General features: G+C 46.6%; 5 protein-coding genes and 2 long non-coding RNA genes across 12 annotated transcripts; 1 reads left to right on the top strand and 6 right to left on the bottom strand.

Moving 5' to 3' along the window:
- Positions 1-18,120: 18,120 nt before the first annotated feature.
- Positions 18,121-19,498, bottom strand: LOC120710652. The gene is made up of 3 exons (XR_005689972.1): positions 19,141-19,498; positions 18,979-19,070; positions 18,121-18,701 (listed from the first exon to the last, which is right to left on the bottom strand). It is a non-coding gene; the product is annotated as an uncharacterized LOC120710652 (long non-coding RNA).
- A 3,288-nt stretch (positions 19,499-22,786) lies between these two features.
- LOC120707263 (leucine-rich repeat extensin-like protein 3) lies at positions 22,787-25,117 on the bottom strand. The gene has a single exon (XM_039992124.1). It carries the CDS (start codon positions 25,037-25,039, stop codon positions 23,114-23,116), a length of 1,926 nt encoding a protein of 641 aa, XP_039848058.1. The 5' UTR covers positions 25,040-25,117; the 3' UTR covers positions 22,787-23,113.
- A 3,769-nt stretch (positions 25,118-28,886) lies between these two features.
- On the bottom strand, positions 28,887-35,146 carry LOC120707262 (protein SYS1 homolog). The gene is made up of 3 exons (XM_039992123.1): positions 34,578-35,146; positions 33,532-33,758; positions 28,887-29,466 (listed from the first exon to the last, which is right to left on the bottom strand). Exons 1-3 carry the CDS (start codon positions 34,799-34,801, stop codon positions 29,459-29,461), a joined length of 459 nt encoding a protein of 152 aa, XP_039848057.1. The 5' UTR covers positions 34,802-35,146; the 3' UTR covers positions 28,887-29,458.
- A 1,473-nt stretch (positions 35,147-36,619) lies between these two features.
- LOC120707261 (50S ribosomal protein L25-like) lies at positions 36,620-38,896 on the top strand. Its single transcript, XM_039992122.1, has 3 exons — positions 36,620-37,149; positions 37,705-37,834; positions 38,333-38,896. Exons 1-3 carry the CDS (start codon positions 36,703-36,705, stop codon positions 38,548-38,550), a joined length of 795 nt encoding a protein of 264 aa, XP_039848056.1. The 5' UTR covers positions 36,620-36,702; the 3' UTR covers positions 38,551-38,896.
- Positions 38,897-39,679: 783 nt separating this feature from the next.
- On the bottom strand, positions 39,680-42,060 carry LOC120707259 (FCS-Like Zinc finger 11-like). 4 transcript variants are annotated; one of them, XM_039992119.1, is made up of 4 exons: positions 41,903-42,059; positions 41,516-41,589; positions 40,349-41,040; positions 39,680-40,230 (listed from the first exon to the last, which is right to left on the bottom strand). In XM_039992119.1, exons 3-4 carry the CDS (start codon positions 41,014-41,016, stop codon positions 40,086-40,088), a joined length of 813 nt encoding a protein of 270 aa, XP_039848053.1. In that variant the 5' UTR covers positions 41,017-41,040; positions 41,516-41,589; positions 41,903-42,059; the 3' UTR covers positions 39,680-40,085. The 4 variants fall into 4 exon arrangements, with proteins under 4 accessions (XP_039848053.1, XP_039848055.1, XP_039848054.1 ...); XM_039992121.1 differs by lacking the exon at positions 41,903-42,059 and adding an exon at positions 41,796-41,814; XM_039992120.1 differs by lacking the exon at positions 41,903-42,059 and adding an exon at positions 41,688-41,799.
- A 9,921-nt stretch (positions 42,061-51,981) lies between these two features.
- Positions 51,982-85,150, bottom strand: LOC120707258. 3 transcript variants are annotated; one of them, XM_039992116.1, is made up of 35 exons: positions 84,266-85,150; positions 83,664-83,808; positions 82,888-83,160; positions 82,604-82,771; positions 82,301-82,516; positions 82,017-82,111; positions 81,545-81,719; positions 75,494-75,897; positions 74,435-74,558; positions 73,557-73,652; positions 73,394-73,465; positions 71,316-71,453; positions 70,851-71,001; positions 70,408-70,769; positions 68,785-69,251; positions 68,411-68,713; positions 67,528-67,840; positions 67,160-67,237; positions 66,758-67,048; positions 66,478-66,675; positions 65,826-66,308; positions 58,925-59,086; positions 58,515-58,844; positions 58,353-58,435; positions 57,481-57,585; positions 56,520-56,751; positions 55,831-56,175; positions 55,596-55,697; positions 55,020-55,163; positions 54,809-54,921; positions 54,341-54,423; positions 54,099-54,214; positions 53,764-53,849; positions 53,466-53,565; positions 51,982-52,559 (listed from the first exon to the last, which is right to left on the bottom strand). In XM_039992116.1, the coding sequence occupies exons 1-35, from the start codon at positions 84,979-84,981 to the stop codon at positions 52,494-52,496; spliced, it is 7,335 nt and encodes a 2,444-aa protein (XP_039848050.1). In that variant the 5' UTR covers positions 84,982-85,150; the 3' UTR covers positions 51,982-52,493. The 3 variants fall into 3 exon arrangements, 2 of the variants coding, with proteins under 2 accessions (XP_039848050.1, XP_039848051.1); XM_039992117.1 differs by having other exon boundaries at positions 52,130-52,559; positions 54,833-54,921; XR_005688891.1 differs by lacking the exon at positions 56,520-56,751 and having other exon boundaries at positions 52,074-52,559; positions 54,833-54,921.
- A 9,557-nt stretch (positions 85,151-94,707) lies between these two features.
- On the bottom strand, positions 94,708-94,937 carry LOC120710651. Its single transcript, XR_005689971.1, has 2 exons — positions 94,879-94,937; positions 94,708-94,774 (listed from the first exon to the last, which is right to left on the bottom strand). It is a non-coding gene; the product is annotated as an uncharacterized LOC120710651 (long non-coding RNA).
- Between the last annotated feature and the right edge of the window lie 19,846 nt (positions 94,938-114,783).

The raw sequence follows: 114,783 nt of genomic DNA, 5'->3' as shown, positions 1-114,783 counted from the left end.
ACTTGCAGGCTACCTCTACAAACCGTGGGCTATACGACAATCAAAGGCAGAGTCTAGTCTAGATACCACACCTACACCATCCTCTACTAACTCTAGAGTTGTACAAGATCATCTATCTTTATCAGGAGTCTTACTCTAAAGGCATTCACTAAACTAGTGAACAATGGTCCCGTAAACAACTAGTGAACTAAGCTAAAGCACAAAAAAGATCACGGAGATTTACTATGATTAATAAGCATCTGTCGAGGTACAAGCAGATTGAGAGCACTAAGCACCGGATAACCCAACGGCTCCCTGACTTCCCCTCACTCTCTCCCTAATTTCTAAGCACTACATAAGCAGCACTAAGCCTCCATGGTGAGCTCCTAAACTCTAAAAGTGGTAGAGAAGTTGATGTGAGTTACGTTGTAGTGTGGGATGTCTCATTTCTTACCTCCTCCTCTCATACTTATAGGAGGGGGCCATGGCCTTCTTGGACCCGAATTGGAGCCCGGGTCTCCTAGAACTACCTTTGCCATCCAATGAGAGAGCTCCACATGTAAAGGGTAAGGCGGTGGTGCCAAAACCCGGTCGGGCGACTGGTTTTGGTGGCCAACCGACCTCAATTTGTCCAGGAGGCTGCCACGTGGGTCCTCAGGTCAGTTATGGGTGGCTAGGCCTATCTTAAGTCGGTTTAGCTGCTCTGGTAGGCCCATACATCCTCGTGCTCCCGCCTAATTCCTTGAGAAGGTGTTGTCTTGGATTGATGATGTGTCACCTTGCTTATGGGCTCTGCTTTCTTCTCATTCCTAAGCATAAGTAACCTGCATACAAATATATATTCACCAACACTTTGTAGAATTCGTTAGTAATAACACCTACCACTAATGTTGACGCTCGTCTTTTATGCGCTCATGCAAGAGTTGATGGCCTGTTCTGATTCATGAGAGGCTAACCGGCATGCTCCAACTAGTCTAGTTTTGTAGCTTAGAGCTTACAATGTGTTTTACCTACATTTCTGCCCGAATTCCGATATAGCGATATTTTCGAGGAGAAACGCGAAATTGGCCCTTTTTGGGTAAAACATGCAGGTCTAAAATTTTAATTCTCGTTATTTTTAGCCCAAATTGATGCATAAAATGGGTAATTATCGAGCATCAACACACAGCAAAAGTACTTACTTGAGGCCAATTTTTGATGACGGGAATCCTTCGATAGTCTCAATCTAGGCAGCGCCAGTGAACAAGTGCTGACCAACGTGCGGCTCAAAAATGCTCCAGCTCCTAGGTTACAAAGAACATTCATTTCATGGGTGTGCGGTGGCGGCAGTGGCGAGTAGATCGACGATGACGCGAGGGCTTAGGGAGGAGGAGAGGGATCCATGGGCATTAGGCTGGTCAGGAGGAGGGGGGCATGAGCCCTTCATGTGGATCCACCACTGTGCCCAACCCTAGTACATGATTTTTCCTCAATACTATGGGTGCATTACTTAATTACTGAGGCCAATTTTCAATAATGGGAATCCTTTGATAGTATCAATCAAGCCTAGGACAGCACCGGCGAGCAACACTACTACAAAACATAGATATTGTAACACACTCTTGCAACACATTCATCGGTGTGTTACAAAGAAGAATTCTAGGAACACAAAACATTATGTTACAGCAAACACCATAACACATAGCTCTTGTTCTATAAAATTGTGTTACAAACAACTAAAATAGTAACACAAAATTAATGTTACACCTAAAATGTTACAAAGTGATAATATTTTGTAACGCATACAAATAATATTTTTTACAAAAGTGTTAAAGAGTAACATATTATTTTTGTTGTGATTGAATTATGACAGTTTATTCATAAAGTTTCATATCTTTGTGTCCTATTTTTTCTTTCAAAATTAATAATTGTCCACCAGAAATAATATTAGTATTGACAAAAAAAAAATCTACAGAGAAGAGCTGAACCTAAGATATGTTATAGGCAATTGCTCCAGCTAATCATATTTTTTATTAGTAGAGATTAACTTCCATATATTCTTTATACTTGATACTTTTTTATTTAAAGTTAATAAAAAAGATATTGGTCAAGTTTTTAAAATAAAGAAAGTAACCATAAAAAATATTTATTTATTCAATGGCATTAATGTTGTGACACATCTGTTATATTTATCGAAACTTTAATGCTATGAGCAGTACAAACTTTACCGAAGGCACAATAGACATCACATTATGGAAAAGGGTAACCATTTCTAAATTACTTCTAAATGATAAACAATACAATATCGTGGCTAAGTAACTATATTTAATGCATAATTACAAAAGAAAAACTAGCACATGTTGTTTATACAAAACAAACCATCATGCTCTTCTATTATGTTTATGTGAAAGGCACTATTTCTATATAAGATGATATATTTATGATGCAAGTATAAGCTAGAGAGAAGTGCTGAACTTCATGGATAAAAATATCATGATCACTAAGCTAACATATGAAACATGTAAGTTGGCTTGTTGTGTCAGTTTGCAAGTTTATAGTGGGATACAAAGAAATTAAAAAAAATTATGCAACTTGTTGGATGAGAAAAAATGTTTATATAAAAATTTTAGGTCTCGGCAAGATCATCTACAATGTTGTAGTTTAAAATTATTTCATTTGAAGTCACTTAGGTTGTCCAAATATTCATCATCAGTTTTGCAAAGAATAGTTAAAAGAAAAACCTATATTGATTTTGACAAGAAACACATTGTAGTGGGGTGGTAAGAGAGGCAATGTGCAAAAAGGAGGTTGCAAGTTCCGATCCTAGGTATGGCAAATGGGTAAAAAAGTGTATCTTTTTATAGTTGTGTACTATATAGAGTAGTAACACTTTTTTGGATATAACTGAACACATGTATTGTGTTACAATAGATCAAGTAGTAATATTTTTTTGGATGTAAAGGAACACATGTCTCTTGTGTTATAATAGATTAAACAGTAACACTTTTTTTGGGATGTAAAGGAACACATATCTTGTGTTACAATAGATCAGACAGTAGTAACATCAACAATAGGAACACTAACGAACATGTGTTACTAGAAAACCTAGTAACACATTTATTAAGCTATAGTCACACAAGTTGGTGTTACTAAAGCTAAGTTCTCTAGTAAGCATTGGGCTATCCGCAAGACGAAATTACTTTAGCTCCCTAGTTTGCAAAGAATGTTCATTTCGCCAGTGCGTGGTGGCGGTGGTGGCAAGTAGATCAATGAGGACGCGGGGGGCTCAAGGAGGAGGAGAGGGATCCATGGGCATTAGGCCGGTCTGTGGGGCTTGAGCCCCCCCCCTCCTGTGGATCAACCCTAGTACATAGTTGTTCCTCAGTACTATGGATGCATTGCTTAATTACTTACTTGAGGCCAAATTTCAATGATGGAAATCCTTCGATAATCTCAATCCAGCCTAGGTCGGCACCGGCGAGCAAGTATTAGGCAACCCGGAGCATGAAACTGCTCCAGCTCCCTGGGCTACAAAGAATGTTCATTTCACGGGTGCGTGGAGGCAGCGATGGCGAGTAGATCACTGAGGACGCAATGGCCTAGGAAGGAGGAGAGGGATCCATGGGCATTAGGCCGGTCGGGGGAGGGAGGCTAGTACCCCTTCATGTGGATCCACCACTACACCCGACCCCAGTATATGGTTTTTTCTCAATACTATGGATGGGTTGCTTCCGCATACTGCTGCAAAAGGATGGTGGAATGTATTAGGAAGAGCGCAAATCATCTTATTGATTCATTATATATATATATATATATATTGCACCTGGGTGCATCCTACAAGAGAATGCACCCAGGCCAACCGTGCTGTCTGGCTCGAGCCGGACAAACCGCCCGCTGCACACCCCACTCCGCGGAACCACCCCCCGCGCGCCTCGCGCGCCCTGGCACAACCGCACCAGAACCACCCCCCCTCACTCTCTAACCGCACCCAATTAAACAATCCCCACGTTTTCACTTTTTCCTATTTCGATTCGAATCAGCAGTTGCTTCGCCTTTTGCTTCCACTGCTTGACCGCGCCGCCGCATCCCCCCCCCCCATCGAGGGATTTCCGCTGCGCGTGCAGCATGGCCGACTCCATCCCCGCCTCCCTACGCCAGACCATCGCCGGGGAGGGGGCCGCTACGCAGAGGGGTCATGGCTCCCTCGAGTGCTGGTGATTCGGTAGCGACGAGGCGGAGCAAGCGGGAGCAGAGAAAGCAAGGGGGGCCGCCACGTGGAGGGGGTGCGGCTCACCCTCGAGCGCTGATGATTCAGTAGCGAGGAGGCGGAGCAAGCGAGAGCAGTTCAAGTAGGGGTTGATCAAGCATCGACGCACAGGATTCCGCACACCTCCATCGCCGGCGTGGTAAGTGATTTGAACACCATCCTACCCCTCTATATCTCCCCCTCCTCCTCCATATTTGCTGCGCCCCCACATTTTCGTTGCATATTCCACACCCAAAAATCACACAAATCTCGCGTAATTTCATCTTCGCGCAACATCCTAGGGTTTCACTGGTGCATATAGGGGGGAGGGAGGGGAGGGGGGATGGGCCCTATTGATGCCGCGCGCATGGGGAGTTTTTTGTTTTGCGGTTTATTGATGGATTATGCGATGGGGGTCGGACATTTTTGCAATTGCTCTTCGCCCACTTTTGCAATTTGTTAGCTAACGATGCAATTTAGCCAACGGGGCCTGGGGGGGTTGCAACTCTGCAACTAGGCAGATGGGTTTGCCCCCTTGATGCACTTTTTTTTAGATTTTTTTTACAATGCAGTATGATACATTGAGGGTGGGAATGCCATCCATGCAGTAATAATTATCAGCTAGTATTTTTAAACCTTTTTGCAATTTTAGTCCATGATGTGTTGCATTTTGCAGTTAGCAATGGTTGCAATTCGTTTCTCTGAAGGCTTTTGTGTTATCAGCTAGTTTTGCATTCCTTTTTTTTAGCCAACTATGTGTTGCAATTAAAGCTAAGCACTGGTTGCAATTTTGTCTGGCCTATGAATGTTTGTGCTTTTCTTTTCGCCTTGGTTAATTTGTGTTGTCCTATGTCTGGTTATATGTCTATAGGAGATTAAATAGTTGCAACACTGTCAGCAGAGTATTAAAAAGTGTAGAGTATTTCCAGTTTGACTTACATTTTTGGCCTATTTAACCAGTCTAGAGAACAGCAAACAGGTCTGTGTTTGTTTATTTTTGGGATATCTTTTTTTTGTGCAAGAATAATATCTTTGATTGGTTTTTGTGTCATCAGAATTCAGAAATCAGCATGTGCTGCATTTTTAGCTAATGATGTGCTGCATTTTATACCTAAGCACTGGTTGCAATTTTGTCTATCCAAAGGTTTCTCATGGCTTTTTTTTGTGTTTTTCTGTTGCAGTATTTACAAATGGACACAGATTCAGACCATCAGCGCAGCGGCAATCATAGTGAAGATCGTGGTACAGATAAGAGCAACGATAGAATGAAGTTCAAGAACAGGAGGAAAGTATTAAGGCTGAACAGTCCTGCTCCACCCAACGGAGGCAATGATGACAGTGATGGACATGACTCGGATTATGTGCCATCCTCTCCTGTCCAGGCTGGCATTGCAGCAGAGGGCAGCAATAGGAAGAGGCGTCACAAACAGGCTCGCCATCACGCCCCCACTGACGCTGCAGCCCCTCGCGGTGTTGTCGATGGGCAAGACGTGACGAAGAGGAGGCATGTTTCCATTCGATGCTCCCCCATGAAATTCAAAGAAATTGTTGCAGCTCTCGGCGATACTCTGAAAGGTCAAGTTGTGGCAAAGAATTTCGGGGGCCTGCTGCAGTTCAAGCCTCATGAACTTGATAGGAATTTGCTTAGCTGGCTTATGCGGAAGCTGAACCCAGAAACAATGAAATTAGAGATTGGTGGTGGCAAAGAGATAGCAATCACCGAGCATAGTGTATGGTGTGTGTTCCAGATCCCCGATGCTAGAAGTGACCCACCCCATATGACGGACGATGAAGCTCGTATTATTCGGAGGGAGTTGGGATTGTAAATTTGTGGTAATGTGTATAACTCAAGGCGGGGGTTTAGTGCTGGAAATATTTTGGAGGGTTTGAACAAAAAGACGTTCAGAGGAAGTTTGGGGATTAGAGCGTTCTTCATGTGCGCATTCCAGTCACTGCTATTCTCCAACACTGACGCCTACATCAGGCTGGAGGATGTAAAGTATACCGAAGATTTGGAGAACATTTGCAATAGGAACTGGTGCAAAGCAGTAGTTGATCATCTTCGGAAAGCTGCTCATTTGTATAGAAAGGATTTCCCGGAGAAAGATATTATGGCACCGATAAGTGGCTGTGGAATCTTCCTAATGGTTAATGTTTCTCCTATACTTTTTTCTCTCTCTTTTTTTCTGTTTTTTGTGTAACTGTATCCATTTACTTATCACGTTGTAATCAGAGTATCTATCATGTTGCAACCACAGTAGATATGATGTTGCAACTAGAGTAGCTATAATGTTTTGTGCCCATTTAGCCTTCTACAATGTCTGTGTTTGCAATTAGAGTAGCTATCATGTTGCAAATAGAGTAGCTATCATGTTGTAACCAGAGTAGCTATCATGTCGTGCCCACTTTAATCTTTTTTCTATAATGTCTGTGCTTGCAATCAGAGTATCTATCATGTTTGCAACCACAGTAGATATGATATTGCAACTAGAGTAGCTATAATGTTTTGCGCCCATTTAGCCTTCCATAATGCCTGTGTTTGCAATTAGAGTAGCTATCATGTTGCAAACAGAGTAGCTATCATGTTACAACCAGAGATTGCGATCATGTTTTGTGCTTCATTTTAACCTCCTATAATGCATGTATTTGCAACCAGAGCAGCTATCACGTTGCAACTGTTGTCACCTTTTTAGTTTGCAACTGGCACACTTTTTTTCTCATGCTTTTGTTCAATGATAGCCAGTACTTTTTTCTAACTTTTTTGTTTCTTTTTTTTTTGCAGATGATATATGTTGACAACCTGCAGCATGGATTAAATACAAATCCATTCTCGCTGCCACGATGTGCCTTCCTCGAAACGAGTACCATTGATTCTATAGCAAACATGGATCGCGGGCGAGATGTTTCCAATGAGACTGTTGAGTTTGGTAAACTTATGGTAAGGACTCACACCCTCTTGGCACACATCCCTCTTCTTTTTTTTTGTTCTTTTTTACAGCTTTCTTTTGCAACTGCATTGAAGGCAAAGTTATTATTTGTGTACATACATCATTGCAATTTGTTACCCATCCATTCACCAATTGGTTAATTTTTATATTATTTTTTACAAAAAAAAATTTGGCAGCTGAGGAGCTTGCCTGACACATGCTACGGTGTCCCTCCTGTTGCGCCATTGGCAGCTTCTTCCCGGCCAGCACCAGTTGCTCCCAGCAGGGGGGCTGGCACCTCTGATGCCCCTGGCGGTCATGCCGCTGCCAACGCGGAGCCTCCACCCACATACCGGTACCCTAGTTTCAGCAGTTCTTTGAGCCAAAGCATTGTTGATGTAGTTGGAAGAAGCAGGAAGTCAGATGCTCTTAGCATCTTGAAGGCATTTGATGATAGCACCAGGCAGGTCCAGGATTTCATGCAGAAGGTTGTCGAGTATACATCAAGGGCAAATGAGCTCATGGCAAAAGCCCACCACGAGTGCTTCACCTCCATGCAGAAGCTACTTGTTGATGCCTATGCCGATAAGGCTTCTTTCAATAAGGCTAGGAGGCAGGCTAGACCAAGGGGCGAAGAGCCAGAAGCAGCGGGGGCACAATCTGATGATGACCCAGGAACCAGCGATGGACGTGATTGCCCCCTAGACGACATCCCGCCGGAATGTGTAGATCCAGAAGATGAAGTTCCGGAATCACCGTCAGAGGATTCTTATCACAGCTCTCCAGCGCCCAACCACGGAAATGATGATGCCGAAGACAGAGACATTATGCATGTTGTGGATAATACATGTGACATGTTTTACAACTCACTGCTTATCGCCCCGGATGCCCTGGTACGCATTAATGCAACAGTTATTTTTTTCCCACGCACCATTTTTTGTGACTTTTTTCTTCAACGCACCCCCCCAGAACCCCCACAATTGATGACTCACTTCCTTGATGATAGTCCAAAATCAAATGTAACACTCTGACAGCTTTCTTTTGCAATCTGTCTACCACACATTTGCAATTCCTATACATAATGAGTTGCAATTTGTGTTTTCAAAATCAAAATCAGAAATCCAGTGACGGAACCCAAGTGCTAGATGGAGATGGTCTCAGCGATACACGCATCCACAAAGATGGCAACGACGAGGAGAGGGACCATGCTGTAAGTATTATGCTTTTTATTTTTTTCACATTGGACATTTTTTCTTCAAAATAGGATGAAATGTGCATGTTTCCATGTTTTTTACAGCGTAGCATTGTGTTTTTTCACACACCCTTTTCCAGCAATTCACACATGATGGATTTTTTTTTGCAATTCATGACTTATAGTGTTTGCAATTTATCTATACGTGTACAGGAGAAAAGAGATGACACTGAAGAGGAGGCACTCCAGAACAAGGGTGCAGACTCAAGTGCACCCCAGCATGCACCCAACTCCCAGAGTTCTATACTTGGGGCCACATCTGAAGTAACACAACTTGGGCCCCTTTTTCACATTTGTAGCAATTCGCAGCGGACGTGTTTGCAATTTGTGACTTACAGTGTTGCAATCTGTGTGTTTACAGGAGAAAACAAATGAGAATGAGGAGGAGTCATCCCATAACAAGACGGCAGATGAACGCGCCCCCCAGGATGCATCCGAAGCCCAGAGATCTGCAAGTGGTGGCACTTCAGACGTAAGTTACTTTCGCCCCCCCCCCCATCACACACTATTCTTTTTTTGTTGTTGTCTACAACTCACAAGTTTCATTTTTGTAATTTTTGATGCAGCTAATCCTTCCTTTTTTTCCTTCAATATATGGCATTCAGTCTGCAGAAAACATTCACACTGGTCCAATAGCATACAGCAGAAGAAGCGTGCGCTCCACTAGCGAAGCTCAAAACAAGGAAGGTGATGATGCAGCAAAAAAGATCGCTGAGGCTGAGGCCGAAAAGAATAAGATGGAGGAAACCAGGAAGCTGAAACAGCAAAGAGCAAAAGAAGCTATAAAGAACAAGAGGGCGAAGGCCCAGCTAGCAAAAGATAACCAAGCTTTGCGCGATGAACACGAGAAAAAGTTGATCTTGTTGCGCCAGCATGCTGATGAAGAAATTCAAAGGTTGAAGAGCAGTGTAGCTGATGCAGAGGCAGGCCCCAGTGCCGCAGGTGCTCTAGGGTTCCCAGAGGATCCAATTGACGAAATTAACTCCTAGACCCCACCTGTTCGGCTGTCTCAAGAAGAAATGGAACAAAGTTCACTGGATTTCAACCAGTTCCAGAGGATGATCTATAAGCACATTGGCCAGAGGTTGAAAAAGAGACCAAAGAAGTACATATCACCCTTCAAACTACCAGGGTGTCGCTCGAATGTTCCATTGACAAAGGCACTTGCATTGCGGAACAAGATTGTTGCTGATCCAGCGTTGAAAGAGTAAGCATAAACATAAATCAACTGGCATTTTTTTCTCTTTTTTTTGCCTGCAAGCAGCAGTACAATCCTGCACATACAGTTGCTAATACATTTTTTTGCTTTGTGTTTTTCAAGAAAGTTTTATTGACTTCAGCATTTTTTGCTCTTTTGGTGGGAATGATCTACTGACCAGTTTTGCTGATAACAAAGATGGAGACTCTTCCGTACTTGATTTTACTATGCATTGCCTTCGCTACGATGACATTGTCCACAAGGAAGACTCGGTGGGATACATGTTATTTTTGACAACCGGGTTCTTTGTGAGTCCCCCACCCAGCCCCCTGATTATACAACATTTTTTCACCTGCTGTTGAACCTCTTTTTTTATCTCACTGGTCTTTTTTCTCTCTCTCTGCCCATTGTGATTCAAATTATATATCCTAGGGTCAGGAAATGTCCGTTCAGATCATCTACATGGACGATGGAGTGACCGAGACCGATGATTTCAAGACGTTGTGGCAGTGCCTGGAATCAGAAATTGAGCATTATGAGGACATATTGAAGGCAAAGCTGGTTAGTTTACTTTTGCATTTTATTTAACTATCCACTTGTAACTGCTGTCAATTTACTTTGCAATTTGTTAACTATTACTTGCAATTGCCGTTAGTTTATTTTGCAATTGGTCAATTATTCACTTGCAACTGCTGCCAGTTTACTTTGCAATTGGTCAACTATTTTTCACATTCACATCAGCCTCCCACATTGCAAGTGATTTGTAAGCCACCACTTTTTTTGTTGTTGCTTTTTCACTATGCTTTTGCAACTATTCTGTAAGTTATTTGCAATTGGGGGCTTAGTCTCTTTTTTCCATACAGATATTCATTCCTGCATGCTCAGAGAAACACTACTTTGTGTACTGCATCAATATCATACACAATCGTATTGATATTCTGGACTCAATTGACTACGTTTGGGGCAACACCTCTCCTGAAACTCGCCACCGTCCGGTCTACAACAAGATGCCAATCATAAGTGCTGCATTCCAGAGGTCACCAATAACAAATTCCCTTGTTTTGAGCGCTGGAGCAGGCCGATGATCGATCTGCCCAAGCAAGCTGGCCCATGCGATTGCATGTTCTTCCTTTGAAAATATATGGAATATTGGGACGACGAGCGCCTCAACATTGACATCAATCCGGTGAGCCCTTTTTTTCTGTCTTTTTTTCGGCCCCTAGCCATGTGTGTGTTTCTCATTTGCTTTTTTGTATTTTTTTTGTGTTTGCAGTTCAAGGAGATGATATATAGGGTTGAGCTGATGCACTACAGTATTTTCCACCCCCTGAACCAAGCCGACCTGCCCGATGAACTGGATGTCTACAGGCTTGGCGGGAGAAAGATTGACTGGAGCGGATCCCATTGATGACTCCTCTCTTTCTTTGTTTTTCTCCGAAATTGTGTTGCGTGCCATGACGTAGTATCAGCTTTACAAAAAACCTCTCGTTGTAGATACTCTCTATCTTTTTTTTTCTTTTTTCACGCAATTGGACCTGAGTATCTGTTTATTATGTAGTAGCAACTGTGCGCACCCCCCCACTGTGCAACTGTTACACAGCAGTGTCGCAAATCGTGATATGTAAATATATCTAACAAGATATTCATCCACTTTCCAGTTTATGCACATATTATTCATCTTTTCGTCGCAATATCTGTGATCTGGTCGTCATCACAGATTTTTTTGCAACCGGCATCCATACATATTTTGCAATCACCCCGAACAGATGTTGCAATCACCCCGAACTGATGTTGCAATCTGCATTTTATACACATTTTTTGCAATCAGTGTACACACATGCTTCGCAATTCTATGAGTAGCTATAAGTGCACTTTATATGTAATCAAAGTAACTATAATGTTTGCGCCCATTTTTATATTAGTTTGTCATCAATGTTGCAACCGGTATACATACATTGTTGCAATCCGGTGTACACATTGTTTGCAATTTGGTTAAAATACGTTTTTTAAGGCACCATTTTTTATTTGATCACAATTTCTCATCTCATACTACACATAACAATACTGCACACCATAAACTATCTAGCAGTGCGTGACAGTTGTAATTAAGAAACATAACAATATTTTTATTGATCATAGTTGCAACATGTTTTTTTACAGACCAAGATAATACGCACAGGGACTGAATAAATTACTACTTTTGTGTTTTTTGCCCAACACAATCGCGTTACTCCTGGTATTTTACACGCTTACCTCTCCGCCGACAGCCACTGTTTTCTGCGCCTACTTGTCCCACACGCCCATCAGTTGCAGCGCTGTGAGCCCGCGCCACGGGCAGCTCATCTTCACTCAGTTCATCCTGACTCAGATCATTTTCGTCATGCAGATCCTTTATGATCTTTGGCCGGCTTCTTTTCCTTGGGGGCCCATAATTCTTTTTGTATTTTTCCTAGCTGCACGCATCTCTACTGATTTGCTTCGATCAGGGTTCATCAGGCATGTTGTGCTGTAATGTGTACCTCGTACTCCACATATGCCGCATTGTCTGTCACCATAGTTCACCCTTGTGTATGTGCTCAGCGAGGTGCCATTAAGCGGAGCCTGAACATCATTTTTCTTTTGTTTCCCAGGCCCCTGGCCCTTTGTGCGTGACATTTCCGGCTCAATTAGCAACATCCCAGCATGCATCGGAGTTGAAGATGGTGGTGAATTAGTGCCAGTACTACCAGATTGCTCAACCGATCCACTAGCTAGTGGGGTAGGACCTGATGATTCCTCGTCTGCACTTCTCGGGAACAATTCAATGCCTGGAGTAATCTTGTCCAGCTGCCTGTTTGCTTCCTCAAAGGCATGGTCTGACTTACTTCCAGCTCTTCCAAGCCTCATCAACTTAGGCAGCAGCTTCGACATCCTACACTGTTCTTTGCTTGCTTGCGCACCGATTCGCACACCGTTGTGTCTATCCCATGTAAATTCTTCTTTTGCATCACGAGTATATCTCTTCAATATGTATCTCTCCGGGATCATCCTCACTTGAAGGTGTGTGAAAGCTCTGATGATGTGCATGCAGAACAAACCTGCAATTGACAGTGAAGTCAATCAGTTTTTTTGCAATTGTAGTCTACCAGAGTTTGTAATTGTGGACTACTAGGGTTGCAACTGTGGACTACCATAGTTTGCAATTGTGGACTACTAAGGGTTACAATTGTAGACTACTAAGGGTTGCAATTGTAGACTACCCATAGTTTGCAATTGTGGACTACTGGAGGTTGCAATGGTGGACTACTAGGGTTGCAATTTTTTGTGGAGTACCAGAGTTTTTGCATTTTTTTATTTGATCTACCAGAGTTTATGCATTCTTTATCCATCAATCAGAGTTGTATTATTGAGCAATATCAATAGCAGCAGCAGCAGGAGCAGCAGCACCACCATACCTGCATGTTCCCATTGTTTGCACTCGCAGCTATATTCACCAGCATCTTTATCCGCAACCACCATGAATGCATGTTGGGCCCAGCAGAAGCTACCCTCACCATTTTGATGCTTCACCAACCATCCATTTTTCACCCTTGGATCTGGATCGGGTTCAATCACAAACGCTGTGCTGTTATTGTACTGCTTCTTGTACTCTTGGTATACGGCCCTCGTGTACACCCTGCTCAGTTGTTCATCAAATTTTGCTTTGCATGCTCGCACCACTTCAGCCTGCACCACCCATGTTTTTGTTTTGAAGTCAGTATATGGACAGAGCACCAACTGTGAAGTAGTAATATTTGCAATTATCATATTTTTAAGCTAATCTTAGTTTTTTTTTGCACTCACCTGGATGTAGTGTGTCTCCCCGGCGTCCATGTGGTTTGCGTGCTGAAGTGAGTCTAGCATCCTTTTAGCAAACATGTGCAGGCTTGTACTCTCATTAACATAGCCATCTTTGAGCACCCTGTTATGGCTTTCCGATCTCTGTGTTGATGTCATTCTGCCACAGTACATCCCCTTGAAGTAAGCTGAAATCCACCTCTCCCTTTTTTTCCCACAGAGCTTTTATTGCAGGGTGTTAGCAATGACACATTCATCAACTAGGCTATTCCATTCGACTTCGAATTGCGTTGGCCCAAGTGGATAATTTATCAAAGATTCTAATTTTTCTTTCAGTTTCATATCCTTGTGTTGGGTGTAGAGCTGGTCCAGATTAAACTCCCACAGCCTTAGGATGTGCCAGCGACAGTTTCTGTGATGTGTCTTGTCAAACACCACTTTTATCGCTTGCCTCATAGCTAGATCTTCATCTGGCAGTACATAGTAAACCAGGGGGAGACAGTGTCAGACACATACAGTTTGCAATCCTGAAGGAACTAATATTGCAACCAGATAGAATGAAGTTTGCAATCATTGTATTGGATAAGAAATATGGCACACCTGTTAGGATTACATGGGGCTGCCGACCACCCATGCAGCTCTTGAAGGTCTCAAACAACCACTTGAATGATCTAGTTGACTCATCACCAATCAGCGCTTGCCCGAATGTCACATTCTTCAAGTTATTGTTGGCCCCAACAAACATGGCTAGTGGCATGTGCCTGCTGTTTGTTTTGTGCGTTGTGTCAAATGTAATGACATCTCTAAAGTCTCTGTACTCAGCCCATTGGCTTGCATGACTCCAGAATATGTTCCTCACCACCCCAATTTTTGGATCTGCATCCACATCCCAGTAGAAGTGCTCATTGTTCTCCTTACACTCCCTAAAAAATTGGAGAAGCTTGTTAAGATCATCGTCTCTTTCTTCTCTAACCTTCTCCGCCTTCCTGCAAGCATTTTTTCCCGAAAAAAAGCCTCAGTAATGTAAAAAAATCCAGCACGGGAATGTTTGCAATTCAGATATGGTGGGGAAAAAACCAGCAGCACCTACATGTTTTTTATGTCCTTCTCTGTAAAACCCCACATATGCCTACCATCATACAGATCTGCCATCACATTTAATGCTGCTTGATGCGGAACACCATTTCTTGTCATTATATTGAATATGTCACACATGGCTTCCTCCATGTTCTTGTGCGCATGCATGTATCTGGTCATCCAAGGGGACGGTTCCAGTTTGTGGTTGTGGGCTTGCTGTACATGATCAAAGTACCACAGCCCCCGCTTCTTGTCATGCTTCACTTTGACATATGCAGGGCATCCGCATCTTTTCGATCCCCTTTCAGTTTTGTTGGGCTCCTCTCCCTTCTTGCCTTTATGCCACCCCTCCCTGGAACACACCCAATTCTTGCCTTTATGCCACCCCTCCCTGGAACACACCCAATGATTGGTTTCTTTGCTAGTCCTCGCTGTCCTTAGACTGAACCCAGCTAGCCTCACATAGTCTTTATAAAACATGTAAGCATCGTCTTTTGTAGGGAACACCTGCCTCATTATTGGCACAAACATAGGGGTTATATTTGGATCCTGCGGGGGGCACAAAATTGAGTTTGCAATCCATGTCAATCTAAGATGTAATTACCTAGTATCACATTACCAGACAAAACTAAATCACATTATGCAACTCGAATCACATTTTTTTACAGACAAAAATTGAGTTTGCAATCCATATGAACCTAAGTTGCAATTACCCAGTATCTAAACTTGCAACTAGAATCACACCTTTTTTTGTCTCAACTTTGCACGGGCCAGCATAGCTTTTTTTTATTTACAGAGTGCTTACCGGGTAGACAACCTGCGCAGTGTCCGGAGTCTGCAGCGATCCTGGAGGCAGGGCGGCGGGTGGCGTCAGCATCGTCACATGATGAAGCGGATCAGCAGTTTCAACTTCAGAGTTTTGCGCAGGAGCTTGTGCAGCAGCAGGGGTTGTCATTGGGGTGGCAACAGTGGACAACGGCGCATTTGCTTCTCCATCCGAGGAGCATCGAGTTCTAAACGCCGCCGTATAATCCCCAAGCGCAACAAGCGCCTAGGAATCGCGGTGGGGCGCTGGGGCCAGCGATGGAGGCTGGAACAGCGACGGCGGCACCATGCCCCCAGGTGGATCCTCACCCTCTCCCGCACAACCAGATCGGGGGGCGCCCTCGTTGGAGGTGGCGGTGGCGGCAGCGGAAGCTGCGGCGGCGGCGGCAGTCCCCCCACCTGGGCGATTCGGATGTTCCTCGATCTATTCAAAAAACTCGCCCCCCCCCCCCTCATTTATTTTGTCTGGAGGCCCCTTTTCCGAAGTCATCACTCAAGGTTGCAATTGGATAGCTATAATCGGTGCAACTAGTAACACAAAATATTGCAATTTGTCAATCAATCGCGGTGGGCCACGCCAGGCGGACCCAGATGCTGGGGAGCGGGGTGGGGGCTTGGGTTTGGCCCACGTGCGGGGGGGGGGGTGGGCCGTGTCGGGCCGGGGCGCACGCGGGTGGGCGCGCGCAGGCTGGGGAGGAGATCTGTGCATTTGCTGTAGCAAATACAACAAGGTGCATTTTAACCTCGCCATATATATTGTCGGTGTCCTGACCCGGCGGTCCGGACACAACCAGTAATGATGCTGCGTGTTCCTCGTCCCAGATGTTGATGCAAGAGGCAACACAGTAACGCACGGGTTTATCCTGATTACGGCCGTGGGGTCGTACGTCCAGCAAAGGGGTGTACGAGAGCGTTGTACTATCTTACACCGGGGGTGCCTGTAGTAGGGGGTACAAGCGAGGCGAGAGAGGGAGGGAAGCTCCCAAGTCTCTGCGAGAGGGGGAGTTGATTGAGTCGAGTGCTAATATCGGGGCTCAGAAGAGCGTATGTGCTATGTGAGCAGTACTGAACGTTGTGTTCTACCGATTGGGCCGACTCCCTTAAGGGAAAGCCTGCCTCCTCCTTTTATAGACACAAGGAGGGACGGTGTACATGCACAGGGGATCGTGGAAGTCGTCGTCTTCTCCCTGAATCACGAGGGTACAGTGGTCGAGCACTGTGGGAAATACACTGTGGGGTATGGCGCCGGACGTGGCAGTCGTCCTGGGCATCGTCCTTGGTCTTGCGGAGATCGCGCCGGCGTTCTGGCGGCTCCAGCGGGCGGCGTGGTCATTGCTGTGGGGGGTACCGTCCTCCAGGCTTGGCGTGGCGGCGTTCTGAGGGTCCTACAGGCCAGGGTCTTGTCCTGGTCAAGGCCGGAGCTGCTTTCGAGGGTCGTGCCCATGCCGTTCGAGGGTTCCGCGGAAGGGAAAGTATGAAGGAGGTTTGGGGAGTTGGCGGTATAGTGGCTGAAGCAGTGCCGAGCACGTCTTGCACTGCGTCGCATGTTCCTACAGTGTCGTCACAGCGTCCGGAATGGCGGAGCAGTGATCGGAGTTGGCGGACGGGACTCCGGTCACTGCCACTATGAGGAATGGCGGCCTGGCGCCGTCTGGCCCGGGCACTGTGGAGGAGTGGTTGGCATTTAATGCCCCCGTACGGCGGGCGAGTGAGCAGAAGGGCCGTTTGTCATTTCCATCGATGGGTGGCCTCGAGCGAGGCGGAGATGATTCGCCCCTCCGAGGGTAGGCTCGCTACCCTCGAGCGAGGCGAAGATGATCCGCTCCCCCGAGGGCAGGCTCGCTACCCTCGAGCGAGGCGGAGGCGCGGGGTGTGGTCGAGGGCTTCGGCGGGGAGCCCTCGAGCGAGGCGGAGATCACTCCGCGGGTCTGAGGGGGGTGCGGATGGGCCGCACTGTGTACATGGGTGCGTGTTGGGCTTCTTTGAGTCCTTTCCTTTCTTCTAAATTGGAAGGAGCCTGTAGGTCTTCGTAGGCCCGGTTGCCCGGTATGTGTTTTGCGTTTTTAGGATGGTTTTAGTCCTCTGATTAGGGTGCCCGGTACCCGACATATATATATATATATAACGTGGTGCGCTATTTAACACCCAGCGCGTTGAATTAGTATTTAACGCGCTAGCAGCTAGCCCCGTCCGACGCGTGCACCAACAGAGACTGAAACCGGAGAAGGTACTGGCTGGATTCCCGCAACCGGAAAAAGGTACTCTGTGTGCACGAACCCAACTAGAAAACTCGTATGGACTTTCCCGTCACCGGAAACTGGTAATCCTTTTGGCTTGTGACCGGAAATCACGTGGCAGGAAACACTTGATGCTCACCTCTCGTGACCAGAAAATATTATGTTTTGGTAGGTGGTTGTCAGCGTGTTGTTGCGGAAACCAGAAAAAAACACATTTATGACCGCGAAATAATTTATTCTTGGCCGCCAGGCTCATTCGTTTGGGTTCCAGATGAAAAAATAATAGTTCTCTTTTGATTACGCGGGCACAATAATTGTATTCGTAACTAATAAATTGATAAATTTCATTGGTACAAAATCACGTGTGATGAAGCTATTCACAAGGATGTACTAGTCCAAAGAATCAAAGTTCGATCTTGGCATTCTTCCTCTTCCATATATGATTTTCTGAGGTTCCACATCAACAGTTTCACATTTGCGCAGGGGCAGGGAGACCTAGAACACCAGAGCGCAGCAGCAGCTGTAGTGACCAATGCTGGGAGAAGCACCTTTTGGTGATGCTTGTACCTACAAGAACACATAAATTTCAGCACTCGTACTTGAAACTATCAAAGGGATCGATTTTATACATACATATCACTAGTTTTTGCAGTAATTCAATGTACATATTTGCAAAGATAACCGCCACTTGTTTTTTCAATCCAAATTTTCAAGATTCACACTAAAAAACAACAGTAAGTTAATAGTATAATTAACTTGCATAAATGTGAATAAAGGACATGAATTTACTGCAAGCCGTGTCACTGCAGGTTTAAGATCATTGCGGTGGAATGTACCCACCATCACGCAGCTACAGAGACAATGACGAATCTTAAATTCAGAAATATGCAAATTACTGCAGATGAATCTTTTATTTACCTAATACTATCAGATTCACTGCAAAATCTGCAAGCGCAGTCCAATCACATTATTCCTTCTTGAATCTCACATTTTTATAATCAGCAGGCTATGCGAACTGATCCAAACTGATGGCATGGAATTGTATTTCAGTCAAAAGAAACAATAACCACACGCCAGAGGAACATTAATTGAAGAGAGCCACATAGACTTATTTCTCCACCTTAAACGATAGTATCATCTGATTGCTCGATTAAGCACAAAAACTCTGAACAACAAGATAAAATCAGATCAGTAAATATGGTGAATTTAACACAAAAAAGAACCAATCACTAGCAGGTTCAAACGAAGTAAAATTAGTATCCAAAAATACAGAACTGTAGATCAATCAACTATACTATGGTAAAACGTGATCCTATCAGCGTAAATTTGATTATGCATCTTATTTTTGGTTCATAGAGTTACAGATCTTCCTTTTAATAAAAAACGGTGGGGTCCGTTCACCCCTCCGGCAGCGTTTTTTTATAGAGTTACAGATAACTGACCAGATTTGAGTTGCCGAAAATGAATCCTGCCGGCGGCAGCCACCGCCATAAGCACATCCGTCGTGCTGCTGTCGCCCCAAGCACCAGAATTGCTAGCCACGGATACTAATTAAATCTTAAATTTTACACATCACCGCAATATATACCTATCATACCGCACACCTAGAGGACGGAGCCCACGACATCTGGTACTTGACCGCCGGGCGCCGGCAGGCTGCTGCTCCACACCCCTGGGTGCAGGCGTTTGGAGGCAGCCTCGGGCAGCAGATGGCGGTATCGGCTCCCCCGTCAAGGTGCCTGCGTGGGCGGCTGCTTCACCATGTCAGATTCGAAGCAGGCGCTGCATGGGGATGGAGGCCGCAGCCCCAAGCAGCGATGGATGGCGGAGAGGAGCAGGAGCGCAGCATGATGGAGGATGAGATCACGACGAATCGCCTCGCCGCCACGGCCTGCTTATCCGGATCTAGAGCAGTTTCTGGTGTGGGAGAGGAAAGGAGGAAATGATCGTAGGCTCAATTGGGAGTTGGGACCCACGGTGTATGAGAAAAATGATCATTTCCATTTTCCGGTTTGAACCTTCTAAATTTCTGATTGCAGGATGGATGCTAGTTGGTTTGGATCATTTTTCGGTTTAAAGAAGAATTTTCCGGTTTCAAATTAAAGTTTTTCGGTTTTGATTTGGATAGAGGATGTTTTCTGGTTTAAAGAAGAATTTTCCGATTTCGGGCTAAAGTTTTCCGGTTTCGATTTGGATAGAGGAATGGTCCGTGTGCAGTGTGCTAAATAACTTATTCAGCACCATGTGTGCTAAAAAGAGAATATATATATGTGTGTGTGCGCGCGCGCGGCCGAGGCTACTGTTAATGTTATGAAGAGAGGAGGGAGCCGAGCAAGGTCATCTATAGCGAGGATCAACGTGCAACTGCAGCAGAGAGGTTACTGCAATTTGCCCTTGGGTTGCAATCAGCCCCACGTGTTGTAAGATTTTACAGCGCCAATGCGCCACAACATCTCTATTGTCCAAAACTCTCATATTCTCTTTCTCTTTTTTTTTCTTTTTAAAAGACAGAAGTACGAGTATACTTCAGACATGTACTATCCTGCATTGCTACGTAACCTTCTCATACTTTGAAAGGAGACTATTTTCTTCAAAAATAGTGAAAAGAAAATAAATAAGATTCATTCAAACATAGAAAATGAGAAATTGATTCCTTTGTGGTACTTCCCCATCACTAACGCATGGAGTCGGGCTTGCACGACAGGGACCCAACTGTAGGGAGAAGTACTGCAAAGGATCCGTGTCTGAAAATCGAGAGGCTCCCCCACTATTGTAGGAGTAGGGGATAAAGAATTGTTAGCATAACTTCAAGGAAATTCCTTTTATGCCACTCGAATTTACACTATTCTTTGAACACCTTTAAATAGTTTGTATTCTATGCCATATATTTTATCCCTTCCATGCCACTACTGTTACCTTTTGTATAGGCTAGTGGAGAGGCACGTGCCAAAAACCTTTATATTTATAAAAATCTAGTCAATAAAGTCAAGCAAAATAAAAAAATCATTCAATGATATGATACACATATATGAGAAAATCACAAATAATACTGAGGAGAAGAATTATTTTTCCTCTCACAATAGTTACTGTGGTTTGATATGATATCATGTAAACAGACATCACATGATTATTACTTTGTTATTGTTCTTTGTATATCATGGTCAATCACGAGGTTGTGCACATCTTCCAGTTCTTTCAAAGTAATATAGGACAATAACGAATATAATTGTTACTATCTGTGTTATATTGTTAAGAAAAAATTAGCCTAGAATATCCCAATTCTACAGTACTCCTCCGATCCAAAGACGTAGCAACAATATTCAAAGGTCATTGGTGATCTGCATTGAAGAAGCAACGCAGAAGTAGCTGTCACACGGATGACTGCTGCCGATTTTTACTCCCATTTACGACTAATCAACAAAAATATTGGTTCTTGTTCATAGACGACCGCGTTACATCTTTCTATTGGAATGACAAAATTGCCGCTCCTTTGGAATCCCTTTGGGCTTTGGCAATCCGACCAAACACCAACCTTGATCGATCCCAAAGTAGAGAGAAAATGGGAGGATACCGGAAAGGGTAAATGATAGCTGCTTGTTTACTATATCATTTATCATATACTACTTGTTTACTCGATTTCTTGAATACTGGATGCAAATAATTATATTTTAAGAAACGATTATGGTGTTATTTAATGCAAGAATGGCAAATGTGATGGATCCATAATAAAATCTTAAAAGTTTTTAGAAATACATGCGTGCCCCACGCGTACACAGATAAGAGTATTTGGGCCAAATCTTAGAGTGGGCCGGAGCCCACCCCTAGATCCGCCCCCACGTCAAGCGCAGCAGATAAAACCCGTAGTGGTGCAGTGTGGTACCGGTTGGTTACTGCTAGCACTCGAAGAGGTCACGGCCGCACGTGTAAAACACCAGAGGTCACCAACTCACCCTCCCCGACGAGCAGGCCGACGACCACCGCCGAGCCGTAGCCGTCGGCGCGTGAACCCCGGCGATCGCGGCGCCGCGTGTGCGTAGAGTCAGAGGGGGTATCGCTCGCGCTACACGAACCGGGCGGGCCGGAGCCCTGCACATGCGAAGGCGGCACTTGTCAGTCGGTTCTACCACCTGCAGACCTGCTCCATCACCGAATCAACAACCCAATCATCGCAATTCGGCATTTGTGTAAATAGACTAGTAGTGTTGTTTCCAATCATCAGCTGCCCTTGTAGACATGGGTCGTCTTCCTTTTCATTTTTTTTTTTGAATTCTTCTTCTTAATTCATTCAATAGCATCATGTACATACACAGCCGGACGGTGGCCAGAAATTAGCTGGATGTGCCACTGGTTACTACCATCCTTTTTCTTTTCTTTTCTTTTCTTTTTTTTGGCGAAAAGAAGACTACAACCCTTTTGCAATATTTTGGCCAAGAGATTACAGCTTGCAGACCAGGATCGAGCCGAGGGGAGCTAGCCAACAAGTGGGTGTGGGTGGCGACTTGCCTGCAGGCTGCGAGCTGGAGTCTGAAGAAGGTTCCGCGCACGTCGGTGGTCGTGCAGCCATGTACTCCGGCGCAAGACGTGGGTTAAGTCAAGGGCTACGGTTAATGTTTGATTATCCTAATAATAAAATCTTTTATAATAACAAGTATGAAGGTTTGAATCCCGGCCGGGCATCCCTGTATGTACATCACGCCACGCGCTGAACAGGTGAAAATTAAAAGGGGGGAAAAAGAAGAAGAAGCCCTTTGTTTGATCTTGAGCTGGCCGTGGAAAGAAGAACTCGAACTCCAATTCCATCCAGCTAGCAGGCGAGATGCCCGGCCGGCGCGCATTTCCAGGCAATCCTGCTCTGGTGTCTGCTCTGCCTCCGGCTGTGCTTGCTTCGGATGTCAACCTTCCCCACACGTCCCAACACAGCTCTGCAACTTGTGCGCTGCCGCAGATGAATGTTGCAAACTCGCCGCCATGAATTTGACCTCTTCAACAGCAGGCAGCCTGAACCATGGTCCCCGTCTGAATTCTACTGTATTTTTCCCCCCGAGCTGCTGCTACTACTACTACCAGAACTTTTTCTGAGATTGCCTGCCTCAAGATTCTGCCGTGTTCAAACCAATTTTTGCAGGCCTTTGTCTGGAACTGATTAGCTGTTCCAGGCTTCCAGTACCCACATCACATTTCTGTAGATTCATTTGCATTGCAGGATCAAAATTCGAAGGCAGACAATTTGAAAGATGGGACGACAATGTGTGAAGCCTATACATGTATATATATAACTTAATCCAACTGTGTAGTGTGTACATATTACAACCTCTCTCGCCAGTCGCCATTCTGTTTTGAGTATTCGATCTTCTCTATATTCATTCACAAACGGAGAATTTGCAGCGGAACCAAATCGAATCAGTAGAGAAAAGAAGACGACGAAAGTAAAAGGTACAAAATGAGAGAGAAAATTAAGGAAACAGAAGACAAGATTAATCATTGAGCAACACTTTCTTTTTACCGCAACGAATAATTAACAATGTATATGGTCGATCATCACAAGGCATGGAAAAAAAATTCGGGAAGAGTCAATTTTTATGGTGTCCACCAGGCCGCCGGCGGAGGCGGGGATGAGTAGTCCCACACCGGCAGCTTGGGCAATGCCCGTGGCGGTGGAGGTGACGAGTACCGCTCCTCGGGGGACACCTCCGAGTACGGCGGGGAGGAAGGCGGCGGCGGCGACGAGTAGTCGTACTTGGGGATGCTAGCCGGGGGTGGTGGCGGCGAGAGGTACCGGTCCTCCGGCGACACCTCGTAGTAGGGCGGAGGTGGCGGCTCGTAGTGGACTGGAGGCGGCGGCGGCGGTGACTCGTGGTGAGCTGGAGGAGGCGGCGAGAGGTACCGATCCTTTGGTGAGACCTCGTAGTAGGGCGGCGGTGGGACCTCAGTGTAGACTGGCGGTGGCGGTGGCGGTGAGAGGTACCGGTCCTCCGGTGACACCTCGTAGTAGGGTGGCGGCGGTGATGAGTAGTATACTGGAGATGGTGGTGGAGGGGAAGGAGGTGGCGGTGATGGCGATGGTGGTGGTGGAGATGGTGGCGGGAGAGATGGAGGAGGCGGTGACGGAGATGGAGGGGGAGGAGACGGCGGTGGGGGAGAAGGAGGAGGAGGTGATGGGGATGGAGGTGGAGGAGGCGGCGGAGACGGTGGAGGTGGCGGTGGAGATGGAGATGGCGGAGGAGGTGAAGGTGGCGGTGGTGAGGGTGACGGAGGAGGAGGAGATGGCGGCGGAGGTGACGGTGGAGGTGGAGACGGCAGCACAAACTTCTTGCACTTGAACGCGTCGCAGTTGACTTGGTGGTTCTTGAAGAATTTGCATTGGTCCAGCGACCTCTGGTCGGGGCGGTCGGGGATGCAGTTCCGTCGGTCGTCGACGTTCTTGACGTGCAGGCACACGGGCGGCTCGCCGGTGATGAAGTTGTACGAGTAGGTGAAGTTCTGGAGGTGCGGCAGGTGGCAGATGCCCTCCGGCACGTCGCCGGCGAGGCGGTTGTGGCTGAGGTCGAGCTGCTCGATGCTCTCGAGCCTGGCGAGCTCGTCGGGGATGGCGCCCATGAGCTTGTTGAAGCTGAGGTCGAGCACGGTGAGCCCGCTGAGCATGCCGAGCTCGGCCGGCACGCAGGACTTGAGCGCCGTGTTCATGAGGATGATCTCATTGAGCGTGCCGGACATGTTGGCGACGGACGCCGGCAGGCACCCGCCGAAGTCGTTGTTGGCGAGCACGAGCACGGACGCCGGCGAGTTGCCGACGTTGTCGGGGATCCGGAAGTGGAAGCGGTTGGAGTTGAGGAAGATGGCGTCGAGCGGGCGGTCGAAGAGCTCGCTCGGCACGGGGCCCTCGAAGTCGTTGAAGCGGAGGTCGAGGTACCGGAGGGCGGGCAGGCGGAGCACGACGTCGGGGAAGGGCCCGACGAGGCGGTTGTTGCTGAGGTCGAGCTCGTGGAGCGCGCGGAGCCTGTCGAGGGACCGGGGCACGAGGCCACAGAAGCGGTTGGAGTTGAGGTGGAGCACGGCGAGGTCGGCGAGCAGGCCGAGCTCCTCGGGGAGGTGGCCGGCGAGGTCGGCGTGGTTGAGGTCGACGGAGGCGACGACGTCGAGGTGCGGGTCGGCCGGGGACGGCGCGCAGAAGACGCCGGCGTAGGCGCAGACGTCGGGCCCGCGCCAGGAGCCCGTCACGTTGTGGGGGTCGGAGAGGATGGCGCGCCGCCACGCCTGCAGCGCCACGTACGCGTCGCGGAGGCGCGGGTTCGGGAAGGAGTAGGACGGGTCGACGGGCGCGCCTGCATCGTCGCCGGCGGCGTGGTACTGGAGGAGCTGGCGGCGCCGGATGCGGGCGGCGTCGGACGCGCTGAGGCCGCGGCTGACGAACGCCGCCGAGGCCGAGGCGAGGAGGTGCGGCGCGAGCAGGAGGAGGAGGAGAGCGAGGGGGAGCGTCCTGGGAGGCGGTGGTGGCGTCGTCATTGCGGCGCGCGCATCGGCGGCCGCGGGGGCTTGTCCGGAGTGGGGTGGTGCCTGGGCGGGGTGGGTTGGGATTGGGAAGGCAGCGGCGGGGGGGATTGATATCGCGGCGCCGGGGCAGGCGCGCGGGAATAGAATATTGCGGGGGAAGGGAAGCCAGGGGACGGACGGCTGGGATGGAGGGGTGGGTGGTTGCGTGTCCGCGTGATCGGCTGCCAGCGTTCGAAAGGGTGGCCAAGGGAGGAGAGGAGTTGGCCTCCATGACTGACCGACTGGCTGGAGCAATGATGAGTTGGATGGTCTGAAGGAACGATGATTGGGCGAATGCGTTGCGCCGTTTCAGTTTGGGCTCTGAACCAAGGTCTGCAGGGAGGGCAAATCTTTGGCTGTCAGCCGGTGACAATGCTTACTCTGAAACTAAAACAAACGCGCCGCACAGACGATGATTGCCTAAACTTGCAATGCCATTTTTTCGTCAACTATTCTTGCAGGGTTGCAGGTTTTTCATCGGCGCGTGCATGATGCAGACCACCTTTTGAAGTTGTTTGTCAACGATTTCGACTGCACTCAACAGAAGGCAAAAGGCAAAGCCAGTTTGATCGAATCCAAGACGTTGGGGGAGGTGCCGCGCCGATTGGGAAGCTGCTGGAGGTTCCTTGGAACGGAAAGAATTGGTTCGTGGCTTGGCTCGTCATCCTCTCCGCAGCAAGCCGCCACCGAGCGCGAAGCTGGCCGGCGAGTAGTGAGGGCCCCGTCGCGGCAACGTGCAGGCATCTATCAGGTGAGTCGCCTGTCCGGTTGGTCTCCAGCCCTTCGTCGTATGGTATCGTAGTGGGAATCCACCTCTCCCGTCTCCTCCCCGATTTTCATTTCGATCTCTCCTCCCGGTTTCCAAATCCGATTCCCGATCATGGTGTGATGGATCAGTTCCGCGCCGACCGGCAAATAATATAGTTCTCTCCTTGGTTTCGCCTTCTCTCTGTCTATTTTTTGGGTTCATTTTTGTTTGTTTGAGGTCTGTTTTTTTTCTTAGCATGCGAGTTCTGCTTGATTTGAATTCGAATCATGCATGCTGTTCGTCATCGATTTGCCCCAAGTCTTTTGGGCCGCTAATTAATGGATTTACTACTAGGCCTTTTTTTCATTAATTATGGATTATTTTTTTATTAATAATGGATTATGGCCCAAGCCAACCAATGCAATCCGACGCGTTGCTGAGCCTGTCCTCGCCGTGAAACACGGGAGAGTCGGAGGCGCGCTTGCATACACACAGCTAGCTAGCTAGCTAGCCTGTCTTGCGCTCTTGAGCTAGTACTGACACTAGCAAAAGCAGAATAATGCAGCTGTGATCACCGAGTTGACAAAACCAAGCGTAGCTTTTAACTAACGGCTCCGATGCATAGTAGTATATGTCTCGTGGCTTCCGGGTGGGTGTCTTCGCGCCACGCACGGATCCACGCGCTCGGCTCCCTAATCGCCGGCGGCTCCCAACAAATAATCCTCACAAAAAAAAAGTCTGTCGATTGATGAGGATCGGGGGTAGCAGGCGGCGGCGGCTGATACCGTAGTACCCCGGTGCATGCATCCAGATGATTGATGATCAGGCCATCAGGGAAGAATATCGACAAGGATTACGATGAGCTGGGGTTCGCCGGGCTGCATGTGAGTGGGACCCCCACGCCGCCGCCTCCGCCTCTCAACTCTGAATGTCTGATCATCAGGCGAACGAACCCCCTACCCTACTCAACCCAACACAAACCCAAACGCGCCGTCTCCGGCCACAGCCACCGACCGACCCCGGCTGGAGCGAGCAAACATTCCCCCGCCGCGCGTCGTCCTCGCTGGCGCTGCCGATTCGCTCCCTTCCGTTCGCCTCGAGACCCCGACGCCGCTTCAGGCAGGCAGCGCGCATGTGTGCCTGTCGCTGACAGCGCCAGGCTCCTGTTTGGAACGGCTGTTCGATCGGAATGGTCTCCCCAACGGCACGTAATTGCAGATCAGCCGAGCCATCGCAGCCTCCACAGGTAACGGGGGGCCGCGAGATCCTCTGCAGTAGTTGTAGAGGTGATTTCAGTCACTGATACGCGTATCTAGTTTCATGTAACAGCGATCTAGTTTAGTCCCTGCGCAATTACTGCAGAGGAACTAGCTCCGACAGCGAGCCGTATGTGGAACGCAACAATCCCGCTGCCTACGTTTTCCCACACGATTCCAACGCTGCAAATGAGCCACCGGGGCTCGGGCTCCACTGCATGCAGAGCAAACCGCCCTAGCTGCTACTCGATCGGTTCTGAATCAGCAGTGCAGAGCCGAGCTGTGGGTGTTCAATTTGAAGCTAATCACCTGCTCCTGACGTCAGATTTGGAGCAAGGCCGGACGAGGAGGCAACAAAAAAAAAAACCCCCCAAAGCAGGTAGTACTATACTACTGACGAGTGAGTGGGAGACAAATGTGCAGAAGATCACCTGCTCCTCAGACAGGCTGCTGGAGTACTCTTTCCGCCCCCTTGTGCTCTGAAACTTTAATTTCGTCTTGCTCTGGAATTTTTTTCCCTTCGCGGTTGCGTGGTGTGGCCTTTTGTTCCTCTCTCTCCTCCGGCCAGCTCACTTGTGCACCCGATCTGCTGCGAGGAAAGACAAAAATAAAGAAAGAAAATACAGGCTCCAATGTGTTGACCAGCCTGCTAAATGAGAGCCATCCAGCAGCAGTGGCTCCCATGTGATGGTGCGGCACCGGTAGATGTTGCTTTTCTCTGGTTCTGCTGCTAATGCAACGTTTCCTTCTCTTTTTTTTTCTTTGTTTGCTTGTGCGAAGCTGGGCATCAGTATATCACTTTTCCAGTGGACATGCAAAAACTCCAAGAGTAGTAGTCAATGCACCCCAACCAATTTTGCTGCAGGGTAAAGTAGCAGGCTCACGAGGATCCAACCCAGCTGTGTCTTGAAGATTTTTCTTTTTAAAAAAATCCGGCAGGAGCACTATCAAATCATATAAGAAGAAGAGCTGTGTCTTGAAGATAAGTCAGCCTTCAGCCCTCAGGCGACCTCCCATAAACTTGGGTTCCAGACAGAACGTTTTGGGGGTGTAAACGGTAGAGGAGGCAGGAGGACGCTTGCAACCGATGCTACCGAACTGCACAAATACATGTGATGTGCTGCAGTTGCGTACACTAGAGAACGGAGGCCAGTCCGGTCCAACACCAAGAGCCTATTAAATAGCTGCAGCTTTTAAGCTTTTCTGAAAAATTGCTGCTGATTGTTTTCATAAAAAGTCAATAATAACTTTAGAGGACGTTTTTAGCTTTCTAGGCTAATAAAAAAAAGCTATAAAAACTGAGCTTTTGAGCTTTCCATATGACCTTGGTTTTTCTACATTTGTAACTTTTCTGAAGCTGCGCGAGATGTTAGCTGTTTATTTAATCTTTTAGTTTTTCACGCTGAAAAACTATCTAGAAATTGAAACAAACATCCCTAATGTCCCCGAGCAACCATCGGCGAAACAAACGGTACGTACTACTGGATACGAGCAGCTGCTGGCTCCAACTGATCCAAATCATTCACAAATCATACTACGTCGTCTAACCATCGACCGTTATCTGGCTTTCGAAAGCAGTCGTCGGGAAGCTCATCTTTCACCTGCCCGAGTTTATTCTTTTCTGAAAGTCAATTGTTCCTCAACATTCATGCCCACCTCAAAATTACCTTCTTTTTTTTTTTGAGTGGGGAGTGGATCCTCCACTACAAAATTACTGAAGAACAAAGTTCAAGCAAACGGGCCTACATTTTATGCTCAGCGGGTTCATGTTAGACACTGTAATTGGCCTTGGAAGTTTGGACGCAAATGGGCTGTGTGGTCGCGGGCCGAGTAGCGTAAACCCGATTTAGTTTTTACATCATTTTTCTTTTCTTCTCACAAGAGCACAACTGTACAGATCCATCTTTCCAAAAAAAAAGTACAAATAAAGAAAGGAGCATAACTCTTCTGTTATATGAATTAACAGAAGACACTAGGTATATTATTTGCAAGATACATCTAAACAGAAAGAAAGAAAAAGGTTGGCCTGCATGTGTTATGAATCTCACTAACCAATACCAGACTTTCATATCCAGTCAAACAAATTATCAAGCATCCACCTGTTCCTTCACTTGAGCAACGCTGTCCGGACATACCAGAGTATCTGAATGTACCATTTAGAAACTGAGCTGCCACTTCCATGGGTGGGAACTCAAAAGCCTCTACCAGTTTCTATATGATGGCCTGCTGGGAGATCGGATGTCAGAAGGGCAAACTCTTTTCAAGTTTTCAAGAGTATCAGTTGCTAACCGCAGAACATTGCAAGTTTTTGTATTCCTAAAGAAACATATTGACAACCACCTCTTGGGTAACACCATTTCAAACCACCTATACTCTTAGCGTGTGAGGTTAAACACCTGAACAGAATAACCAAACCAGTCAGCAGATGAACGAGTCACAATTCACAGAAATATTTCTACCAAATGCCAACGAATAGTATCACAGGAGAGGGAAAGCAATATGTTGTATTAGAGCCAATTTCTCAACTCCTAGAAAATTGTTCCAGATCAATCCTAGTTCCATTTCAAAATAGCAGACCATGAATCCAAGTTAAAGATGGATCATCTTTTACTCTAACAAATAAGATCCTTCAATATTAGCAGCAGGGAAACATAACTACAGAAATAACAGTGCTATTGAATCCTTCAATGGACAACTATGTTTAAACAGAGATAATATGACATTTCGGTAGTATCTCGTTGCAGTAACTAAGTAGTGAACATCTTCATAAATTGGCCTGACAAATATTGTATTGCATGTTTTTTCCTATGATAACTTTGAAATGATAAAAAAAGGTAGGTTAACGTTGGAAACATGACCAGATCAAATATCAAATTCATTTATGAGCTTTTGCAGATCCAGAAAATGCTGAACCAGGAATGATGCACAGAAACAATTTCCTATAATTCACTTAAACCTATTAGCTATGTAAATCTAAACATGAAAGTTGATCTCAAGTAGCATGTGTGCTAGTGCCGCAGTGAACCAATATAAAATCTTAATTCTGAGACCTGGCGCTTATCAGAATATAAAACAAGGAATGCATGGCTGCGGTTGGTAACAATGTTCTTTTTGGATGAGTCTTGAATAGCACAAATGTCATAAATGTCACTGTGATACTCAGTTTTTTTTTAAAAAAAAAGGTAAACTAAGTGGTAAGCGCAAAACCTGGGATAGCAGCAATGTTTTGGTCTATCTGGCTATTTAGTAATAAAATTAGTTTTAACAAAACAAACCGATAATGCCTTTTATGTAGACAATATTCAGGGGAACGTCTGGCTCAAATCCTGGAAACAATCAAAAGGAGACGGAAAGGGACGATATGATTGCTTGTCACTGTGGAAGTGGTGGCTATGGAGGTCTACACAAAGAATGGCTGGCGATATCATTTTAGATTATGTGATTGATATGAGTTATCAAGTAGTCTGAAACCTTTTAGCACTACAAGTCACCTGTTCAGATCATATCATCAGAACTTTCAGGAGGACCTCTCAGGGGAAGAAGTACTTGGCAAAACGCTAGAAGCTACTTCCCCTCCCCCAATGTGAAGGCTAGAAGCTACTCATGGAAAGATTAACTACTGTAATTTAGCAAAATTCAATGAAACGGAGCTTTTGCGCATCTACGCTTTGACGAAGATTACTAGTTTCATCATAAACAGCATAAAAACAGAGAGAAGCAAAATGAACATTTTGCACCAGAAAACTTGATTGTATATCATATATGCCACAGTAGGAATATGAAGATGCTGTAACAAGTGATTAAACAAGTTGATTCAAATGAGAAAACAGGTCCATATAGCTTGTTGCTGCTTCCAACTAAACTATCCTCCGCACAGATGACAAGTGGATTAGGAGACAAGAAGTTGTCACAACTCAGAACTGGAATTGATGTGGGACATAATTGGCAATTTGGCACGCAGTTGACAATGGCCAATCAAATTTAATCAACATGAAATATATACATCTGTAGGAAATCCATAACTTGCCTAAATAATTAGCCAAATAAACAAGCAACCTCCAATGAGCCTGTCTGAGCATACACTATTATGTCTCTCTACTTGAACTTTTTCGATTCCCTTCCCCATAAGCCTCATCAGTAGACAGCACAGCACAGCATAACAATACCAGAGACCTATTAAATGTGCACATTACACTATCGACACAATATCTCACTGGTGCTAACACCACTACATTAGTAATACTGTTAGGACTCGTGGTAACTATTTAAAATACAGATGAGTGGTGGTTCATGTTAGAGTATATATATGTGTCAAGGGTAGTTTAGTCACTTCACATATTCTAGGGTTTGGGGTCTCCTCTTGTATATATAGCCCTTTGGGCATATCTCAATACATCCAACATTTCAGCCTCTATTCCATTCGTAACATGGAATCAGAGCTCTAGGTTGCTTGATCCGGCCGCCACCCTCGTCGTCGCCGCTGCGCTGCCCCTGGGAGCTTCGTCTTGCTCCTGGGGGCGGCATTCCTCAGCCCCAAACCCATTTTTTTTCTTACCCTAGTCATGTCGCAGCATCAAGTTTCGCCGCCCCGTCGGTCCTGTGTCTTAGTAGCAGCAGCAGCAGCAAGATCTCCGCCGCCAGCAGCAGCAGCAGCAAGATATCTGGCCGCCGCAGTTGTGGCTCTCCGTTCGCCGCCCGCCGTCGTCAATCTCCTCGCGGGAGGGGAGCAGCAACCCCTGCCCGTCATGGATCCGCCGCCGCCCCCCTCTCGCCGCCTATTGCAGCTCGCCCCGGCTTCGATTCGTCGCCGTCGTCATCCACCCGTCGTCATCCGCATCCGTCGCGTGGAGCTCGTCCTCCGCACCCATCGCACGGCCGCCATCCGCTCCGTCCGTGCGCCTCCGCCGGTCGCGGAGCTGGCCGTCCTCCCGTCGCAGCAGCCTCCGCCGTGCGGATCCGCCCGTTGCAGAGCCGCCGGCTGCTTGTCCGCTGCTCGCCGCGGCCATCCACCGCCGTCGTCGCGCCTGTCTCCTTCTGCAGCGCCTTCCGCAGGTCTCCATGTCTACCCCCGGTCGCCGGCCTTCCTCTCCTATCCAGGTCGCCCGCATGCTTGTCTTCAGGCTGCTGCTGGCTTCTCTGGTCTTCAGGCTGCTACTGGCCGACCGTCTGCTGCTTGTGTGCTGCATGTTGTGGTGATCTCTACTGCCTATCTGCATCGGTCCATTGCTGCTCTGTTTTGCCTTATCTGCTGGTTGGTCTTGTTTCCTGCTGGTTGGGCTGCCTCTCGTGGCTTGCTGGTTCAATTGACATATACATCAGTCCTTTGCTGCTCCTAGTGCAAGGCTCCACTGTCTCCTTTTGCCTGTTGATTGCTGCTGCTTAAGTGCTTATAGTGTTGAGGCTAATTTCCTAAATTTCATTGCATCACTGTCAATCCATCCATCTTTTGCTTGTGCTTGCTGCTTGCTGCTGCCTATCCATAGTATATTGTCATATTTCCATCTGTTTCCATCCAAGAGTGCTGCTAGCATTGGTGTCATTTGCATCAACATTAATCCAAGTCCAATTGCTCACATTTAGTTCATCAAAGCTGTGTGTGCCTACATCCTAGTTGCCAAATCAGCCACTTTCATTTTCTCTTCGGGTTTGCCATGATGTGTGGCTGCCCCATCAGTTGTTGATGCGACCTTTGCCCTCTTGGTCCCTTTCGGAGCCGTTTTGCTCCACATCATGATCAATGGCCGTCTATTCGTCGTCATCAACACATGTCCTCCTGCTTGCCGTCTTCAAGCAGTGATCTCTCATTCCTTCCTTTTGGCTGGTTTGACACATCTCTATGTTACTGTCGGGTTCAATTCTCCAAAGCAAGGCTCATGTTTGAGGAGTTGAAGTTCTGGTTTGTGAAGACTTGAGGTATTTGCTGAAGTACGGTTGTGAAGGCGGTACCCTCTTGTGGAGGAGATTATCTACGTCGACAAGTTCAAGAGTTGCACGCTTTGATGACAACTTTCATTTCGGACTTTGGATGTATCATTTTTCATGTTTTTGTTGAGTCTAGTGCTTAGTATCAACTCTCCAAATGCAACGACATTGCATTCACGTTGCATTTGAGAGGGGGTGTTAGAGTATATATATGTGTCAAGGGTAGTTTAGTCACTTCACATATTCTAGGGTTTGGGGTCTCCTCTTGTATATATAGCCCTTTGGGCATATCTCAATACATCCAACATTTCAGCCTCTATTCCATTCGTAACAGTTCAAATATTTGAACACAATTAAGTGGAGAATTTTGGCAATGTAAACTTAGTCCCTGTAAAATTCTTGCTGACACCAGATTCTTATTCACACAAAAATCAGTAAGAGGCTAAATAGACAAGCCAATGAATTTGAGTAGAGTCCACATGTAGAAAGGAAGTATACAAAGGAAATAAAAAGACAATTGGTGGGATTGAATTGCTTACTTGCACGAAGCCGTGATATTGGAATTTCTTTCAACTCCCGCCGAATACATAGGTATTCACCAAGGAGAGCCATGATTGCCAAACCAGTGATATTGACAACCCACCATGTAACTGAAGCTGGCCAACCACCATAAACAATGCAAATGAAGAGATGGATTATGTAGAGGGTTGCTGCAAAGTCCAGGCACTTCTTGGCTCTCTCAACCACATAAAGCATGAATCCAGCACTGCCCAAGCAAATCATAGAAGCACGATTAACAATAAACCATTTCGTGCCAAAAAAAAAAAAGTAGAAGGGTCGCACAACTTAAAAGGGATAAATAACATCTGTCTGCCAAAGCTAAAAAAGGATCGAATTGATTACTTAGTCTTCATATTGTTGCTTTGGATTACACTTTTTAAGAGAAATGCAGTCTTGAAAAATTAGTCTAAGCTAGAATCCAAAGATATTAGTAATTGGAATTCTGTTATTTTGATACTTGCCCGAGATGGAAGCATGGAAGCAAAGGTTAGAACCATCCTGCACATTGTGCATAGGGCTTGTTCGCTCCCTTAATAAAAATACTTAGAACAAAAATGCAATGTCCGGATGAAATTCATCTCTTTTATAAACAATTATGGCTCAAGAATATGTAATTACTGACAAGACTAAGGTGTCACTGTCAAGCATAACCAGAACACCTATTTCATATGGTGCAACCACTACACGATGGAAGATGAATGATACAATGCTCCTACCCTACAGGAAAGATTTGTGCCTGCAAGTCAGACACTTCAGAGCCCTTGCACTTAACTAGTGCCCCAGGAAATGTCTAGCAATTCAAGCATACTAACACTTCTGAGTTGCTATGCCTGCCCTAAACGCGCAGATCTGGAAACACACGCGCCACATAGCTTCCAAAGAGCAGCCGTAGCTCTCGCAACCAGAAGCAATTATCCCCCCAAAGCGCACACGCGCCCGACGGGTATACATGGCGTTCTGAGTCTTCCCAGAAGAACCCATTCCAATCTCAGATCGAGCAAGAGGATGGGGAGCGGCGGCGTACCCTGCGACCGCGGCGAGGAGGAACGAGGCGATGGCGCACCACCCGGTGGGGGTGCGCGGCGTGAGCGTGGCGAAGTCGAAGAAGTAGAGGAGGGTGAGCCGCGGGACGCGGGTGCCGACGAGGAGCGCCATGAAGAGGCCGAGCGCCAGGTAGTAGAGGCACTGCAGGCACACGATCTGCGACACGATCAGCCACGGGTCCCACACCATCGCCCCGTAGAACATCTTCGCTCCCCGTCCCCGGACCCGCTCAGCCGGAGGGAAGGAGGAAGGGAGGTGGCTTCTTCGCCCCCCGTCCCCCGGCTTCTTCTCGCCGGAGGGAAGGATGAAGGGATGCGGCTTCTTCGCTCCCCGTCCCCGGATTCTTCTCGCCGGAGGGAAGGAGGAAGGGATGCAGCTTCTTCTCTCCCCGTCTCCGGCCCCGCTCACCGGAGGGAAGGAGGGAGGTAGGCGGCGGCGGGCGGTGGTTGGGCGCGGATCTCTCTTGGCGGCCTCGGGTTGTCTGTCTGGGCCTCGGTCCTCGGATCTCTCTTTGATTGCCCTCTCGGCACTGCTGTCTCAGCTGGATCAAGAATATGCTTCGTCATTTTTCATTTTTCCCCTTTTCTTTTGGCATTTGCTGGGTTTTTCAATGGAAGTTTTGGGGCTGTTTTCTTTCGCTGGAGGGTGGGTCCAAGTGAGCCCCAGGCTGATTTGCTGGGTGCAGTCAGCTCGGTTTGTTCCTTTGTACTTGCTCCTTGATCCAATCAGTAGTTGCCAATAGTTTAGTGCCTACTAACTATTAGCTATACTAGCCAACTAATAGCTATTGTCCTTAATAATATTTTCTCCATTTCAAATTATTAGTTGTCATGATTTTTCTAGATACACAGATTTTATTATGATGCATAAAAAACAGTATATTTATAGAAAAACTAAAACGACTAATAATTTGGTACGGAAGGAGCGGTGGGTTATTACAAAGAAAAAAGTTTTATTTATCTCTTTGAACTATAGGTCGAGTTTACGTTTCCACCTTAAACTCAGAAACCGGATATTTTGCCTTCTCAAACTCGCGAAACCGGACTTATGACCCTCGTGGTTTTTCTTAGCGGTTTTTTGATTTTTCTTTTATGTTTATTTTGGATAAATCTTCGAAAAACTATAGTAAATTACAAAAAATAATAAAATGAAAATTCAATTTTTTTTGACTCCACACAAGTAGGTCTATGAAGTAAACATATGATATTATATAATTTAGTAAAAATTATATTTTTAAATTTAGATATATATTTTCTATATTTAATTCATATCTATATTTTTGTGGTCCAATTATGGTGAAATTTTTATGTTAGTCTAATAATTCAATGGTGGAGCTACAGTAAAAAATTTATGCTCACTGGATCATGCATGCCTGAGTTATAGATTCAAGAGTTTAATTCCAAGCTATACCAGACTTTTCAATTTGTCAAGAATAAATGATCCAATGATCATGAATTTTTTACTACAACTTAAGAATATAATTATTAGCTCAGCATAAAAAATTCATCATAATTGGACAAAGAAAGATGTAGATATGAATTAATTACATAAAATTATATATTTAAAATTGAAAATATATTTTTTACTAATTATATCGTACAATATGTTCAATGCATATATACATACACTCTTGTGGAGTCTAACAAAATTTAATTTTCTATTTTATAAATTTTTTATTTACTATGATTTTTTAAATATTCATCTAAAATTAACATAAAAGAAAAAACCACCTAAAAAAGTCATATATTGGTTTTGTGAGTTCAAAGAGTCAAAATAACCGATTTTCGAGTTCAAAATGGAGACGTAAACTCGGCCCATAGCCCAAGAAAGTAAATAGCACTTTTTCTTATTACAAAACCACTGCAAAGACGCCCTTAATCACATGGCCCATATGTTTTCCAGTTTTCGTATCACAATTATGGGCCTTGCGGAGCCCAACACAAAAGGCCCAAACCACTGTTATCAAGAAAAGAAAAGGCCCACAGCCAACTTAACACTCGAGAGTCGAGATAGGCCGACCAAGCCCCCAGTCGGCAGCCGCACTCGCTTCCCTCTCGCCTCGCCAGTCGCCACCACCTCCCCCCATAACCCTACGCCGCTCAACCATGCTCCTCCGGCGACCGCTCCAAACCCTCACCCTCCCCCTCCTCCGCCGCCACCTCGCCGCCGCCGCCGCGGAGGCGGTCGTCTCCCCGGCGGACCACCACGGCGCCGACCCGCTCTCCCCGCCTTACGGCTACCTCCCGGGCCACCCGCGGCCGGACCCCAAGCACGACGAGGTGATCCTCGCCGTGCCGCGCGCCTCCTCGGGCCGCCACGTCGCCGCCAAGGAGCGCAAGGCCGGGCGCGTCCCCGCCGTCGTCTTCGAGCAGGAGAACGGCCAGGAGGGCGGCAACAAGCGCCTCGTCTCCGTGCAGTCCAAGCAGATCCGCAAGCTCGTCGACCACCTCGGCCGCTCCTTCTTCCTCTCCAGGCTGTTCAGGCTCCAGGTCTGGTCCGAGCACGCGGGGCAGGGAGAACTCGTCGAGAGCGTCCGCGTCCTTCCGCGGAAGGTGGGTGCCTCTTTCCGTTGGATTGGTAGTAATCGCTAATGTCGATTTTGGCCTGTCCTGGTAGAGCTTGCACAATTGAGATGGCTCGATTGAACTGTGCCTTATGTGATCCACCGGCATTTTGTGGAAGATTATTTCGTTATTAGTAAACAGGGATGGGTGTGTTGGATTGAAATAATTATGTTCTTGTTCTGGAATTGCTCCATTTCCTGGTGAATGTTCAGTTTATCAACGTCGTTGTGCAGTAGGACCCATTTTTATTTGCAGTTGCAGATTCAATTGCTCCTTTTCTTTTCTTTTTTTAGTGTGTATTCCTGACTTCTTCAGTATTGATTCTGAATGATTTAGTTACCTATTTGTCCTTATACTATGGCTAGTAGCATGCATTTCTCAGTACAGAACTTTTTACGATGGATGCTCAAGAGCAGATGACATTGTACAATAAATATGTTGATTATTAAACAATGATATAAATATTTTTGTTCCTTACCTTCTATTTACATTTAACATGATTACCATGATGACTAATGTGGGATCTTGTTTGAATATATTCAGGTACACCTGCATGCGGGCACTGATGAACCTCTGAATGTCACGTTCATGAGAGCCCCTCCTTCTGCACTTCTCAAAATAGATGTTCCTCTGATGTTCATTGGAGAGGACGCCTCACCTGGTCTCAGGAAAGGTATATAGTACGTTTTGATGTTCCATCACTTAAGACTAAACTAAATGTCAAATAGAAAAGTGTCTTTTTTCCCATATCAATATTGGGTCTAAACCTTATATGCTAGACACTCACATGGTATAAGCTTGTTATCTTAGGAACAGAATTAATTATTAGAATATCTGGGTTACTTGGATCAAGAGCTTATTTCTATTGAGCAATGCTAAAGTAAAGAACTCATTTCTGTTGAGCACTGCATAATGATTCTGTATTCTTTTGGTTCATTGCTATGTGCTATATCCATTCATTTTCATATGATTCAGTAATTCTGTATACACTGAGTTTCCCTTTTCATAAACTCTGTCCACAATGTTTAAACATCACCCGCATCAGGTTACATACCACTTTAATTTCTTATTTTTGGCATAAAACTGCGCCCTACTCATATCTGTCTTGTTTATCAGGTTAACATCTATTTAGTAGCAATCCAGACTAATTTGTTTAAATTGAAAATTCCAGGAGCTTACTTCAACACCATAAAGCGAACAGTCAAGTATCTCTGCCCTGCTGACATTGTACCACCATACATTGAAGTGGATCTGAGCGAGTTGGATGTAGGACAGAAACTTCTGATGCGTGACCTGAAAGTTCACCCTGCATTGAAGCTGATTCAGTCACCAGATCAGCCCATTTGTAGCATTATAGGATCGAGGGCTCCTGAACAGAAGGGAAAATAACTTGATCCATATACGTACTATTTTGAGCTCAATGATGTTCTTTTTTTTTGTTTTTCTTGCTTGAGCTATTCAAGTCTAATTCTCCTACTCTTAGGATGAATTGTAGCCACATACCACCATTTTACCTCAAGGAATGTTTCAAGCAGCCACATGCTACAAGCTAGAAGCGCTTGCAGAGTTGCCCTAATTTTTTTTAATGTTCCACATAAACTTCAAGCGCTGCAAGCTTTGTTGAAAGTGGAACTCTTAATGAAGTGTTGATTGTTTAAAATCTGATTCAGCATTACATGATTTACTTAGCATAATTGTGTAAGAATGATAGCGAAAATATGATAATCTTTTGCCATTGTGTCAGTGTGAAGTAATGTTTTTGTATCTGTGTGGTCACCCTGTTGAACTATGAGGCATATTCAGTTCTTGCAGTTCGATGAGCAATGGGGCCAGGGCTACAACTCATTTTCTGCGCTGCTGGTAGTCATGGCAGCTGGCCGCGAAGATGGGTTACCTAGCAAAACGGCCTCATATACCTCGCCGGAGAAGGTAGGAGACCAATGAAGAAGGCGATGGTGGGTAGGGGAGAAACTGTACATTCCACAACCATAATTTGGCCAAGTCCTAAATGATTGGAGTGATTTTTTTCGTAAGAGCAGTAATAACTGTATTCCGGAAGTATCACTCTCCTAACTTCTTGTGTTAAAAAAACAGTCATGGACTGTGAAACATCACCTGACAATACCAGACATCAAGGTAAGGTGCAGAGAAAAATGCATCCCAACTCTCGAGCCCGCGCACGCCAAAGACATCAAACCTGAGAGGAAACCTTAGCTCTCCTGTCACCTGCAATGACATCTGACCACTACTCCTAAGGCAATGGAATTCAGCAATGTTGAATGCAACCCCAATGAAGACGCAACAAGTTACATGCTAATTACTCCAATACAGGTTCTCGAAGTTTATCTACATAGCCAGTCACCTGGAAACTACAGCAAAGTGTTTCTGAATGATGCTGATGTACTCACTCTGATGTTAACGATTGCATGCTTCCATATGAATACACATCTGCTGCCAACAATCAGATATTGCTTGGCGTGTGATGAGTCCACATCATGGAATCAATTGAGAAAACAAGTTAAGAAATATAACATTTATTGATATCATAGTTTACCATTTCCTTTCCGAAATACATACTGAAAACATAGGTTCAGATACACGATAGTAACAGAAGCGTCGAACATCCGACAACCACTGAAAATGAGGTCCAAACAACCAAACTCATGTTCAGACACGCACACGCCCATCTCCGATCAAGATAATAATATGACCGGAGGTACAGTCATTCTTCGGAGTCCTCCAAAAAATTCGAGGATCCAACTACGCAAAACAAAGAAATCAATAGGTGAGGTAAATTCATCAGCGCCGCACAAACAAAATCTTCAGGCAACAACTCCGCAAACATGATCACATCCATGGCTGCAACTTATTAACCTCAGACAGCACTTCAGATACGACCATATCAAGTTGTTGCTGATTTTCACTCAACGGATCAGTTGGAAAATTGGACCATTGTCCAAAGGTGAGATGCTTGGAGGTGCAGGATGATATATCATGGGTTCACCTTCTTCCATCTCATCTTCCATGAAATTCTCCCTGCACTCTGTGCTGCAAAAGGCTTTGTCACCCCTGCAATTGAAACACAGGATACCAGACATCAATCAACAATCAGAAGAATCACAGGCCTATTAAGCAAACAGAAAAAACACCCATAAAAGTGGTTCCTTTACTACACTTGATCACTTACTGATACATGTAGATATCTCTCCCTTCTTTCAGCTTCTCACTGCAAAAACTACAGAAGCTCATGGCACCCTCTTTCACAAGAGGAGACATGTTCTCCTCATCCTTACTTTCACCAGGCATCTGGTGCTCAACTTGAAGCAAAAAAACATGATCTCCAAAAATGTGGGTAGTTTTAGGGTTTGGGCCACGGGAAACAACACATGTGTAATCCTCTGAATTGACAATGTCATCAAGGGACATGATACTACCCTTGAGTCCGTCAGACATATTATCATCCTTCTGTTCAACCTCCCCAGTTTGAACAGGAGCAGTGGAGCTGTTCTTGCGGGATAGGTTATCAGTAATCCTCATCTCAGATCCAAGAAGGACCTTCCTACCGCCCAGAGGGGTGGGATTCTCATCAGCAAGGGAATCCACAAGTCCAAGACCAACCCTGTCACCAAGCAAGATCTTCTGGTTCTGGCAGGCCTCAAGGGAAGATGATCTGGGTGACTTGTTACCAAGGCCTGCGAAGAACTTGAGGTCTAGGGGCGATGTTGGACTGCGGACCACATCCAATTCGCTCAAACTGGTGCTCAGTTTGATAAGAATGTCAGGGACTCTGAAGAACCCCATCTTTTGCACAATCGAGTCAGAGGAAGCTTGTGGAGCCGAGGAGTCAGTTGCCATTTGGTCGCCTCTAGCTTCTTGGCACTGCAGTTTTTGGGTGTTAATAACTTGGTTATCTGGCATCACCTTTTTATAACATTAACAACTTAACTAAGTTTGATTCGTACCACTACCAGTTTCAACCACAGCAATTTTACAGGTGCGCAATCAGTTTCAGAACAGACAGCAGGAAAATTAGAATCAGCTGAATCATTGCTTCTTCTTATGGAAAAATCAATCCATATCAATAGTAGCCAGTACTTGTGCAATCAGAAAACTAAAAAAAAGTTTTATTGAATTCGAGTGCAGTACAGCATCTTTTTTCTTTAATAGATTCCTTCGCTTGGAAGCAATACATATTGGTCAGTGAGTAAAGCGTCAGGAGAGGAGTAACAGACAATCCAGACGGGCATGATCACTCAAGAGAATCCAAGCAAAACAAAAGAAGATACAATCCATATCAGTAGCAGCAAGCCAGGCTTTAGTGATTAATCAATCATCAGCATCATCTCACTCTCACCTTCGTCTCACCAGCTCACCAGCTGTTCTCGCGTCGCGGAGTTGTTTCCTTCACAGCAGCCTCCTCATCAAGTACTGAAAAAGCACGAACGAAATCAAATCAAATCAGTACGATTTCTATACCCTCAGGAAAAAAAAGCGGAGATTAAACCCCTCCAGAAAAACCCACAGACCGAAAAAATCCACACAAAAAAAGCACGCCCGCGCCGAGTGATCGAACGGAAACCGACGAGGGGATAAACAAAATCGAAGAACTCGAAGCGGATTGAAAACCCGTCGACCTCGCGAACGCGTCCGGACCAGTTCTCCCCGGAGGGGGAATGCAGGTCCGGGAACCCCGAGCCGAGGGCAGGCAGAACCGCGAGGAATCAGACGAGAGGCGACTCACCGCCCGTCTCTCCCTGGTCTCCTCCGCCTGCACAGCGCCGCACCGGGTCCGGGTGGGTGGGGAGGAGGGAGACTTGGAAGCCCCGGAAAGATGAGGAAGAAATAGAGGTGAGCCTTGACAGGGGAGTGGAGAGAGAGAAAAAGGTTTATGTGATGTGAGAACTCTACTAGCAGTCGTTGGACCCTACACCACTCCACAACACTTGTTGGTGGCCCCGTTTTTCCACTTTCTGTCTCTACTTTCTCTTTCTAGGGGGCCTGCTCCCCTGTACTTCGCTCTGAGCAGCCCATTGTTTTTCTGGAGAGGGAGAAATATTCTCTTCTCTCTCCTTGGAGATTGAAAAGAGAGGAGAATAAAATAATGTCATATGCAGCAGAAGCAGGACAAGTGGCCGTTGATTGAGATGATGGCTTGTTGGGATTCATTGACCCTTTTTCTAGAATGTAGTATTTTTTTTGCGGGAAAAGGGGTAGATAAAGTGGAATTAAGACGTGTAAAATACTGTAGCGCTTTTATTTGTATTTAATAATTATTATCCCGTCATGAATTAATTAGGCTTAAAAGATTCGTCTCGTAAATTATAGATAAACTGTGTAATTAGTTTTTTTTAACTACATTTAATATTTCATGCATGCGTTGAAACATTCAATGTGATGAGAAATCTTATAAAGTTTTGGAATTTTGTTGGTAACTAAAAAGACCTAAAGATGTTTGGAGCTTGAGATTATGATCACTCTGTTCGGCAGCTCCAGCAGCCTCCAGCCCAACAGTGTTTTCCTCTTACACCGCTCCAGCACCAGCTTCCAGCCACCAGCCAGACAACAGTATTTTTCTCTCACACCACTCCAGCTACCAGCTCCAGTTCCAGCCGAGCGAACAGATTGGATGTCATGTGTGTCTTGATGTGGAGATTTGATTTGTCATGTTGCTGCTTAGCCAGAAGAGAGAGAAAGAGTCATCATTAAGAAAGGGAAGAGAGAGAAAGCATGCTACTACTGCTAAGGATTGTTATTTTTTTTGTGTGCTTGCGAGAGTGAGTGAGAGGGCTGCTTTTTCAATCTGTGGGGTGAAATTTCGATAGTATGTTTAATCCGAGGGTGTGTTTAGATCCCAAAACCCCCCACAAAATCCAAATTTTTCATCACATCAAAATCACATCGAAACATTAAATATAGCAAATGACCCATATATGGAATACTAAATATAGGTAAATAAAAAAACTAATTGCATAGTTTTGATGTACGTTGCGAGACGAATTTTTTGAGCCTAGTTAGATTATGGTATGACAATATTTACTACAAACAAACGAAAAGTTCTACAGTGTCCGATGTGACTTTTTCTCCCACCTTTTCAAGGATCTAAACACACCTTGAGTAGTATTGTTTTTGGTTGCTGTCAATCGTTGGGGGTTTGCAGGCGCTGGTGGTGGAGTTGCCAAAGGAGTATGCTGTCAAAATCTGCTTTTTTGACTTGGTTTATGTTGGGGTCTCTGTCAGGAATTGTGCCTTAGTGCTTCCCAGTCCACTTGCCAGACAAATCTCGTCCGCTTCCCGTTTGAAAGTTGAAACAGCTTGTCTAGGATATTTTTTTTACAAGACATACAGATTTTGTCTCAAAAGAAAGAGCAGGAGATTGTGTTAGTGGAGGCTGGAGACGTCTTAGCATTCGGTCACTAGCGCTGACAAATCTATAAAGATTTATCTTTTAAATTATAAAACAAATATCTCATGGATTCATCCTTTTTTGAGAAAATGTATTTATTTCACCAAAAAAATAGCTCATGGATTTTTTTCTAAAAAAATGATAGAACAAATAAAAGAAATCCAGCCTCCACTTGCGAGCCTAATTCGATAAAAAAAATTTTGTATTTCTTCACCCTCCAACTTGCTACTAAATATACAACGTGTTTACCGAATTCCAATTAAATTCTGTTGTCTTCTCGAATTAGTACATTTTAACCGAACTCCCTTCTCCATAGCCTCTTGCAAAGATGTCCTAAAGTTCTTTCAGTGGCACCTTTAATTGGCGCCTTAAAACGGTTTAATCATGTATCCCCCTAAGGTTTTCCTCGTGGATTTCTGGTCTGCAGTCTGTACTACCAGTAGGCATTCTTTTCAAAAAGCCCTTTTGAATCACCGGTTGCTCGAGGCCCAAGCAAGCTAACACTAACAGCCAAACGCTGGGAGGCCGGCCGCCCCAAAGAGAAGCCTCTCGTTCCAAGGATGAGACCGGTACGGTACACACCGGTGGTGGATTCACGCTCCACAAAAATCTATGAAGATTTGGTCAAACGGCCACGCATTTACGACCGGTTTCTGGTCGGTCGGGCGCTTGATGCCTCCCTGCTCCGTGGCCCGGGTACGTACGAATTCGAGGTCACGCCGGCGGGTTATGGCGCCTGAGGGCAGCTCGGCATTCACTCTGGAGTCACGAGGTCTGGTTAAATTCCCACCTATACTGCTCCAAAACGTACGCATGTAGTATACACGGTTCTAGCAGTAACTTCCGATGCAAATAGTCACTCAGTCTATCCTAAAATACTAGTCATCCTATGATTCAAAATTTATCCCAAAAAATAAGTCATCCTACCATATTTAGAAAGTGCATGTGCACGCAAAAATTAATTAGTACCAAATATGAATAATATATAGGGGCAAACATGGTCATTTTATCTTTTTGTTAATTTTTCTTAGAATTCCTAGGATGACTTATTTTATGGACGGAGGGAGTAATTAGTAATACTAACAAGTACTCCCTTCGTTCCAAAATATAGATCGTTTTGACATTTTAAAATTCATATATTTTGCTATATATCTAGACATATGTTATATCTAGGTGCTTAGCAAACACTATGAATCTAAAAAAGTCAAACGACCTATATTTTGGAACGGAGGAAGTAACTGATTAGTAGTAAAAATGTGAACTTATAAAGTTAACTAGTACTCCCTCCATCCCGCAAAAATTGTTTATTTAATCTTTAAATTTTGTTCTAAAAACTGTTCGTTTAGATTACAGTAAAATTTATATAATTAAAAACAATATCAAATACTAAAAATAATTATATTGAGAAGGGCATGGAGCTAATCAAATATTTAAGTACATGCTACTTTTTTGGTTCCAATGCATTTACATTTATTGAAGATCTAGGGAACTAAATAATCAGCTCGGTCTTCAATCATTACTGCTATAATTTAAGGGTAACATGATCATTTTCTACTACTAGTAATATGTCTGAAATTTTTTAAACGAACAGTCCTTGTGGGATGGAGGACATAATTAATACTATCTCTGTTCCACAATATAGCTATTCTCAGGTTTTTCTCCAAATCAAACATTTTAAACTTTGACCACTTTGACTGTAGAATCTAAAGGAAACATAAAGATTGCTAACATAAAAGTGATATCAATTTATTCGTAATAATGAAACCAACTATCATAACATGTAATATTTTCTATTTAAAAGTAATTATTTTTAGAGATATTATTGGTCAAGATGAATATGTTTGACTCTAACCAAACTAAATGTTGTTATATTTTAATACAGAGGTAGTAGTAAAAACTAAAATTGTGGACTTGCAAAGTTAATTAGTAAATGTCTAGGGCTTTTATTGACTTAGGTTTCATCTATTTTGCGTAAATTAGGGTATTGTACTATGAAGCCGTTTGATAAGTCGAGGTAAAAATGAACTAGAAGCCGGGAAAATCATCTTTTTTTTTCTTCAGCAGTAAAACAATTTTGGATAAACCTTTTCAAATGGACTCTAAGTGTCGCCCGCATTTTTTTTAAAAAAATAGTCGCACATAGTCATTTGGTTCTGTTTGGTTTTTCTAGAAGTGGAACTGTTCACAACTTTGATTACTAATTAGGGGTATTAAATAAAGTCAGTTTACAAAATGAACTCCAGAACCTTGCGGTAGGAACTCTGACGAATCTAATGAGGCATTTGCTGTATGATTAGAGGATGGTTACTGTAGCATCAATACAGTCAATCATCGATTAATTACCATCATTAGATTTGTCGTGAAAAATTACATCCATTCGTGAAGAAGTTTTGCAAATAGATTTTATTTAGTATTCTATACATGCGGGATTTCTTTTTTAGAATTGGAATCCTAGAAGGAACCGGAGTTGGAGTACCAGTGCAGTATGTACAAAGCGCCACTAGCTGGTGCCATACTGGGGTATAGGTAAGACGGCTGAGGGTTGGACCTGGCCTCCTGTTTGCATCTGTGTACCGTGTATATTGGTATGGGTATCGTCTCAGGCTCACAGCAAAGCGGTGTCGTGGGCCCAGCGTACCGACCTCGCTTCCCCTACCCTAAAAGCAGCCTCTGATTCGGGTTAAGCTTTGGCTCGCTTCCAAGGCTATTTGGCGCTCTCTCAAGGCATCCGCGTCATTAGCGCCGCTCGCTAGCTTTGATTAAGAGAAAAGATTTTGGTTGAGGGAAAGGATTAAGGGAGCAGGGGTGATTCCCCTCACGAACGAGACAGCAGGGGGTGCTTGATTGATCGATGCGGTTCCAACCGACGAATCATCCATCATCGTTTGGACGCGAAGCAGAGCAAAGCAAACGTATCAATCAGGATCGTTTTGCTTATTTCCTCTGTGATGATGGAGTACGTGCGTTCCGGGGATTGGACTCGGAATCTTGTGCGTACAGCTGCGGACAAGCAAATCAATCTCGTGTTAGCAAACAATAAAGTAGAGCCGGAGTGACTTGGTGGTGTAGACGGGCCCTCTGGCAGCATCCCTTAAGGCAAACAAATCAAAAAGAAAAAAAAATAGGGCAGCTGTGCTCCTCTTGCGACGGAGAAAGAAAGACAGGAAGAAAAAGGTGGATTTGGTGGGGGCCGGCCAGCCATGGCCCACGCGGCCAGACCAGGCGGTCTCGGTGACGTGACGCCACGCGACGGCGACCGGCCGCCGGTTTGCGCGTCCGCTAGCGCTGCCGGGAGGCGGGAGCGGACTGGGGGGCTGGGGCCGAGCCGCTGCCCGCTCCACCGCACACCAACCACCCACCCGAAAGCAAGGCAACGCCACCGCCCCGGCGCCCGTGCCGGTGCTGTTGCGTGCGGCGCGCCTGCACCGCCGCTCGCGTCCACGTCGAGACCCATGGCTTCCTCTGCCGCTGTCGGTGGTGGTCTGCGCGCGACGTCTTTTCCCGTTTGCTTCCGTTCCGTTCTGCCTTGCATTTCCTTTTCTTTTCCTTTGATTAAACTGGACTGGTGGTTGGTTCGGGTTCCGATCGCGTGCCGGTGGTTCGCGTGCTCGCGTCTGTCGGCGCGCGCGCGCGCACGCACCGCTCAACAAGATTTGTAATTGTTACGGTAATACATACAGTACATGCATGCATGTCTCAGGGAGCACTCCACGGGGCCGACGGTAGGTGTGCAATACCGTCATACAGATCGCACGTCACGCCAGTCGCCAGGGATGGAAACGTCTGCAGGTGCAGTAGAAGAGAGATGAGTGTGACAGAACCGTCAAATTAAAACTTAAAATTAAGCTAAATGGCCATCATTTGAACACATCAGTCACATTTGGCTTAACGGTTTAATTTGACAGTCCTTTCGAAACTGACCTTCCGATCGAAACAAACACCAGTAGTCCCACGCGAAGGTGAGCGCAGGCAGTACAAACATGACGAGTACATATAAATACGATTACAATACCGAGTAGAGTACATTAAGTTCTACAAACCTAGTTTAATTACATAAACAATATACAAGAGCAACTTTATTTTAAAACAAAGTCCGATATAAGAAACCTGACGTCTATAATACATGAAGCGCAGTATCGAATCACACACTCAGCCACGGGTGTGTGATTTTGTAACTAGCAAGGACTAAGCATCTGGTCCGGCCACCTCCCAACCATCCGCGCCAAGCCGGATGAACTTGGCACAACAAGGGCAGAAGTCTACCTCATTCTGACCTGAAATAGTTTGAGCCACAAACCTGAGTATAGTAATACTCCGCAAGACTTACCCGACTATGAATATACATAGCCCATTATCTAGACATGCACGGTTTTTTTGTTGTGGGTTGTTTTGCGGACATGCATTTAAGAGTGAGTCCTTACTTTCAATATTTTAGCTCACATTCTATATAAATTAATATCCTCTAGACATTTGCAGAACCCCTTTTTAGAACAATCATAATAGAAGATCAATTAGTAACCTTAACATTTCCTTCAACATATACGTTAATATTCCATCACATTACTACGATGCGATGTTGCGATCAAGGTGCTCATATCTGAGAGCGACTGACGGCGAATCGATCCGATTTAACCTTGCAAGGTGGACCTAACCAACACGGCATGTATTTGCCCCGTCGGACAATACGAACCAACCATTCCCCTCCCTACCTCGAACTACAGAACCGCCCCACCTGTATATAGTCAACCAAGCCCTACGAGAGACCACCAAAAGTAAACATATGCGTCCCAATTCTCCGCGGCCACTCGACTGCCCTAAGGGGTGGGTAGAAGCTCTGTACTTTCGAAACAAGGCAGTACAATGCTTACCGGTTTCGACTACCTCCTACTCCCGGCATGCAGTTAGTACAATTCAAACTCGATCACAGGGCCAGACAACGAACGGTCCTTAATCGACACAGACGGGCTAGCCTTTCCCCGCCCGGTCTCCATTTTCTTTTCCTTCTCCAACCTATTACAATATTCCACATACTCAAAATAACAAGACATCCTATATCTCGTGAGTGACCAGAAATCACTCGACTTCTACCGAGATCTTATTAAGCATAGCATTTCTATCGTCCTATACATACTAGTATAACTCCACGGAACCTAGGGATCATGCAATTAGAGTTCTAAATAATTCCTAAACCTAATGCACAAGTAATAGAAATATATATAGATGTCATAAATTGAAATAATAGGATGTGCACCGGGGCTTGCCTGCGGGCTGTTGCTCAGAGCTAGTGTCCACTGGGCCTTGGGCCGGGTCGTCACGAAACTCCTGCGGGGCTGGCTCTGTCTGCTCCTGCGGCTCCGCGATCACCTCGTACACGACTTCCTCGGTCGCGGATTCTATATGTATGCATATGAGACAATGAGTAAATGTCATGCATATGAGACAATGAATAAATGCCAACATGACTTTGCCATTAGATGATAAACATTAAACAAATTAACAATTTACATAAAAGGATGCAAGTATGGTGATAATTAACTTTAACCCTAGTGCTAGAAACAATTAGAGGCCAAATTATCAATTAGAGCATGATTTACTATAAAATAAAATATGACTAGCAAAGACATTATTATTTGCCTCTTATAATTTGTATAAAAATTTACATGTAAAAATATTATTATTCCTATACAAACATTTAAGTTTGGTTACATTTTATATTCATATACTAAACTAGGTCCTATGAGTATGAAAATTTTATGGTGGATCACTCATGCTTAAAGTAAGCTACTGCAAAAATTTCACAATTTTTAGATTAACAGATCTATAGAAACTAATTAAGCAAGGCTAAACATAATTTAAATTTTTGCAGGGGTAAAAAGGTCATTTTTCCACTGTGGATATTTTTCCTCCATAGGTATTACTCTAACAAATCCAACAAAATTTATTTCATATTTTTCCCATTTTTCTTTGATTTTATATGGATTTTACAATCTACAGCTGAAATTAAACACAAATAAAAGAAAAAAAATCCCCCCTTAACCCCCCTGACCAGCGGGCCCCACTGGTCAGTGGGAGGGGCGGCGGCTCTGCTCGCCACGCACGGCGCGGCGGCGGCGCGCTAGGCGCAGGCCAAGGGGCCCTCGGCGGCGGCAGTGGCCGGAGGCAGCACGCGCGGCGGCGCAGTAGCAGCGGCCCAGTGGGGCCACGCGCGCGCGCCCCCAGACGGCGGGGTGGCCGGCGGCGGCGGTACCCTAGCAGCGGCGCAAGGCAGGGGAGGCGGCGGCGCGGCTGTCCCGGCGGCGGTGGGGCCCAGCGGCGGCGGGGCGGCGCGGCTCGAGTGCGCGCGCAAACGCGGCATGGGGCGGCGCTAGCGCGGCTCGCGGCGTACGGCGGCGGCGACGCAGGGAAACGGCGGCGGCATGGTGGAGAACGAGCGCGAAAACAATGCGAACGCGAAGGAACGTGGAGAGCATGAGCATCAGTGGCTCACCTAGGGACGATTTGAGCCGTCAAGTGAAGAAAATGATGACCGGACGAGGGAGTTCGACGTCGAGGTGAAGCTCGGGCGGCTTTAATGGCTGGCGGCCGGAAAAGCTTCGGTTCCCGGCGACTTGGTCGATGGGGCTCGCGAAGGAGAGGTCGGGGAGGAAGCTAGGAAGGTAGACGAGCTTCGGGTGGAGTGGATTTGGGATCCATGGAGAGAAGCTCGCGAATCGGGCCGACGAGCGCGAGTAGCTTCATGCGTCGTCCATGGCGAAACTGAGGAAGGAGAAGGAGATGCGAGCGAGGCGTAAACGGGAGTGAGGCAGGTGGCGAGCTCGGGAAGGCGGGCGTGGTCGACTTGGCGACGTTCGACGGCCGGGAAAACGGGATCACCCTCCACGACGGCACGCACAGCGGTGGGGAGGCTTCGGGAGACCTCGACCTCCATTACTCCCAATGTACGGCACAGGGAGAAGAGAGGGAGAGAGAATGACATGTGGGGGCCACATGTAAGAAATTTGTTTATTTGAGTTCTATTTTTTTTTGGATTGTTACAATGAGCAGATGGATGGCAATTGGCAACCCTGAAGCGCGCACGGTGTGCTAATAATTCCTCTCGAAGAATACAAAGTGGATGACAGTTGGGGTTAGTATTGTACGCGGTGCCCACAGACAGTAGAGCGAGCCGCATGCCGGCACCCATGACAACCGTCACTCAGTTCTGATAGCAATCATTAATAATATTTTTTTCTCACATCAAATCAGCACCAGCCACCAAATACCTAATACTCGTAGTACTTTTTTCTTATAGCAAATGAACACCGTCCACTCGCGACGATGGTGATGCGCTCCTGGCCTACACTGGCGGTGCGGCGCGCGCGATGAGGTCCGTCCGGGCAGCGCCGCGCGTCAGCCGACAGCTGCCGCCGGGTCTGGTGCGCACGCTTCCCAGTCCCACCGACCTCACGTGTGCGACGCAGCTGCTCGGTGCGGTGCGCCGCCGATCGTCAAAGTTGCCACAGCGGTAGGCTAGCGCCGAATCCGGTTCCGGCTGCCGGTTGAGGGTTCTCGGCCATACGCCCGTGGCTCGCTCCGGAAGCTTCGCCTTTCGCACGCGCACAAGAAAACGGCCGTCGGGCGGGGGCGGCGGCTCCGTGCCTGGTCTCTTGAGAGACACGGCGGAGCGGGGAGAGGGTGAGCCGGCAAAAGTGACTTTGCGATTCACCGCCATGATTCGGCCCACCACCACCGCGCGGCGCTTCGCGAGTGCCGCACTACCCAACCACTGAACCACACGGCAAATCCAAATCCCGCACCTGCACGGCAAATCTCGCGTTGTTGCCGTGCGTGTGGAATCCTGGGTTTTGACGCCTGCTCTGCTACTAAGCATTATTATCGTTTCATCGTCGTCCGTGCATGGTTCCGAAGAAAAACTCACCGGAACGTTTACATCTGCTCAACTTCTGTGAAGGACAGACAGGACCGGACTTGTGAAGTCTTCCGCTGGATCAGCATGATAGCCTGTGGCCGAGGAGCACCAGGCCACCAGCACAAGATAGGACAGGATCGAGCGACAGAGCAATACCGCGTACGAGTCCGCAGGCTTTGACATCGCTTGAGACCCAACTTCAGTCTTGCGCTAATTCTCATGGAATCGAACTGGTGATCTCAGAGTTGGAGACCCTAGCGATTTCTCGAAAACGATACGGTGTACAAGGTGAGCCATGTGCGCGATGAGAAGGTTGAGTCACCAGTCCATAAACTCGAGGCCCCACACTAGTTTCACGATCACCAAACAATAATGTACTACACGCCTAGTGGTTGATGGCTCGAGCAACCCAACAGGTTGATGGAAAAACTTCCCAAACCAAACAAACCGAACCAGCATACCTGGAGTACCTATATCAACTATAATTTTATAATTATTCACAATTGTATTCACGATACAAAAATGGATCTCTTTTTATATAATTAAAAAAATGGGTCTCTCAAGACGAGAGGACAGAAGACCATGACACCACTCATTCATGCATACAACATGCTATAGATTGTGCAAGAGAATCAGACAAAATTTTCACAAGGATCGGTGGAGAAGATTGAAACCTTTTCATTTTAGGAATGGGAAGAGGAAAAATTGGCACTGGCCTCTTTATGGGCCAAGTGCTCAGTTAAAATGCTCATCTCGCTGGATGGGGGAGGCAATGTAACTACAACTTCACACCACAGACCAAAGATGCAGCCCTCTCCCTATGCGGAATAGCCAACTCACGAGAGCATTGTATATACATGGAGACATGGCGCCGCACAAAGTGGTGGAAACATGAACACCTTGGCGCTCCGGAGTGGTCTTACCCCCAGAGAATAATTTGGTTCCTTGCTTCCATGGGTTTGTTTTCTCTGTCTTGATTTGAAAACTCCCTAAGCATCTAATGGGTGAAAGCAATTGGGATCACATGTACTGGGCCAGCCATTGCTTACACATATCAAGAACCGGCAATGCATTTGCATGTAACGCCTATCAAATAGAGTAAATTAAGTCAGGAAACAGAACCAAATAAAATACTGAGGGGAAGGGTTGTAAGTAATGAGCTTACTGTCACTCAACAATATATATGGCTTCGTTTACTCGTATTCCGTACCTATGTGGGAAGTCTTACATTTGGACTTAGTTTTTTTTTTCAGTTTTGGTCTTTCAAAAAAAAAAAAAGAAGCTAGGCTCCCAGCTTTGAGGGTAGATCTGTTTCAGAACCTAAACTTTTCAAATGTATTATTTTGAGACTTTTAAGTCATCCGTAAATCAAAACTTCTAGATAACGACCAAGCAATAAAAATAGGTGGCCTCACTTGAGTCAACTACTCGAGAAACCTTCATAGGCTTTAGCATTTTCTATTGGAAAACTAATGACATTTCTAATGGAAGTAACTAATGGCACAATCTTTAAAGTTTACAGACCAAATTAATACTCCCTCCGGTTCCAAACATGGGTCATTTTAGGATTCTAGTTGGCCAAACTTTTTTTTTTTAAAAAAAATTGGCCCATCAATATAAGAAAAGTTACATAAATTGACCACACATAGTTGATGCTACTAGATTTATCATGGAAAATATTTTCATAATACATAATATTCTCTGTTCCAAATAGTATACATATATTGCAAGTTAAATTGTCACATTGGACACCTTATCACAGTCCTAAACAACTTATATTTGGAATCAGAGGGAGTAACCTAGAAAATGTTCAGACATGATCTTATCATTATGGGACCAAACCAGATACCCCCACCATTACTTCTAGCAACTGATAAACGCAAGATGTTTTAACTTTTTAACTCATCGCTGGTTGTAGAGAGATGCAACATGACACACATAAATACATACGACAATCGTAGGAAAAATATGTAATCTGTGAAGGAAACCAACCTGATGAGCAACATATTGAACATCAGCAACACTTCCACTTCGCGAGGCTATTTGGAATGCACTTTTTAGGCGCCCACAGACAACACAAGCAAGTACTTTCCTGCAAAGTTTAGAATTTTTTTTTAGAAAAGCACAGGTTCAGAAAATTAATGCATGAACATCAATGCTTTCTAAGCATTGTACAGGCATGAAACAGTGAGATCGTACTCAGACAATAAAATGCTAGTCTTACAGTCTAGGTAATAAATTCATTCAAGATACATATTAGAAATTTTGTATCATTGTTAACGATGGCTACCTGTGATTGCTGATTAGCATGTCAATAAGTCGATCCGGTCTTTCTTTATGCTTGTTGGCATAAACATTTATAGCAGCACCAAGAACCTAGTAAACACAAGTGAACAATAATACCAGCAGAGAAATCAGCAAAACCATCCCATACTTCATATAACACAAAATAAGGTTATTATGCTAAATATTTGAAATACTGGGCTAATAGTAACATATTTCACACATCTCGATAAAGATCATATATTAACAAGCATAATTTATAATTCCAAACATTGCCATGAATATGAATATAATAACTATAATCTAATACAAAAAATTTAAATATATATACATATTTGTCACCTGATCCCATTCATCATCATCTATAGTACCCCTTATGTTCTTCAGGAACTCTGTTAGTTGGCCACCTTTTTTCCTTTCAGCGAGGGATGCAGCTACACCAGCATAAATATCAACAGCTGGAACAAAACAAGCTTAAATTAATTTAAGTATTGATATTTATACTTCCAAACGTGTATCAGAAAAGCATCAATGCAGAGTATGAAATCAACATAATGAGGAAAGGCTGGATCCAATATTTATACCTGGGAGATCAAACTCATGAAGCATTCTGAAAGCTAAATCAAAATGCTTTTCAGCCAGAGTTTCAACAACCATGCATCTTCGCCTGCAATTAATGATTGCACCTTTTTTTTAAAAAAAAACTATAGGTTCATCGAGCAGCAAAGAAAAGGACAAAGTCAACTAAATGCGTCAAAACAATAACCATATACACAATATTAGGATAAAAATTAAAACAGTGAGTCCTCATACAACAAAATTATGTTTTTGTTCCAATAAATAAAGCTCATAAATAAAGGAGCAGATAAAACCAGAAGAATATGAAGTACTAGGCCTAGTCTGAATGGGATCATCGAAGAGGCTGAACTAAATTTCAGGGGTGGAGCTTATGGCCAGAGGTGGTCAGCAAAGGTACGTTAAAGCTAAATTACTGACAAATGCAAATCCATCCTTGCCACTAGTCACCCCTAGAGCAATTCAAAGGATTCAACCTTAAAAGGTAGAAGATACAAAACCTCATAGTTTCAGGGTCAGTAGGATTCCCGAAAAGGGAAGTTTTCCACTGAGGACCATCTATATTGTTGAGGGCCTTCACTACATCCATCTAAAATGCCGATATGTGCAATCAGGTTAGCTTTTGAACCAGAAGTACATTGATAATTACTTCAATGCATAAGAAAAGGGAGTCTGCAGTAACCTCACCTGATAGGAAACACGAGTGGAATATTTCATTATAGTTTCCCTGGTCATTTTTCCTGGTGTGCTCTTATTCCGAGCAGACCGCAATACCAACTTTGTAGCATCCATTGTTCTATCTCGTACGGATAAGGCTTCTTCAAAATGTGTCTGCAATCATAAGAAGCCAAGGCATAAACACAATCAAATAGTTATTTTTGTACTGCACCACAATCCGGTCTTTTTCCTTTACTATTTTACTTTCCATTTCCTTTTGATTCATCATTTGTCAGATTTCTTCATTATTTGGATACTCTAAACATAGGTGGCATTGGAACCTGAGTTATATCTAGGTAGATTGAACTAAGAGAGCAATCAGGAAAGTTTTCAGGACTTATTGATATTGATTTAGCGTACATACTGTTTTGATTACAGATTTGCAATTGATATATGCACAGGAATCATGTTCAGATCAGCTGGCTAGACAAAAGTCGTTCTCCAGAATACAAGTCAACAACACACATGGTTAGCTGTGCCGTCATGCATGAATTCCAAATAATGCATTACGATAGTAAAAATCATGAACATAAGATGCAAGTATACCTTGGCATGTCCCAAATGCCTCAAAGCCTCCTCTTGAGACATCGAATTCATAAATAATTGGATACAACAAAGGCCAGAAGCAACATGGTCATCTTTTAGAACCTGACACAGCATGTTCCATTGTAAGTTTGTAACTATTAACTGCCATGAAGTGAAGTATTAAAAAAAAACTGCCATGAAGTGATGAAATTAGTATAGAATCCAAAGGAGTGATTCAAATCGATATTGACAGTACCAAAAAGTTGTAGAGATAATTAAAATGCCGATGTGTTTCACAATAGTTGCAAATGCGGGTGAGAACAGTGTTCATGTACTGGATCACAGGTGTCTCATGATATGCGGGTGATTGTGTTACTGCCCGTATTGTGTTCTCCAAAATAGCCATGGCACCATATCCAAGACATAGATCGCACAAGTCATCAATTGTCCCATAGTCAGTTGTTAACGGGTCACTCCATGGAACTGAAGACAAAGAAGTTTCCCCTTCAGTGGTTGGTTGATTAAAAGGGAAGAACAGAGAGCATGCTTCAGCATAACGGCCATGCCTGAACATGAAAGCCAGCATTTGTGGCCGAGCATACTGCAAGTACCCAGAAGAAATAATTAGTCCATAATTCAATTTAAAACTGATGGATTATCGAATCAGAACCAATTTCTCAAAATGGATTCAAAAGGAGTAAACAAGGCCAAAAGCTAAATAGGATTCAAGATTGGCTCTTATTGCCGAGATTCTGTAGGAAATTGAGATGAGCAGGGTGAGAAGAATGCATGATTCAGGTGTCTACAGAGAAAGATATGGAGCTGTTCCCCGGTGGAAACAGGGAATCTAGAAAGTGAAAACTCTAGGTCTAGGGTGACACTGTATAACAGAGTTTGATCAAGTAAACAAAAAGAGAAGTACATATTAATTGGGTATAATCTTACTTCATGCAAGTAATGAATACACTCGGCATATCTGACACTGTCAAGATTGCTGCGAGGACCATCTTCAAGGTACGAGCTAGCAGACGTGAATTGGTTGTCTATAGGATCTCTGGACTGTCGGGAACTCTCAGATCGTGGGAATGTGGATGGCATGTACAGAACATTAAGATAAGCATCAGCAGAAAGGGAATCATCAAAGATGGTTGCTGCACTCTTTGCCAAATGCTCATACCTGCGTTTGCACATTCAATAGCAGAATCAGAGAGAGAGAGAGAGAGAGAGAGAGAGAGAGAGAGAGAGAGAACAAAATGTTACAATCATGTGTGCATTTAGATTGCAAAAATGTAAAAACCGAATGTTGATTTACTTCAAAAGGTACTTCTATAATATTACAATCTTATTGGATTCAGTAAATAAATTACAGAGAGAATTAGCTGTCAAAGTTGCATTTTGAAGGCATTGTTGACACTCAACAACATTTACTGCATTATCAGGCAGTAAGCAGAAAATCCAAAGTGAACTAAGAGTGTGCATTTCATATCCACAAGTTAAAGTGTGACAGTTCGCAATTCACCATGTAGTAGCGTCTCAAATATTTGTAAAAAAATTCATGTATGTAGCACATATAAAGGTCAGGTAAACCTGCAAAAAGCAGTAATTCATCCTAGATGTCAAGAATCAAAATAAACAAGCTGTCAGTTCAGCATTGTTCATCATGTGCTTACAGTAGAACTAGTTCTTTTCAAATTTTAAAATCAAAGATGATTTTTGAAATTAAACTCTTGTAGGATTAGTTAACTTTAGGTGTACTGCTTACATGATTTTTTATGGAAGTTTTATAGCATTGCAAGAAACATAATTAATCATATTATCATTAATGAGGATCCCAGTTCTCCAGCGCACCAACAAATTGTAAAGCTTAGGAATAGTAAACATGGAAACATTGATGCCGGTGCCTTACATGGAACGGACAGAAGAAACATCAACTGGAGGTCCTCCTTCAATTGTGTTGATGATTTCAGTAACAACAGTAGCTGCATCGCCTTTGTATTGTTGAAGTGCTTGCCTGGAAGGAAGATAAACAGATGCAAAGGTTATACATAAAAAACAATGAAAAGCACAATCTTGGTTGACAATTTAAGCGAAAGCTCAAATAAATAAAGAGGTGAAAGTCAGCATGCTTGAGAGCAGTTTTGAAACCCCCATCTCTTTCACAGTATGAATGCAAGTTATTCAAACAAAATTTCCCTCATTCTATCCGGATTGCAACATTTGCCATCTTAGCCCAGTGACGAATTAAATTAAAGATATAAGCATTTCACCATCTTTCCGAAAGAAAAAAAAGGAAAAACAATGACAACTGAAAATCTATGTACACTTATGGGAAGGAAAACTAAGCAGGCACCATTCTAGCAAGGACAACAGCAGGAGGGAAACCAGTATATTTTCTAGTAGATGTAAATGTATTATACTTGCAAGTCAGGAAAATGGTTTGAAAATGAATAGATAAGGTGGGGCGCAATATATATGTAAATACTGATGTATAAGTAATTTTCTGTTAGAAATATTTGTTACAGTTGTGCTTTGTGTATATTCTATACCCAAAACTAAGAAAATGTTATGGGACAAAAACACTTCCACTGATTAAACCAACCAAGAAAAATGATAATTGGTTTTTGGCAACTCAGTCTCGCATACAATTGTTAAGTTAATTGTTTAACTTATGTCTCATCTCTTCTAATAAATGGGAACATATTTTGTGTTTCCCCCCAATATCTTTCCTTTTCTTTCAGTAATATACAAGTGAAAAGGCACAGTAAAAGTTTCCCTTACTTGAACTTCACACGGGCTTGAGCATAGTGCTCCATTCGAACTAAAGCATGGCCCCATGCAACCCATACCAGAAAAGCGTCAATCTGCATTCGATCAAAATAATACATAGCCTTTATCACCAGTATACAGGAAGAACGAGAAAGAAGTTGTAAAAATCAATACCTTGCACTTTCTACAAGTATATACAGCCATGCTGTACCGTTCATCGCTGACCAATCTGTCACGTAGACGAGTTGAAGATTCTTTGTCAGCGATATCATCAAGCGAGGCAATAATACCTGATCCCAGCAGGCTTTGAAGAAGCTCTGCACGCCCTAACCACATGTCTGCTTGAGCCAGTAAATCAGACAGCTCATCTATATACTGGCTCCCAGCACTTGAACTGCCGGTGTCCACAGAAATATCATCGACATCCTTACTTCTTTCAGAACCACTTGACAAATCAGTACTCCTAACGAGCTTCTTAAATAGATTTTTTGCGTAAGAGAGGGCCTGAAAAATATAAATTACTGAGTTACAGTAAATATAAAGTACGTTACGCAAAGTGTCATTTTGCTAGTCATTTTTCAAACCTGTACATAAGTTTCCGTCGCATGATAAGCTCGAGCTATGTTATCCATAGAGGCATCAAGGGGCAATTGTTGGGAGCTAAGTACAACCTTCATCTGAGTCATACACAGTTCAAGTGCACCTTTTGCAGCTACTGACTCATCGGTGCACAAGGATATTAATGCCTACAAATAGATTCACAAATGCTTACAGAAAATATATCATAAAAGTTTAACTGTAAATTTTGGAGACTATGCCTACAAATAGATTCGCAGACACTACCACTTATGTCCAAATAAAATTAGACCATCTATAAATTTATGGATTTTAATAGAAGATCCTTTTTCTAACTTTATCAATCTATTAGAGAAATAACTTATAGGAGCAGTTAGTGCTCAATTATCTTGTCTGGAGAACACAAATCACAATGTAAAGCCAGATACAAAAACTTTGGAGAGGCATAAGTGTTGGTGTATATTGAGCCCATGTATAGAGGCCCATGTATAGGAACTATATATCCCACCCTTCTAGAATTTGAAGGAATACAAGTCATTATTCTCTCCATCATGGTATCATTAGCCTAGGGTTAGGGATCCCTCTTCTCTCCTCCCTCCCCACCTCCCAGCCGCCGCCGGCAGCCATGGCCGGCCGCCGGCACCCCCTCATCTCTCCCCTTCCTCTTTCCCTCCCCTTCCTTCCTCCCCTACTCCGGTAGCCTGGCGCGCCGCCGCCGCCTCCTCCCTGGCGGATCCAGTCGCCGCAGGTGCATCCCCTGCTCCGGCAGCCTGGCGCGCCGCCGCCGCCTCCTCCCTGGCGGATCCAGTCGCCGCGAGGGCAGGGGGCCGCGCCACCGCCTTCTCCCTGCAGCCGCCGCGCTGGTCATTCTTGGGCCGGCGCCGGATGCGGGGGCCGTGGGATCCGCCGCCGGCCCCCTGCTGCTCGAGCAGGGGCCTCCCGTGCCGCCCCAGCAGGGTTCCCTGCTGCCCGCCGCCGCCGCCGCCACCGCTGCTGGCGTGGGGGCCCAGCAGCACGCCGCCACCGTCGATCCGGCCATCCTGCGGGCCGCGGCACAGCTGCTGCAGGCCGCGGGCGCCGATCCGGCCGCTGCTGCAGGATCCCGCCGCCGCCGCTGCGGCCCACCGCGCCGCTGTCGCCGCGGGCAAGCAGCCCGCCGCCAACGCCGCGCCTGATGCCGCGTGGACTGGGCTCGGGATGTCGCCTGCGGATGCGCCGCTCTCCGCCGCCGCCCTCTGCGGGCAGCAGGCCGACGCCGCTCTCGCCGCGGCCCTCCTCGCCGCCAAGTCGGAGGCTTCGGCGGCCCAGGAGCGGCTCCGCGTGGCTGCTCTCCGGGTCGCCGAAGCGGAGCACTTCCTCCGCGTCTCCTCTGGCCAACCCGTCGTCCCCGAGCCCGGCGCCGCCTCCTCCCGCCAGGCCCCGCCCGCTGGATCTGGAGCCCGGTACGACCCGACCGACCCCATGGTCGCCCAGCTCCACCTCCAGGCCGCCGGCGTCCAGAACATCAGGGCCCTGGTCACCGTCCTCCTCCTACGGACGCTGGCGGGACCAGGTCCTGCTCGCCCTCCGCCGCTACGCCCTCGACGACCACATCCTCCTCGACACACCGATCGAGGCACAGGACGTGGCGTGGCTGCGCCTCTACAGCGTCGCCATGTCCTGGATCTTTGGGACCATCTCCCTAGATCTTCAGGACCTCGTCAGGACCCACGGCGGAACCGCGCGGCAGGCCTGGGTGGCGCTCGAGGGGCAGTTCCTCGACAACGCCGAGTTCCGCGCCCTCCAGCTCGACGCCACCTTCCGCACCTTCGAGCAGGGGGACCTCTCCATTGGTGAGTACTGCCGGCGGATGAAGGGCATGGCCGATGCTCTTCACGACCTCGGGGATCCAGTGTCCGATCGGGTTTTGGTGCTCAATGTCCTACGGGGCCTGAGCAGCACCTACGACCACCTGAAAACCTGGATCACTCGCCAAAGGCCCTTCCCCTCCTTCCTGCAGGTCCGGGACGACCTCGCCCTCGAGGAGATCACCAGGGGTCTCGCGCCCGGATCGTCCTCGTCCACCCCCACTGCGCTCGTCGCTGCTCCACCGGCTTCCTCCGCCGCTCCTGCCACCTCTCTTCTTGGTGCTGCTCCCGCCGGGCAGACCGGAGGTGGGGGGGGGGGGAGGGGCGTGGACGTTGTCGGCAGGGGGGACGTGGTGGTGGTGGCCCTGCTTCTGGGGGTACCGGTACCGATGGGGGCCGTCGGGGCGCGCCGACTCTAGGTCCGGCTCCCGCTTCTGCCCCTGCCCCTGGAGGTACGCCCTGGGCATCCTTCAGCAACCCATGGTCAGGGCGCATCTCGATGTAGCCTTTCCAGGGTCGGGGGGGGGGGCTCGTCCTCCACTTCAGCCGACGGCCATGTTCACCGGCGCTGCTCTCCTCTTCGCGTTGTCCTGGACTCCGCCCGCTTAGCCCAGTCAGCAGCCGACCTGGCCTGGGGGGTGGGACTAGGCCACTCTGGCGCAGTCCTTTAGCACCATGGGACTGACACCGCCGATCAGCACCGAGTGGATCGCCGACTCGGGTGCCTCCTTCCACACCACCCCAGACGCTGGTATCCTCTCTTCCGTCCGACCCCCACACCCCTCTTGTCCTTCTTCCATCATGGTTGGTGATGGGTCTTGCCTTCCTGTCACCGCCGTGGGTTCTGCTCCTCGTCTTCCTAATGTTCTTGTTGCTCCTCAGATGGTTCACAACCTTCTTTCCATTCGCCAATTTACTACTGAAACTCCTGTTCTATCGAATTTGACTCTTCTGGTCTTACTGTGAAGGATTCGGCTTCCCGGCGTCCGCTCCTCCGATGTGACAGCCCGGGGGCCCTTTACACACTTCGGCTTCCTGCTTCCGCTGCTCCGCCTTCAGCTTCTTCCACCACCTGGCACGCGACGTTTTGGCTCAGCTCAGTCGTAGTACCGATGTTCCATGTACTAGGGCTCCTGCTGAGCACCTCTGTCATGCGTGCCAGTTAGGTCGTCATGTTAGACTTCCTTTTACTTCTTCTTCTTCGCATGCTGCACATGCTTTTGATCTCATTCACTGTGACCTATGGACATCTCCTGTACTCAGTATGTCTCAGTATGTCTAGCTATACATATTATCTGGTCGTGGTGAATTATTTCTCATTACTCTTGGACTTCCCTTTGCGCGCCAAGTCTGAGACCTTCTCCACCCTCCACTTCTTTGCCTGGGTGTCCACTCAGTTCGGCCTCACCGTTAAGGCCGTCCAGTGACACAACGGGCGTGAGTTCGATAACTCCACACCCCGAGAGAGGAAGAAAGAACGGGAGGTGGAGTTGTCGAACTCCCGCCTGTTGTCACACTGGACGGCCTTAACGGTGAGGCCGAACTGAGTGGACACCCAGGCAAAGAAGTGGAGGAGGGTGGGGAAGGTCTCAGACTTAGCGCGCAAAGGAAACGTCCAAGAGTAGTGCGAGAAGTCGTCGACCACCACCAGATAGTACTTATAACCAGAAAGGCTAAGTACAGGAGAGGTCCACAGGTCACAGTGAACAAGGTCAAATGCATGTGTCGCATGCGAAGAAGAAGAAAAAGGGAGCCGAACATGACGACCGAGCTGGCACGCATGGCAGAGGGGCTCAGCAGGAGCCCTAGTACCAGGGACATCGGTACTACGACTGAGCTGAGTGAGAACGTCGCGGCCAGGGTGACCAAGACGGCGGTGCTAGGTGGTGGAAGACGGCGTCGCGGCAAAAGCGGCAGACCAAGACGACCAGGGCGAAGAAGAAGACGAGAGTGGTGCAGCGGAAGAAGGAAGGCGAAGGGTGTAAAGGGGCCCCGTGCTGTCACACCGGAGTAGCGCACGCCGGGAGGCTGAATCCTTTATAGTGAGGTCGGAAGAATCAAACTCGATGGAACAAGAATTGTCAGCTGTAAACTGACGAATGGAAAGAAGGTTATGAATCATCTGAGGAGCAACTAGGACATTGGGAAGACGAAATGAGCCAGGAGCAGAACCCACGGCGGTGACAGGAAGGCAAGAACCGTCACCAACCATGATGGAAGAAGGACAAGAGGGGTGTGGGGGTCGGACAGAAGAAAAGATACCGGCATGTGGGGTGGTGTGGAAGGAGGCACCCGAGTCGGCGATCCACTCGGTGCTGATAGGCTGCGTCCGCCCCGTGGCGCTGAAGGACGGCGCCAGTGCGGCCTGGTCCCACCCCCAGGCCAGGTCGGCTGCTGGCTGGGTGGAGCGGGCGGGGTCCAGAACGGCGCGAACAGGGGAGCAGCAGCGGCGAGCATGGCCGCCGGCTGGGGCTGAAGACGAGCCCCCCCCCTTCACGGCATGCGCGACGGCCTTGGCTTGCGCGGCGCGCGCGACGGGCGCGACGGCCGGTGCGGCGTGCGCTGCAGTGAGGGAGGCGGCGGCCCGCGCGGCCTGCGTGGCGTGCGCAGCGGGCGCGACGGCGGCTACAAAGGCGGCAGCGGCGGCCAGGTCTGCGGTCGCGACGGCGTGAGCCTGCGCGGCGTGCGCGGAGCGGCCCGCGCCCTGCAGCGGAGGCGGCGCCTGGGCGGCGGCCTGGAATAGTGCCGTGCCCTGGAGCAGAGGAGGTGCGGCCACCGCGCCCTGGAACAGAGGAGCGGCGGCAGAGGCCGTGGATCCAGCGCCAGGGGGCAGTGCGTGGCCAGCGGAGGCACACGCGCCCTGGGGCCACGCCACGCCGTGAGCAGGGGCGGCAGCCCAGGGTGCGGCAGGGGGAGCCCAGGGGAAGGAGGCCCTGTGTTGGCGGCAGATCGGGCCGGGCAAGGCCACACGCCCGCGGCCGGAGCAGACGGGGCCATGGCGCCCGCAGGGGCAGCAGCGACGGGATGGTGCCACGCGCGCGGCGCGTCTCGCACGGGATGGGCATCAGGGGCTTCGGCATCAGCGCCCGCGCCCTGCCCGCCCTGGACAGCTGCTGCGCCAGCCCCTGCACCGCCATGGACAGCGGCAAGGGCGGCGGCAGCGGTAGTTCCCGACCAGGGGCCAGGTCGGGCGGCGGCCAGGGCCCTCCCGGCGGCGGATCCCGTGCCTAGGGTGGTGTCCACGGCCCCTGCTGCGGCGGCGGCGTCCGCGGCGGCCAGGGCGGCGGTGGATCGGGCCGCGGCCCCTGCTGTAGCGGCGCTCGGCGCAGGGGAGGAGGGGGCAGGCCTGGGAGAGGAGGCGGCGACGCCCAGGACAGGGGAGACGGCGCCCACCCCGCACGTGCCAGCAGGGGCTGCGGCGGCAGGGGGCTGGACGGGCGGAAGCAGAGGCCAGGGAACAGAGGAGCTCCCCGCGCCAGATCCCGGCCAGATGAGGGCTGCGCCAGAGGCAGGGGTAGCGGCGGCGGCAGGAGCAGAGGGAAGAGAAGGGAAGGAGGAGAGGGGAGGAGGCTCCGGCAGCCGGCCATGTTGGCGGCGGCGGCGGCGGCGCCGGTGGCAGCTAGAGGAAGAGAAGGCTATCTGATACCATGAAAGAGAGAGAGTAGAAGAGAATAATGCTTGAACGCCCCACCTAGCCAACCCGACCATAAAACCTAGGTGTTATAGTGGGAGGGGTGGGGGCCTTTATCCTTGGTCCAACATTCCCCCTACGGCGTTCGAGCCCGGCGTAGCCCGCAGCAGGTTCTAGTGCCCGGCGTAGCCCGCAGCAGGTCTCAGCACACGAGAGACGCAGGGGAAATCGCGCAGCGGAAATGCGTGGCCGGGAGGGATCGAACCCAGGACCTCGGCTCTGGTACCAAGTTAGAACGCCCCACCTAGCCAACCCGACCATAAAACCCAGGTGTTATAGTGGGAGGGGTGGGGGCCTTTATCCTTGGTCCAACAATCACTAAACCAGTAAATTAAACCACGGCCTTATCACAATAGTACATTGAGTTCAAGATATATCTTTTTCTTAGTGAATATCATTGGTTGCTCTATTTTTATCACATTATCACATCCATCAAATTCCCATTTATGAGCATCATCCTAGTTGCAGTATGTAAGGAACTAGAATAAACATTGAGCATCAAGCTTAATTACACAATAGCTAAACATATATGCCACACCATACAAGAACTGAAAAATTGAAACAAAGAACTGAGCATAGTCACAAAGTTCCTGGGTCGACCGGGTCGAGGAACGGGGTCGAGGGTCGAGGGTCGTCACTTTATAAAATTATGGTACGAAGGGGGTATACATCTATGGAACGATAAATTATTATGTGGGACGCAACCCTGATTCATCGGGGTTGATATCTTCTAGTCGATAAAGACAAAAACTATATATATGCTACTAATGAAGAAACTAATCTGCACAAGCATATAAGAAACATATAAAAGAGTACATTTAGACCATGCTACACGTACTCAGCTCATTGTCTAACAAAAACCACACCAATCCACTGTCCTTAACCTCCTTATCCCAATTAAATCTGCTAGCAATGGGGCTGCGACCCCTTTCAAACCGGGACACGATCCAATCTTAAATGGGACACTGACCCTCTTCGACCCCGACCCTCGAATCGGAACGACGTTCCCGGGTCGAGGGACGAGGCATCGACCCCGAATCCTGTGACTATGGAACTGAGTTTTTTGTACAACAAAACAAATAAAACCAAGTTCAATTTAGCAAAACTCCAATATAGATGGCACTAATACAACATATCAAGAAGTCAGAATCGTAAGATTACACCGCCAGGCTATCAAATAGTTAGGTCCATACTGTTATCGAATATGCAGGAGAACTGCATATCATTGCATCAATTAGTTAGGTCCATACTGCCTAACAAGAAAGATAACTTCAGATAATTCAGACTAACACAAATTAAACTAATGAAGAATAGTAGCATTGGAAGAGCATAAAAGCCTAATACTTTGCAGATATGGAACAAAAGACATACCTTGAACAGTGTGATGTCAGGAGAGGTTTCATATCTATGAGATGAACGTGTTGCGTCATCCTTGTCAGGGTCTCCCGTCAGCACCCACTCATCAGGAGCAGAGACGAAAGGAAGTCTATCTTGCCCTTCAGAAGGATAAACAGGTGTCCGCTCCTCCTGTACACCAGGCATTGCATCCCAAGAGGATCTATCACCACCTGAACCTAAACTTTTTCTTTTTCGGGGCGTATCTTTTGGGGGTGTTTTAGTGCCACTGTCACGGGGGACCCACGAGAATGCTTTGCGTGCTTCTCTCTGGAAGTTACCAAAACTCTGCACAAAATTTGTTTTAACTGGAGTGGTGGCCTTTTTTTGTTTTGCTCTTGACGCAGAGATGGACAGTCGACGTTCCCTAGGAGTTGAACTGACATTAATGGAGATTGCTTTCTTGGCATAAGAAATAATTAACCTATCATCCCTCAGTGCAGGAAATTCTTTTAAAATCTGCAGCCCCCAAAATATGGAATTTTCAATTACCACAGCAGCGTAAACAAATGAGCACAGACAAAATACAAGTTAAGCAGCTGTACAGAGCTTAATTAAGAATAAGATAATATTTTTCCAAGATTTAGTAGAGATGAGAACAATAACAAAAGTAGTTGAGATGGAATACCAAAGAAGCAGACTGAAATTGTTTCATCATCAATAGTACTTCTATGATCAACTGAGGGTGTTCATGCAGAGAAGAGCAACGCTGTTGTGATGGCAATGGCAATAAGGAAAGAACACGAAGACCTAACGCCCATGAATTAAGCCGTGCAATCTCAGCATCTGACAGACTCCCAACTGTACGCTTGAGGAAAAAATGTACCTGAAACACAATTAATCAGTATCAAACTAATAGGAAATGCTATAGTGCATTTAGCCCCATGTGATCAGATCTGGCAACATACAAGAAGCTGCTTTGAACGCAAGTCAGGTAATAGCTTCATAGCACCAATGGCTACAGGAAGAGCATCATTGGAATCTCTTAAGGTTGACAGAAATCTCGAAGCTGCGGCTGGGCCTCCACCATTAAGTGGATCAGTGGTCAGCAGTTTGACGAGTTGGCGGCCTTGCAACTCTCTCCGCAAATCAATTGATAAAGAGGCACTTTCAGCAACCTCTAAAGCAGCAGAAACAGCTCCTTTAGCAGCAAGACGGAGTGCCAAGCCCTCTGGGTCATCTTCACAATCGGCTTCAACCTAACAATATTTAACATTCTTAAGTTACAGTAATAGCTTATGACAAGAAAAGGCAATTTATATTTTTCAAAGCCAGTCCCTATAATGCAGCAAAAGAATATATTGGCTTACCTCTTGCCATCTGGTGTAGTGGTCATCAGCACTCATAATATGACCATACCGCTGTAAAGATTGCTTCATGTGCAACACCTGTTACAAAATGACGCATCCAAACTTGTCAAGAAAGAAATGCTAAAACCATATTAATAAAGCTTACATTTGAGAACTAAAACAGTTGCTCCATGGCATGATAGAGCAGCCTATAGCACCCAAGCCCAGGTTGTTATGTGAAACATTATAATAAGCTAGATAAGTCAAGCTATATGTATTGACATTTCTTTTGCTGGCATGTATAATCATGGTTGGATCAGACAAAGTACAGTACAATTTTCAAGATATAAAGTGTTAACTTCAAAATAAATTAATGCAAGTCAAACTACCTTATTCCGCATGGGATCCTTCTCAGGTAAGTGGCACATGCACATAGTAATGACATTAGAGGCGGCATCAAGGTCCCAACTGCGCAGATACTTTAGAGCAAGCTGAGCTGCAAGTTTTTTGTCTCTTAGCCTCAAGCAGTATTGCCAAGTATTACTCCCAAGATTGTGAGATCCATATGCACGAATTTGTCCTGTGCCTAGACTTCTTTCTTCTTGTTCGATGAGCAATTGAAGCAATTTATCGGATGCTCCGTTGCGCAAACACCGATCAGATACAGCAAGAGCATCAGTTAGTTTTCCTTCACTAATTAGCCTGCAGGAACATAGTGATCCAGTCATCACATACAAATTAACATGGATAGCCTTTTAACAGAGTGCTAGGCATTGGACAGAGAAACAGAGCCAAGCTCAGTTGGCAGGTGTGGATGTAGCGATGTACACCCACACCATCCAGGTTTAAGTTTTGTTTGCCTCAAATTTGGGTGCCAATTTCTTCTTATCTAATAGAGTTTTTTTTAAACATATGATTAGTTATTGTTCTTCAAATGCCATGTTTATGTACGGATGCCCAACTATGAAGAAACTGCATGATATACCAAAATAATATGCAGAGCTTGTTCCAAAGGCGAATTCACCAAAGACCATTTTCAGCATTGCAGCCAAAATAATTAATAATAATAATAATAATAATAATAATAATAATAATAATAATAATAATAATAATAATAATAATAATAATAATAATAATAATAATAATAGTAAAGGTGGCACCCATAAAGACAAAATATATACCCTTACGAGTGGTACATCAGTGAAAAATATCAAATATTATATGAAGATGCATAGCAGTAGCAAGTAGCTGCCAAACATGTAATCCTGTTACCTCTCAACAGCTTTTTCATATGGTCCTTCATTCTCCCAATCAAATGAAATAAAAGTGGTTGGCTCTAGTCTAGCGTCTTCATGTTTAGGGGATTCTAGCGTACTTGAAGTAGTGTTCCCGCTTATTACAATATCTTCAAGCTCTGACTCACCATCACTATCAGGTTCGCGGCCTCGCTTCATAGAAAATTTTCCCTTGGATTGATGCAAAGAGACTTCACTTTCAGATTTATCTGTCACAGATGACTCAGATACTCGATGAAGATTAGACTGCATCTGTATCCACCGGTTCAAGGTTGGATATCTACAAACAACTTATATAATTAGAAAATGAAATAGGTTAGCATGTGATAGTTTAAAATGCCTAATCATTACCTCTCTGATTGCTCGAGAGCAAATTCAAAAAATGACCTCTCGATTTCAGGGGTTTGAGCTGTATCTTTCACATAAGTAGGAGATGATTCGTTGTCACCAGATAGTATGCTACTTCCAAATACACATGCCAAAACTGCTCTTACTGATGATAACTGGGCTAAATGCTTCACTAAATTTAACTGAAGAGGATAGAGGGGTTCTTGACAAGAAGACAATGACGAATCATGTGCACTCCATCCTTGAGCAGGAGGAAGGGACTTTGGAATGGCAGATGATCTGTTTTCTGAACTAGTATTACAAAGAATAGGTACAACAGGAATGCAAGCCCATCCATGTCCTGTTCGTGGAGGTAAAACAGGTGGCACACATGCTGATATAATCTCGTGCACAAAATCAACACCCATTGTGTCAGCTACCTTTGCAGCCGCATCAGTGCTCCCACGCTCAAAAACTATACGAGTTAATAGCTGCATGCCAAAAAAAAAATGTTAAGAGTCCCAACACTTGAGTAGCACCGAGTACAGTAACTTATTAGCCAAGTAGTAATGTCAGGAATGGTATGCAAAGAGATGATAATTTAGCTTTATCGAAATGGCTATATTGTAGTCTTGACATTGAAACAACGAAGTAAGAGTTCAATTTGTACAAAAAGTACCAATACATTTTTGCACTCTTATCTTAATTTATGTGTGGTTTCTCAGTTAGCAAGCTTTTTTCAGATAATGTTTAACAAAATGCTCAATATAACCGAAGTACACCATGATAATTATTAGGTATTTCACTCTGATGCATAAAATTGCCATTGCCATGTTCCAGTAAATGTTATCAAGAGATTCACCCTCGTAACCTTGTGACAGGAGCCCTAATGTTTGTTTTGTTACAAAAAAAAAGATGGTTTGATCTAAGGTCCCAAATTCACTCAGGACAAAGAAGTATCTCAATATCTGAAAGCCTGGAAAGTTACTCATCCATTGAGACATGGACCGCTCTGCTCCAATTTGTTTGCTACAAATAGTACCTTACTTGTATCTGTAATTAAAGTAGATAGAAGGCAATCATTCCATTACAATCCGGTAGGGACAAAGAAAATATTCAATATCTGAAAACCCTACAAAAGCCTTAAAAAGCTTTGATTTGTTTGCTACAAAAAAGTTCCATATTCTTTACTCTCAAAAAGAGCGTACCCAGTGCCGTAGGCTTCCCGCACTGTGCGGGGTCTGGGGAAGGGTTGTAGCCTTACCCACACAAATGTGCAGAGGCTGGGGCTCGAACCCGGGACCTTCCGGTTACAGACGGTAGGCTCTACCGCTGCACCAGGCCCGCCCTTCTATTCTTTACTCTCAATTAATGAAAATTGAAAACAAGTGGTCCATTACAATAGGGTAATCATGGGCTATGAAGGGTTCAAATAGACCTCCAGATGGAGTGAACTTCCTTAACTACCTTTGAAGTATCTTAACGAGCCTCCCTCACTCCGGGAACTATCAAATATTATCTTAAAAGGCCCCTGGGGTGGTTTTGAACATTTCAAATATGCATCCGTTACAGACTGTGATTGAAGATATGAATACAAGAAATACAAGAAAAAACATAAAAACAAAAAGGGTACAGACTTGAACTTACATCTTTTGGCCATTCGCAGACTAATGAGAAGTAGTTGAAATCGTGAGTTGTGTCAGTTCCATCAACTATGTCACCGATGGTTGCAATATATATTATGAAGTTTGATAAATATGTTGATGGCTTGGTAGATAGAGGACCCATGTATCTATTTGCAGAAGCTTTGTGTTCTGAACTGCTTTCCAGAACATTTGAAGATGCAAGGTCATTCCTAGATGCTTGTTTCAGTATCCTAAGCCCATGACCAAGGACTACACCTTTCTCAGAACTCAAAACATCTTTCTTTTCTAAGTTGACACCTTCCTTTGCATAAACGCTGTCAAAGTCTTCATCAACAATAGCTCTAGCAACATTGTGAAGTTTACCTAAAACAGAAATGTCAAATGTGCTGCCAGAACATCGGAGCAAAATGATTTAACATTCAACTGAATCAATTGAGACATTACCACTCAAGAATTGTCGCTTTCCTTTGAAGGCATCATCAATCATTTGGTGCAAAAGACCAAGAGGACGTTGCTTTTGTCCAACTCTGCTAGATTCAGTTGATGAAGAGATGCTCATCTCGGTAAAAAACACTTGAAGATATGGAAGAGCTTCCTAGATGAGATCAGAAGGGTATGTAAATTTTGGTATTTAAAAGAAAGTATATAGTTCTTTAGCTGTATCAGATGCTGAATAACAGGAATAGAAGCCACAAACATAACCAATTTGTGTTGCTTTTTTATATAATTCGTTGGATTATGCTTAAGTATGTAAAGAAGTGAGAAGCCCTTAATATAACTATATAAGCAAGGGTGTTGAAATGTAACTGCTTTTTTTTTCAGAGGCACAATAGACAAAACTAAACAAGGGGAAAAGTCAAGCAAAAGATCAAAGATCCAGTGGTTCGTTACTAACAAATAAAAGCTTACCAGATCCAAGATGTCATGCAGACGCTGAAGGATGCGCTTTATCACTGATATCATAGCAAGTTCTTGGACCTGATCCCAGTAAGTTGCGCCTACTTTCGGGGAGCTCCCTGGAAATATTTCAGATAGCAAGCTTGTTGCCTGTACATGAGGAAAAAGAATGTCAAACTCATGTATGTCAAGCCAAAAGCAATGAAGCCGTCTAATTGAAATTGGGCAGATTGTACAACACTGCAGTTAAGGACATTATTAGATGGGGAAAATGTGTAAAAGGAATTGAAGCACCAAACTAAAAAGGAAATAATTCAAAGCATTTGTTTGAATTGATAGTTGGAGCAGGCTTCAGCAGAAAACGCTTGAAGTTGAGCACAGTAGGTTCCATTGCTAACAACTGTAATTATTCATAATCTGGCTACCTCCTTGTGTAGGATTATGACTAGAAAAACCATGAGGTAGGGTTTGAAACATAATCTTATAGATGATAAGCACTCCCTCCATTCCAAATTATAGGACGTTTTGGCTTTTCTAGATACATTGTATGTCGTATGTATCTGGACATAGTGTATGGACCTGTTTGGGGGAGCGGTTCCCATCTTCTGCGGCTGCGGGAAGCTCCAGAAGCAAGAAGCTCCCCCAAACGGGGTTGCTTCTCTCACCAGCGAGAAGCTCCAAAAGCTCATTTTACACTGCAAGTTGAGAAGCAAGTCAGGACGTGCTTCCCGAGCTTTTGGCCTCCGCCTCCTTTCTCCCCTTCGTGCCGACCGCTCAGCCCCTCTCCGCTGGCCGCGCCCAGGCCCCTCGCCGCCCGCCGCCCCCTGAGTCCTTCCCTCGCCGGTCTTCGCCGTGGCCCCCTCCCCCTCGCCGGCACCACCTTGAGCTCCCCCATGGCCGCGCCACCCCGAGCTCCCTCCCTCGACGGTCGGCGCCGCCCAGAGCTCCCCCCATGGCCGCGCCGCCCGGAGCTCCCTCCCTCGACGGTCGGCGCCGCCCGGAGCTCCCCCCATGGCCGCGCCACCCGGAGCTCCGCCCGGAGCTCCCCCCATGGCCACGCCGCCCGGAGCTCCCTCCCTCGACGGTCGGCACCGCCCCGAGCTCCCCCCATGGCTCCGGCCTTCAGATCCGGCCCTCACCGCGCGACACGGCCGCTGCTCGAGACCAGGGGCGACCTCCCCTGGGCGGATCCAGCAGGGGCGAGCTCCCCAGGGCGCACGGCCGGGGCTCGGCGGCCGCGAGGGTGAGCTCCCCAGTGCGCGCGTCCGGGGCTCAGAGGGGCGGGGGCGGGGGCGAGCTCCCTGGGCGGCGCGGCTGGAGCTCCAGCTCCCCCGAGCGGCGCGGCTGGAGCTCCAGCTCCCCCGAGCGGCGCGACCGGGGCGAGCTCCCTGGGCGGCGTGCCGGAGCTCCAGCGCCCTCGAGCGGCGTGGCCGGGGCTCGGAGGCGGTGGGGGTGAGCTCCCTAGGCGGCGCGACCGGGGGTCGGCGGCGGTCGGAGCTCCCTCCCTTGACGGCGCGGCCGGAGCTCCGCTCCCTGACAAGCGCTTTGGATAAGCTCCCCCAAACAGACTAGATAGCTTCTCTGAAAAGCAGCTTTCTAGGGAATCAAGTGGAGCTTTTGGAGAAGCTTAAGCTCCCCCAAACAGGGCCTATATCTAGGTGAATAGCAAATGTTATGTATCTAGAAATACCAAAATGACCTACAATTTGGAACGGGGTATCATGAAATAATCAAATGCACAAGCCAGATAGGGGAACTGTTATTCCCGTTAATGGCACACACATTTCTCCACATGCTATTGTGGATACACATGCATTTGTAGTTTTCCCTATCGTAAACTTACAGAAGACATCATGCATTAGTGGCCTTTAGGGTCATGTAGTACAGAGAACCTTGGTGACAAAAGAAGAAAATAGAAAGATGAGGCGCTATGCTACACTATGCTCCAAAGCAAGAGTGAAATTAGTGTCAAACCCAATCCATATCAGTCTATAATGGTAGAGAGTACACACAAAGAAGATACAGTAATGATTGTTTCCAATACTATCTGCAAGAGTACGATGCAGAAATGGACAGCCGATAATGCTTACCTCATCAAGAAGAAATCGGCACATATCACCTGACCTAGCAGATGTTGCAGCAACATCAACACAAAGCAGAATCTGAAAGTTCAGATATTATTTTTTAGGCCAAATATCAAGAATGTGTATCATGGACATTACCCAATGCAGACAAAAAGTGAAAATTCCTAACCGTAGTTAGAGGACCAAGCTGAGCACGTAATGACAAAATATCCAATTCCTGTGCTGCATTCGTGTTATCAGTTGCACGATTCACAGCATCTTCAACCTGAAAAGGACAACAAAAGTAAGGAAATGAGACGCATCTGACCTTGATACAAAGTTCACAACATTTGCTATAAAATAATCACATTATTTTTGAAATATCAACTGAGTAGCTAAAACTTGAAATCCAAACATTCTGATATGTTATTAACTATTGCAGATCAAGGTTCCAAAACCTTAAACCACAATGCAATATTTTAGCTCAGCAAAAAAACGAAATAAAGAATGTATTATAGCAGAAAAAATTATGACATGATGGCTGAAGTACTGAACATGGCATGCATTGAATACATAAATATCAAGTTCGCGATCACTTTTGTCGGTTTTAAAAAAGAAACAGGACATGAGTGCTTTTTTTAAGAACATAAAAAACATCATGGTATTTGGTACCGTGCATTTTTATAAGACACCTCAATTTTAATACCATGGTATTTTCAGTACCTTATAGGAACTCTAAAAATACAATGTATCCAAACAGGCCCTTACTACATCTTAAATATACTATGATAGAGTTTAGTGGCCAACTGTGCACTCTGGACTCTGGAGACCATGTAAATGTCACTTTTCTGCGAATGAAACCAAGGTAGCATATGGCACTCTGTAACTCTCAAGCTTTCCCTGCTTCAGATACATCTTCCACATACCTCTCCTCCCACCATTTGGGAGAGAAACTTCTAGACGAGTGGTCGAGGAGTAACTTAGTTTTATGCTCAATGTACATCAGAGTAAAAAATAAAATCAAGCATTTTGTATAAGCAACTAATAAAATGGCATGTGTAAGCATACCAATGCTCTTTTATATGCGCCAGCTACCCATTCGGCTAGTTCAAGAGAAGCTTTATCCTCAGCGGGTAGAGAAAATCTCTGTACAGCTTCTTCTCCTATATCATAGTTTTCCCTTTGCATGCATCTGTAACAAATTTGAATGGTGAGAAGTATATCATCACAACCATGGGTCATAACATACTGACATATGCCACAGACGCATGCACACATTTACGTGCGCAGACGCAGACAGAACAGAACGGAACTCAGAAACAGGATGAAAAAAAAATTCTCACAAAAATACAAGAGTAAATTACATAGTAAAGAAATATTAAAGGTGCAAACATTAAGTGACGTCAAAGAAACAAGAGGAAACCTCACAAAATCTGGAGATCAGTATTTTCTTCAACAGAATAATGTTTTTTTTCATATTAGTCCACAAACTATTTTTGGCACATTGAGAAAGTTTTTTTTCTCAAATATGCAAGAGAGCTGTATATCATTGCATTAAGAAGAAGAACCCAAAGAATACAATACATCCATTGAGAACGGTTACATCTCAGTAGCCTTGGCCTATGGAATGTAAGCTACTCCCAGGATTCCAGGATTTGAGCACAGCAGCTCATTAAATAGGGTTCAGATGAGCAAACATACCAAATTGTAGATGAGTACAGAAAAGTTCTAGTGTTTCAGAGGAGATTATACGTCTGAGAAAATAAGCATACGTTTAATGCCAAGCTAGCTACCATCAATTAATTGTGCAGTGATAAATGACATTTCTATTATCCTAAAAGTACCCAGCCTACTGAAGCACTGAAGCATTGATGTAACATAAACATTTAAAACTGTTTTGGAATGGTAAAAAGCTAGGACAGGGCCACAGAGAATAGGCGAGGATGTTGTGCTCCATGCAAGTATGCAATACTTCTAGCCCCGCAAAAATTTCAACTTAAAATTTATACTGGGAAAGTGGGAATTGCACAATAAGATCAAACCAAACCATAATCCATTGGTAAAGCATAAAAAAGTGAACACAACATAATATAGAATGGAAACAAAGTATATCATAAAAAAACTCACACATTCAATAACTTTGAAGGAGCAGCTCGTAGAAGAACTAATGCCTCCTTCCAACTCCATTGCCTCTCAGACAAAGGTTGAAGACGCTTTAGAACAGATAGACGCCAATCCAAGTCTTCAATGAAATGTTTGGCATGTTTGAGCCTCCATTCTAGTGCTTGCCTACCAGCAGATGACAGACTAGTACTGGACAGGTGATCCATATCAGGGCCTTTCACTTGGAGATTATGACGAAGTATATCAAGTAGAAGCCCAACAAAATATGCCACCATGTTCTTTCCCTCAGATTCGATATTAGTATCATGGCAATCATGAGTAACATGGCACTCAGGAGGGACTGCTTGAGACAGTTTGGCAGAGTCATCCATATGTAACAATGATAATATAATGCTGACCATGAAAATCTGCAAAACATGGAAAAATGAAGCTTAATAGCATAAGGAACCCCATTGTATTTGTATCTGTAGGATCTTTTTAAATGTTGAATATCAAGATAGCAACATCATATAGCTACAGTTAAGCGATCAAAAACTTGCATACATATTCCATCCACCGAGATGATTTAAACTGTGTTAAGTTACAGAACTCTTGATAAGATTAGAAACTCAGTCAGTTCAAACATAGCTGCCAGTGAAAGGCATAGAATCTTAAGATTCATTATTTGTCTTTTGTCATTGCAAACAAGTAAAAACAAGTGTACATTCTTAACTTGTTAGCACCCAGCTCTTTCATAAATGATAAATCTCACAGCATGATACAACTCATCATAAATTGAATTCTTTAAATCTACTGGACATTAAATAATGTAGGGATCTTATTCAAGGAATGATGTAGGCATCTACTTTGCTTGCATTTATTTGATCGTTGCCATGCATAGCTACTGGCTAGGCTCACTCAGGTAGAAAATAGCAACTTAAGCAAAGTATCCCTCAATGGCTATGCGCTCAATCAGAGCGCGCGCGCGCACACACATTAATAAGAGTAAATGCCTATGTGCAAGAGTACACATTACATTCACTTCACTTACAGATGCTGTCATGTATGAATCCATAGTACATTTTAAATAAAACAAGAACCATGTTCTGTCTTCCAAACTCATATTAGTCTAATATACTCTGTCCATTACAAAACATGAGGCGCAGTTTAGTTTGGGCATGATCTTCAAAACTAAACTTTTACAATCAAATTCCCATATAGCCTATTGTTCATATCACAAAATCGTGAAGGTAAGTGCTTTCAAATATGAGTTCAATTATACAATGCATCACAAAATCAACAAATTGTTAGATTAGTTATTGATTAAAATCACAAAGCCTGAATCTTGAAAAGCATAAGCTCCTTGCAAAAAGAAATAGATTAGGTTGCTCCTAAGGTATGTAGAACTGATTATTCCACAGTGTTGGTGTATGTGTGAGTGGCCCATATGGCCCAAGTGTTAAGGCCCATCTAGAGGCCCATGTGCAGCTACTATATACCCACCCTTCTAGGGTTTGGAGGAATACACCAGATGCCGGTATTCTCTCTTCTGTCCGATCCCCACATCCTTCTTGCCCTTCTTCCATCATGGTTGGCGATGGGTCTTGTCTTCCTGTCACCGCCGTGGGTTTTGCTTCTGGTTCTTTCCGTCTTCCCAATGTTCTTGTTGCTCCTCAGATGATTCATAATCTTCTTTCCATTCGCCAGTTTACTACTCTTGGACTTTTCCTTTGCGCGCCAAGTCTGAGACCTTTCCCACCCTCCTCTTCTTTGGCTAGGTGTCCACTCAGTTTGACCTCACCATTAAGGCCGTCCAGTGTGACAACGGGCGTGAGTTCGACAACTCCACCTCCCGTTCTTTCTTCCTCTCTTAGGGTGTTCAGCTGCGTATGTCTTGTCCGTATACCTCCCCAGAACCGCAAGGCTGAGCAGATGATTCGCACGACGAACGACGTCATACGCACCCTTCTGATCCAGGCCTCTCTGCCTCCCCGCTTCTGGCTGAGAGTCTCCACACCGCCACCTACTTGCTTAACCGCCTTCCATCCACTGCTTCCCCTGCCCCCACTCCACACCACGCTCTTTTCGGTACCCCACCTCGCTACGACCACCTTCATGTCTTCGGGTGTGCATGCTATCCTAACATCTCCGTCACTGCTCCTCACAAGCTGGCGCCCCACTCGACATGGTGTGTTTTTCTTGGTTACTCCCCTGACCACAAGGGGTACCGCTGTTTTGACCTCACCTCTCGCCGGGTCCTCATCTCCCGACACGTTGTGTCTGACGAGTCGGATTTCCCCTACTCCACCTCCTCTACACCTTCCCCTGACCCCGAGTTGGAGTCCCTGTTCTCGCCTGACCCGGTGATTCAGCCACCTTTGTCTGTCTGTCCTTTCCCTGCAGGTTTTCCTGGTACACCGGCACCGCTTCTGGTGATCCCTGCTGCGCCGCGCACGGCCCCGGTGCCTTCTGTCGCGCCACGTGTGGCCCCAGGACCTCCTGTCGTGCCCAGGGTTTACAAATCCGACCGGTCCGGTCAAACCGCCGCCCTCCGGTAGCGGTTTACCGGACCGGTTTGACCAGAAACCGGTTGAATTCAAATCCAAATTCAAAATCGCATGTGCAACCGGTTCCGACCGGTATACCGGTAACCGGTTTGGGAATTTTTTATTTTTTGAATTCAAATTTGAATTTTGAATTGGGGCCGCCGGGCCGGTAGACCGGTTTACCGGTCGGTATGACCGGTTTGGGAATTTTTATTTTTTTGAATTCAAATTTGAATTTTGAATTGGGGCCGGTTTGATACCGGCCCAAACCGTAATCGGGCCGGACCGGTTTGACCGGTTCCCACCGGTTTCGATAACCCTGGTCGTGCCACGCGCGGCCCCGGTGTCTCCTGCTGTGCCACGCGCGGCCCCAGTGTCTCCTACTGCGCCACGCGTGGCCCCGGTGCCTCCTACGGCGCCTGCGCGCTATGCCCAGCCGGTGCAGGTGTACCGGCGTCGTTCGGTGCCAGCACCGGCACCGGACCCGACTCCAGCACCGGAGTCTCCACCGCCACGTACACCGGAGCCGTCGCCGCAGCCACCTCCGCCGACTCGCTCTCGAGTTGAGCCAGCTGTGTACCACCCGCCAGTCATCCATCGGGACCCTCGTCATATTCATCCCATGGTGACTTGGTGGATGGCTTCTTAGCCTGCGACTCTCCGCCATCGAGGGAGAGCCGCGGATCTCTCAGGTGCCCTCCTCTGTCCGCGACGCCCTGGCAGATCCTCACTGGCGTCGCGCGATGGAAGAGTACACAGCTCTTCTTGCCAACCAGATATGGGACCTCGTGCCGTGTCCGTCTGGTTGCAATGTGGTCACCTCTGTTACCTGGACACGGCTGGAAGGCGCCGTATCGCGTGTCCGATACGTCTCGGACACGGGTACGGCGCCGATACGTCGCTGATACGTGTCCGTGGTGTATCGGTAAAAAATTAAATCGCGTGTGCATTTTCTGGACACGGCCCAGCCCAGATAGCTCTCCAGCCTCCTATCGCATACCCCATTGCCCCTGACCTAGCCCCCGACGCACAACACGCTCGCAGGAGCCGCCCGCCGATAAGGAGGAGCGCCGGGGAGGAAGAAATTGCCGCTGGAAAGGAGAGCCGCGTCGAGCCGACCTGCTGCTCTGGGAAGAACAGTCCGCGCCTCCGCGGATGGAGCTCGCGGGCAGCTGGGCCTCCTGGGTCCGCGCCGTCGAGCCCGCAAGGAACCGAGCCGCCGCAGGTGGGGGAAGCTCGCGCTACTGGAAGCCGAGCTCGAGCCACCCGGGAAGAAGCCCGCAGACTCGGTCTGTGCCGATTTGGAGAGGAAGAAGCGCCGCTTGCTCTAGATCCGTACGCCGCGCCTGCGGTCGCGCCTCCTCTGGATCCACGGACCGCCACCCGCGGGAAGGAGGGCCCTGAGCCGGATCCTCGCCGCCCGCCGCCTGTGGAGGTGAGCCCACGCCGCTCGCTTGTTCTTGGCTTCTTGCTTTCTTCTGTAGATGGCTACATCGAGCAGTGCTAGTGCTACTGCCGGTGCTGGTGCTCGCGCAAGTGCTAGTGATTGCGTAGGATCTGCTGCCACGATTTGATATAAAATCCAATTGATCATGACGATTTGGTCTTTGTGCACTCAAATCTGAGACATATGTCAACTATCAGACACTTGGTCATTCTTATTGTTTTGAATTTGCTATGCATTGTTTCTTATTTATTTATTTAAAAAATTGAAACGTATCCGCGTATCGGTGGTATTGGGGAAAATGCCGTATCCACGTATCCGTATCGGCCTCGATACTGATACGCGTATCCGTATCCGGGTAACTTAGGTGGTCACTGGCAAGTGGATCTAGACGCATAAACGTCGGGCTGATGGCACACTGGAGCGCTACAAGGCTCGCTGGGTTCTCCGGGGTTTCATCCAGTGGCCAGGTATGGACTATGATGAGACCTTCAGTCCAGTGGTGAAGCCTGCTACTATGCGCACGGTCCTCTCGCTCGCTCTCTCTCGCTCTTGGACTGTGCACCAGCTAGATGTGAAGAATGCGTTTCTCCATGGCACTTTGTCAGAGACAGTCTACTGCTCTCAGCCAGCGGGATTTGTGGACTCCAGTCATCCGGACTTGGTCTGCCGGCTCAACAAGTCTCTCTATGGTCTGAAGCAGGCTCCTCGGGCTTGGTATTCTCGGTTCGCCACGTTCTTGCTGACATTGGGGTTCACTGAGGCCAAGTCTGACACTTTTCTGTTCATCTACCGTCGTGGAATAAGACTGCCTACCTGCTGCTCTATGTTGATGACATTGTGCTCACATCCTCCAGTCAGCAGTTGCTTCAAAGCGTTATCTGCTCTCTGCAACAGGAGTTTGCTATGAAGGATCTTGGTCAGCTCCGCCACTTCTTGGGTGTTACTGTTGAGCATCGCCCTTCTGGCCTTCTTCTTCACCAGCGACAGTATGCACTTGATATCCTGGAGCGGGCTGAGATGAATGATTGCAAGTCCTGCTCCACTCCTGTCGACACTCAGGCGAAGCTGTCTGCTGATATGGGTGATCCCGTGGCTAATCCTACTGCCTACCGGAGTCTTACTGGAACCTTGCAATACCTCATTTTCACTAGGCCGGACCTCACATATGCTGTTCAGCAGGTCTGCATTCATATGCATCATCCACGGGAGTCACATCTTGCTGCGCTGAAGCGTCTCCTCCGCTACGTCCGTGGCACTGTCGACTTCGGCCTGGTTCTTCACCGCTCTCCCTCTGCTGAGCTGGTTGTCTACACCGAGGCTGACTGGGCTGGCTGTCCGGACACTCGCCGCTCCACTTCCGGCTATGCCGTCTTCCTGGGCGGCAACCTGGTCTCCTGGTCGTCCAAGCGGCAGCCGGTTGTCTCCCGCTCCAGTGCCGAGGCGGAGTACCGTGCTGTCGATAACGGCGTGGCGGAGGCGTCCTGGCTCCGACAGCTCTTGGCGGAGCTCCATAGCCCGCTCGCCAAGAGCACGCTCGTCTACTGCGACAAAGTCAGCGCCGTGTATCTCTCCACCAACCCCGTTCAGCATCAGCGGACGAAGCATGTGGAGATCGACTTGCACTTCGTTCGCGACAGGGTCCCCATCGGCGATGTTCGGGTCCTTCATGTCCCGACCACCTCCCAGTTTGCTGACATCCTCACCAAAGGTCTCCCCTCCTCGACTTTCTCAAAGTTTCGTCCAGCCTCAACGTAGCAGGTGGCTAGTTGTGGCTGCGGGGGGGTGTTTGCCCTGTGTGTGATTTCTTTGTTGTCCAGTCTTGAACTCCGCTGCGCCGGTAGTTCAGACTGCGGGGGGGGGGGGGGGTGTTGGTGTATGTGTGAGTGGCCCATATGGCCCAGGTGTTAAGGCCCATCTAGAGGCTCATGTACAGCTACTATATACCCACCCTTCTAGGGTTTGGAGGAATACACTGAATTATTCCTTCCTACACACAGCTTTGCTACCTTGTAGAATAAAAACATGCATTTGCCACACAAAAAAACATGCACCTGCATAAGAACATGTCACAGAAGACCCAACCTTTCTTGGAGTACTTTTGATAGCCTCCATAAAATTTTGCATCTCCCTCAGATATGACAACGCTTTGTGATAATAACACTTGTTCCCATCACCTGCACACTTCTCCATCTCTCCTAGAGCAAGCACAACTGACTGAAGAGCATATCGCATGTGCATCAGTTCAATATCATGTATCCTGTCACATGAAACAGACCGCTCATCAGAAAAGTAAAGTCAAACATAAGTGAAGACACTAAATTTCTTCTTTTGGTGTTGTAGATTGAGAAAACTTCTAACATGGCTTAAGGCATTAGTAATGTAGACAAAAGGCAACGCAACAACTACTCAAGGAGACTAAATATGGGAGGAAATTTATGCATCAGGGCACATGAAGCATAATAGTTGAGATTATAGTCTTGATAGTATAAACCCCAAAATAAAGAAAATAAAACATAGCAGCTAACAGAATATCGCAGCAGAGATGGTTATGAACCTCTTCCAAGCTGCAGTTGTTGAAGGAAGTGGCTGCATACCAACAAGCTCAATGGCATCTTGAAATTTTATTCCTGGGACTACATCAAATAGCACCTGTGTGATAATTATGAAAGAATATGAAGCCATCAGCTAGGAAAAGAAAGGTTCCTTTCGAGCCAAACAAGACACAAGAGGATAAATGATACAATAGTAGTAATTGGTGATATATACAAATGTGTGTGCAATAAGTGAAGCACATGTATGAGATAAGAAAAATCACATACAAGAGAAAATAGAACTCACTCTCATGGGAGTCTGAACAGCTAGGCGCTCAAGTATCAAGTTCTCCACAAAAGGGTCTAATATTTCTGCATTGTTAACATCTGAACCTTGATGCTGTTGGGAAAACAATAATGAATTCCTTAAATTCCACGGGCGACCAGAATTCACACTTGAAACAAAATATGCCAGATCCAGATGAAAGCATAAAAGATCACACAAGTACTCCTCGCAGGATGTCTGCAAAAAGAAATTGTCACAATCCTCACGTATTCTGCTGCACACTATCATAGAAGAAGAAAAAAAAATCAGTAAGAGAGGAAGTACCTCATCTGTCTTACTACGGTAATGTGAATATTCCTGTAGTCGTAGAGCTTGGGATTTGCTTGTCCAGAACAGCTGCATTAGTTTTCTCCGTAGAGCTGTTTTACCCTTCAGAATATCCCACCCCAAGACAGCAACCAATGGCTGGAGAAGGGGGAACAACGAAACAACCTGCAGAAAGCCACTTGCCAGAAGATACTATGAGGCGACTAACTGGTGGAATTTGTTATGAAATGTTCATAGCAGCATGAAAAACTATGGGGTTATCTCGTTGAAAAATGACATACATCAACAGCTTCTTGAAGCTGCTCCCTCTTAATTGATGACAGAGCAGTTTCCAAGACTACTTCAAGCATGTGCTTTCCAGAGAGTCGACAATAATGGTACAGATCTTTCTTGCAGGATGCTATAGCTGCATCCAACAAGGTCCTGTCATCTGAGTCAGTACGCCTCTCCAATGACAATGTTTCCACAAATTTTGTGAAAGGAAGAGGCATCCCGTTAGTATCAGAGACATTATGATCTTCAGTTTCTTCAGAAACAATGTCATCCAGAATGACCTAGGAACAATATAAACGAAAATTAGAATCATCCAAGAGTAAACATGCAAAAAAAGATGAAATTTAGAAGGTCAGTATTGATATTATGGTAGGTGCAGTGGTCTTGAGGTCACGAGTAACCTGGGATTTCAAGGAATAAATTCAAACTGTGGCCATCTACGTCTAAAACTTTGGCCTAAAATACAAATAAGCATCATAAGAAAGAGACAAAAAGGCACTCTGGAGTCAGGATATGTGCTATACAAGGCCTAAAGTTTTTTCTCGAACACGCAAGAGAGCTGCGTATCATTGTATTAATAGAAGAAGTATACAAGGCCTAAAGTGCATAAGAAAAAGAGTCAAATTTCTGTTACAAGGGCGGGGGGAGGGGGGGCAGAATCATTATATTACATGAGGTGCAGGTTATCAATCAGGAAAGGAAAAAGGTGGAACAAAATCGAATAGGCAGAGAGTTTCATAGTGAAGAATGCCAGCAAGAGATGATAGGAGAATTTTATAATTACCTGAAACAGTTGCACGAGCTGGGGACTAGTAGACTGAAGAGCTGCTCCGTACATTTTAGTTATTCTATCCCACAACTGAGACCATCTTTCACCATAATTGGATGCTTTTGTCCAACTCTTTCTCAGAAGCTCTAATATGATAAGCCTGTGTAAAAAGTTGATTTCAGTAATCTATCAAGTGTATCCATATTCCAGATACATCACTAAACTGACACCACCAGTATACATGACATGTAATTAGATTGGTGGTTTTTAGGTCTTAATCTGGAACCAGTTCAACATATCTGATCTGACACCAGAAACATGAATATGATGGTTCTTTCTCAAAACCTACAAATGGTTATAGAATGTTGCTTGCATGGCACTAGCCATTAACAGTTTACATATGCTGCTACTGATGGCTGTAAAACTATTTAAATCCTGGCCAACTCAACTATAAAACACTGACTGCAACTGAATGCTACTACTGCCCTTACTATTTCCACAAATGTTTGTACATGTTTATTAGATGCTCAAGTTGCACTTCTATCTAGTATCCTTTCCTATCAGATGTTGAAATGTTACTTAAAAAGATGTATAGTCAATTAATATTTGGAGATTACTTGTATTCATCCTCCTCCACACCATGATCCAGACAAAGAAACCGGAGATGACCAGCAGCACCATCAAGATCATCCTCTGCAAGTAGTGTCTTCACGGTGTCCAAGTGGGCAAGCTGCACGTTCTGACGCAGCAACAGGAGCACATCAGCGCCGAAACCCCCGTCCAAGCCGATCTGCCTCGTGACGCCCACGCACAATGCCTCAAATACAAGGGCGTTATCGAGGAACACCCCCCATAGCCCCCTCAGATCCTCCTCGGTGACCGGGGCCTCCTCGGCACCAGCGCCCGCCTCCCCTCCACCTCCCTCGACCTCGCGCCTCAGCGTCACCACCCCCAAATCCAGCAGCCGCGTGAGGGTCTCCCTGGCCTCGGCGCCAACGGCGGGGTCGTCGGCGATGGGCTGGAGGAGGACGAGGAACTCGGCCTTGAGGCGCAGCGCCTCGGGGTTGGGTGTGGAGGAGAGGGCGGCGAGCTCGAGCGCGGCGAGCCAGGCGAGGTGGGACGGGGACGGGCAGGCGGGGGGCGCGGACCAGAGCACGCCCGGGACGCGGCCCCCCGCGGCGACGACCGCGCGGAGGAAGTCCGCGGCGAGCCCCGGGTCGGCGCGGCGGCGGAGGCTGAGGAGCGCCGCGCGCAGGGCCTCGAACTGCGCGAGGAAGAGGTGGTTCGCCGCCACGCGCGCGAGGAGCGCGGCCTCCCGCTCCGACGCAGCCATGGCGAGGAACCTCCGAGGGCGGCTAGGGCGCTCGTGATCACGATGCGGCGGGGAGCATAGCGGCAGTGGCTTCGCGGCGGTGTAGAGGAGTAGTGAAGAGTTCGATTTTGTGAAGGGCTCGCTTGCTTTGGGTAGCGCGGTTTGGAGGGACGGAGGAAGAAGGCGGATGCCGATGCGTGTTGGACGGGATCGAAAGGCCTGGAGCTCAGAAGCTGTGCCGGCCGGTCCTTCCTCCAATCCTCGATTTTTTTATTTTTAATCTTTTTTAATAATATTTTAATTTCAACCTGTATTAATTTTTATTTGCAGAGAGTAGCACGTTTGATCGCGCCACTTGCCCTGGCACGACAGATAGCCTCTGTCGCCCCAGTGCATGTGGCGCCAGCGTGGCCACCCTGTCGCGCCACATGCACTGGCGCGACAGCCTTGTCGTGCCATACGGGCTGGCGCGACAAGCCCAATGTCCTGGGTCCGCGCCGGCCTCTTATCCCCCACCCTCTCTTTCTTTCCATCACTCCTCCCTGACCAGACCTCCTCCAGGGCGTCGCCGCCGGCCGCCCCCCCCTCCCCCCCAAATCCGGCGTTTGGGGGGAGTGGGGGGAAACGTTCCCCACCCTTCTCCGAAGGTATTGCTCCTATTTTTTTCTCCTTTAATCATACACATTTGTAGATATTAGCGATTCTTGGTTATTAGGATTTGATTCTTGATTTGAAAAATAATGTCGTAGTTGATAGTTTTGTCATGATTAGTGCTTTAGATGATGCGTAGATAGTACTCTGCTCTCAATTTGGACGTGAGGTAGTACGTGCATGCATCAATTAATATGATTTCTAGGATTGAGTAGAGGGGATGTTAATATGGGTTTCACTCATGGATACTAGGCAACGTGAAGAATTATTTTTGTAGTTGATTTCTTTATATAAGTGATTAAGGTACTTCGATTTCTTTTTTGTTGTAGATGGACGAATTAGTTCGGGTTTTTCATGGTGGTATGGTTAAAGAAAATGGAGAGTTTGAGAATATGGTAGAGGATATCGAACTGTTCGATAGTCCTCCATTGTTAAAGGATTTGGTAGACCGGGTGGCTTCAAAACATTCATGTGGAATTGATGAAATATCTCTGAGGGGTAGATTTGATTGTGGTAAAGCTAGAGCACATTATGCTTTGATGATATTGGAATCTGAGACGCATTGGAGAAAGTACAAAGATATAGTAGCTCGTGCAAATGTTATTTGTTTGGAGGTGGTTGTTGAAATAACCCGTAGAACAAGTTTAGAAGAACCAGTTGGGAGAGTAGATAAAATTTCATTTCCTTTTGAGAATATGACTCAAGGGTCAACTTTTGTAGAAGATGTCCCAAATCCCACTTGTGCTTCGGATTACGATATGGCAGTCGCTTCCGATCATTTGGGGCCAGATAGCTTCGAGTCACAAGATGACACGGATGCTGCAGATGATGATGATATTTCTTTAGATTCGGAGGACAGTGAATACGATAGTAGTGATGAGGACGACGATGATGAAGACACCGGGGTAGAAGAACGGGAGGGTAATGGTGTAGAGGCCCAAGTAGAGCAGAAAAATGATGCCGGCGATGGAGCCAATGTAATTAATGATGATCAACGATTTATTTATACCGCCGAGGAGTTGCGCATGTTGAAGTTAGCCCACGTTGAAGTACCTGCGGTATCAAATGCTAAGGACCTTAGCAAGATCGATAGAGCCATTTGTGACTCAACTATTTTTGAAAGTGAGTGTGTAATTGATAGTGACTATCCGGAGATTCGAAAGGGCATGAAGTTCAATTCCCTTCCAGAGTTGCAGTTTTTCTTGACTGATTATGCAGTGCGTCACCACCGACCATTTTATGTGGTTCATTCAGACAAAAGGGTACGCTACGATGTGTTATGCAAGCAGGGATGCCTTTGGGGTGTTTGGGCACGTATTGTTAGTGGCACTGGTCAGTGGAAGATCACCAATGTAAGACAGCCTCACACATGTGCATCGTCGAAGCCGAAGCAAATTCATGCATAGTGCACTGCACGTTACCTTGCTCATTGAATCCTTGGTATTGTTCGGAAGGTCAGCGACACCTCAGTTCCATCGCTTATGGAGTCTATTTTCGCTTTAAGTTCTTACCGGGTGAAGTACTCCAAAGCGTGGCGTGCAAAGCAACATGTTATAGCTCTGTTGTGGGGAGATTGGTTAGAGTCATATGTCAGGGTGCCTAGGGTGTTGACGGGCATGTCCCTCTTCAATCCAGGCATAAGATGGTTCACGTACATGGAAAACATGATGCTCCCTCGTAACGGAGTGTACAAGCATGTTTTACAAATGGTGTTCTGGTGTTTTCCCCAATGTGCTGAAGCATTCCAGCATTGCCGACCTGTGATTCTTGTGGACGCCACATTCCTAACGGGTAAATATAAGGGGGCACTAATGATGGCCGTTGTCGTGGACCCTGATAGGCAACTAGTCCCTCTAGCATTTGCTTTGATCGAAGGAGAAAACAACGACAGCTGGTCTTGGTTTATGAAGCTGGTGCGGCTGTATGTGTTGGGTCCCTCGAGGCAAGTTTTTATGATATCTGGCCGGCACCATAGTCTCCTAAACTGCGTTAAAGAGCACATGGATGGATTTCCACCTCTTGTGCATAGGTGGTGCATGCGACACTTTGCAGCAGACATGTGGAGGCGTCAGAAAAAGAAGGAACTAATTGGGAAACTAAAGTTGTTGTGTTCAGTGCGCATGGAGAAAACTTTTGAAGAAAAACTTGCTGATTTAGAAAAGGACATGAATGAGAGGGCCAAGGAGTGGTTGAAAGGTGAAATGGTGGACAAGGACAAATGGGCTCTTGCTTATGATGACGGGGGGTGGCGATACGGTATCATGACCACAAACAACACTGAGTCAGTGAACAATATATTCAAAGGTATTCGATCAAGACCTGTTGCTGGCATTGTAGAGTTCTCTTTCGAAAAGTTGAACGAGTACTTCGTCGATAGATGGGGGAAAGCTCGGAGTATGTTGGATAAGGGTCAACAGTGGGGACTAATAGCGCATGAACACCTTGGGGATGCCGAGAATAGATCGGTGAACCAACTTGCAGCGCCTTACGGGCCTGAAAGAATGATTTATGGTGTTAGAAGAGCAGGTGGTACAAATATAGAAGGTGAGAGTCATGGAGGACGTCATTACAAAGTGGACCTCAGATCTGGAGACTGTACTTGTATGACTCCACAATTGTTACACCTTCCATACTCGCACCTAATAACGGCATGTAGGGCTCGCGGTCTTTGTTTCAAAAGCCCCACTTACTTGAGTCCGTACAATGCTCGGTCGAACACAATCAAAATATGGGAGGCTAGTTTTGAACCTTATCTGGATTCATCCCAATGGCCGGAGTACAAGGGAGTAGAGTACGTGTCGGATGCGTCACTGTTGAAACCTAAGAAAGGAAGGAGGCGAAAGAAAAGGCTCAAAGGTGATATGGATGAGGCGCAAGGTCGGGCTAGTGCAGACTACGGAACCGATGACTTTGATGAGGACAAGAGCCAAAACCGTTGCTCCAAGTGCCATAGATTTTGTTCTCAGTGCAAATGTAAGAAGAAAAAGAAATCTAAATGAAAAAGAACGGCCACAACAAGCGTTAGAAAGAGGACTAGGCATATCACACGGAGAGAGGTACAGTAGTTTGTGCTTAGCACAAATATTAATATATACATACAGTGTTTTGCTTATCATTATTAGTTTGGGTTTGCCTTGGTCTTTTTTTTACTTATACTCATCAAGTTTTGATTCATCATTGCAGGATGGCGCACCCCACGTTCCCCCTACTGGAGACGTTCTATGACTCCAAGCACCGAGCACACGTCCTAGTTGACCGTGGCGAGGTTAGTATTATTGTTTCTCAATAGTTCAATTTAACTTTTTATCTGCCTCTAACGACTCCTTTGTTCCCATATTAGGTGTTGGCGCCCCTCCGCGCACGTACCCACTCCCCCCTTTGGTGGGATGAGCGGTATGTGCCGTACCTTCGCCGGGCTGGGATGCTTCCTCTTGCTCGGGTTGTGTGTGCGGGCCTCCCAGCGATGGATGCGCCTCTGCTAACTACTTTTGTGGACCATTGGAGGCCGGAGACACATTCTTTTCATTTACCTTGCGGGGAGGTCAGCATCACTTTGCAAGATGTGGCGATGATTCTTGGGCTACCTTTAGAGGGAATTGCAGTGACTGGCATTATACAAATTGATGGCTGGAGAGATATGGTAGAAGCACTGATTCGGATTCGGCCTCCAGAACCACCTAAGGGGGTCAAGGATAGGAAGACCTCAGGGGTTAGCTCGGCTTGGTTGAGGCAGAATTTTAACCATTGTCCTCAAGGAGCACCTCAGGAGGCTGTAGAGCGGTATGCTCGCGTATGGTTGTGGCACCTGTTTGGAGGTTTCCTGTTTCCTGATGGTTCGGGAAACACGATTTCGTGGATGATACTTCCAATTCTGGGCCAGCAGTGGGAGAACATTGCTCAGTACAGCTGGGGGTCGGCAACTTTAGCTTGGATGTACCAGCAGCTTTGTGACGCATGTCGGTGGATTGCTAATGATTCAAACCTAGGAGGTTGTGCATACCTCCTGCAAATCTAGATTTGGGAGCGCTTTCCAGTAGGCCGGACGTTCCGAGACGAACTAGAGGTATTAATTAGCGTTGCAATCTCACTTTTTGTTGGCGGGATTTTAAATGATTTTTGGATAACCATATTTTTCCTCCTTTTGCAGCCGTGGCCGCACCATGATGAAGACTTTAGGCCCACCGTTGCTTACTGTTGGAAGAACGTGGGAGCTGTAAGAGGGGATCCTGCACGCCGCTACATGCGTTACATGGATGACCTAGACTGCCTCACTCAAAATCAGGTTATAACCTTCATACCGTTCTGTAAATAAATGCTTCTGTCTACATGATTTCTAATGCGTCCGTGGTATGTAGATCTTCTGGACACCGTATAGTAGAGCCGAGCTGGACGAGTTGGAACTGAGTGACATTTACACACACGATGCCGAATTGTGGAGGACTTGCGTGCCTTTGATTTTTTTCTTTGTAGTCGAGATGCAGTTGCAGCACCATGTCAAGAGACAGTTCGGCAGATTACAAGACTTCCCTCCGGAGGGAATTTCGACGTCCCAAGCTTTGCATAGGTACATTTTATGTCTTCAAATTCATTTCTCTTTACCAATATTATTTCACTAATAGACCGCTCTTATGTCAGTATTGACAGGAAGAAACGGTACACTGAGAATGATTGGCGTGTGAAACACGCACAACCACTGGCACAGTGGGAACAAAGGCAAAGGATGCATCCGGAAAGTGGACCGGCACATAGACACAACCATTACAAGGAGTACCTTCGGTGGCTTCATTCAGTGGCTAGAGTTTCAGTCAAGCTACCACAATCCACTGAACCTATAGAAGACCACGCGGACACCGACGATGATGATGACATCATCGATGAGTATGATGAGATCACTCGTGGAGGAGTTCAGCTCGAACAGGGCCCTTTGCAGAACTACATGGTACATCACGCTTTTTGTTTGACATTTCCTTACATTTGGACATTTTCAATTATTTTTGGACTAACTGAATCCAAATAGGCACAACAACTCGGACGCCTCGTTAACGAGGCTGGTGTGGCAATGGCTCATGCAAACGAAGGAGACAATGCCGGGGGGCACTTTAGGGCATTTGTCGAGGTTACTATCTTTCCTTTAATCCGAATGTAACCGGTTCTCTGAAATATAGTTCAACGGGTAATGACTCACATATTGCTCTTTGATACAGAGAGTCCGTCGGAGCTGCAGACGGATGGCCGCTAGGCTCAATTGCATGGCTCGGCTAGACGAGGCGTTTGGTCCACAGGCCTCTGGTGTGGGAACTTCAAGTGCACGTGGCCCCACTTCCAGCATACGGACACCAATTCACTACGGTGCCGCAACCGCTACAACTCCTGGGCATTCCGGTTCGAGAAGCCGTTCAAGGTCCACTTCCAGGATTGGTTCACGTGCCTTGTCAAGGGGCAAAGCTATCCAGTCATCCGAAGGCAGTGAAGAGTCCGACCGGCAAGGCGACTCAGAAGATGAGGACCCAAACTTTCAGGTGCTTAGGATGTCGCAGATGTTTGATGCTCCCCCAGCTACGCAGACTCAGGGCGAATCGAGCCAGGTAAGCATGCGTAATTCAAATCATATAACTTGTACGGAACATTGGTCTTCTATATGCTTTGAATACTTTACCTTTGCAATGTAGGGACCTCGAGACGCTCCTCGAGACTCGAGAAATGCTTCCCCTCTGCGACGCCGACAAAGGCGTGTTCGTGACCACACTGACGTTGGTAGCGGGAACGTGCTCCCAACAGCCCCTGGAAGGCAACGGCGCCGCAACGATCCTTTCAGCCCTGTCGAACAGCAGCGCCGCCGTAGATAAAGCAGCGAGCTCCCAGTTGTGTGCGTGTATGATTTGTGTTGACCTTGTCAAGATACTTATTTCTGTGTGTCATGCACTCTTTGTATTCGTGTTTACCTTGCACTATGAAACCTATGAATCTTGTAGACCTGTCACTATTTGTGTGTTTGATGCACTATATGTAAGACTGTTGCACTCTGGTATTCTTTGTATTCGCTTGGGTTTCTTGTGTCTGGCGATTTGCTTTGGAGCTGTGCAGGGCCACGAGCAGGCAGCACTTGGTGACCTCAGACAGCAGGGCGAGTCGCAGCAGGCAGATGCAGAGAGGACTCTGGGCTCATACATTCACAAACCTGGCGTAATTACTGTTGCGCCAACACACCTGGCGCGATCAAACTTCACTGTCACGCCAATGGGGATGGCGCGTCTAAGACTGGCACCGAGAAGAAAGGCTTAGCCTGATTCCCAGGCCTGTCATGCCGTCGAAACTGGTGCGACAAAGTCAACCTGTTGCGCCGTCAAGACCGATGCGACAAAAGCAGTCTATCACGCCACTGTCTCCATTTGCGCAGAGTGGCATGTTTCAGCGGGGCATTGGCGCGACAAGAGGCCTGTCGCGCCAATGGTAGTGGTGCGATAGGCCTCTTGTCGCGCCAACGTCCCTCCTTGCCCAGAGAGGGTTGTTTCGGCGAGCCATTGGCGCGACAGCAGGCCTGTCGCGCCACGGACGACGGCGCGACTAAGTTTTGTGCACTTTCCCATAATTATGAGATCTGAGATGAAGGAAGGGGCTGTGTAGTTTTTTCATAATTCAGAGATAGGCCTTCACTCCTTTCACTACCCTTGGCCTTCACTCCTTTCACTACCCTTGGCCTTCACTCCTTTCACTACTCCTTTTACCTCTTCAAATTCATTAGTGAGAATTTAACCATCCCAAACTACTCCAATCAAAACATAGTGAATCACATGATCCATAAATTGACATGGCACAATATATGAGGTTGAATGAATTGTGGTGGTAACTGCAAATGAACTAACTGTTTAGATTGGTGAACATTATTTATTATTCTACTATATGAGGCCAAAGGTCACTATTTGTGGTACATAATAAAACACAGTGGATTAGTAAGGAAAGAAAAAGGAGATGAACTGAGTACTTTGGTTCGCTGTTTGCGGCAGTCTTGTTAGCTTTGCACTGTTGGTCGTCAGTGCGCTTTTCAGTGTCTGGTCATATCAAGAAAACTTTTCATTGTCTGATCATATCCAGGAAACTTTTCAGTGTCTGATCATATCAACAGAACTGTTCCGCTTTGCACTATTGATGTTCAGTGCGCTACTAGTAATAGCCTTTTCAGTGATGCATCATATCCGCTACAACCATAGATAGCCTTTTCAATAATGTCCGCCATGCCAGGATCGAGGTGTGTCCTAGGTGTAATATATAAATATCTCGACCATGTCGTTCACGCTGAACATTGTAAGCAGCCAGCGAAACCCAAACTAAGACAAACCATGTCATGGATGCAAGGGCCGATCGATCCGCCTCCTCCGCACCCAAACTTAGAAGTGAGAACCAGAGCATTCTACGGTGCGCACAATGCCCTTCCAGTAGAATTCTGGCTGCCATGCCACCTTGGAGACGATGCTGTTGTATAGGTCTACGAGCATTTTGGTGATGCCGGAAGACGGTTCTTCCATTGCCCTTACTACGAGGTTTTCATATATTTCACCTATCTCTTGTATGCAAATTTATGATGAAATGTTGACATCTAACTCTTTTTAATTGAATGTATACTAGTGATTGTGGGTTCACTTATTGGATTGATGGCCCTATGGAAGTTCATGTCCATGAATACATATGTCACCTGCACGTACTGAACCAGCAAAATGACATAGAGATCAATATGAAGCATGATCAAATCAACCAACTTTTACATGAGAATCAAGAACATGCCCATCGCCTCAACAACATTGAGGCGGAGAAATCGACGATGGCCGAGCGCATCACTCAACTGGAAGAAGAGCTGCGCCAGGAGCGTGCCAATAACTTGACGCGACGCTTCATGCCACCGACAGTTTCGGGACAGCGGAACTATTATGGTTAGAGGAGATGCATCTCTATTTGCAATGCAACAATATTGTAGGTGTCATGTATCGTTCTAGTTCTCTAGTTGGCACCGAGCGCATCTACTATTCTATATTCGCTTTTGGAATATCATGTATCGTTCTAGTAATCTCTCAATGTTGAAGGTGTCATGTACTTTTCGATGCAATCCTAAATTATGTATCCATCTAAGTTGTAATCCTCAATTATGATATCTGTATCCATCTACCATGCAATATTAAATCCAAAAGTTGTAGTTCACAAATTCGAGATCACCCTGCATTGCATCACGAATGAAATAAAATATAGTCTCAATTTAACAACCATACAAAGTCCATTACACAAACAACATAGTCCATTACACAAACGAGATACTTAACTAAAGTCTCTAACACATAGGTCTTGTACGCGAAATTACAGTATGAAACTCAAGCAAAGTCCATTAAATAAATAACATAGAACGAATACGATACATCCTAATCCGAGTCGCAGTCCGCAAGCAACTCGTCCTCACCCCAATCATCATCTTCATTGCCCACCCAATTAGTGATGTCAACTGCTTTTCCTTTCCTGTCAGACTAGTGATCCTGGGCAGGTAAGTCTCCTACAAGTGCCTTCATTGCCTCCATTTGAGTAGCTCTAACACCCAAAACCTCCATGCTCGCGGATGGCACATCCTTCTCAACGTTGGGCACTTTGTGTGGCAGATCGGCAACTAGGGCCTGCATTGCCTCCATCTGAGCCTCCTGAGCTAAATCCTCCATCTTTACCATTTCTTCCATCCTCTTGTTAGCCTCTAATTTCTGAAAATATTCTTCCCATGAACCCTTTGGGTATTTAGCTTCCGGATCAATAGTAAAACCTTTCTTTACTCTTTCCTCCCTTAACCTTTGCCTCTCCATCTCCTCCTCCTCCTCCTCCTTCTTCTCATAATTTGCCAAAAGCTCCATATCTGTGAGGGGCCGTGGGTACTTGCTTCGGTTCCTCCTCTAATAAACAATGCAATCCTTAAGAGTTGCATTTTCTGCTGCCTTCTTTCCATACTCATGTCGTGGTCTTGGAGTACAGACCCTGACAGAAATGACTCAAGGGGCAAAGTAACTTGGTAATCCTTCCTTATCTTCAGTTTTCTATTTAAAGTGTCTCTAGATTTCCAAGGCTCTTTTGTTCTGCCCAATTGCAACATTAGCTCATACCGGCCTTCGAACCACTCCCAATCACATGTCCTTCCCTCCTGAAAAATTATTGAGAGCCAAACATTCAGAAATGTTAATATACCAAGTACTACCACAATGACAGAATCATAAGGAGTTTCAACTTTGTGGTCAATATACGAACCCAATACTCTCCGTAGCTATTGCCACAGTAATATCTGTAGCCAAGCTCAGAAGTAACTACGCCTTTTGTGGGCAGAATACCACACTTGCATCAAAGACTAGGAGTAGTTGTACATGGCCATGGCTTCTTCCCACTCTCAAATTCTCGCACTTCCTCTTCTGTCGGCCAATGAGATCTAGAACCATAAATATACTCATTGAAGTTACATGCCGGCCATCCATCCTGTATGACACATAACATTAGCCACATAATTATAGCAAAATTAAAGAATCAATGCTACATTACATGACACTTACTCTAGTCTTTAGCGAGCATCTAAAAAGGGGAGTGAACTTTGGAGGGACACCAATATTAGGCCTTTGAAGTTTGGCACGAACACCACAATGACATTTGGGAGGATTGTTCACACGATATATAGCAGCTTCTTGTTTCTCTTCCTCTGTCATAGGTGGTGGATTTGGTGGGGGAGGGACCCATCGTCTAAACTCATTGTACGCCCATGACTCTAACCGATAATAAGGGAACAACCAAATTCTAGGATCGAACTTATCCGGACCATCGATCCACTGAAAGAAAAAGCAGTGGCAAGGATTCAATGAATCATTCCACTTGCATATGTAGAATGCTCTACCGGCCGTCTTGGGATGCCTCGATTGCTTCACTACTGCCAGCTGGTTGCCTGGCTCACAACGACAGAATGGAACTGGAAGGGCAGGAGGGACTGGGGCATCCTCATCACACTCGGATGGGTACTGTCCACCACCAAGCAGCTTGTACCGGGCATCGCTCATTGCCATGTGTACTGTAGATACATAAATTCCATTGCCATGTGAAATAAACAAAATACTTATGGAAACAAAAACAAAATACTTATGGAAACAAAGTATATACTAATTAAGCACAATATACCAGCGTTCAAAATATAATATGTACATTCGTAAAAGAGTTAAATACACCAGCGGCCCTCGAACTTGTCCCTAGGTGCCACATAGGTCCACGAACTCGCAAAATTGAAAACTGGCTCCCTGAACTTGTTAAGTTGTGGCACTTAGGTCCATACCCCTTCAAGGGGCATGAATATATGCAAAAAGGCCCTTGAGTTTTATCGTCTTCTACCTTCACATCCTTGAGGGATAGAAGGCAGGGCTACCGCACACAGCGCGCGCCTGCCTCTGCGAGCCGCCGGCCTCCACGCCGCGAGTGCGCCTCCCGCGGCCGCGAGCCACCGGCCTCCATGCCGCACGCCCACCTCCGGCGAGCCGCCGACTTGCGCGCCGCTCCTCCCTCCGCCGGCGCGCCTCTCCTCTCGCGCGGGGTTGTCCTCCTCCGTCCCGGCGCGCCCCTCCTCCTTCTCTCCGCCGGCCAGGAGCTGCAGTGCACGGGGAGAGGGCGAGCGCGCGAGGGCTCCTCCTCCTCCGGCCACGTCGGCTCCTCCGGTCAGGCCCCTTCCTCCGCGTGAACATGGCAGCAGTGGCCATGGCGGCTCCGTGGCGCCGGCGGCCAAGCTCCGCGGCGGGGGAGGACTGTGGTGCTGGGGTAGGAGACTCGAGTGGATCCGTCGCCCCCTGGTCCTCCCTCCTCCACCCCCTCCCATGGCGGCGGTGCTGGCGGAGGCCTCCGCTCTCCCATGGCGGCGGTGTCCATGGCGGGCCCAGCAACAACAGCGACGAGGATGAGGATTGTGGGCCGACGCCCACCGCCGACGCCGTTCCTCCCTAGCTCGCGGCGAGCAGGGGCACGACCCCCCTCCTGCCTCCCCTGCCCCGCCCCATCCTCGAGCTCGGCCCTCCCCGGAGGCGAGAGCCGCGAGCCACGCCGCCGCGGCGCGTGTGGGGGCCGCGAGCTCCACCGCCGCCGCCTGCGTGGGAGCCGCGAGCCACGCTGCCGCGGCGCGTGTGGGGGCCACGAGCTCCAACGCCGCCGCCTGCGCGGGAGCCGCGAGCCACGCCGCCGCGGCGCGTGTGGGGACCGCGAGCTCTGACACGCCGCCTGTGCGGGAGCCGCGAGCCACGCCTCCGCGACGCGTGTGGGGGCTTCGAGCTCCGACGCCGCCACCTGCGCGGGAGCTGTGTGCCATGCTGCCGCGGCGCGTGTGGGGGTTGTGAGCTCCGCCGCCGCCGCCTGCGCGGGAGCCGCGAGCAACGCCGCCGCCGTCGTGCGTGCCGAGGAGGGGCTGTGTTGGCGCGGAGGTAGTGGCGAGATAGTGGGGGAGTTTGACGACCTCCTCCGTGGCCGCGCGGGCGAGGCCTGCAAGCTCCGTCGCCGTCGCACATGGCTCGCGAGTTCGACCGGCGAGCCAGGGGGGCGGCCGCGAACTCCAGGGGCGGCGGTGAGCACGAAGTCCGCGAGCTCCAGGGGGCAGCGACGTCCACGAGCTTCGGGGGGCAGCGGCGTCCGCGAGCTCCAGTGGAAGGCGAGGAGGCAGGGCGGCGGCGGCGAGCTCCGAGGCGAAGCAGGGGAGGCATGGGGAGAGAGAAAGAGAGAGAACGGGAGGGAGGGGGCTGAAGGTAGAAGATAGTAATTTTAGAGGGGTTTTGTGCATATATTCATGCCACATGGCGTCATATTAAGGGTTGTGGACCTAAGTGGCACAACTTAACAAGTTCAGGGTGCTAGATTTCGATTTTGCAAGTTCGTGGACTTAAGTGGCACATTAGGACAAGTTCGAGGGCCGCTGGCGTATTTAACTCTTCGTAAAATTATGGAATAAAATTACATGTGACTCATATTAACATCCACACTACTCAATCATAGAAATCATATTAATCGATGCATGCACGTACTACCTCACGTCCAAATCGAGAGCAGAGTACCATCTACGTATCATCTAAAGCCCTAATCATGAGAAAACTATCAACAACACCACTATTTCTCATATCAAGAACCTAACCCTAATAAAAAAACCACCAATAACTACTAATGCACACGGTTAAACGATGAGATATTAGGGGCAATACCTTCGGACAAGGATGGGGAACGATTCCCCCCACTTTTTCCCCTAAAAAATCCGAATTGGGGGGGGGATCTTGGGGGGCGGCGGCCGGCGGCGTCGCCCTGGCTGCAGCTCTGGTCGGGGAGGAGGAGGTAAAGAAATGGATGGTGGGGGAGAAGGGGCCAACGCAGGCCCAGGACATTGGCCTTGTCGCGCCAGCCCGCATGGCGCGACAGGCTTGTCGCGCCAGTGCATGTGGCGCGACAGGGTGGCCACGCTGGCGGCCCGAGCCAGCGCTGCGCCGCGTCGGCGATGACGTGGCCCACCCTGTCGCGCCACATGCACTGGCGCGACAGAGGCTATCTGTCGCGCCGGGGCAAGTGGCGCGACCAAACGGGCTACTCTCTGCAAATAAAAACAAATACGGGTTGAAATTAAAATATTATTAAAAAAGGTTAAAAATAAAAAAATTCCCAATCGTCGTGCAGATGCATGGGCTGGCCAAGAACCCACTTGAACTCAACGGATGGATGTGATTCTTTACGGTACCGGACGCCAGCTGGGGCAATCCCGGCTGTTGATTTGGGAATGTTTATGGGAGCGCACGTTCTCGAACGACTGTTGATCTGAGACTGATGCTGAAGTTTTCCCTTCTAAAAGAAAATTAGGCTGAAGTTCGAATCCGAATTCTGTATATCAAACCAAAATATAAGAACATATTAGGTGCAAACCAATCTCTCTGTGCAAACTATGAAAACTATAATCTGGCCATCAGATCAACATTCAAGGAGAGAGGGGCAGGGTGGTGGGAGGGGGGATTTGCAAAAGTGTGATTATCCAATACAAAGGCGGATCCAGATTGTAAAATTACTCAGTCTCCCATCTCCTTGGATGTTGATCCGATGGCCCAGATTGTAGTTTCTATAGTTTGCACGGAAATGTTGGTTTGCACCTAATACGTTCCCTTTCTAGAGTGTATGATATGACTTGGATATCAATATAATTATTTATGTTGATTTTGATTTGAGTACCACTCTTTCTTTATGGCTTGTGATATTAAGGGTGTCTATGTTAACTTGTTAAGCGACTAAGTGAGTCGAGTGAATAAGAAGTTAGGCATATAAGTTGTGACACGTACCAAATGATTGGGAAAACCTACCAAAATGTATAACGTGAATTTTATCCATCATGGAACGGAGAGAAAGGTAAGAGAGTAAAACATGATCTAGTAATTAACAATTTAACATTTGATTGTATGAGAGAAACCCCTTATGATCTTTCCGAAGAAACCCCTTATGATCTTTCATAATTTTTGGAGCTATACATGAATTTCTACACATTTTGCAAGATTGCAGCCATATAAAGCCTAAGAAAACCCTAGCTAAATCGCTAGGTGCACCCACAGCCAGCCAGCCCGGCCACCGACAGGTGGGCCCAGGGGGCCGGGCGGCACCACCAGGCCGGGTCAAGGCCAAGGCCTGCCTTGACCCCGCGCCTGGGCGCGCCCACGCGCTTGGCGCGCACGCGCGGCGCAGACGCTGCGGCGCCGGCGGACGGCGGCGCGAGGCGGCGCGGCGAGACAGGGCCCGAGCGGAAAAGGGGAGGTGCGCACGGGGAAGAGGAGGAGGCGGCGAGTGTGGCGGAACCACCCAAAACTACTGGGCCCGGGTGCACTGATCTTTGTTGCTAAGCAACTCTGACCCAAATTGGCACTCACCGGTAGTTCCTCGAGTGAAGCCTCGATTAAAGCCACGCTATTCCAGGATCAGCAGACAACACTCACACGAAGGTGAGCCCAAAGATTACAACACAGAACAATTCATACATCTCAGAGTGATTGCAGCGGAAAGGAAATTTATTACAAACCATATTCAGAATAGTAAAGTACTACAGAGTTACATCTACTCAAATTATTCAAGTTTCATTGTTCAGCGGAAGCAGTAAAAGATAACTAGCGAAATAACGTGACGCATCGATAAAGCCCGTACGAAAGCGTCACTCAGCGGGAGGGTGGTCAGCACCGGCTGAAGGACTATCCCACTGAACAGACCAACCGGGAGGCAAGGTACACGGCCAAGTAAGACTCGCGAATAGATCTTCAAAGTTAGTACCTGAAAAACAGTGCCACAAGCAAGGCTGAGTATACTAATACTCAGCAAGACTGACCCGTCTCCGGATATAACATAGTCCGATAACTAGACATGCAAGGCTTTTTGGTTGGTGGGTTTGTTTTGCCAAAATTGCCGCTAAATGTTGATCCTTACTTTCAGGTTGTACTTCGCCATATTCTAGTTGGATTAACCATTCTAAGTTTGCAACTAACTCTACACAAACATGGTAGAGCAATCATTTAATCAACCAGCAGTATTATCATCATCATGTTACACTTGTTACTCTGTGTGACCGAAAGCATTAAGCAATCTCATGCCATGAGAGGCGGACGATTCTGAATCGGATTTCAACCTGGCCAGGGGAACCTAGACCACACGCATGGGGATCGACTTCGCTCCCGCCCACGCTACTTTTCCCCTTTCTTTCGAGTCCGTGGATCCGGAACACCCTCCCCGACTACAGAGTCCGACCACTCTGCACCCGTACGTCGCGACAAAAATATAAACCCTACTTCTACCAGGAGGGTGCGAGATCGTTCCACTCGCCGGTCCAATCAGGTAGTTAAGCTTACCGATTACCATATTTCTCGGTATGTGGCTAGTACTTTCAAACGCTTAATGAAATGAGCCACACACCGCGACCTTAGCCATTTTTTGACTACACCAGCGGGGTATCACAACTACACAACCCCGCCCGTTGTCCTTACATTTCAACAGGAATTAAAGTCAGTACAAATCCTATTTGCTCGCGAGAGGCAGGAAACCACTCGACTTCTACCGTACCTATTTAGCAGGGCAACTAGTCGATAAAAGATCCGGTAACAAACATAGGTTCCTAGGGATCATGCATCTAGGGTTTTCGATCAACGCCTAGAAAACTTAAATGCAGAAAACAAAATATTACAATACATCAATAAATAGATAGTGGAATGATAATTCGGAAAAAATAGTGGGTTATGCTCCGGGGCTTGCCTTCTTGGGCACTGTCAGGCAGAAAAGCCTCTGGGGCTTGGCCCAGTTCTTGAGACAAGTTAGCACAATTCAAATTGACCTCCTGATCCACACGAGAGTCCGCGGGCACCAATTCGTAGTCACCGTCCGCGAGATTGACCGCTTCTATATGCAATGCCAGATTATGAGTTATTCATGGATAACGATTTCTTTCCTTCACGATAAAGTTGTAGTTCAACAAATTTAATTTAGTGATGATTTCACATTTCATTTCATGGGCAGTCGTTTATAGAGTAGTAACCACAATTATGTTTCTTCATGAATGAGTGGGGGTTTTCGTTTTCGTTTTCAAATTCAACACATAGCATGCTTTCATTATTTCATAACAACAAAACTACTAATGAGCTAGTGGTGAAAAACTCAAGTAACACAGATCCAAACTTAAGCATTCATGGTATAAATTTCAGCAATTAACCATAAAGCACAAACCATAACTATTCATGTAAGTAGATCACCCTAGTTACTTCATCTTTTTGTACAGAACGGTTAACATGGGTTCTGGTGCTACAAATTTTACGAGAGCAACTTCATAGCATATACTCAGCACTGAAATTTTTCCAGATTTTATACACTTATACAACAGGGGTGACAAAAAGAACAAAAACAGCAAGCCATTTACAAAGATTAAATCTACAGAAAGTTTTACTAGGGATAAGGTTCTCAAATTTTTACCAGAGCCTATTCATGAGCTAAACATACACCAGAAAAATTATCGAGCTTTATAACCACTAGATAAATTAGTTATGCATTTAACTTAACATGAATTAGCATAAATTCCTCAAGGTGCATTTAATCAGTACTGCATATGAAATTTTTATTATAGATAGAACATACTCTAAACAAGATCATGTCCAAAACTCAAGATCAGTTATGGTGTGGATTACTCAGAACAAAAATAGTAAATCTAGCCCTAAGATGCTAAGCATGATTATTCACCAAAGCAAAACTCACTAACTGTAGCTCAAAATTTTTAGACAGGAACACAGAGCTAAAAAGAGACTTCAGAATGAACTATATATGAAGAATTAAGTTGATTAAACAAGCATAAATCATGGTATATAGCAAATGAACTCTAATAAAACTGAAATTTATGGAGTAACAAGATTTCAGTTATACATGTATGCAGTAAAAAATTCCAGACCAAGTTCATGTGCATATTTTCCAGTATTAAATCAAGAAAGCTAGCAACAGATTAGAGAATCTTGATTGTTCCAATATGATAACTGTTTTGGTTGGGTGTCATCTTTTTACTATGATCTTAAAATTCCATTAGTGATAACATATCCAAAAATCAAGGTCATTTGCTGAGTAGAACTTCATGAACATGCATAAGGTGGTTTTCTTATTCTTTTTCTCAGATTAAATTCGGTTGAGTTTCTGCAGATGTGACTGTTACAAAATTTGTAGATTTTGTTACAAGGATTCCAGATCAGTTGAGTTTACATTTTTCCGATTTTTTTGTGATTTGCTTCGCATTTTAGAAGTTCACTGATATACACTGGAATACTTGCAGAAACACACTTGAACGAAAAAAAGAAATTACAACCGGGTCCTTCGCCGGCCTTCTCCGCCGCCGCAGCTCGCCCAGTGGTGTTCTGCTAGGCAGGGCTTACCGGGGCTGCAACGGGGAGGCGCGTGGGAGAGAAGGGATCGAGGAACACCTACCCTGGTCGGCGTTCGAGGGTTGGGTGCACGGATTCGAGCTCGTCGGTGTTAATGGCGGGGCGGTTGTTCGGTTCGCCGGCGCTGGAGGTGTAGGAGGGCTCGGGGTAGGGGAACAGGGCGCGCACGAGCACCGCGTGAGCTGGAGGATGCGCCTGGGGTAGCTGTAGTGCTCGGACTTCTTCTGGGCTAGCCGGTCCGCGCGAGCTGGATCTCGGCGGCCATGGCGGAGCGGCGGGAGGAGGAAGAAGGAGGAGAAGGCGCGCGACGGTGGAGCTCTGGGGGTTCTTATAGGCCAAGGAGTTCCTGGGTGAGAGGAGTAGCACCTGGGGGCGGTTTATTTGGGTCCGGGGCGCACAACGGCGAGCGGGCGGAGCGGCCAGTGGAGCGGCGCATGGCGGGGGTGGCGTGGCGGCTCGGGAGCGTGCCTGGGACGCGTGTGAGCGTGGGAGGGTGCCAAGGGGCGGGCCAGGTGGTGCTGGGAGTTTTCCCCGGGTCCATTTGGCCACGGGCGCGCGGTGGACAAAGTCCACCGGCGGCGTACGACGGGCAGCGCGAAACAGAGCAGCCGGGGGAGAGAGAGATGGAGATAAGGGCATATCTGTAATCTCTGAAATTCCAGGGACCTCTCTGTAATCTAAAAATATCTCCTATTTTGAGGGCTCAAATGAAAAAGTGTTGAATACCAATTTTGTATAACTTTTCAAGATCTACAACTTTCGTGTTATGCAAATTTTCATTTGAAACTCACATTTTGAACTATTTGTAAATTTGCAAAGTTGCACAAAAGGACCTTGGTTTTATTTTGTTTTTGATTGATTTTTGGCTGAAGTTCAATTGAGCACATGTCAATTGAAATACCTTTCATGAGCCAACAAAAATTTGGTGCACCTTTTTGAATTGAAAATTGAGTAGCTTTTCATTCTTTTTCCTTTCTCCTTTAATTTCTTTTATTCACTTGGACTTTTATTTGACTCATTCTTTATGAATAAATTTCCCCCCTTTTTCTTTTAAGTTTAGTAAGGTACTGTGATGGTGTTTAAGGGTACTGACACCTGAGGTGTCATTGCGAGCCTCACCGGCAACTCGGACGGCGGGGAACAGCAGCGGAGGAGCGGCGCGACGAGCAGGGGCGGCGGCGAATGGAGGGCGCTCGCCGGCGGCCCTGCAGGGGGAAAGAGGGGGCCGGGTTAGGGGCGAAATCGAAGGAGGAGGGGGAGGAGAAGCTTCCCGTGCGAGGGATCGAGGCGGCGCTCACCGGAGCGGGTGAATCGCGGCGGCACGGCTTGGGGGCGGCGGTGGCAGTGGGGATTCGGGGCTAGGGTTTGGAGCGGAAGAAGGCCGGTCGGGCACGGGAACTAGCGGAGGGGATGAGGCCGAGGGCGAGGCCGCGGATAAGGACACGCGGAACGAGGATCACCAGCACGTGGAACGAGGATGGTCGACGGCGAGGGGGCGACGCGTGCGCGCGAGCAGAGCAGGGGAAGGAGAAGGGCGGCTGACAGGTGGGCCCGGCGTGGAATTTTGTTTTTCTTTTCCTTTTTTTCTGGGCTGTGACAACTCTCCCCCCCTTACGAAAATCTCGTCCCGAGATTTAGGTAGACAAGAGGGGAAAGATAAAACTCGGACTAGGTTGAGGCCATATTCACCTAGACAAGATAAACATCTAAGAGATGATGCATAAAGGCAGGGATGATGTGGTGTTAGACATTCCTAGGGTTTTCTTGATGGTGACTGTGTACACATATAACAGTATCTAGGAAAATGAACTTCATCAAGAAAGTGGAGTATGGTAGGGAGAGAACTTACTCATCGGAAAAGAATTCCGGGTATTCTTGACGTAACCGATCCTCACGCTCCCAAGTGGCTTCATCTTCGGTATGATTGCTCCACTGAACCTTTACAAACTTTACCATACTACGCTTCACTCTTCTTTCATCATGATCAAGAATGGCAATTGGGTGTTCCTCGTAGGTAAGGCCCGGTTGAAGGTCAAGTGACTCAAGGTTAATGGCGTCCGTTGGAACACGATGACACTGCTTCAATTGAGAGATATGAAAGACATTGTGCACTGCGGAGAGTGATTGAGTAAGTTCCAATTGATAAGCCACGCCTCCAACTTTCTTGATGATCTGAAAGGGTCCCACATAGCGTGGCGCTAATTTTCCTCTTACTTGAAAACGGCGAGTGCCCTTAAATGGAGAAACCTTGATATAGACATAATCGCCAACTTTAAGATGAAGTTCTCGGCGACGACGATCAGCATAAGTCTTTTGACGAGATTGAGCAATCCGAAGATTCTCACGGATAATTCTGACTTGATCCTCTGCATCTTTCACCAAATCTGGACCAAAGAAAGACCTTTCTCCAGATTCGGACCAATTGATCGGAGTTCTGCACCGTCTTCCATAGAGAGCTTCAAAAGGTGACATTTTGATACTTACTTGATAACTATTGTTATAAGAGAACTCTGCGAACGGCAAGCATGTAACCCATTTCTTCTCATATATGAGAGCACAGGATCGCAGCATGTCTTCTAAGATTTGATTGACTCTCTCGGCTTGACCGTCGGTTTGAGGATGATAAGCAGTACTATAAGTGAGATAGGTTCCCATGGCTTCATGCAGACTTCTCCAAAAGTGAGCAACAAATTGAGGACCGCGGTCAGAGACAATTTTCTTAGGAACACCATGAAGACAGACAATGCGAGTGAGATATAACTCCGCATATTGCTTGACATGATACGTAGTCTTTACTGGAAGGAAATGAGCCGACTTTGTTAGACGATCAACAATTACCCATATAGAATCATATCCTTGAGAAGACCTGGGTAACCCAGTGATAAAATCCATTCCAATTTCTTCCCATTTCCATGATGGGATAGGTAAGGGCTGAAGGGTACCAGCAGGTTTGAGATGTTCGGCCTTAACCATTTGGCAAATATCACACTCAGAGACGTACCGAGCAATTTCTCGCTTCATGCGAGTCCACCAAAACCTTTGCTTGATATCTTGATACATTTTGGTACTGCCCGGATGAATGGAGAATTGAGAACAATGGGCTTCATCAAGGATAATTCACCTGAGGTTATGATCCTTAGGCACCACAATTTGATTCCCAAAGAATAGAACTCCTTGATCATCCGTAGAGAAACACCGAGCTTTGCCCTCATTCATTAACTCCCGAATTCGAGCCATACCCTTATTCTTCTTTTGGACTTCCTTAATTTGATCATAAATATCAGATCTGACTGTAAGGGTAGCAAGATAGCCTTCTTTGACCATAGAAATTCCGAGTTTCCGAAGATCATCACAGAGAGTATGCACAGGAAGAGCTATGGTCAAGCAGTTGCATTGAGCCTTTCGGCTTAGTGCATCGGCGACGACATTCGCCTTACCAGGATGATAGTGCACTTCAATGTCATAATCCTTAATTAATTCAAGCCATCAACGTTGCCTCATATTGAGATCAGATTGAGTGAAAATATACTTGAGGCTCTTGTGATCAGTATAGATGTTGCAATGATTACCAAGCAGATAATGATGCCATATTTTTAGAGAATGGACAACAGCCGCAAGCTCTAAGTCATGGGTAGGATAATTTTCTTCATGTCGCTTGAGTTGACGAGAAGCATAGGCCACCACTCGGCCTTCTTGCATAAGAACACAGCCAAGACTGATGCGAGAAGCATCGCAATAAACATCGAAACTCTTGGAAATATCTGGCTGAGCAAGAACTGGAGCAGTAGTGAGGCAATCCTTAAGGGTTTGAAAGGCTGCTTCACAGGCTGGGGACCACTCAAACTTGACCCTATTTTTCAGTAACTCGGTCATAGGCTTCGCAATTTTTGAAAAGTTCTCTATGAACCGGCGGTAATATCCCGCAAGTCCAAGAAAGCTCCGGATCTCATGGACATTCTGAGGTTGCTTCCAATCAAGAACATCTTGCACCTTACTAGGATCTACCGCAATACCATCCTGGGAGAGCACATGACCAAGAAAAGATACTTCTTCAAGCCAAAACTCACATTTGCTGACCTTGGCATAAAGACGATGCTCTCTAAGTTTTTGGAGGACGATATGAATATGACGAGCATGATCTTCTTTGGTCTTGGAATAAATGAGAATATCATCAATGAAGATGATCACAAAGACATCAAGTTCTTCCATGAAGATGCTATTCATCAGATACATGAAATAAGCCGGTGCATTGGTGAGGCCAAAGGACATGACAGTAAATTCATAGAGACCATATCTAGTAGAGAAAGCCGTTTTTGGAATATCTTCCTTCCGGATCTTGATTTGATGATAACCTAATCTTAAATCAATCTTGGAGAAATATCGAGCTCCCGAGAGTTGATCAAATAAGATGTCAATTCAAGGAAGAGGATATTTGTTCTTGATAGTGAATTCATTCAACGGACGATAATCAACACACATTCGTAAACTATCATCTTTCTTCTTCACAAAAAGAGCCGGGCATCCCCAAGGAGAGGAGCTCGGACGAATAAAACCCTTATCCAACAGAATCTTGAGTTGCTTCTTCAATTCCTTCAACTCATTAGGAGGCATTCGGTAAGGCTGTCTAGAGATAGGAGCAGTCCCGGGTATGAGCTCTATAATGAATTCCACCTCACGATCAGGAGGCATACCCGGTAATTCTTCTGGAAAGACATCCGGATACTCACAAACCACGGGAATATCTTCCAACGCCGTGGCATATAAACAAGATTCCGCTTTGGTAAGAGACAGTAGAACTCTATTCCCGGAGGGATGCAAAAGATTGATAGTGCGGGGCCCACATTTGATAACTCCGTCATGCTTACCCAACCAATTCATCCCAAGAATCACATCTAACTCCAGCTTGTCTAGGATGAGAAAATTGGCTCGAAAAGTAACTCCCTCAATGAGAATTGGGACCTCACTAGCAAAGTGTCTGGCAATGATTTCCCCACCCGGTGATTCTATATGGTATGGCACTTGTAGGTTTTGCATCTCAAGCTTACTATGCAGCATAAATTTCTTGCTGATGAAAGAAAAAGTTGCTCCAGAATCAAAAAGAACAACTGCAGGGTGAGAGTTGATTAGGAGCGTACCCATGAGGACTTCGGCATTCTCCGGAATTTCCTCGGCGGTGGTGTAGTTGAGGCGGCCACGTTTAGGAGCTTGTTGTGGCTTAACTTCTTGACGTGATGCTTGAGGCAGAAGAGTATTGGGCCTAGGTGCATTGAAGGCACCGCCACGTCTCGGAGAGGGGCAGTCCCTGGAAATGTGGCCTAGGCCACCACAATTGAAGCACGGACCCTTTGCGGCAACACCTGGGTTGCTCCAATAGGCATTGATCGGCCTAGGAGCTTGTCCTTGAGGAGGTTGAGGGTGACGCACAATCCACATAGGACGTGGAGCTTGAGCACCCGGCGCCCGAGGTGGAAAAGGAGAAGGCCCCATACGTGGACGTGAGGAGCTACCGCCCGCAGAGGTAGGAGCGGGGCGCTTGTTCTTTGCCTCAAGATTCTTCATCTTGTGCTCAGCTCTGATGGCGATATTCACCAAGTCATTGAAGTCTTCAAACTTGGTAGTAGAGAGTTTGTCTTGCAACTCTGCGGAGAGCCCATCGTACAAGCGTTCTTGCTTCTTGGCATCGGTGGCCACTTTTTCAGGTGCATATTGGAGAGAGGGTGTTGAAGGCATTGACATAGGCCATCACATCACGACTTCCTTGAGTGAGATTCAGAAATTCCTTCTTCTTGATGTCCATGATACCCTTGGGAATATGGAAGGAGCGAAAAGCTGTACGGAACTCCTCCCATGTGAAGCGGTAGTTCGCAGGGTGAGATGCCTTGAAGTTCCGCCACCAAACCCCAGGGGCATCATGAAGTTGGTGAGCAGCAAATAAAATCTTCTCATGGGGCTCACACTCAATAAGTCCAAGCTTCTCTTCAATCACATTGAGCCAGAAATCCGCATCCAGAGGATCTTTGGAGCCACGAAAGATGGGCGGGTTGGTGCGGAAGAAATTCCCAAACCTGTTCACTTGAGGCTCAGCTCTTGGACCATTATTGCCGGCATTACCCATTTGATTGACTATGGTCGCCATAAGTTCAGTTTGTCGGGCCAGGACATCCGCGAGGTTTGGGTGAACTGGAGGATTAGGAAGAGGATCCTCGTTGTGGCGATTGTTGTTGCCACCCGAACCATTGGCACCATCCCTTTCGGTTCCCGAACGCAACACCATCTTGTTAATAAACAAAACGGTCAGCGGTCAGGAATGAAAGATAGAGGATGCACAAAGCAAGTGTGGAAAGACAATGCGCAGTTAAAACCTGACCCACGATCAACACAAGAGTAGTAACTCTAAAAGATAGAGTAGATTTGGTCCACTAAAATGAACTAGAACCAACTAAGCAAGATCTTGAATGCAGCACACTAAATTGATCAAGTACAAATTTAGAAACCACAGGAAAAAATATGCATGCATGCAAGGTATGAATGCAATAGGTCGTCTCCTCACATCGTGAGCACGCCTTAAGGTTCTAGCACTCACTTACGACCCGAAACAACCGCATTGCCCAGCAGCGCTACAACCCTCCTAATAGCACTTAGGACAATGGGTGATTCCCACCTTCTCAACTCCGGTAAAAGGGTCAAAAGGTTTCCGGAGGGTGAAAGGGTTTTCCTACGCTCCCGCTACTCATGCAGACAAGTGGGGTTAAGCACATTTTAATTAAAAAAATGAAGCAATAAGGAGGAATTAGCTCTAAGACCAAGAAAGAAAGGTAGCATTTCACCTTAGATTCAAATTTTTAACAAAAGTAAATCTTAGTGCAAGTGATCAAATTTTATTTTACCCAAACCCTACTAAGCAAATTTTAGGTTCACTTTAAGGAAACCTCAGCTCTGATACCCGTTGTGAGAACCGTCCAATTTGATACTATTTTAAACGAATCACCGGTCATTATCATCCAGATGAGAGTTAACACGTGCTTACCGGAGAGCGTGCCACGTGTTATCCCACATCTAGAGACACGAATAACCGACACGTCATTCATCCAAAATAATATCAAATCCGGTAGTCCCGGTATGTGCTCCAACATACGCCCAGAATCAGCATATGCACATACTGTTTACAATCGAATACATCGCCAAAAATCCACAAAGAGCAGTTTTACATTATCAGAGTTCACAACTTAACATTACAAGTTCAACATAGGTGGGTTTCAAACTTCACTTACAAGCCTTGGGCTCACGAAAGTCATATTAAACAGAAACATAAAGTTTATTACACTTACATACTCTCACGAAGCTTAATTTCGACAAAGACTTACTAAAGTAATGATGCCTTGCTCAAGGACATCATTACAGCCACCATGACCTACTCTTCCCCCGTGTTTGGATCAGCGGGGTAGAAGTGGCCGTACACCACTTCCGGCTCACCTGCAACTAGATTTAGAAAGCACCCTGAGTACAAAGGTACTCCACAAGACTTACGCGATTAAATAAGTAAGGATCATGCATTGGCTCAAGTAAAAGCTTTAAGGTTAAGTAATTATTGCATAAGCATTGGCTCTCTACACTATCACCTATCATAATTAATTAATCTTGCCCACCCCAAACACTTTTAGTTGATTAAGAGAGTAATAAAAATAATCAATAGATCATTGACCAGACATGATTCCAAAACCAACAATACCAAAACTCTCTAAGAGGAATTCGGCGAACTAAGAGCTTGCTCATATCCGAGAGCGCGGCAATTCGAATTGATTATAACCTTGCAAGGGTGTACTACTTTACCCACACGACGCGAGGACCATGCGACTCACCCGACCGATCACGCCGGGCAAGGGGGTACTCACGTCAACCGTTCCCAACAAGGCTCGATCATTGAACCTCACACCTAGATTACGAGTAGAGACTTAGTTCCACCAGAGACATCTCTAAACTTTCCTACACATAGGTCCACCTGGGGACACACTAAGCCTCTCTGCATAGCCCGTAGCCACGTATCTAGGACTGCACATCAATGATCAAGTCAAAGAAGGTAATTGACTCATCCGTTCCATTATATTGGATATGTGGTAGCACGGAAGGGTGCTCAAGGCCGATGGTATCCACTCGGTCCTTAATCGATCCAAGCGGACTATGCCCATGTGACTTCATTCTCTAGGCCCTACCATTTCGCTCGAATCTCGATACTACCACTTCACTAGCCACCAAACCAAACCAGTGCGATCAAGGAATATCAGTAAGTGTGATCCTCCAACCATTCCTGTCTAGCGAGCAATAGAAGTATTCTAAGCAGGGCTAAGCATCTAGTCAGGTTAAGTAATTAACTAACTAACTAGTGCCAAGAATAACGATAACAAATCAAGGAAGGATTATGCATGAAGATAGGTATAAAAATGCAATACATACATACTATACATATATAGCCCACAATACCCAAGTGGAATAGCTAAACTAAAACAGATTAGATAGGTGCAAGGAATATGCTTAGCTGCTTGCCTTGGTTAACTTCGGATTCGACCACGAACGGAACTCCGGGTTCAGGCTCAACGGACTCGGCGGCCTCCACGGGTTCGACCTCCGACGGCTCGGTCACTATAATGCATGAATGCGATGCAAGAATTAAGAAATGAACTAAACAACAAGTATAAATCACCATTTAAAATGACCATGCAGAGAACAGGGCAAAGAACTCATGGAAAATGGTTTTGCAGCAAAAACATTTTCCTATAATTAATCATAAATATATTACTTTTCAGCCACTCTAAACAAGGTAAATCAGAAAATGCATACAAACTTAACCAAAGAAATACAATAAAATTATCATAGAAACTAGGCATGAAAACAAAGCTAACAAAATTGGTTTTACTATTTTCTCACTTTCCAGCAAAAAGTTCTATATTAAACCACATTTTGGACTGCAGGCACGAAATCGAAATAAAACCCTAACAAACAGCAAGGAAACACATGAGTAAGTTGCACCAATGGAAATAATATTTCACGAGGAACCTAACAAAATTTGGTTTGGCATTTTTCGAGCAGTACACAAATACATAAGCATTAAACTCACTTTTGCAAGACAAAACTATAGATAAATCTATAGCAGAATAACATGCAAAACAATATTTTTCTTGAGTAGATCTCAGCTAGAGGAATCCAACAAAACAAGTTTCATAATTTTTGGAGCTATACATGAATTTCTACACATTTTGCAAGATTGCAGCCATATAAAGCCTAAGAAAACCCTAGCTAAATCGCTAGGTGCACCCACAGCCAGCCAGCCCGGCCACCGACAGGTGGGCCCAGGGGGCCGGGCGGCACCACCAGGCCGGGTCAAGGCCAAGGCCTGCCTTGACCCCGCGCCTGGGCGCGCCCACGCGCTTGGCGCGCACGCGCGGCGCAGACGCTGCGGCGCCGGCGGACGGCGGCGCGAGGCGGCGCGGCGAGACAGGGCCCGAGCGGAAAAGGGGAGGTGCGCACGGGGAAGAGGAGGAGGCGGCGAGTGTGGCGGAACCACCCAAAACTACTGGGCCCGGGTGCACTGATCTTTGTTGCTAAGCAACTCTGACCCAAATTGGCACTCACCGGTAGTTCCTCGAGTGAAGCCTCGATTAAAGCCACGCTATTCCAGGATCAGCAGACAACACTCACACGAAGGTGAGCCCAAAGATTACAACACAGAACAATTCATACATCTCAGAGTGATTGCAGCGGAAAGGAAATTTATTACAAACCATATTCAGAATAGTAAAGTACTACAGAGTTACATCTACTCAAATTATTCAAGTTTCATTGTTCAGCGGAAGCAGTAAAAGATAACTAGCGAAATAACGTGACGCATCGATAAAGCCCGTACGAAAGCGTCACTCAGCGGGAGGGTGGTCAGCACCGGCTGAAGGACTATCCCACTGAACAGACCAACCGGGAGGCAAGGTACACGGCCAAGTAAGACTCGCGAATAGATCTTCAAAGTTAGTACCTGAAAAACAGTGCCACAAGCAAGGCTGAGTATACTAATACTCAGCAAGACTGACCCGTCTCCGGATATAACATAGTCCGATAACTAGACATGCAAGGCTTTTTGGTTGGTGGGTTTGTTTTGCCAAAATTGCCGCTAAATGTTGATCCTTACTTTCAGGTTGTACTTCGCCATATTCTAGTTGGATTAACCATTCTAAGTTTGCAACTAACTCTACACAAACATGGTAGAGCAATCATTTAATCAACCAGCAGTATTATCATCATCATGTTACACTTGTTACTCTGTGTGACCGAAAGCATTAAGCAATCTCATGCCATGAGAGGCGGACGATTCTGAATCGGATTTCAACCTGGCCAGGGGAACCTAGACCACACGCATGGGGATCGACTTCGCTCCCGCCCACGCTACTTTTTCCCTTTCTTTCCAGTCCGTGGATCCGGAACACCCTCCCCGACTACAGAGTCCGACCACTCTGCACCCGTACGTCGCGACAAAAATATAAACCCTACTTCTACCAGGAGGGTGCGAGATCGTTCCACTCGCCGGTCCAATCAGGTACTTAAGCTTACCGATTACCATATTTCTCGGTATGTGGCTAGTACTTTCAAACGCTTAACGAAATGAGCCACACACCGCGACCTTAGCCATTTTTTGACTACACCAGCGGGGTATCACAACTACGCAACCCCGCCCGTTGTCCTTACATTTCAACAGGAATTAAAGTTAGTACAAATCCTATTTGCTCGCGAGAGGCAGAAAACCACTCGACTTCTACCGTACCTATTTAGCATGGCAACTAGTCGATAAAAGATCCGGTAACAAACATAGGTTCCTAGGGATCATGCATCTAGGGTTTTCGATCAACGCCTAGAAAACTTAAATGCAGAAAACAAAATATTACAATACATCAATAAATAGATAGTGGAATGATAATTCGGAAAAAATAGTGGGATTATGCTCCGGGGCTTGCCTTCTTGGGCACTGTCAGGCAGAAAAGCCTCTGGGGCTTGGCCCAGTTCTTGAGACAAGTTAGCACAATTCAAATTGACCTCCTGATCCACACGAGAGTCCGCGGGCACCAATTCGTAGTCACCGTCCGCGAGATTGACCACTTCTATATGCAATGCCAGATTATGAGTTATTCATGGATAACGATTTCTTTCCTTCACGATAAAGTTGTAGTTCAACAAATTTAATTTAGTGACGATTTCACATTTCATTTCATGGGCAGTCGTTTATAGAGTAGTAACCACAATTTTGGACTGCAGGCACGAAATCGAAATAAAACCCTAACAAACAGTAAGGAAACACATGAGTAAGTTGCACCAATGGAAAGAATATTTCACGAGGAACCTAACAAAATTTGGTTTGGCATTTTTCGAGCAGTACACAAATACATAAGCATTAAACTCACTTTTGCAAGACAAAACTATAGATAAATCTACAGTAGAGTAACATGCAAAACAATATTTTTCTTGAGTAGATCTCAGCTAGAGGAATCCAACAAAACAAGTTTCATAATTTTTGGAGCTATACATGAATTTCTACACAGTTTGCAAGATTGCAGCCAAATAAAGCCTAAGAAAACCCTAGCTAAATCGCTAGGTGCACCCACAGCCAGCCAGCCCGGCCACCGACAGGTGGGCCCAGGGGGCCGGGCGGCACTACCAGGCCGGGTCAAGGCCAAGGCCTGCCTTGACCCCGCGCCTGGGCGCGCGCACGTGCGTGGCGCGCACGCGCGGCGTGGACGCTGCGGCGCCGGCGGACGGCGGCGCGAGGCGGCGCAGCGAGACAGGGCCCGAGCGGAAAAGGGGAGGTGCACACGGGGAATAGGAGGAGGCGGCGAGCCTCACCGGCAACTCGAACGGCGGGGAACAGCAGCGGAGGAGCGGTGCAACGAGCAGGGGCGGCGGCGAATGGAGGGCGCTCGCCGGCGGCCCTGCAGGGGGAAAGAGGGGGCCGGGTTAGGGGCGAAATCGAAGGAGGAGGGGGAGGAGAAGCTTCCCGTGCGAGGGATCGAGGCGGCGCTCACCGGAGCGGGTGAATCGCGGCGGCGAGCGGCGGTGGCACGGCTTGGGGGCGGCGGTGGCAGTGGGGATTCGGGGCTAGGGTTTGGAGCGGAAGAAGGCCGGTCAGGCACGGGAACTAGCGGAGGGGATGAGGCCGAGGGTGAGGCCGCGGATAAGGACAGGCGGAACGAGGATC

Source organism: Panicum virgatum, chromosome 5K (genome assembly GCF_016808335.1).
Source record: "Panicum virgatum strain AP13 chromosome 5K, P.virgatum_v5, whole genome shotgun sequence".
Taxonomy (NCBI): domain Eukaryota; kingdom Viridiplantae; phylum Streptophyta; class Magnoliopsida; order Poales; family Poaceae; genus Panicum; species Panicum virgatum.
The sequence above is the reverse complement of the archived record's forward strand: the minus strand, read 5'-3'. Positions and strand labels throughout refer to the sequence as shown.

Excerpts from the sequence above, each read along its gene's own strand:
- LOC120707259 (XM_039992118.1), bottom strand. The coding sequence starts at position 41,079 with ATGCCAGATAACCAAGTTATTAACACCCAAAAACTGCAGTGCCAAGAA. Across the intron at positions 40,231-40,348 it reads AGAGATATCTACATGTATCA|GGGTGACAAAGCCTTTTGCA; the intron begins GTAAGTGATCAA and ends TTTCAATTGCAG.
- LOC120707262 (XM_039992123.1), bottom strand. The coding sequence starts at position 34,801 with ATGTTCTACGGGGCGATGGTGTGGGACCCGTGGCTGATCGTGTCGCAG. Across the intron at positions 33,759-34,577 it reads CTCCTCGCCGCGGTCGCAGG|TGCTGGATTCATGCTTTATG; the intron begins GTACGCCGCCGC and ends TTGCTTGGGCAG.
- LOC120707261 (XM_039992122.1), top strand. The coding sequence starts at position 36,703 with ATGCTCCTCCGGCGACCGCTCCAAACCCTCACCCTCCCCCTCCTCCGC. Across the intron at positions 37,150-37,704 it reads TCCGCGTCCTTCCGCGGAAG|GTACACCTGCATGCGGGCAC; the intron begins GTGGGTGCCTCT and ends GAATATATTCAG. Across the intron at positions 37,835-38,332 it reads CTCACCTGGTCTCAGGAAAG|GAGCTTACTTCAACACCATA; the intron begins GTATATAGTACG and ends TGAAAATTCCAG.
- LOC120707263 (XM_039992124.1), bottom strand. The coding sequence starts at position 25,039 with ATGACGACGCCACCACCGCCTCCCAGGACGCTCCCCCTCGCTCTCCTC.
- LOC120707258 (XM_039992116.1), bottom strand. The coding sequence starts at position 84,981 with ATGGCTGCGTCGGAGCGGGAGGCCGCGCTCCTCGCGCGCGTGGCGGCG. Across the intron at positions 67,238-67,527 it reads AGGATCCCATGCGGAATAAG|GTGTTGCACATGAAGCAATC; the intron begins GTAGTTTGACTT and ends ATTTTGTAACAG. Across the intron at positions 67,049-67,159 it reads ACTACACCAGATGGCAAGAG|GTTGAAGCCGATTGTGAAGA; the intron begins GTAAGCCAATAT and ends AAATATTGTTAG.